This window comes from Hippopotamus amphibius, chromosome 11 (assembly GCF_030028045.1).
Source record: "Hippopotamus amphibius kiboko isolate mHipAmp2 chromosome 11, mHipAmp2.hap2, whole genome shotgun sequence".
NCBI lineage: Eukaryota > Metazoa > Chordata > Mammalia > Artiodactyla > Hippopotamidae > Hippopotamus > Hippopotamus amphibius.
This window is the reverse complement of record NC_080196.1, coordinates 26314980-26449729: the sequence shown is the minus strand read 5'-3', so window position 1 is coordinate 26449729 and position 134750 is coordinate 26314980. Positions and strand designations below refer to the sequence as shown.

General features: G+C 44.5%; 1 protein-coding gene, 1 non-coding gene and 1 pseudogene across 5 annotated transcripts; 1 reads left to right on the top strand and 2 right to left on the bottom strand.

Moving 5' to 3' along the window:
- Nucleotides 1-34948: 34948 nt before the first annotated feature.
- Nucleotides 34949-35021, bottom strand: TRNAA-UGC (transfer RNA alanine (anticodon UGC)). Its single transcript has one exon. It is a non-coding gene; the product is annotated as a tRNA-Ala (tRNA).
- A 23582-nt stretch (nt 35022-58603) lies between these two features.
- On the top strand, nt 58604-59606 carry LOC130831816 (protein N-terminal glutamine amidohydrolase-like; annotated as a pseudogene).
- Nucleotides 59607-62489: 2883 nt separating this feature from the next.
- On the bottom strand, nt 62490-129285 carry ELOVL5 (ELOVL fatty acid elongase 5). Of its 4 annotated transcripts, XM_057699504.1 has the most exons (10): nt 129114-129285; nt 127136-127188; nt 119284-119346; nt 87084-87149; nt 83969-84156; nt 70575-70652; nt 69618-69789; nt 67820-67944; nt 65578-65712; nt 62490-64358 (listed from the first exon to the last, which is right to left on the bottom strand). In XM_057699504.1, the coding sequence occupies exons 4-10, from the start codon at nt 87139-87141 to the stop codon at nt 64215-64217; spliced, it is 900 nt and encodes a 299-aa protein (XP_057555487.1). In that variant the 5' UTR covers nt 87142-87149; nt 119284-119346; nt 127136-127188; nt 129114-129285; the 3' UTR covers nt 62490-64214. The 4 variants fall into 4 exon arrangements, with proteins under 4 accessions (XP_057555487.1, XP_057555486.1, XP_057555489.1 ...); XM_057699503.1 differs by lacking the exon at nt 127136-127188; XM_057699506.1 differs by lacking the exons at nt 127136-127188; nt 129114-129285 and adding an exon at nt 123235-123285.
- Between the last annotated feature and the right edge of the window lie 5465 nt (nt 129286-134750).

Sequence of the window (134750 nt, the reverse complement as noted above, 5' to 3'; positions counted from 1 at the left end):
CCTTTTCCCCACCCTGCCCTCAGAAGACCAGCGACGAGGCCTATGCTTGGACCCCACTCTAGCTGTAAGAAATGACCCTTTTTTTCTGTAGAAACTGAACAGCTGAGAAAAAAGAAGTGCAAATAGTTTAGGGTTCCATAATAAAAATGACCAGTTCCCTAAAAGAGAAGCCACCAGTCAAGTTTAACTTACATGTGCAGGGCATCAAATCAACTTTTAAAAAAGTGATCTCACTCTTAAATATGACAGTCAAGGATGACTACACATTTGGCAAAAGCCCCCTACATGAAAGAGAGAAATTTCAAACCAAACAACCAATGCATTAGCCAAGCCTTGGAGGAAGGAGAGGGCAGGAAGATGGGGCAACTATGCCATTAAAGTCCCTGAGAACGGAACAACCAAAATGCTATAGAAAAAATAAAATATCAAAAAGCAAGAAAGGGCTCTGAGGGACTTCCCTGGTGGTCCAGCAGTTAAGACTCCATGCTACCAGTGCAGGGGGCCCGGGTTCAATCCCTGGTCAGGGAACTATATCCTGCATGCCGCAACTAAGAGCCTGCATGCTGCAGCTAAAAGATCCCTCATGCCACAACAAAGATTCCATGTACCGAAACTAAGACCCAGCACAGCCAAAATAAATAGATAAATATTTTAAAAAAAGAAAGGATTCTGAGAAATTGTAACTATAACAGTGAAATGAAAAATTCATCACAAGTAGGAAAGTGAAATCAGCAAAACCTACCAACCAGAGGGTGAAACCAAAAGTCAAAGAGAACAAAAATAGCAATATACCATCTCCATGGTAGTAGGTGTGGGAGTGGCCACAATGCAGACTTTTGCATCTAAAATATTTCTTGCATTGATTTTCCACCGATGCTTGAAATTCAATGACGGTTTCATTTCCTTGGTTCTTGAGGGCTTTTGGATATTTAAAGTTGTCTGCTAAGATGGAAACCTTCCCAGGAAAGGAGTATCCTTTAGTAGGAATTACATTGCTCCATACTGAGAATTAGAATGGAAGATGGAGGGGTGGGGAAAAGCAGAGCTCCTGGCTGCCCAGGTCGAGCCTTTGGTCGTCATTGTTTTCACGGTTCAACAGCCCAGGGCCGTGAGGAGCTAGTTGTAGATGTGGTCCTGGCATATTTGCAGCAGCAGAAACTGGCCAGGAGACAGCAGCCCCATCCCATCTGGTGCCTCAGCAGCCGCAGTTCCTGCCAGGGCCACGGCGGGTGGGGAGGGGCTGTGCAAGCGCACGCAGCGTCACCTGAGAGGAGGTTGAGCTGGCAACTCTGAGCAGATGCAAAAGCAGTTTTATTACGTGACTGCTGTGATTACAGTGGCCATTCAACAAATACTTGTTTGAACGAGTCAAGTCTACGGTCAGTCATTAAGATCTCTCCCTTGAAGACACCCTCACACCTTGGCGTGTGCCACACACCCTGGGTTTACTCTACTCCTGGCCCTTTGCTGTGAAAAGTGGCTAGAGAAAACACACCACCATGTTGGCTGCTCTCACTTTAAACCCACGTCCGTAAGTACCACGGGGAGGGGCCCTTAATGAGCCTGTATTTCCCTAGTGCATTCTCCCACTCTCTCTCCTGGATGCCTATTTTACACTTTGAACTCACTCTGCAAGACCTCCAATGCCTCCCCCGGCTGATGGTTTGCATCCCACTTCACTGAGCAAATGAAACAGCTGGAAGAGATCCTCCACGGTGTCCCCACCAGCATCCACACCCTTACAAGTTGGCTTTCCTGCTTGTTAGTGAAGAGAAACTGCCCTGGTTCCTGTGGGCAAGCTTGCCTGTACCCTGCATGGATTCCCCTCTCATCTCCATGGGAACCTGACTCCAGCAATGGTCCACCTTTACCCCACATCATCAGTTTTCCTCTCTCTATTGTGTTATTCTCACAATAACCTGCTGTTATCTACCCTATCATTATTTAGAATCCCTCTCTGGCCCCAAGTACCTATCAGTTATGACCTCATTTCTCTCCTCCCTTTTCCAGTAAAATTCTTGGAGTTTTCCATGCTCACTGTCTCCAAAGTCTTTCCTGCCATTCTTGGGCAAACCCACTGCTATCAGGCATGACTATTGCTCAGACTATTCCAGAAAAACTCTTGACCTCCACATCATCTAAACCCAATGGTCAACTCTCCATCCTCATCTTAACTCTGTCTGTAGAAGCACTGGACATGTTGACTTCCTGCTTCTCCTGGAAACACATTCTTCCTTGGCTCCAGGTCACCACCACCTGCCTCCTCCTTTCTTTCTTTTTTTTTTTTTTTTTTTTTGGCACAGGGGCTTAGTTGCTCCACGGCATGTGGGATCTTCCTGGAGCTGGGATCGAACTCATGACCTCTGCATTGGCAGGCGGATTCTTAACCACTGCGCCACCTAGGAATCCCTGCCTCCTCCCTTCTTAGTCCTTTATGATTCCACCTTTTCTCCCCAACCTCTTATTCTTAAACTCAGTCCTTAACCTTCTTTTCTTAGCATTTCCGCACTCCCGTGGTGAGCTCCTCCAGTCTACTCACTTTAAAGACCACTCAGATATTACAATTCCCAAATTTCTCCCCTGGGCACTGTCCTCTAACACCCAGCTGTTGACTCAGCATCTCCACTTGACCTGCAATTAACACCTAAAGAGACCTCTTCCTGTTCTGCTGCTCTGCCCACAGGTCCTCCTCCCTCAGGCAATGGCGGTCCCATCATTCCAGCTCCTCAGGCCAAAATCATTGCAGGCACCTTTGGTTCCTTCCATTCTCTCACATCTCATGCCTAATCCTGCAGGAAATCCTGTAGACGCTACCTTCAAAACACATCCAATCCCACAACTACTGAGCCTGCGTGCTGCAACTACTGAAGCCCATGGACCTAGAGTCCATGCTTCGCAGCAAGAGAAGCCACCACAGTGAGAAGCCTGTACACCACAACGAAGGGTGGCCCCCACTTGCCACAACTAGAGAAAGCCATGTGCAGCAACGAAGACCCAACACAGCCAATAAATAAACAAATTTTGAAAAAAATACATCCAATACCAATACATCTCACCACCTCCACTGCCACCCCCTGGGCTAAGCCACCATCATCTCCCCTGCATCACTGCCATGGCCTCCTGATGAGGCTCCCTCTTCCACGAGTGACATCCTGCAATTTAATCTCAATACAGCAGCCTAAGTGACCCTTTGGTAAAAAGCCCGATCATGTCACTCCTCTGCTCTAAGCTCTCCAAGGGATCCCCATTTCAATTGGAATAAAAGCCAAAGTCCCTAGAAGGGTGTGCAAGACCCTAGACCAATATCATCCTAATAGAAATAGAATAGGAGCCACATTTGGTGTTTTAAATTTCCTGGTAACCATAATAAAAAAGTAAAAAGAAAGAAGTGACAGGGTTTTAATAGCATATTTTATTTAACACAGTATCTCTAAAATATTACCATTTCAACATGGAATCTGTGTAAAAAGTGAGAAATTTCTCATTCTTGTTTTCATTCAAAGTCTTTGAAATGTAGGGCATCATTCCCACATTTCAAGAGCTTGGTAGCCCCGCGTGGCTGGAGGCTCCTGCTGGGGACAGTGCAGCCTGAGACCAGCCTGCATCTTCCTGACAGCATCTCTGTGATGCGCTCCCTGCTCGGCTCCCCACCCCCTCCCCACCCCCAGCCACTCTGCTCCCGCCATGCAGGCTGGCACTTCAGAACTCTACCCAGCCTGTTCCCCTGCCCCTTCCCCCCCCCACCTCCCCGACCTCATGGATACCATTTCATCACCTCCTCTTCTTGGCTAATGTGGCCATCCCTTTTACATTGAAACCACCACTGACACTCTCAATTCCTCTTACCTGCTTCCATTTTTTTCCCCTAGCACTTATCGCTTTCTAGAAGATCTTATAGTCATTGTGCATTCCCTACTTTCTCACACAGAAGATACAACAGTATGATGCCTATTTTGTTAAGTGATAGATACCCAGCACTTACAAGAGTTCCTGGTACCTCGTAGGCACTCAATAAATGCTTCTTTTTCTTTCTTTCTTTTTTCTTCAGATCTTTATTGGAGTATAATTGCTTTACAATGTTGTGCCAGTGTCCGCTGTACAACAAAGTGAATCAGCTGTATTTACACATATATCCCCATACCCCCTCCTTCTTGAGCCTCCCTCCCACCCTCCCTATCCCACCCCTCTAGGTCATCACCAAGCATTGAGTTAATCCCTTGTGCTATGCAGCATCTTCCCACTAGCCTTCTAGTTTACATTTGGTAGTGTATATATGTCAATGCTAATCTCTCACTTCGTCCCAGCTTTCCCTCCCCAACCCCCGTGTCCTCAAGTCCATTCTCTACATCTGCGTCTTTATTCTTCCCCTGCCACTGAGTTCATCAGTACCATTTTTTTCGATTCCATATATATGTATTAGCATACAGTATTTGTTTTTCTTGCTGACTTACTTCACTCTGTATGACAGATGCTAGGTCCATCCACCTCACTACAAATAACTGAATTTCATTTCTTTAATAAATGCTTCTTGACTGACTGAGTTAATGAGAACATAAACTTATCTTCCTAGAGGGTTTTCAGGTCAAGGCTTGGAGCCAGCGTCTCAGAGGGCAGCAGCAGCACTGATCTCAGAGTGATGGGGACTGGGGCTATTGCGTCTGTTAGCCGTCATTGTGAGAAAATGCAAGGCCAGGTTCGATGCAGCAAGCATTTCCGGAGTGTCCTCTGTGTGCACGGCTGTGGGAAGCAGCAACAATGGTCAGAAGGACATGATCCTCTGTCCTCTGGCTGGCCTGGATTTCCTCCGGGTGGCTCCAGAGGTCAGAGCCGGTGCCAAAGCGGGGAAATTGCTAGAGACTAACTTTAATTTTTTGGAAGGAAAAACCTTTAACTAATTTAAAATGAATTAGACTGTCTTAAGAGGTCTAACTCTGGTTCCAAATCCAGATTTCACTATTGCTGAGAAGACTTGGCCTCTGCATGGGAGATGGGACTAACCCTCTAAAGTTGGCTTCAACATTCCAAGATACCTAAGCCTGAATTTTGGTTTGAAATCTATTTTCCTGTTTACATGCTGCTATTTAGCCACTTACATTCTTGTTATGTTTTTCCCAGGATGTTGCCTATCCCCAAGAATTTTCTACAGATAATGTACGTAACTGTCTTCCATATGAGTTGACATATTATAGAAAGTAAATAATTGTTTAACTTTACTTGGAAATTTTTCTTCTAAGTTCTAGGATTTCCCCAAATTTTAAAGCACAGCCCTTTTCAAAAATTTTCAACCTGTTTCTAAAAATCTGCTGCCGCTGTGCAAAGACTACGCCTCATCTCTTTTCCTATCAGTAACCACAACAGTCACTACTCCTCAAAGTTAAGTGTGTCTCATTTCTGCTTTGCAAAAGGTGTGGAGGAGCAGGAAACAGAGGCTCAGAGACGCAAATTAACTCGCCCAAGGCCCCACATCTGGTTAAGTGGCCAAAGGTAGCCAAGGAGATTCCACAGGTTTTCTTTCACTGTTCCTACTCATTTATTCACTTGACAAGTATTTATTCATCTCCTCTCTGTCAGGAGCTGCTTTAGGAATTGAGGACACCGCTGTGCACACACCCCCTTCTCTGTTCCCTGGGAACTTAAGTCTCCAGAGGTAGATTAGAGGGTTTTTAACCATCACCTAGTCCCTCTCCGGTACCGCTCTGCCATTCCCTCCAGTGCCCAGTGAGGATCTCTGTTGATGCTGCAGGTTTGCTGCTTCTCTACTGAGTCTGTATTTTCTTCCTGAGCTTATTCTATCATGATCATGATAACTGAATCATTTTTAATTTCTGATTGGATAACAAGAGCTCATTTCTTCTGAGGAGGTGGCCACACATCTTAACCAACATCTTGCTGAGTAGACTGTGCTTTGAAAACTCTAAAGCCCCTCTGTGTCTCCTTAAGCCCACCTTGCAGCGCCAACCACAAGCATCCAATGCATAGTTTCTAAGCGTTCAACATTCCTCTTTTTATTCAGTCTAATTTTACTCATTCATTCTGGGCAAATTAAAAAAAAAAATGTCCTTCAAGTATTTTCTAAATTACTTTCATTTAAAAGTAATCAGGGGACTTCTGTGGTGATACAGTGGTTAAGAATCTGCCTGCCAATGCAGGAGACATGGGTTCGACCCAGAAAGATCCCACATGCCACAGAGCAACTAAGCCCGTGCACCACAACTACTGAGCCTGCGCTCTACATCCCATGAGCTGCAGCTACCGAAGCCCACATGCCTAGAGCCCGTGCTCCACAGCAAGAGAAGCCACTGCAATGAGAAGCCCACACACCAACAGAGTAGCCCCTGCTCACCACAACTAGAGAAAGCCCACGTGCAGCAGCAAAGACCCAATGCAGCCAAAAATAAATAAATAAATAAATAAATAAATAAATAAATAAGTAATCAGAAGATTGTGAAAGCTTAAAAAAAAAACTAACTGCAGCTAACCCAACTCCTATATATATAGCATAGCATAATATGTTGCAAATATTTTAAACACTTTCATATTCAGGTGTGTCAAATCCGGTGAGGTGTACTGATTTCATTGATTTGCTACTTTTCTTCACACGGGAGGGGAGGGATGTTACACTAGTGGTCCTAAGTTCTTAACATCACTTCCAAGGGCCCCTGATCTAGCTCTAGATGACCTTCTTAGATCACACTAGCCTGGAACCCTGAATAACCTTTTATTCCATGTACCCACATAGTGCTGGACACACGGTGAGCGTGAATTGTCATCCATGGCGTTATCAATATGCTATCAATGTATACGATGCCCCTGAACAGTTAGTTCTTTGAATTCCATACAGCGCCCCCCTGAACAGATCTGACTTCAGATTGAAGACCACAAACCTCAAAAGGGACCTCATTGCTGCAAGGAGAATCATTCTACTTAAATGTTCCTGGTCAATCCATTTCCTTCTCTCCTCAAATCTTCTATACTTTCTCACTCATCCTGACCCCCAGGGTCCTACTTCACCGAGAAAATGGAAGCCCTCCGGACAACTGGGATTCCCCTCACCACTTATATGCAATGTCTTTGTATCTGTCTGGGTTACTCTTGTCAGCTACATAGACTGAGGGGTTGACCAACTCTGGCCCGTGGGCCAAACCCAGCTCATTGCTCCTTTCTGTACAGCCTGTCGTTGACTTCTGAAATGGTCAGAGGAGGGGGAATCCAAAGAGGAATATATTTTGTGATGTGAAAATTATATGAAATTCGGACTTCCTAGGTGGCACAGTGGTTAAGAATCTGCCTGCCGATGCAGGGAACACGGGTTCGATCCCTGCTCCAGGAAGATTCCACATGTGATGGAGCAACTAAACCCTTGCTCCCCAACTACTCAGCCTGCGTTCTAGAGCCTGCAAGCTGCAACTGCTGAGCTCGTGTGCCGCAACTACTGAAGCCCGTGAGCCTAGAGCCCATGCTCCACAACAAGAGAAGCCACCGCAATGAGAAGCTTGCCCATTGCAATGAAGAGTAGCCCTCGCTCGCCACAACTAGAGAAAGCCCAAGCACAGCAACAAAGACCCAATGCAGCCAATAAATAAATAAATAAATAAATTTATTCAAAAAGAAATTATATGAAATTCAAATTTCAATGAACTGAAATGAAGTTTTATAGGAACATGGCTATGCCCGTTCATTTAGGTATTGTCCACAGTTAGAGCCACAGCGGAACAGTTGCGACAAAAACCATGAGATCCACAAATACTGAAATATTTGCTATCTGGTACTTTTTAGAAAGCGTTTGCTGACCCCTCACCTTCTGTGCTCCAATCCAAAGCCACTTAATTCCATCCTTTCTCCTGTACTCAAGATGCTTGCCCAACTAATTCTACCCAGTTCTGCATCATCAGTTTTTCTCTGTCTACTAAATCACTCCTATTTGCACACCAAAAAGCTGTAATTTTTCCAATCTTAAAAAAATAAAAAGAAAGAAACCTCTTCCTTGCCTTCCCTCTGCTCCCACCAGTGACTGCTCTCATCCGCAGACAAAATCCCCAAAGAATTATCCGCACTTTAGGGCCACAATTCTTCCCCAAATCTCTTAAACCAGCCCCATCACTCCACCAAAACTGTTCACGTCAGTCACCAATGGCTCCTGCGAAGCTAAACCCAGCGGCCAGTTCCTGGCTTATCTTACCTGGTCGCTGCGCAGCCTGTGACACCGGGGTCGCTCTCGGCCTGAAAGCTCTCCTTTCACTTGGCTTCCAAGACACCACACCCTCTGGATTTTTCTCCTGCCTCCTGGATGCTTCCTCATAGCCTCCTCCCCTGGTTCCTCTTTTCCCCTCTTATCGCTGGGGCCCTAGAACGTCCTCGCTCTGTTCCTGCCCTTTCCATCCTAGGCTGCTCCCGTCTCAGAACTTTAAAGCCCATTTTTCAGGCTCTGACTCCCTGCCCAGGCCTCCCCACTGCGGGCTGAGCTTCGTCACCCACTGCCGGCCTGGTGTCACCACGGGAGCATCTAAGACACATCACAGAGTCAACATCCCAGCGCAAGCATCAGTCCAGAGTGGAATTCAGGTCCCTCACCATCCCCAGCATCCTGACCCTCCCTCAATTATTGGCACCCCATCCTTCCTTTCAGGCCCAAATCCCTGCCATCCTTTGGATCACCCTCTTTCTCTCCACCTAGAATCGGCTGGGAGATTCTGTGGGCTCCCCATTTACGATTTACCAGCATCTCTGACCATTTCTCATGGATCTCACCACCTCATCATCTCGCCTAGATTACAGCAATACCCTCCTAACCGTTCTCTCTGCTTCCACACTTGTTGGATATTCTCTCCACCCTGCCGCCAGAAAAATCCTGTTAAATGGAAGTCACATCAAACCCCCTGCACTGGCTCCTTATTTACTCAGAGCAAAAGCCAGAGATTTTATAATAACTATCAATGGAGTATAACCTTCAAAATTGTGAATCACCAAATTGTACACCTGTAACATATAGTATTATACATCAAATATACTTCAGAAAGAGAGAAAGGCAGAAAGGAAGGAAGGAAGGAAGGAAGGAAGGAAGGAAGGGTGGAGCCCTATACCAAAGTCACAAGACAAGATTCCAGAGTTAACCCAACCCTCATAGCAACCAAATTCCCTAGTTATCTCGACCCCCATAGCAATCTTTGACTCATGACTTGGGCCAGCCAACCCCATATTAGGGAAGGCATTCACCATATAGGACCCTAGCCTATCACCTAATGATACCTGTCGCCTTTGGTGCACTGACCAATCGATTAGCGCCATTTTCTTAGCAGGGATTTTCCTTGTTTTGGGGTTATAAAAGTTGGCTGCGAGCCCACCAGAGACTCGGCTCTCCCTGGTCTGCCAGGAAGTCAGCCAGCTGCTATCCCAGTGCCCTTCTCTCCATCTCTGTTCTCTGTTCTCAAAAACGTGCTCTTTCCTACACTGCTTTGTGCCTGGAAATTCTTTTCCAGCATGGTCCGTGCCTGGACCATAACAGAAAGAAAGAAAGAAAGAAAAGAAAGAAGGAAAGAAAGAAGGAAAGAGAAAGCCAAGCCAGAGTCCCTGAATGGCCTACAAAACTCTGCTTGACCTTGCCTCCCCACCCTCACCTCTCTGACCCCATCTCCGGTCATCTCCTGCTAACCCGCTCTGCACAATACATGGCCTGCTTGCTGCTTCTGGAACAAGACAGGGCTGCCCCCACTTGGGGCATTTGCACTGCCCGTTCCCTGTACCTCCAATGCTTTTCCTTAGACAGCAGCAGGGGGAAACTCTGTCACCTTCAAATCTGCTTGAATGTCACCTTTGCTGTGTGACCTACCTGGCCTCCTGATCCCTCAGCCCTGCTCTCCTGTATGACTTTGCCCTGTAACTTCTAACATATTGTACTATGTACTTATTATGCAGTTTACTACAGTGTTAATTCCACAGGGCGATATATTTTTATCTGTTTTGTTCAATTATTTAGTTCCAAGTACTTGACACTAAAATCCTCTCAATGAATATTTGTCGAATGAATGAATCAAATGTCTACATGCTAGATGATTTTCCCTTTGTTTTGTACTTAATTTTCCAACAACATTGAGAGTTATGTGCTGTCTCCATTTTACCCAATAAATTCACTAAATAAGGAGGCCACTGGAGTGAAGTGGCCCGAATGCTTTGGCCGCTATATAAGCAAACTGAAACCTAAGCCTGAAATGCCTAAGTAGAAAAATCAAAACCTAAAGACAGCCCATCACAAACAACCAATGAGGTGTTAAGCTACAGCCCACAATTTCCCTTCTCTACTTCACACCTTCTCTGTATGTCTTTTCCCTATTCCTGTCAGCAGAGCTCTTCTAACCACATGCAGTTTAGCGCCGCCTGATTTGAATCAGTTTTTGCTCAAATAAACTCTTCAAATTTTTTAATGCCTCAGTTTCTATTTTAATAACCTATAAGGATACCAATGTTTAAAAGGTGTAAGTAACTTGCACAAAACACAAGTTATCAGCTTGAAAAGTGGAATTGAGGACCTCGATCTTTTTTCACCCCACGAGTAGTGTTGTTTCCAGCTTTCTAAAGGCTGCTTCCCATGTTCCCGTCGTGAAGATCCAAGGCACGAAAGGGTACCCACACCACGTATGCAGTCTTGGAGACCACGAGGAAAGCAAATTTCTGTAAATCAAAGCAGAACTTCCCAAAAGAACAGCAGAGAAAAAGTTAGGCATGGACACTTGCTCATAATTATGATTCCATTTGTTCCTGAAATAATTCACATATTCAAATAACATAAACTTACAATTATTTAAATAGGTAGGAATCTTTTAAAAATACATGAAGAAGTAAACATATAACAGAGCACTTACTTTTATCAGATTTAAAGGTTTCCTTGATGAAGCTGTAGTTGAAGAGAATCAAGATGAACTTGACGCTTGCCTGGAGGTTTTGGGCAAAAGGAAGTGATGGAAAATAAAGAGAGTGAATGAAGACAGAAAAAATAGGGGGAAAAAGTTACCTAAATATTTTGGACAGATGACATTTCCTAGATCATTAGAGGATAAGGATCTCAGAGAACTTGTCTTTGTTTTAAAAAATCTAAACACTATTTAGCACACGCTGTCTTTTGTCTTCAGGAGAGCCAACTGCTATTTTCCAGATCAAGATTATTTTACTTAGAAGAGAAAATCAAGACAAAACCACTAGAAAAGCTACTACCTCTCATCTCCAGAGCTTTCAACCCCAAAGTCAAGCTCCTCCCACTTCCGCCCTGGGAAGCCCTCAGATTTGCATCAAAAGCTTTGGAGGAGGAGGCTGGGAAACCTGGGAAACTGGCAACCAGCTGTGCCTAAGGATACACTCATCCCTCCAATGTGTGGATGAGGCTGGAACTGGCCGTAAGATTTGTAGAGAGTCGGGAGGGAGACAGTTTTCTATGTTACCATAAATTCTCACTTAAATATTAAAACTGCAGAATCTCTACCAGTTAATAATTTAATGCAAAAAAGCATCCATGTAGCCATATTATTATTATTCATTTAAAAAAATCTTATGCTGCCCATAATTAAGTAAGCTTTGTCATTGCATTAATAATGCAATGTAAAAAGAATAGATAAGACCCGTTAGTGAGCCTGGGGAGCCCTAGCCATCTTTCTTCCTCATTCTCATTCCTCCCAAGCTTACTTGTCTTAGACAGAAAAAAATAGGCAGCCGGCCACAAAACTGAATGGAGTCGGAGGGCATGGGGTCAAGGCAATTTAGCCTAAACTACCCCTCCTGCCCAAAAGGACTGAACTTTGAGGGCTCCAGATTTTGAAAAAGAAGTTAACTGATTTCCAGCGTGGGTCCCAGGTTGGCTTTCCAGGTGCCCTTATCCAAGGGAATGAGCCTGGAACAACTCCTGACAATACCCAGCTCAAAACTAGTCCCCGGGGAGGAAGGGGATATATGTATAAACACAGCTGATTCACTTTGGTGTACCTCAAAAAAAACCACAAAAACTAGTCCCCGCTCAGGAATCAGTTGTGGAGGAGATGCCTGTGCAACTCCTTCGACCGAGGTGAGGGCCCACCAAAGCACCAAGAGCTGGGGTCTTGGTCTGTCTCATCTGTTTTTTTTTGTTGGTATTTTTTAATGTTTATTTATTTATTTATTTATTTATTTGGCTTGGCAAGCTGACAGTTGCGGGATGCAGGATCTTCGTTGCAATGTGTGGGATCTAGTTCACTGACCAGGGATCAAACCTGGGCCCCCTGCATTGGGAGCACAGAGTCTTAACCACTGGACCACCAGGGAAGTTGCTGATCTTTTTTTTTTTTTAATACAATTCTCCAGATGCTAGAGCCTCATCCCCTATGGCTCCACCTAGTAAACACAGTTAAGTAAAACATTCAAAGATGTAATTAAGCATTCACTTAGTAAAATGAGTGGGTGTTAATCTGAGAACTAGGTTTTAGCCCACCGTGTACCTACTGTGGAAGAAATCGAGTGAGATCCTTTGCAAATGTCTGTTTATTGACCGACAGTGGACGAATAGGATATTTTTGCTCCAACCTGTTTAAAGTTGCCAACTTAATCCAAGTTACGTAGATAGTTAGATCTAAAATATAACTTCCCTGAGGGTCATGGTTATATTTAATAAGTTAAGTCATTACCCCTGGAAAGCTTGGCTTTAGTTTTAAGCAATTAATTTAAAAGATTATGGCATGGAGCTTGCAGGGTGGATTGAGCTCTATTGAGCTCTACAGCTAAATGAAATAGTTGCTTGGCTGCCTTTATGCTAGGCATCAAATCAGGCAACTGGAACTCAAGTTCTGGCTACTTCACCTCATTTACTCCTCACAGACTTTGGGCAAGTCATTTAACCTCTTGATATTTCATCTGTAAAGTGAAAGTGATAATACGCCCTTGCCTCACTGGTGAGATGAATGTGTGTGCAATAATTATTGAGTGACTCTGTGACCTGAGAACTCTGTACAAATGTTCATTATTTTTAGTATCAGCTACTATGATTGCTAAAATGGCTAACATTGCCCAAAAGCCATGTACAGTTCTCTCTAATCCCTCCATGCGATTTTTTGATCACATTCTGTATTATTGTGTTTTATATATTCCCAGTATATGAACAATAAGAAAAATTTACTAATGTCTTGTAACTTCCACTGATGGCCCCCCAAATAAAACAGTTTGTGTAAAGTTGTTTCTGTTTTTTGTTTTTAAATTTTATTTATTTATTTATTTGTTTATTTATTGGCTGCATTGGGTCTTTATTGCTGCATTTAGGTTAAAAAAAGGTGTTGGGGGGAGGGGTACAAACTGCTTCTAAAATTTATATGGAAATGCAAAGGACCAAGGCAGTCCTGAAGTAGAACAAAGCTGAAGGAGTTACACTACCAAATATTGACTTATTATAGAAAAAAAGAAGTCAAATTTATTAAAGAGTAGAGAAGTGGTTGCCAGGGGCTGGAAAGTGGAGAAAAGAAGGAGAGTTTGGTAAAAGCTACCAACTTTCAGTTATAGGGTGAGGATTTAATGTATGACATTGTGACTCTAGTTGATCCACTATACTATAATGAAATTTACTAAGAGAATAGAACTTGATGTTCTCATTAAAAAAATAAGGTAAATATGAGAAGGGATGACTACCATGAGCAACTGTATGCCAATAAAATGGACAAGATAGAAGAAACGAACAAATTCTTAGAAAGGTACAATCTCCTAAGACTGAACCAGGAAGAGACAGAAAATGTGAACAGACCAATTACCAGTCATAAAATTGAATCCATAATTTTAAAACTCCCAACAAACAAAAGTCTAGGACCAGATGGCTTCATGGGTGAAGTCTACCAAACATTTAGAGAAGTTAATACCTATCTTTCTAAAACTATTCCAAAATCTTGCAGAGGAAGGGGCACTTCTGAACTCATGCTATGAGGCCAGCATCACCCTGATACCAAAACCAAAGATATCACACAAAAAATGAAAATTACAGGCCAATGTGACTGATGAACATAGATGCAAAAATTCTCAACAAAATATCAGTGCTAGCCAAATGAATGCAATAGTACATTAAAAGGATTTTACACCATGATGAAGTGAGATTTATCCCAGGAATACAAGGATTTTTCAATATCCACAAATCTATCAGTGTAATACATGACATTAACAAATTGAAGAATAAAACCATATGATCATCTCAATAGATGCAGAAAAAGCTTTTGATAAAATTCAACATTGACTCATGATAAAAACTGTCCATAGACCTCCCTGGCAGTCCTGTGGTTAAGACTCCTTGCTTTCAATGCAGGGAGTGCAGTTTTGACCCCTGGTCAAGGAACTAAGATCCCATATGCTGCATGGTGTGGCAAACAAAACAAAACCAAAAAACCAAAACAAAAAACAACTCTCCAGGAAGTGGGCATAGAGGGAACATACCTCAACATAATAAAGGCCATCTATGACAAACCCACAGCTAACTTCATACTCAATGGTGAAAAGCTGAAAGTATTTCCTTTAAGATCAGGAACAAGACAAGGATGCCCGCTTTCACCACTTTTATTCAACACATATTTCGAAGTCTTAGCCACAGCAATTAGAAAATAAAAGAGATAAAAAGAATCCACATTGGAAAGGAAGAAGTAAAACTGTTACTGTTTGCAGATGACATGATACTATACATAGAAAATCCTAAAGATGCCAGCAGAAAACTACTAGAGCTCATCAATGAATTTGGTAAACTTAAAGGATACAAAATTAATATTCAGAAATCTGTTGCATTTCTATACACTAACAATGAACTATCAGAATGAGAAATGAAGGAAATAATACCATTTACGATCACATTGAAAAGAATAAAATAACTAAGAATAAAGAAGGAAAAAGACCTGTACTCTGAAAAACTATAAGACACTGATGAAAGAAATTGAAGATGACACAAACAGATGGAAAGATATATTGTGCTCATGGATTAGAATTAATTTTGTTTAAATGACCATACTACTCAAGGCAATCTACAGATTCATTGCAATCCCTATCAAAATACCAATTGCATTTTTCACAGAAGTAGAACAAATAATTTTAAATTTTATATAGAAACAAAAAGTCCCCAAAAGCCAAAACAATCTTGAGAAAGAAGAACAGAGCTGGAAAAATCACACTCCCTGATTTTAAACTATACTACAAAGCTACAGTAATCAAAACAGTATGGTACTGGCACAAAAACAGAACGATAGATCAGTGGAGCAGGATAGAAAGCCCAGAAATAAACCCACATACCTATGGTTAATTAGTTTATGACAAAGGAGGCAAGAATATACAGTGGACTAAAGACAGTCTCATCAATAAGTGGTGCTTGGAAAACTGGACAGCTACATGTAAAAGAATGAAATTAGAACATTCTCTAACATCCTATACAAACGTAAACTCAAAATAGATTAAAGACCTAAATGTAAGACTGAATGCTATAAAATTCCTAGAGGAAATCATAGGCAAAACACTCTTTGACATAAATCACAGCAATATTTTCTTGGATCTGTTTCCTAAAGTAAAGGAATAAAAGCAAAAATAAACAAATGAGACCTAATTAAACTTAAATCTTTTGCCCAGCAAAGGAAACCATTCACAAAATGAAAAGACAACCTAATAAATGGGAGAAAATATTTGCAAATGATATGAACAATAAGGGATTAATAGCCAACGTATATCCAACATATATACAGCTCATACAACTCAACATCTAAAAAACAAACAACTCAATTAAAAAATGAATGGAAGAACTGAATAGATATTTTTCCAAAGAGGAAATGCAGATGGTTAACAGGCACATGAAAAGATGCTCAACATCGATAATCATCAGGGAATGCAAATCAAAATCACAGTGAAATATCACCTCACACCTGTCAGAATGGCTGTCATAAAAAAGAACAAATATAACAAATGTTGGCAAGGATATGGAGAAAGGGAACACTTGTGCACTGTTGGTGGGAATGTAAATTGGTGCAGGCACTATGGAAAACAGTATGGAGGCTCTCAAACAACTAAAAACAGAACTACCATATGACCCAGCAATTCCACTCCTGGGTATATATCCAAGAAAAACAAAAACATTAATTCAAAAAGATACACGCACCCCAATGTTTATAGCAGCATTATTTACAATAGCTGAGATATGGAAGCAATCTAAGTGTCCAACAACAGGTGAATAGATAAAGAAGATATGGTGTATATATACACAGTGGAATATGACTCAGCCATAAATATGAACAAAAATTTGTTATCTGCAGCAACTTGGATGAATTTGGAGGGTATTATGCTAAGTGAAATAAGTCAGACAGAGAAGGACAAATGCTTATATGTGGAATAAGTGGATCTCACTTATATTTGGAATCTAAAAAATACAACAAACTAAAGAATATAACATAAAAGAAGAGGACTCACAGTTATAGGGAACAAACCGGTGGTTACCTGTGGGGAGGGGAGTAGGGGCAATAGAGAGGTGGGGAGTGGGAGGTACAAACTATTGGGTGTAACATAGGCTCAAGAATGTATTGTACAACATGGGGAGTATAACCAACATTTTGTAATAACTGTAAAAGGAAAGGAACCTTTAAAATTTGTATAAAATTTTTTTTAAACTTTTCAAAAAAGGAAAGAAAAAAATTTAGGACCCAGCATAAAGAGTATAATAGTAAAAATAAACAAACAAACAAATATATGAGAAGTGATGGATGTGCTAATTAACCTGATGGGGGAATCCATTCACAATAGCCTTCAAATCATCGCTTTGTACACTTGAAATATCTTACCATTTTATTTGCCAATTATACCTCAATAAATCTGGGGTGGAAAAGAACTTATGAAGCTCTAGTAATTAAATCAGTGTGGTATTGGTGCAACGAAAGGCAAATAGACCAATAAAACAGAAATAGAGCCCAGAAGCAAACATACGTGAAAGGCTAATTTATAATGAAGGCATTACTGTGTATAGGAGATAAAATACAGTTCTTTCAAAAAATGGTGCTAAGTTAACTGGATATTCAAATGGAAAGAAAAATGAATCTGGACCCCTAGCTTACAACATACACAAAGATCGATTCAGATGGATTGGAGATCTGAAAACATAGGACAATTGAGCTAATAGAGGAAACGTAGATAAATATCTTCACGAGCTTAGGGAAGGCAAAGATTTATTAAACAGGAAGCAAAAAGGGGTATCCACAAAATAATGAAATGTAGGGAATTCCCTGGTGGTCCAGTGGTTGGGACTCTGTGCTTCACTGCAGGGCACCTGTGTTGGATCTCTGGTTGGGAACTAAGATCCCACAGGTTGCTTGGCTTGGCCGGAAAAGAAAAAAAAATTACAAATTGGAGTACATTAAAGCTAAAGACCTCTGTCCATCCAAAGACACCATTAAAAGAGTCAAAAGGAGGCCACAGAGAGGAAAGGTTATCTGCAATACACCTAATAAACAAAGGAGTTGTAGCCAGAGATGTAAAGAACCACTAATGAATAAAAAAATAAATGACCTGTTTTTTTAAAATGAGCAAAAGACCTGAATACCTTTTTACTAAGAGGATCATGGTGAGAGCCTCATGGCCCACGAGAGTCAGAAAAGTTTTCTTTCTTGGTCTAGGAGGACATTAGCACATTTGCTTTGAGGCAAAATACTGAGTTGATCACTTACAATTTTTGTACCTTTTCCTCCAGACATACATACTTTAATAGAAGGTTTAGATTTTGAAAGTGAAGTAAATGTTCACATTCGTACGTATTAAAATCCCTAGAAGAATGCAAAAGAAACTTTTTTAGGGAGGGGGGTACTGGGCAAATGGGGACCATTGTGGGAAGGAAATTTTCCACTTTAATTTTTCTGTACTTTTTCAACCATTGGAATGGATTACCTATTCTAACATTTAAAGAATAAACTTTAAAATAAAAATAAACTTTTAGTGAAAATAACACTTTCGAAAATTCAAATAGTTTGATTTCTTTATGGTCACCAAAATTCTTGTCACAAGAGACAATACTTCATCAACAAATGATAAGACAGTTTATTATTTTGCTAATCAATCAAATTTCAGTCTTTCACAAACGTACTTTTTTCCAGTGGTAGAATTTATTTTTTATTATTTTTTCTTGAGGTATAGTTAATTTATAATATTATATAAGTTTCAGGTGTACAGTATAGTGATTTATAATTTTTAAAGGTGATACTCCCCTGGTGGTGCAGTGGTTAGGGCTCCACGCTCTCAAGAACCCGGGTCAGGGAACTAAGATTCCACAACCCTGGTGGTGTGGGGCTAAAAAAAAAAAAAAAAAAGTTATACTCCACTTATAGTTACTATAAAATGTGGGCTATGTTCCCTATGCTGTACAATATGTCCCTGTAGCTTACTTATTTTCTACATAGTAGTTTGTACCTTTTAAAACAAATGTACTTTGATCTCATGAAATGGCAGCTCGGCAAAGGGGCTCAGATCTGTAAAATTTAGGGTGAAATAAACAGGTTGTGATTGGGCAACTCTCCTCGTCGAAGAGGCATCCTGAGGAGGCTCAGGAGCTCCAGCCTAGGGAGATATCAGACACATTTTCCAAAAATGGAAACCTGAAACGAATTCTCCACCCGCTGAAAAGGATGCTGGCAAAGGAACACCATTGTTTTCTGTTTAACTCTTTCTGAATGTTTTCCCATCAGTTCTTAGCCAGACAGCTGGCAGTAAAAATACTTACCTATTCTCTCACTTACTTGGATCAATACAGTCGGATTCTTTAACAAAAACCTCTGGGTCACTGCTTGTTCCATCCCTGGAACAGGCTGTTCTAGTTAAATCAAGGTGAGATCAAATGTTTCACCCCAGCTTTCATCAACCAGCACTGAGTCCACGCGGAGACTGTCTTAATAAGAGAGTACGAATAAGGCGAGGAGGAGGGGCCACAGCAGAGGAAAAGAATCAAGCAGAACAAACATGAAGGGAAAAGAGAAGCAGAATTTATGTTTTTGTTTTTCTCCCTGAGGCTGTGGAAACAGTCGCACGGAGGCAGCGGTTCTCAAGATGACCCTGACCTTGCGCTGGTCAGTGTTGGCAAGGAGTTTTGCTCCAAGCCTGCTCTGCAGAGGATCACCCCCTCCTCTGTTTCCCCCCGCCGTCCTCCCTCCCTTTCCTCCTTAGCTCTTGGTTTCTGTGTTTGTTTGTTTTTAAGGTCAGGTTAATTAAAGCATAATTTACTTAGAGTAAAATTCACCTTTTTCTGGTGCACAGTTCTATGAATTTTGACAAATGTATACAGTTACATAACCACCAAGTTATAGACCATTTCCACCAGGATATGAAACATTCCCATCCCCCCACCCCACAATTCCTCTTGCTTCTTTGTAGCCAATCCCATCCTCCTACCCTAGGCTCTGTCAACCATTAGTCAATTTTTTGTCCCTTTAGTCTTTTTCAGAATGTCACGTAACTGGAATCATAGAGGGATACATCCTTTTGAATCTGGCTTCTCCCACTTAGAGCGATGCTTTTGTGATTCATCCATGTTGTTGTGTGTATCAACCGTCTATTCCTTTTCATTGCTGAGTAGTATTCCATTGTGTGGCTGTTAGTTTTCCCATTTACCTGTTGATAGACATTTGGTTTGTTTCCAGTTTGGGGCCATTATGAATAAGGCCGTTATAAACACTTGCAAACAGGTTTCTGTGTACTCCTTAGTTTGTTACGAATATTCAAACATATATAAAATTGAAGAGAGACCAATTGAGTGTCCCCACTGACCCCATAAGTGAAATTCAGTAGTATCAGAATTGTGCCGTGTCTTCTATATCTATCCCTTTTTTTCTCGCTTGCTAAAATATTTTAAAGAAGATGCTGGAAATCGTACCAAATCCCTAAAAGCATGACAGATCTATAAAGCATAATGTTTTCTTACACAATGCCACATTCACTCCTAACTAAATGACGTTTTCTTGGGATTATCTACTAAATCGCTATATCACCCATGATCAGACTCTCTTGATTATCTGCAAAATGTCTTTTTACAGTTGGTTTTTTGGAGTTAGGGTCCATATTACACGAGGCTGTTATCACTCTTTAGAGTCTTCACCCAGACTATTCCCCTCACCTTTGACTCCCCCCACATGTCATTGACTTATAGAAAACAGGTTTGTTTTTCTACAGAATGTTTCCATATTCTGGATTTCTCACCTTGCTTCCTTGCGGCATCATTTAACTTTCTCCTCTATTTCCTCCATTTCATGTAAGTTAGGACATCATTAGATTGTTGGGCATGTTAAAAGATAAACTGAAGCATATTAAAAATTTTGAGAGTTTATCTGAGCAGAAATTGATTCCACATCGGGCAGTGTCAAACCAGGGCTGGTTAGGAGTCTTCCACCGAAAGGAGTTGGGAGAGACTTTTAGAGAGAAAAGGCAGAAACAGAGCATGGAAATTATAGATTGACTGCAGCTTAAAGCCTAGTTGGCTGTTTGTGATTGATTGTCCATAGGTTTCAATTTCGTAACCTTGGGGCATTTACAGACTTAGATTTTGCTTTGCTTATGAAGGTCACCACGGCATTACAGCCACCTCGGGTCTATGGCCTCCTTGTTTAATTGATTTAACAGGAGCAAGGCTCCTGTCTCAGAGGGGCAGTGGGCTTCATGTCCATCCCATCGGGGGCCTCTTGTCTGCTGTCCCTATTAGTGATGCTGAGTTTGGTCAATGTCAGAACACAGGTGGCAGACCAGGCGTGAAAGGGACCATCAAGCCATCTCCGGAAGCTGTGCTGCTCTATTTGCGTGACCCTCTCTGTTCCCTCCCAGGAAGTCACTATACAGATGTGGAAGCCTGTACATGGAAGCCTCCTCACTCTCGCCCACACACCCCATCCAGAAGGAACCCTTTCTCCTAACAGCTCCATTTGCCTCTGACTGCATTCTACCTGGTTTAATGCTTGCATTTGTGCCCGCCCCCTTTAGGGTGCAAGGCTTTGAGGGCAAGGCTGTGGTCTGTATACAATCTTCTTCCTCCTATTTCCCTAAGCAGTGTGATGGTAGCTCTAAGAGCACAGCTCCTGAGGGAGACCACCTCTGTCTGAAAGCATCGCTCCTGCGTGTTGATCATGTGCTGTGGACAAATGACTTGGACTCTCTGTACTTTGGTTTCTACACCTTTAAAATGGAGATAGTAATAGAAACTAATTCATGGGGCTGTCGTGAGGACTCAATAAAAATCACGTATCTTCATCATCCTTATTGTGCATAGTTGGCTATCTACACATAACTGTCTTTGTTGGCTGCTCAGACACTGGTGTATCTCGTATTTGCTTCATGCTTAAGAATTAGGCACATACTGGGCACGTACTCAGAGAACACCATCATTCAAAAAGACACATGCACCCCAGTGTTCATCGTAGCACTGTTTACAGTAGCCAGCACATGGAAGCAACCTAAATGTTCATCAACAGATGAATGGATAAAGAAGATGTGGTACATATATACAACGGAATATTACTCAGCCGTAGAAAGGAATGAAATTGGGACATTTGTAGAGACATGGATGGACCTAGAGACTGTCATACAGAGTGAAGTGAGTCACCAAGAGAAAAACAAATATCACATATTAACACATATATGTGGAATATAGAAAAATGGTACAAATAAACCAGTTTGCAAGGCTGAAATAGAGACCCAGATGTAGAGAACAAACATATGGATACCAAGTGGGGAAAGCAGGGGGTGTTGGGGTGGGATGAATTGGGAGATTGGGATTGCCATACATACATTACTAATAAGAAAAAAAAATATCAAATTGTACTCTTTAAATATATGCAGTTTATTGTTTGTTAACTGTATCTCAATAAAAGTTCTTTAAAAAAAAAAAGAATTAAGCACAGGTGTACATTTGATTTTCTCGAATTCCTAGGATTCTATGACCCCTGAAATGGTGGGTGCAAGAGATTATCTGGTCCTGTCCCTGGCCTCCCATGTGGGGATAGGATGTTGTTCTCATCTTACAGAGGTGCTGGTTGGATCCCTCAGATCCTAATTCATTCTAATAAGGAGAAGGGAACTGAAGATTTAATGGCAGATGAGACCTGATAAGCAATGGGATAGATAAGTGGGTCTTGGTGCTCATACAGCGAAGAAGTGCTGAAAGAGGATTGGACTTCAGGTTTCCTACATCCAGCTCTAGAGCTGTTTCTACTACAGGCTAATATTCATAGATTTGTCTAGTGTTTGGGTCTTCACTTGTACTTAGTGACTTGACAATAATGGTAGCGAAGAGCAAAGACTAAACTGAAGTGGGAAAAAGCTGCAAAGACAATTTTGCAAGAAGTCTATTTCTGTAGCGCATTGCTCTCAGTTTTGCTGCTTTTTTTTGCTTTTGCCTGTCTGTGGTTAATGCTCCCAGTAGAAAAAAAGAGAAAATCATGCTTTCACCTGCTTCAATATCTGTATGAGTACAGGAGCTGTGGTCAGGCCCTGGTAGATGACTTTCACCTACGTACCTTAATCCCTGCTTATGGGGCCTGGGTGCAGGCCAGACAATTTAGTGCACCCCAGGGGGTATCACCTTCAGAACAAGGCCACCTAACCCTCAAGGGGTGCATGCATTCCTCTCCCACCCCTACCAGCCCCTACATCTGAAATACAACTTTGAGAAAGTCTTTCCCTCCAGCCAAGGTGTAGTCTCCAAGATTACTTCATTAAAGTGCAAATGAACCCTAAAGAGATATGAGGTCTATTGTACTAATTAACAATGACTCAGTGCTCCTCCAATCAGTCTGATTACGCCCAGGAGAAGATTCCTAACACTTGCTAATCACCCTTTTAACAAAGGATCCCAGCTTCCAGCAGGCAATGGTTTAAAGTAGATTTGAGAATACTGTTTTATTTGTCATAGTTATTTTTACGATTAATTTATATTTGTGCCAAATATGTTTTCCATTTTAGGATGTCACATAAAATTATCTTTTAAGATATATTTCTTCAACTTTCTAAAAAACTGAATAAGTTTAATAAAAGTTATTAGGCAAATAACTATGGAGGTTCCTTAAAAAACTATAAACATAGAGTTGCCATGTGATCCAGCAATCCCACTCCTGGGCAGATATCTGGAGAAAACTCTAATTCGAAAAGATACATGTACCCCAATGTTCATAGCAGCGCTATTTACAATAGCTAAGACATGAAACCTAAACGTCCATCAACAGATGAATGGATAAAGACATGTGGTATAAATATACAATAGAATATCCCTCAGCCATAAAAAAGAATGAAATAATGCCATTTACAGCAACATGGGTGGACCTAGTGATTATCATACTAAATGAAGTAAGTCACACAGAGAAACAAAAATACCATATGATATCACTTATTTGTGGAATCTAAAATATGACACAAATGAACTCATTTACAAAACAGAAACAGATTCACAGACATAGAAAATAAACTTATGGTTACCAAAGGGGATAGGGTGTGGGGGAGGGATAAACTAGGAGTTGGGATTAGCACATATACACTTCCCGGGTAGTCCAGTGGTTAAGACTCTGAACTCCCAATGCAGGGGGCCCGGGTTCCATCCCTGGCCAGGGAACTAGATCCCCCATGCCACAACTAAGACCTGGCATAGCCAAGTAAATATTTTTTTAAAATAACTAAAATAAACAACAAGGTCCTAATGTATAGCACGGGGAACTATATTCAATATGTTGTAATAATCTATAATGGAAAAGAATCTGGAAAAGAACATATATAATATATATATAAAACTGAATCACTTCACTGTACACCAGAAATTAACAGAACGTTGTAAATCAACTATACTTCAGTAAAAAATAGAAAAAATTGTTTTAAAGTTATTAGGCAAATAATAAAGCAGATGGTGCTCAATAATAGCAAAAGTCAGGAAGGCTACGTATAAAAGAATGAGAGTAGAAATATGCCACCCTGACCTGGTAAAAACTTGGCTTAACTTTTTAAAATTAATTTTAAATTATAAAATGACGTAATCAATTCAGAGAAAGCTTGAGAAATAGAGAAAGATGAGGGGGAAAACAGCTATAAACCTTCCCCCTCAAAAATATCATCTGCAATCCTATTCACACTTGGGTATTACTGGGAAGGGTCCCTGGGTGACATAGGAGAGAGACATGGCAGGTGAGTCTGACAGGGTGAGAAGGGGGTTACTAAAATCCAAGGTGACCTATTCTAGGACAGAGACCGCTGAAACAGGGCAGTATTAAAAGATGGGAGGAGGAGAAGGGCATGGTGTAGGGAGGTTGTAACAAGAGGAAAAGAGAGATTGAAAAGGCAGACGGCAGGATGTCAGGGGCACCATTCCCTGGGTGTGGGTCAGCACAGCTTTATCTGGGTGAGTGAGTAGGAATTACTTGAAGGAAAACCTATCACCTAATTGCCTAACGGCCAGATGTGACCGTCCATTTTCAAGGACCAGCGACACCTTCCGGAGCAGATGAAGGATAACTAAAATGCATATTCAATGCATTTTCAATGAACTATATGGTTCAATGCATTGAACTATATTCAATATCTTGTAATAACATATAATGGAAAAGAATCTGAAAAAGAATACATATATGTAACTGGATCACTTTGCTGTACACCAGAAACTAACACAATATTGTAAACCAACAATACTTCAATGAAAAAAAAGAAAAAAGAAAAAAAAAAAGGCTACCTAGTGTGGATGGGTAGATGAGTTTAGTGTTTCGAGGCATTGCTGTTCCCTTACACCTTCTTAGAATAGATACCATTGATTTCACAATTAAAAGAAAGAAACTGGTTTAAAAATATAGATGATTCTTAAAAAAGGAAATTCTAACACATGCTAAAAAATGGATGAAACTTGAGGACATTTTACTCAGTGAAATAAGCCAGATACAAAAAGACAAATTCTGTATGAGTTCACTTACATGAACCATCTATAGAGTAGAGATATAGAGACAGAAAATAAAATGGGGTCTGGGGAGATGGGGAGATGGGGAAATGGGGAGTTGTTTAATGGGTGTAGTTTCAGTTTTGCAAGATGAAAAGCATTCTGGAGATGGATGGTGGTAATGGTTACACAGCAATGTGAATGTCCTTAACACTACTGAACTATACACTTAGAAATGGTTAAGATGGTAAATTTTCTGTTTGTGTAATTTTCCACAATTAAAAAAATTTTTTAAAATATATAGATACTCCATGGGCTTCCCAGGTGGCGCAGTGGTTAAGAATCCGCCTGCCAGTGCAGAGGTCATGGGTTTGATCCAGCTCCAGGAGGATCCCACATGCCGCGGATCAACTAAGCCCATGTGCCAAAAAATAAATAAATAAATAAATAAATAAATATATAGATACTCCAGAAAATTCACATACAGATGTACTTAGATGGAACATATCAGATTTTTTCCTCCATAGTGGAAGAGATAGGAAGTGTGAGATTTCTAGGTAGTTAATGAGAAATTTGGTACCCAAAAAGATGGGTTTCAAAAACTCGGAGCACTGTTTTATCTCTTTTCCTCCAGGAGAACCATATCACATGAACTACATTATGTTGTTCTGACTTTCCGTAAGTGTGTTTTTCTATTTTCCTGATAATAGTTTATCCTATTCTCTAAACAAACGTTTTCTAAGAGCCTCGAATGCATCAGCACTGCCCCAGGCAGTGGGAATGTGGTGGTGAGTCTAACAGAGTCAACTCGTTCCCTGCTTTCATTGGCCATAAGGTTCCTGATGAGGGAGACAGCTCATCACATAGCTAACTTATGATAAATGTCGTGAAACAGAAATTCAAGAGCCAAGAAGAGACCATAACAGAGTCTGAGGCTTCAACTGGAGTTCTGGCAAGGCCGCCCTCACTGTGGTAGATTAAAGATGGATGCAAAAAAAAAAAAATAAAAAATAAAAAAAAAAAAAGAGAAAAAAAAAAAAGATGGCTGCAAACTCTTTGCCCTTCCCCCATAGACAGGCAGGGTTACCAACCCTCCCTCTGAATCTAGGCTGGTCTTGTGACTAATTTTGACCAATGGAGTGCAGCAGACGTGAGCCTGAGTAACTTCTGAGCCTGGACGCTGAGCGATCTGCAGTTCCTGCCTTTGTTGCTTGGCAATGGTTTCCCCTGGAAGCCAGCCATCATGGGCTTAGGACTGATTACCCTAAGACCACCATGTTGTGAGGAAGCTCAAGTGAGGCATGTGGATAGAGAGAGGCCACTTGGAGGAGTACCTAGGCACCAGCCATGAGAGTGGAGCCTTCTTGGACCTTCCAGCTCAGGCCAGCCAGCCCAGCCCAGCCACCCGATGACTCCAGCTGACCCCACCCACATAGAGCAGAAGCATCCGGCTGAGCTGTCCTGAATTCCTGCCTGAGAATCACGCACATTGACATTGCTAATAAGTGACAGTGCTGGGAGCAGAAAAAAAATCCATGTTGTTTTGAACCACTGTGTTTTGGGTAGTTTGTTACACAGCTATAAGCTAACCAAAACATCGAGGAGGTGATCTTTGAAACAGAAGTGATGCTTGAGATTTAGCACATGAACAAGTTTCCCAATAATGCGCTGCGGCAGTGGTTTCCTAATTTTGCTTTATATTTTTATTTATTTATTTATTTATTTTTATTTTTTTGGGGGGTGCTTTATAGAACCATTTCCGGACCTGTAAGGAAGAGTGGGGAAAGGGGTAGGGGACTGACAGGTCACAGAAGGGTAGGGTTGAAAACCCATAAGTGAAGTAGTAGTTCCTCAAGCAGTGGAGACTTGCTTTCTCTGAGACTCACAGGTCCAATGTTGGTGGGATGAATTTGTAACATCTGAAATAAGAAAGATTTGAGAGTTGTTCATAAGGGACTAAATAAAGGTCCCTAATGCTTTCTCTGATTTTGTGTCACCCGGCTATCTGTAAACTTGTAAGTTTCTCATCCCTTCTGGTACCTCTCCTGGACTCTGGCATCCATCCCTGCAACTTGCATTTCCTGATGCTGCTCTATGCCCACCCTCTAAAAGCACAGCTGCATTAGGACACTCTGCTGTATACAAGGGGAAGAATTTCCTGGAAGGCCTGATGTCTTCTTCTACTGTGCCACCAGCCACAACACCTGCAAGGCCCTGGCCCTTCCAGAAGGCAACTCTGGCTTGCCAGGCCTTGCCTCTCCGTCTGCCTCAGGAGCTCATGAGTGACAGTGCTGGGAGTGGTCCCAGGACGGGGGAAGGTCCCTCCCCCATGTGCGGCAAACCTTTCTGTAAGAGAGGCCTGCATCCTTCAGGCAGCCTCTCTAGCTGTGGGCTAACATACTCTTTCAGATAAGGTCTTCCTTTAGTGAATGGGAGGAAAATAAGGTAGTACTTGAAATGCTGCTATCTGGGCACCAATGGCCTTTTCTGAAATGATAAATCTATTTGTTAATGGAACTCATCCCTGTATAAATAGCATGTTCTATACGTGGCGTTGAGCACGGAGGTCTCGTTATGAGTCAGAAGACGTAAGTTCTACTTTCCATATGAGCTGGAACTCTGTGACACGCTGCTTTATTAGTCAGAGTTTTCAGACCTCAGTTTCTGTCCCCTTCACTGGACTGAGAAGGATTTGAGGGCAGGGAATGTTCTCGTCTTCCTTGTATCTCTAGGATAATGTACAGGGCCAAAATTGTTTGAGGGCAGGAAGACATAGGAAGGAGAAGAAAGAAGGAAGCGATTCACCACGTAGCACCAGTCACACAGTCGGCCATAGGGAGTAAAACAGCTCACAAAGGCAAGGGGTGGATCTGGGTGGCAAGCTTCTTAGGAGGAAGTGGGGCTGTAGCAGGGCCTCTTTTGCATAAAGGGCACAGGAAATGGAATGGACGCAGACATACAATTGAATGCCTTGGCAACCCTCCCTTTGTCCTCCCGAAGCAGCTGATACTGCGGGATGACAGAGCAGAGGCCCATGAGGATGGCAGCTCCGTCAATGGCAGCTCTGTCCGGCTGCCTCCTGCTCAGTTACCTCTGTGGAGGGCAACGAGGATGGGGGAGGTCGGAGGAGCCCCTGACACAAATGTGGAATTGCTGCGACTCAGTTTTTCATGCCACCAAACTCACCTGCTGTCTGGTCTTCAGTGTCCTCAATTCTTCTGACCTTTGCAGAGTGGACTCTCATTTTACCAAGCACCAGGATTTCAACTGGGAGCATCAGCTACAGAGGGCAAAGGAGTCAAGCTAATAAGCTCTCCCATTCTGCTTCCTGCAGACGGCTTCAGTTTTGAAAGAGAGGCGTTATTTTTAGAATTCCTTCTTGCTTTCTTCTGTACCCTGAATGATTAACTCCTAGTGTCTCCCTAACATTAACCCACATTTCCTCTCCAATTGTTCCTGGGGAGGCAAGAAGCAAGTGCACTTTCAACCCAGACAGAGACCAGATGTCTTTTTTTTTTCTTTATCCTTTTCAATCTGCCTCCTGCCCCCAACCCCAGCTCTCCATCTTCTGCCCCCACATCCACCCCTCCTATTAAAATCCTCTCCATTAGGTCTCCAGAACAGTGGCTTGTTTGCGAGAACCTTGTGAGATAAACCTGTAATAATGTGTTTTTTTTTTTTATAAATTTATTTTATTTATTGGCTGAGTTGCGTCTTCGTTGCTGCACACGGGCTTTCTCTAGTTGCTGCGAGCAGGGGCTACTCTTCATTGTGGTGCGCAGGCTCCTCGTTGTAGTGGCTTCTCTTGTTGTGGAGCACAGGCCCTAGGCACGTGGGCTTCAATAGTTGTGGCACATGGGCTCAGTAGTTGTGGCTCACTGGCTCTAGAGCACAGGATCAAGAGTTGTGGTGCACGGGCTTAGTTGCTCTGTGGCATGTGGAATCTTCCCAGGGCAGGGCTCGAACCCTTGTCCCCTGCATTGGCAGGTGGATTCTTTACCACTGCGCCACCTAGGAAGTCCTGTAATAATGTTTTAAAGTCCAGTCTAACTCTTCTGTTGTTTAGAAAAAGTGACTTCATTGGATCTTCAAACAGATGATAGCGTTACTTGACTTATGTCATTAAAATGCAGAGGCTGGGGTAAAGGGATAAAGAGACACACAGCTCAGCATTGGGGGGTTTATTTAAAACTTCCACGGTCAGTCTTTCATAGAGTAGGCAGGTGAAGTCACTGGTTACTTACAGATCTACAAAAAACTTTAACTATCTAACTTCATTCTGTGATTTGTTTTTGCTAAATCATTCTTTACTGATCTTAAAAAAAATCACAGAGAGAAAATTAGAATTTTCTTTCATGGAGTTCAAAATCTATGATTATCTTTCAGATGAATTTTCTTAAGAGAAAACTACACACAGGTAGCTACATTTGGGGAATATTTGTGCCTACAACATAAAAACATGCTCTATGTGAGTAGTGAATAGTCCCTAATACTGATGTATCTGATTAAAAGCATTGTTCCTTTTTTTTTTTTTTTTAAAGATGTGATTGTGGTGACCAGTAAGAAAGCCAAAAATGATGTCTGAGATTAAGTGTAAAATCTAAAAGATGTTTGAGATTAAATGCAATGAAAAATGGATGTATTTGGTGATCCTGCCAAAATCAGCTGATGTGTTTTAAAGTTGTACTGAGTCTGGTTATGGTGGCTCTTGACATGTGATGATTAAGTTTTAAATAAACAGAATTTGTCCTTTAATGCACCAAAACAGGATTTAAATAAAGCCTGAATCTGACATTCATTCTTTACAAAGTTCCAATGAGTCAAGTCAAAAAAGGGATTTCCCAGTTTCTTTGGTATGGCTCCTGCAAAAGAAAATTGGTACCTCGGATCTAAAGAACCCAGTGTTAAGCTCTGAAATACAAATGCCTTTAGGCAGAAGCACAGATGGGTGGGGAGTAGGGAGACAAAGAGAGAGATTTTTTTCCCATGAACATATTGTCCCCAAAAGTTGCCTTGTGTACAGTGTTTAAGGTCACTTTGATATGATGATTGTTAAGACTTTGATTAAAAAAAAAAAAAAAGCCTGAGGAAGCCAGTGTGAAATACTGGGATGAAACATTGGTGGTGAAACCGCATTTGAAACAAATAAACTTCATTGAACGGAGAAAGATAAATACTGTATGATTTCAATTATATGTGGCATCTAAAAAACAAAACAAAAGGACAAATACAACAAAACAGAAACAGACTCAGATACAGAGAACAAACCAGGGGCTGCCAGAGGGCAGATGGGTGGGGGGAGGAGCAAACTAGGATGGAGAGGTACAAACTTCCATTTGTAAAATAAGTAAACAAGCGGTGGGGATGTAATGTACAGCATGGGGGGCATAAACATTGCAGTAACTTTGTATGGTGACAGATGGTTACGAAACTAACCCTGACCCTAACCCATATAGATGTCAAATCACTAGGTTGTGCGCCTGAAACTAATATAGGATTGTATGCTGACTGTACTTCAATTAAAAAATAAAAAAGCAAAATTTGAAAACCTCAAAAAGTAAAATGAAATGTAAAAAAAAGAAGGTCGTTGAAGCTTGGCATCGCTTTTATTTTCTCTCTCTCCCACCAAACAATGACTCTGCTCACATGGTAAAGAAGAAGGAAATATTTGGTGAGGATGCATTCACCCTCATGTGCTATGTGAATGAAGAGAATGGTGCGACAGCGTATGACACAGCTTGTTGGTGCTGTCCATCTTAAGTACCTTGCATTGTATTTGTATTTATTGAGCTTAAAAAGATTGTGCAACGTTCACCTCACACACACACACAAACATCAATCTCCCCACTCTGCCAGTAAGCCCAAAATAAATCTTATCTGCGTGAAGTGATTTCTCCAACATCTCCCACTTCTGTTGGGATTTAGCCTGGTCTGGAGAGGCAGGTGCAGCCCTGCAGGAGCCGCACCTGGACTCCTGCATCCATCCATCCCCTCCCTCCCTCCTGATGCCTCCGCAGAGTTGACTCTGAGATCCTGGAACCTGCTCCGCTCCCGATCGCACCTCCAAGCCTTTGTTTCTCCTGCTCGCTTCACCTTCATGTCTGCCTAACCCTGACCCAGCCCTCCACATTTAGCTTAATGTCACCTCCTCCTGAGAACGTTCCTGGACTATCTCCTTGCTCAAATCAGGATTGATACCTCACCGGTGTGTTCCCATGCACGCTCTACTACAGTGTGACACTGAATCAAGACCCTGCCTTTTCCTGTTTGCAGTTTTTAAAAAAAATTTTATTTATTTACTTATTTATTTTTAGCTGTGTTGGGTCTTCCTTGCTGTGCACAGGCTTTCTCTAGTTGCAGGGGGTCGGGGCTACTCTTCGTTGTGGTGTGCAGGCTTCTCACTGCAGTGGCTTCTCTTGCTGTGGAGCACAGGTTCTAGGCTCGTGGGCTTCAGCAGTTGTGGTGCATGGGCTTAGTTGCTCCGCAGCACGTGGGATCTTCCCGGACCAGGGCTCGAACCCGTGTCCCCTGCATTGGCAGGTGGATTCTTAACCACTGTGCCACCAGGGAAGTCCCTACAGTTTCTTTTATAGTAGCACAAATTCCCGTCCCATAGCAAGTGTCCGCTGTGCATTTAATGAATGAACTGTTTAATCAGAGTTTGTTGCTCATCTTGTTTCTAGTCTGCCTTAGCTTACGTACTTGTGTGCCTAAGTGGGTGAGGACAAGTAAATCTTAAATAGTTTGCTTGACTAAAAAAATTATATATATACATATGTTTTTGGCTGCACTGCGCGGCACGCGGGATCATAGTTCCCCAACCATGGATTGAACCCGTGCCCCCTGCAGTGGAAGTGCAGAGTGTTAACCACTGGACTGCCAGGGACGTTCCTAAAGATATCTTCCTGATAGTCATTTGGCAACCTGAAAATTAGTGGGGGAAGTAATGACAGTTACCGAACAGACTGCCTTTGTTTGTCTTCTGTGGATCATTTATTTAACCTGTGAATTGAATGCTTTAAATTATTTTTCTTGGGATAATAGAAACTAAAAATAACGAAGACCACATTTAACATGGGTATATGCTAAACATCCTTTTTTGTTCCACGGGCTACAATTGCAACTCCAAAATTTATCTTCTTCCCCCACCCCACCCACCCCCAACACACACCACACACACACACACACATTGCCCTAGAGCCACCTTACCAGATTTTGTCTTTATTAGAGTCCCTTAAGACAGATGCTACCACATTTCCAAAGTCGTAATGAATCTTGTAAAGGAAAGCTATAGAAAATGATGATAAAGAGACCCATTCAGTTGGCATATGAGTCTCCCCTTTGACCTCTTCAAACAAACCAAGAAACCAAGGGTGAAAAATGCTCTAAGAAGGCAAAACTTGGATTATTCTCTCAACACCAGTAAGTCCATCACACCCAGTCATGTGGATCTGAGTACAAAGTCTGTTCTGCAAGTCAGCTGTTAGAGAAGAGTTATTTTAGAAAGATCATCCCAGGAAGCTTATTTATACTCTCTTTGAAGTAATGAGTCCATTGAACTCTTGAACTGGAGACTTGAAGTCCCTAATTTTTTCTGTCACTTGGAAAAGAATTGCTGTCAATAATTTTCTGTGTAATTTATTGGAGAGCAACAAAAGTGGCTGACAATATTATTAGCTGGACTTTTGGCCTGTTTTGGTAAACACCAGATAAAATGTTTTAAGGATGGAGCTTGAAAATGCAATTAGACGACATTAAAAGTAAATGTCTCGGGGAGAGTGGGGGGGACTCGAGGGTGGGGGAGTCAAGGAAGGGAGGGAATACGGGGATGTGTGTATAAAAACAGATGATTGAACTTGGTGTACCCCCCAAAAATAAAAAATAAAAACAAAAACAAAAACAAACAAAAAAAACAACAAAAAAAGTAAATGTCTCAATATCAAGTATGTTTCATATTTCCAAACGGACACGAAGGACTGTTAGAACGTTTTAGCCAACAATTCTGTGTTTCAGAAAATGAGGTTACAGATATGGCGTAGAATTTGGCATGGAAATTTCTCCACAAGCTGTTAAACCAAGAGCATTAAACCAAGAGACTTAAGACTCAGTTTTAGTTTTAGTTTTGCCTCTGTGACCCTGGCCAACTCACTTCAGCGTGAACTTGGATTTCCACAGCTAGCAAATAAAGGAGTTGGGCTTTTATTTTTTATTTTTTTATTAATTTATTTATTTTATTTTTGGCTGTGTTGGGCCTTCTTGTGATGAGCGGGCTTCTCACTGCTGTGGCTTCTCTTGTGGAGCGTGGGCTCTAGGCACGTGGGCTCCAGTAGTTGTGGCTCTCAGGCTCTAGAGCACGGGCTCAGTAGTCATGGTGCACAGGCCTAGTTGCTTCATGGCATATGGAATCTTCCAGGACCAGGGCTCAAACCCACGTCCACTGCATTGGCAGGCGGATTCTTAACCACTGCACCACCAGGGGAAGTCCAGGAGTTGGGCTGTTAGTCTCCTTACGTCTCTGATGCTCTGTGTTGGATATTCCATATCCAGATGAAGGAGGCCAAATGTTGTTTGTCATACCGACTACCATTTAAACAAATGACCCTCTTTCATCTTAATGGAGGAGGAGGTTATGCATGTGCCCTGCTGCCTTCCAGCCTGGGGGATGCAGAGGAATCCCAGTTAGCAGCCACCAGCTGACCGATGGACACAGCCTGTTCTGGGTCCAGGCTGGAAGGCTTTTGGAGACAGTTGGGTCTTGCACCCTGAGCCAAACTGGCGAAGTGGGAGAGCAGTCAGGTAACCCATCCTCAGGGACAATGGGGTGAGTGCACATGGTTCTGGGGCAAACTCCATTCAGGTTGTCTGTTCTGTGTGTTGAGCCCAGGGCCCTTCAACTGGCCTCGACCCACACCCACTGCCTCTTCCCTCTGCTTCCCTACATCTTCTTAGGGTCCTTATTTCCCTTCTCTCTGTGCAGCTGGCTCCTTGTTGGCTTGTTATAGAAGATAAGGTACCCGAGTCATTCACCACCACCCCAACCTTTCTGCAGTGTCTTCCTTATTGCCAGATTTTGTTTAAGGGTGGCCTTGGCCCCAGTGGCTAAGTGGAGGCCTCCAAAGCCTCAGACCCAAGGGGAAATTCTGACTGGTGACAGTCAATCACTGCTCCCATCTCCTACCCTCCTCACTGATGATTGGTTCAGGTGCAGGCAGGTACAGCAGCGCTGACCAATGGGAGTGGGCTGCCGAGAGACTTCCGGAAGAGCACATGTTGTCATGTCTGCATGCAATGCCCCGGATGCTGTGGCATCTTTTTTATTTGCTGTTGTTTTTGTTTTGTTTTTTGGCTGTGCCACGTGGCATGCAAGATCTTGGTTTCCCAACCAGCGATTGAACCTGTGCCCCCTGCACTGGAAGCAAGCAGTCTCAACGGCTGGACCGCCAAGGAATTCCCACTGTGGCATGTTTTGAAGATGAGAAAGATAAACTGATGGATGGAGAGAATCACCTGGGTCCCTGGTGAAATATTATTAGCTGGGTTGTTTAATCGACCTCGGAACCCCTCTACCTCTTGAATTCTTGCTATGTGCGGTAGCAAATATTTCCTTATGGTTTGAATCAGAAACCAAAAGCATCTCACTATAGCTCATGCTGGGCCACTGGAGCGGCAAGGAGGAAAGCCTGGGCTTTAGAGTCACATGGACTTGATTTCCAGTCTCACTTCCTCCATCTATAAATTGTTGCTGAGGGGCAGATTACCTCAAAACTTAGCGACTTAAAAACACCAAGCATGGATTATCTCTCAGTTTCTGTGCGTGGCAAATTTGCGAGTGGCTTGGATGGCCAGCTCTGGCATAGATTCCCTCCTCTCATTAGATTGCAAACAGGTGTTGACTGCGGCTGCTGGCATTTGAAGGCTTACCTGCGGCTGGAGGGACACCTCAGTACCTCTCACCTGGGGTACTCCTCAGGGCTGAGTGAGTGGCCTCGGTTGTGTGTGTGTGTGTGTGTGTGTGTGTGTGTGTGTGCGCGCGCGCGTATGCACACCACACTTTGTGGCAGGTGGAACTCCCCTGACCAGGGATTGAACCTACACCCCCTGCAGTGCAAGTGCAGAGTCTTAACCACTGGACCATCAGGGAATTCTGAGCAGCCTTGGTGTCGTTTTTAAAAATATTTATTTATTTATTTGTTTGGTTGTATTGGGTCTTAGTTGTGGCCGGCTGGCTCCTTAATTGTGGCATGTGGACTCCTTAGTTGTGGCATATGAACTCTTTAGTTGCGGCATGCCTGTGGGATCTAGTTTCCTGACCAGGAATCGAACCTGGGCCCCCTGCACTGGGAGCATGGAGTTTTAACCACTGTGCCACCAGGGAAGTCCCGCTTAGGTTGTAAATAAAGATTTTACTATTACTTAGGTACAGCAAGGCCAACAGATCAGGAGATGACTGCCAGTGAAAAAATAGCTTGTTATACTTACAGATCCCGGGAGGGGCACTTCTACCGCACGGGAAAGCACTGGGTCAGTCAGGAGGCAGAGGATGTAAGGGAAAAGAGTCTTTATTGTGGTTCCCACAGGAAGAAACAAGCAGGCAGGGTAAGCAGGCTTACCTGTGTCGTACTCTACATACCAGCCCTGATTCAGTGTGGAAGGACACTGCACAAGGGTGTGAACACCCAAGAGGTGAGGATCATAGGGGACCATCTTGGAGGCTGGTCACCACATGTTTCAGAAGTTACTTAACCCCCAGGTCTTGGTTTCTTCATCTGAAAATTATGGTAATAATGTTGTGTTAGTCACACTTCTTGGTTATAAGCAATAGAAAATGACTCTGGCAAAAGGAGAACTTACTGGATGAATTTGGGGCAACTCACATAATAGAAAGGAGGGCCACATACTGAGGCTTGTAAGATGCTCAGAAATCAAGGCAGGAGGCCTGGGAACAAGAAAGGTCATGCAAAGCCTCAGGATGGGTTTGGCTGGGAAACTGGTATTGACATCACCTCCACTGGACACTGGGCATTGTTGCCAGAGCTCAATTCTCAGCACCACTGCTGCGCTCTGAGTAACTCTCAACTGCTCTGTGCCCTGAAGGTTCCACAGCACAGGGACCCCCTGTCCGCTCTGCTTCTAAGAATTCAACAGATGTCCATGACAAAGACCAGCGTCCTGGGACTCTCATTAAACAAGAGTATAAGTCTTTGGAAAATTGAGAATGATCAGTATTGTTGGTTGTTTAACTGAAGGAGGAAAGTGGGCACCTTGGGGTGTCACAGAGCGGGTTTAGAGATCTCAAGTTGAGAGTGATCTCATCTTAGACCCTGAAGCATCCTCATAATATTTCCAGACACACCGATCATTTCTAATCACACCCACATCCCACTCTTGCTCTTAAATGCATATATACATTTTAGGGAATTCCCTGATGGTCCAGTGGTTAAACATGCATCCATTGCAAGGTTTCCATCCTTGGTCGGGGAACTGGGATCCTGCATGCAGTGCGGCATGGCCAAAAAAAAATTTTTTTTTAAATTGCCGAGCTTTATGTAAATCCTATCTCCACTTTGACCAGGTTGCAATCAGAGTTGGAGGCAAGAGAATGATCTGTAACTAATTAAGAAGAGTAAAGCAGGGCTTCCTAGGTGGCGCAGTGGTTAAGAATCCGCCTACCAATGCAGAGGTCACGGGTTCGATCCCAGCTCCGGGAAGATCCCACATGCCGCGGAGCAACTAAGACCGTGTGCCAAAAAAATAAATAAATAAAAAAAAAAAAAGAAGAGTAAAGTGAAGCGGGGAGGGATAGATTGGGAGATTGGGACTGACATATAACACTACCATATATAAAATAGATAATTAATAGGAACCTGCTGTACAGCACAGGGAACTATACTTGATACTCTATAGTGGCCTGTGTGGGAAAGGAATCTAAAAAAGAGCGGATATACGTATATGTATAATTGATTCACTTTGCTTTACATCTGAAACTAACACAACGTTGTAAATCAACTATACATCGATAAAAATTAAAAAAGAAAGAAAGAAAAGAAAAGTGAAGTTTTCCTGTCAAAATAGCAACTGTGGCCCCTTGGTACCCTGACATGAACCACGATTAACCTGGCTGTCAAGTGGTGGTGCTTCCTCTTTGTGTCTTTATTACCTTTACTTCTATCTCAGTTTGAGTTGTCAGGGCACGGCAGGGCACCTCTTCCCAGAGAGCCTGTGCTTGTTAGCTGTTGGCATGGGTCTTACTGTTCACACTCAATTATTTTGTTCAAAGTGTTTCCCTGCCTTGGGTTTGAACGCACTGAAGTTAACAGTATTTAACTTGTCGGTGACTCTCAAACTTCAGCGTACCTGAGAATCACCAACAGGGCTTGCTAAAACACAGATTGCTGGGCCCCACTCCCAGAGTCTCAGATTCAGTAGGTCTGGGGTGGGGCCTGAGAATGTGCATTTCTTATTTATTTATTTGGTTGTGCCAGGTCTTAGTTGTGGCATGTGGAATCTTCGTTGCTGTGTGTGGGCTCTTGGTTGTGGTGTGTGGGATCTAGTTCCCTGACCAGGGATGGAACCCGGGCCCCCTGCATTAGGAGCATGGAGTCTTAACCACTCGACCACCAGGGAAGTCCTGAGAATGTGCATTTCTAGTAAGATGCCAAGTGGGGCTGATGCTGTTGGTCTGGGACCACACTTTGAGAACCACTGGCTTGGGTGACTTAATGCTGGTGCTGGACTACTTTGTAAACTTCTTATACTCTCGCCAGTAATTGCCTTTCATAAAGAAAACCATGTCAACACTCGCAGAGCAAAATTCTGTGAGACTCAGAAGTAAATATTGAAACATGATTTCAGTTAGAAAGATGTTTGACTGCATGGAACAGAAACTTGACAACAGAAGCTTAACTCGATAGCAGTTTATTATTTTCTCACATTCTCCAGTAGACCAGAAGCTGTTCAAAGCTGGTGAGATGATTCCACACGACCAGGGGCTCAGGCTTTTGCTAACTTTCTTCTTTGCCATCCTTGGTAAATTGCTATTGACCACATGGTCACAAGATGGCTGCTGTACCTCCAAGTATTGCCTCTGTATTCTAGGCAGGAAGAAGATGAAAGATGAAGAGAACATGCACGTGGGAGCTTTTCTGGCAGTCCCCCTATAGACTTCTGTTCCCATCTCTTTGGCCTGAACTATATCTACGGCCACACTTAACTTCGAAGGAGTTTGAGAAATCAAATAGTTTTTAATTCAACACTTGTTGACCCAAATAAAAATGGAGTTCAGTTAATGAGGAAAAAAGGAAGAAAGGGTGGTAACTAGCAGTCTGTCTCAGCCTTCACCTGCTCACCTCCCAAAGGATCCCACACTGTGTCCTCAGGCCAAGTCCACGTCCTGAACTAAACCAACTACACAATAGCTGAAGGGCCAAAGGAAGCACATGGGGAGACTTTCCACACTAACATTTCTTGTTGCAGGCAAATGGATGTGATACGAAAAGGGTAAACTCTGGGTTAGAACGTGTTTCTTTTTATGGGACTTTGGTGACGTTTTATTTTGCTTACGTCTGTAACGATTTCCTAAGACAAGGCTAAACATGCTGTGTTTCCCAAGCTATTTGACAGCAGAAGCCTTAAAACAATTTTCCTGGAGGATCTCCCTGACCTAAGTTCCTGGGGAACTTTTGCCAGGAAACCCTGATCCATGCACCAGCAATTAGGAGTATATTTTCAGAGCCCCCATATGTAGAAAAAGTAAGTATGCTCTTCTCAAATCAATGGCATAGTTCAATTTTTTTTCTAAGGGGAAGGAAATGAAAATAGGAGCAGTTGGTGAGTCAGGACATGGGGTGTGGTGCTGGCCTGCTGTCTGGTAATCACGTGAACTTGACAAGGGCTTGCCGTCTCTGAAGTTCCCGCTCTTATTTGCAAAACAAGATCTGTAAGCCATCACCAGGCTGCATCCCAACAAACTAAAAATCTGCAACTTCACAGCCCTTAGAAACATCAGGAAGGGATGTCTGGGTAACTCTTTGCTGATGGGAGACAGAGGAAACACAGAAAATGGCTTAAGATGGAAAAGTCTTTTGGAAGGCAAGAATAGCTTTAAGAGGAAAAAATGAATATGAAGGAGGAAAAGGAATGAATGAAAATTCATCCTTAATGAAAATGAAGGAGGGAAATTGTGGGGTTCCTTTAGTTTCCTATGGCTGCCTGACAATGCCACACATTTGGTGGCTTAAAACAACAACTTGATTGTAACTTGTCTTACAGTCCTGGAGGTCAGGGCTTCCTAGGTGGCGCAGTGGTTAAGAATCCGCCTGCCAATGCAGAGGTCACGGGTTCGATCCCAGCTCCAGGAAGATCCCACATGCCGCGGCGCAACGAAGCCCGTGTGCCACACACACACAAAAAAAGATTAAATTCCACCAATGCAGTCCTGGAGGTCAGAGCTCCGACTTGGGTCTTACTGGGCTCAACCAAGGTGTCAGCAAGGCCACATTCCTTTCTGGAGGCCGTGGGAGAGAATCCACTTCCCTGCATTTTCCAGTTTCTAAAGGCTGCCCACATTCCTTGGCTCTTGGCCCCCTTCCTCCATCTTCAAAACCAGCAACACTGCATCTCAGTGACCACCCTCCCCTGTCACATCTGCCTCTCTGACCACAACTGGGAAAGAGTCTCCCCTTTTAAGGAGCCATGTGATTGGATTGGGCCCACCCAGATAACCCAGGATTACTGCCTCCCCTCCTCACCTCCCCCCCCCCCCCCCCCGCCACCTGCCCCAAGGTCCTTAACTTAACCACATATGCTGGGTCCCCTTTGCCACATAAGAAGCATTTACAAGTTCTGGGGATTGGGGTGTGGACATCTTTGGGAGTGGAGGGGGGCATTATTCTGCCTACCACATGGATGAAATCTATTGTTTAAAGAAGTGTAGGGGTTGAGAAACTAAAGGATGTTACAAAAAGTTGAAATTAGGCTTAATATTTTGTGGGATACAAAGAGGTAGGGAGAGTTGATATAAAAAAAAACCCAAGAAAGGAGATAATTACAACATGAACAAAAACAGAACAACACTTGTTAACTGTGTTAGATGCACTGAGCAGAGTGGAGGCTTAGCGTGGCCTTGCTTTTTTCTCTGTTATGTATTACCCTTTCTCAGAACAGAACTAAAGGGACTTCCCTGGTGGCGCAGTGGTTAAGAATCCGCAGCGAATGCAGGGGACATGGGTTCGATCCCTGGTCCTGGAAAATCCCAAGTGCTGCGGAGCAACTAAGCCTGTATGCCACAACTACTGAGCCTGCATTCTAGAGCCTGCGAGCCACAGCTGCTGAACTCATGTGCTGCAACTACTGAAGCCCATGAGCCTAGAGCCCATGCTCCACAACAAGAGAAGCCACCACAATGAGAAGCCAGTGCACCTCAATGAAGAGTAGCCCCCACTCGCCACAACTAGAGAAAAGCCCACTCACAGCAACGAAGACCCAACACAGCCAAACAACAACAACAAAAAAAGAATTAAACATCTAAAGCTCACACCATTTAAAAAGCAAGACTGTATTAGCATTAACTAAGTCCTTCAGGGCCTTGCTTGGCTTTCAGGGGTGGAAGGTGGTGGTGGGAGCCCCAAGGATGACTTAAAATCATCACAGAGCCTCAGACAGCATTTGGAAGAATTTACAGGAACTCGGTGATGTGACAGCAGCCTTGCCTTTGTTTAGTGGCTTTGGGCTGTGGAATGGAAAGTTACATGGTGTTTACATCCAAGGTGAGAGTGGGCTTGGGACCAAGGAAGACCGGCGTTATCAGTCCAAGGGTCAATAATGATGCTGAAAACTTGGCCTCTGGACACTGGTGCCAAATCAAATCTCGGAGGCTGTTTTGGGTGAAGGAGAAAAGAATAGGTTTTTGCTTTGCCAGGCAATGGAGGACACAGTGGGCTCCTGTGGGAGGATTTGATGAGTTTTATAGCAATCGTTCAAGGGTGAGGTTGCTGACAAGATTAGGGTGTGTGCAGGGCCTGTCTTGTTCCTCTAATCTGGTCGCAGGTAATCTTCTTGATGAGCTTCTCTGGTTTCTGGCTTCAGGTGGTTTCTTGACTTCTCCTCCTTTGATTTTGTTTGAATCTGCTCTTTGGAACTTGAGGAAGGCCATGGAGGCTGGATTCTGTTCCCTACAAACAAGCAAACAGGTAACAGAAAGGCTTCCATGCCCACGAGCCCCACAGGGTCCTGCTTGGTATCAATAAAGATGGGAAGAACCAAATTCCAGTAAACAGATCCAAATACATGTGTACACAGGGTCTTGCTGAGCCTTGGCACTGTTGGCATTTGGGACCAGATAAGTCTTTGTTGTTGGGGGGCTGTCCTGTGTGATGTAGGAAGATTAGCCATCTCTGCCTTCTACCCACCTGATTCTGGGAGCATCCTTCCTCAGGTTGTCAGAACCAAAAATGTCCCCAGGCATTGCCAAATGTCCCTTGGGGTGCAACATTGCCCTAGTTAAGAACCACAGGCATAGACGAGAAACAGGTGAGGAGAAGCGGTGAGCCAGTAGGTGAAACCCAAGAGCTTGCAGAGATTCTCAGGCTGCCAGGACCCTCAGCAAGGGAGTTTATCCTGGGACCTTTGGCTGGAGCTCATGGGCTGGCAAGGAGCCACCAGGAGCGTGGTTTGCATATTGGTCTCTAACTTGGCCTCCAGGTCAGGATTGCTCAGGATCATTTGTTCAGGGGTTGCACTCTGGCTATTGTCCATTTGTTTGGCAAGCACAGGCTTCAAAAGGCAATTCACCTGGGCAGGTGACAGGCTTGATTGCAGTAAAAGCAGCTTGGGATCTGTTATCTTATTTCACTTCATCTAGGTTAACTGCCAGCCCTTCTGGCCCCTGGTTTGTAGAGGAGGGAGAAAGGGAGAACCGTGGAGATTTAGGACACAAGCAGGGCCACCTCAAGCTGACACAGATGAGCATGTGAAGCCTGAAAGAGTACATCCTTGGTGGGTGAATTAGAAAAGTGTGTCCCTCTGGGCGGGTCAGGAGCAGGGCTGGGAGAGCAGATGGCATGTGATCTGTAGCGCCAGCCCCACTCAGCACTGGTGCCTGCACAGCAAGCAGCTGCCCAGCCCGGGGAGGCCAAGATCCGCCTCCCACTCTGCATCCCACATATCCCAGGAGATGTACGTTCACATGGGAAAACTTGGGACTCAGCTGTGACACTGGGGAGCCCCTAACTATGAGAGATCCTAAACTTTATACCAGCAGAATTAGAACTTCATACAACACATGGTTGGAAATAAAGGCAATGATTCTGTAGGAATCAGTGAAAAGTAATTTAGAAATATTGTATGGGGGGAAGGAGCAAGATGTGCAGCTAGAAGCGGCTGTACCTAGTTGCCTCTATGCATCTGGCTGGATGATCCTGTTCATTTACAACTTTAGGACCTAGGTGATGAGGGGGCTGCAGAGATGAACAAAAGAGGTATGCTTTTACGAGTGAGGGCAGACCTCTGAGGGTTCTCCTGAATTTCAAGCACCGATGGCCGAGGCTGCTAGTTTGGTAGATGCCATTCCCCAAAGGTATCCATGGGGATACCATGTGTGCATTTCTGTGAACTTCTTTTGATGACCCTGGAAGACCAGCAGTGCTAATCCTCTTCCAGGATGGGTGAGGTGTCATCCTGCCAAAGGGACAGAGAATACATTGGTTTTTTGTTTGTTTGTTTTTGGCTGTGTTGGGTCTTCATTGCTGCACGCAGTCTTTCTCTAGTTGCGGCAAGTGGGGGCTACTCTTCTTTGCGGTGCTCAGGCTTCTCCGTGTGGTGGCTTCTCTTGTTGTGGAGCACAGGTTCTAGGTGAATAGGCTTCAGTAGTTGTGGCACGTGGGTTCAGTAGTTGTAGCTTGTGGGCTCTAGACTGCAGGCTCAGTAGTTATGGCGCATGGGCTTAGTTGCTCTGCGGCATGTGGGATCTTCCTGGACCAGGGATTGAACCTGTGTCCCCTGCATTGGCAGGTGGATTCTTAACCACTGTGCCACCAGGGATGCTCCAGAGAAGACATTCTAAATCAAAAAAACTCTCAATAAGTGCAGAAGTTTCCCTGTGTTATAGTTGGAGACTCAGAAGCACAGTCAGGCAGCTACTGACATTTGCAAAGCCTAGGGTGAGAGAGGTTAAGTGTCCTTATAAGAAAAGCAGAGGAGAGACAGAGGGAGGAGAGTGGGAGGCCATGTGACCAGGGAGGCAGAAGTTGGAGTGATGCGGCCCCAAGCCAAGGAATGCTGGCAGCCAAGGGCGCTGGAGGAGCAAGAAAGGATTCTCTCCTGGAGCCTTTGGAGGCAGCACCGCTGTGCCAACACCTGAGTTCAGACTTCTGGCCCCCAGAACTGTGAGGGAATAATTTCTGTTGTTTTAAGTCACCACATTTGGGACTTCCCTGGTGGTGCAGTGGTTGGGAATCTGCCTGCCAATGCAGGGGACACAGGTTTGAGCCCTGGGAAGATCCCACATGACTCAGAGCAACTAATCCTGTGCACCACAACTACTAGCCCACGAGCCACAACTAATGAGCCTATGCACAACAACTACTGAAGCCCATGCTCCTAGAGCCCGTGCTCTACAATGAAGAGTAGCCCCCGCTCACTGCAACTAGAGAAAACCTGCACGCAGCCACGAACACCCAACACAGCCAATAAATAAAAACAAATACATAAATAAATTTATTTAAAAAAAAAAAAGTCACCACATGTGCAATAATTTGTTATGGCATCTCTAGGAAATTAGGGCCCCTTACAACAATTCCTAATAGTGTTGAGCATTTCCTAGGCCTGATGATGTGCCAGGCACTCTGTTAAGCCCACCCCTCCTCCTTTTTTTCTTTACCAGCATTATCTCAGTTAAGCCTCACCACAGCCTCGTAAGATACATGATTTTATTATCCCCATTTTACAGATGAGCAAAGTGAGGTTCAAACAGGCAAAGTAGCTTGCCCAAGGCTGCATGGCTTGTAAACTGGGATTGGACCCAGGTCTGTCTGACTACGAAGACCTCCTTTAAGCACTCACGGAGGCCTCCCTGCCTGGTTCATCCAACTGTCCTGGGGACAATCTCCCTGTTGGGTGGCTTCTGGATAAGTGTCACGAGTTTTTTGCCCCGTGCTTAAAAAAGAAAAAGGCCCAATTCTTTTAGTGTCCGCTCCCCCAACCCTCAGCTCTTTATCAGCACCTCACAGCTGACTATTCTTCTAACTCAGTGGATCATGGGAACACCATTTCCTGTTATAAAGAAACATTTTCAGCACACAAAATCACACATAGTTCTTTGTACCTCTTTAGCCTTTAGGTCATGGGGGTTTATTTGCAGATATTGCCAAGATGAATCAGAGATCTGGGGAAACTATCTGTCCTTGGAGGACAGCGGTCAGGATGGTTTTTTGTTAGTGTCCTTTTGCTGATTTTGAATTTGTGTAAAGACTATCTCCCTGTCCCAGGAGAAATAGTTAGAAAAGTTTATTTTCTTAAGGCTTAAAATATATTCTCTGAGCCTACTAAGCTATCAGCACTGGACTGTGCTGATGGCATGATTTAGGAAGTAAGCATTTCTTTCCTTCTCTGCTTTTGTTCTGTCTTTTGGGGACTTGATGGGATTTTTTTCTCTATCTGTTGATGACCCTAATAACCGTGTGGGGCGGTGGGAGTGGGGGTGGGTGGGTGTGCATGATTGTGTATGTGTGTGTGTATGAGTGTGAGTTTGTGTGTGTGTATATATGTGTATGTGTTTATCAGTATGTGTGTGTGTGTATAGATGTGTGTGTGTGTGTGTGTGTGTGTGTATGGTTGGGGGAGGGGGTCTGGATGAAGTGGTTACTTTGATTTTTGTTACCCTTTATTTCTTTTCTTTCACACAAAAGCTACCCCATTTTACAGGTGGAAATATTGAGTCCTGGCGAACTGAAAGGGTTTTCTCCAAGATAACTCCACCAGACAGACTTAATTACAAATGCTGCGCTTATCCTCCCAGGAAGACTTCCGTTTAGTGATAATGAGAGCTGTTATACAATGAATTTTGAGGCTAATTTTAAAGCAAGTCATGTGTCCCTCCCATTGCTCTGACCCAAATATGAAGCAGGGATTCTAAGTTGCGCACAAAGGAAACTACAGTCAGTCAGGAGGCCCCACAGGAGCAGTTTGGTTGATTACAGGAAAGCAAGCCTTGTGTCTCAGCCCCTGCAAGGCTCCATCCCTTGGGATTCGTGTGGTGTCCAGCTAGGGCCCTGCCCGTGGGACAGTGCAGAGGGGACCCCAGTCCAGAGCCAGGCCCCAGGGCTAAGCCTGGGTCATTCTCTCTGTACCCAGATACCCAGAGCCGTAGAGATGCTTATCTACCCTCTCGCGTGCTCACCAACATAGCTGATAGAGGTTTGAAACCAGGACCAAATTGTCCTCTTGACCACTTTGAGGGGCTGATGGTGAAAAGGAAGGACAAAGCCCAGGCTGCCCACAATCTTTAAGGCGGCCGGGAGCTGAGAAGCGTTAGTACAGACATGGGGGTCTGGTTTAACAAAATGAAAACTTACTCCTGATTTCACTTTTCTGAACCTCTTTCTTTCTTTCTTTCTTTCTTTCTTTCTTTCTTTCTTTCTTTCTTTCTTTCTTTCTCTCTCTCTCTCTCTCTCTCTCTCTCTCTCTCTCTCTTTCTTTCTCTCTCTCTCTCTCTCTCTCTCTCTTTCTTTCTTTCTTTCTTTCTTTCTTTCTTTCCTGTTTGAGGCTCCTGTACACAATCACTGGCCCGGGAGCTTCCTTTCTCTTTCATTTCTCTAAACCAAAACCTGCTTCCAGGAAAGCATCTGATAAATTCATTGATATCAAGGAGAATGGACAAATGTCTTCCGGGGAGCATTTGCATTGTGAAGACTTAAAGCAGAAGTGATGGGTCTCTGTGCAATGTCAGAATCAGAGCAGTTAGGTAAGAGGGGAGGGACCTGCTCAGGGGCAGGCAGTGCTGGGGAAATGCGGGCAGGAAAATGAGCGGGAAAACAGGATGGCATTTTCAGAAAGGAAGGCGAACTCATTAGAAGGGGTCCAGGAGCAGATAAAGGAGGCGATGGAAGCTGAGATGCGAGCATCAAAAACCTTGAACTGAAAACTCAGGTTGGAAGTTACCTGCTTTTCCCTTCCGGTAAAACATTCAAGGAAAGCAAGTGTGTATGTAAAACTCAACTCACTTATTCTCTCATCCATTCATTCGTGGAAATGAAATTGTATTTACGATGCTCCAGGCATCAGAGGCAGCCAGGAACAAGACACGCCAGGTCTCTCCACATGTGGACCCACGGGACATTCTCTCTGGCTAGTGGGAGAGCGCACAGCATACATAATTGCATGTGCTTGGGAGTGCTTTGAGAAAACGTAACAGGTAAGAAGACACAAGGCTGTTGGAGCTGAAGGGCAGTTGCCAGAGGGAGGGGTGTCCAGATGAAGGGCACGGAGAGATTTCTATTTAGGGTGGCTAGATTTCGCACATGCAAATACAAGACCGTTAAGCTTGAGTTTCAGATAGACGGTGAAAACTTTGCCAGCATACGAATGTCCCATGCAATATTTGGGGGCATACGTGTACTACAGAAGTATTCGCCGTTATTCTGAAATTCACGTGTCACTGAGTATCCTGAATTTTATCCTGTAATACCTCTCCTCCTCTCGGACCCCCCGTGAAGGAGGGTTCCAGGATAGAAAAGAGGGAGCTCAAAGATTCCCAGGAGGGAAGGAGCTTGGCTTGCTCAGGAAGCCCCCTGTGGTCAGAGTAGAGGGAGCGGGGGCGTGGGGGGCGGGGCAGTGGTAGAGATGACCCCACAGAGGTGAGCAGGGGCCAGATCACGTGGGCCCCAGGCCAGTGTGAAAAGTTTGCACTTTATTCTTTTTTAATTTATAGGTTTTTTTTTTAATTTAATTTTTTGCTTTTTTGTCTGTGCTGAGTCTTCCTTGCTACATATGGGCTTTCTCTAGTTGTGGCCAGCAGGGGCTACTCTTCGTTGTGGTACAGGGGCTTCTCAGTGTGGTGGCTTCTCTTGTTGCAGACCATGGGCTTTAGGCGCTCAGGCTTCAGTAGTTGCAGCACACGGGCTCAGTAGTTGTGGCTCTCAGGCTTAGTTGCTCCGTAGCATTTGGGATCTTCCCAGACTAGGGATCGAACCTGTGTTCCCTGCATTGGCAGGTGGATTCTTAACCACTGTGCCACCAAGGCAGTCCCTGCATTTTATTCTGATCTGTGGAACTTTGAGGAAAGCCCTCAGCATGCAAGTATGCATTTCCACGAATACGCCAATTTAGTATTGTCTTTCCCAAAACAGGTGCCACTGACGTTGCTCTGAGATCAGATTTTAGGACTGGAGAGTAGGTGAAACTGAGCAGGACTCTGCAGGGCCTTCCTGGGGACAGAACACCATGTCCCCTGCATCTTTTTTTTTTTTTTTCTTCCCACTTAATGTAACTTTATTTATTTATTTATTTTTTGTGGCACATGGGCTTAGTTGCTCCACGGCATGTGGGATCTTCCTGGAGCAGGGATTGAACCCGTGTCCCCTGCATTGGTAGGCGGATTCTCAACCACTGCGCCACCTAGGAAGCCAACCCTTGCATCTTGTTTGTAGAAAAGCTTTAGCCTCCTAGTCCTTCTCTGAGTTCCAAAGAGGAAATTTAATCAGAGAAATGAGAAAACAAAAGAACACAGTGAAGTAAGATAAAAGCAGTTGAGCCATGAAACAAAGTCAGGGGCCTTTAGTTCCTCCTCAAGGGCTCAGATAATATCCTGAGCCATATCCTTGAGCTGTTTTATAGATACTAAAACACTCACCGAGTGAAAGAAATTAATTGCTGGCCATCAGCACCTAGACCCCAGACCAGCTGGAACCAGAGGTTGGTTATGTTAACTCCAGAAAGACCACCGTATTACCTCACCTCCAACTAGTCAGAAGGACGTCCACAAGCTGATCAGGGATCTGGCAACCCTCGCCCCTAACGTTACCTTTAAAAACCCTTCTCCAGGGGATTCCCTGGCAGTGCAGTGGTTAGAACTCCCAGCTTCTACTGCAGGCAGCAAGGGCTTGATCCTTGGTCAGGGAGCTAAGATCCCACATGCCACATGGCATGGCCAAAAATAAATTTTAAAAAATCCCAACAAAACAACACAAAACAAAACAAAAAAACCCTTCCCCCAAAGTCATGTGGGTGTTCAGGTCTTTTGAGTATAAGCTGCCTGTTCTCCTTGCTTGGCCCCACTTTGGGTGCCTTGCAATAAATGCTTCATCATAACCGGGTATCAGTAGGTTGGCTTTACTCACGTCAGGCAAGTGAACTTAAGTTTAAGTAACATAGGTGACCCGGGCCTGAGGGAAAGTGAGCAATATCTCCCCTAAATTCACTTGACCTCGCTCATCTCCTTCCACCCCATTCACTGCTGTCTTCAGTTTTCCTAGCACTGGATAGTCTTTTATTATACCATAAGAAATGAGCTTAAAATGCTATTTGGAGAAGAGATCTGGGGACTCAAATTCTTACTAGTGTGTACATGACTACTAGAAAGTGTTTCTAAAGTGAAGATGGAGAGAGCATGTAGATCAAGGGAAGATGGGGAAAGAATAAAGAAGGGAAATTTGAGGCTGCTGATGTCAAGCGCTGGTGGCTTGACCAGTTTGCCTAGCTGTGACCCTGAAGCCCAGTGTTGGCTGAGTAGAACTACAAAGCAATTCGCCCCCCATCTCTGTCGAGATGGCCAAGCATCTCTTGGAAGAGGTATTCAGAACCAGTCTGGCTGCAAACTGTTACTGCCAGATGGCAGAGCAGTCAAAATATTTACTGTGAAGCTCACACTGTTTGGGAAAAGGCTGAACTTGCATTCCTGCCGCAGACCTTGATGGGCTCCTTCCTCCTCTGCCATCGGCCTCCGTGAGGCACCGAGTAACTCATGGCTCATCTCTGCAGGCATTTATCTACCTGCATCAGCCTCCGCTCTGGCCTTCCAGTAAAAGATGCCTTAAATCGAAAGGAGTCCTGACTGCATTTCTGTGAGACTGGCCCTGCATTACTTTCCATGTAACGTAGGTGTTTGGGACTCAAAAACAATCTTGTGAGGTGAACAGAAAAGCAGGCATGCTCTCTGTTTATACATGAGGAAACTGACTACAAATGGACCGTCTTGCCCCAGGTTTCAAGGGGTCGAGCAGGAATCTGAACCTTGGACTTGGGTCTTTTCTAACACAGTATGGGCTGTCACTTCACCCTGAAATTATCTAATGACTCACTCAAGATTGCATAGCTTCTTGCTGCCTCTAAAATCAAAACGTTGTTATTCTATTAAACCACGGTTTAGACATCAAGAGCAGTATCCTCAAGGGGAAAGATGGTGTCTCCCATTTTTTGCAAAGCACTCATTTCAGATAGGTTGACTCTCTGGGTGATGGACTGACTAATTCTGTCAGAAAAATTTAATGACTGTCCCATTATACAAATAATAAGTGTTTATTGCAGAAACTTTGGAAATTTTAGAAAAACACAAAAGGGAAAATAAAAATCACCTGTAATCTTCCCACTCAGATTTAATTGCTGTTGACATTTTGATATGTATCCTTCCTGTCTTTTTTCATACACATAGAACCATATTTTAACAAACCGAAGGAAAATGTGGTATAAACTGATTAATAACTCACTTTTTCATTTAATATTTCCATGACCATTTTTCTCACATGATTCAATTTTTTTCAAAGCGTTTGATCTATTGCATACTATCCTGTGAATGATGTACCTAATTTATTTAACCCATGGGGACTTTTATGTTGTTACCAATGTTTTTTTTGGCCGCACTGCCATGTGGGATCTTAGTTCCCAGACCAGGGATTGAACTCTTGCCCCCTGCATTGAAGTGCAGAGTCTTAACCACTGTACCTCCAGAGAAGTCCCACAATTTATTTATTTTTTTGAACTGTAAACACCACCACAATGGGCATCCTTGGTCTCATAAAAATTTAGTAATATTTTCACCCAGTGATTTTGTCTGGGTGTTGGTTTGCAAAAAATTTAAAAGGAGGGCAGAAATTGAGACAGTTAATAGGGATTAGTTTGATTTTTGTTGGTTGGAGAAAGGAGAGTGAGGCCACTGGTTTCAGGTGTCTCCTCTATAAAGGTCCCCTCCTTCCCCTGTGCTCTCAGTTCGGCTCCTGTGACGTGGCTTTCACACTGTTTATCGTCTCAGCCTCCTCTATTGCTGCCGCTGCTTTCAGCTGTTATCCTCTGCTCCCCTCCTGTCCTCGCCTTGTGGGGGTGGCTCTCATCTCCCTGGTGTTGCCGGCTGTTGATGAATGTTTTCTGTGTCTCGATTCAGTGCTTGAAAAGTTATTTCTAAGGGCAGCACGTCCTTGAGGGAGTCTTGTCACAGTATCTGAAGTCATACTCACAAAGGTCTGTGGCAAATCACTGCACGATTTTCCTGCGGGTGCAGCCCCCGGCCCCTGGCAAGTGGTGGGAAGCTCAGGAGTAATTAACACCTGGGCAACCTCTGGGCTTCTCTCATTCCCTGGCTGGACCCAGCTAACATCCCTCCCGTTCCTTCTCATCAGGCACCATCAGTTTGTTAGTTCTAATAACAAGTAGAACAATTGGGATGATCATTCTTTTCAAGCTGTAATTCAAGAACCAGATGAAGAGAGGTCATAAAGTCAAATAAGGCCCAACTGAGGTGCCTTTAAAAAAAAATCTCATTGGTCGCAGGCTTCTAAAAATAGTTCTCAGCGCCGTCCTTCACCTTCACAATTATTTTCGTCTTCACTTCTAAATCCAGAAGGCACCGAACAGCAGAATTTACACATTAAGTTCATAAGAGAACAGACAGCTCATTAATTCTCAACATTGGTGGGGTTTGACTGTTCATCATCACATGCTTGATTTCAAAATATATCTGGGCCCGTGTTGCTGAGATGACTAAGATATCTTATTGATAACCATGGTACCCTTCTTCTTCTTTTTTAAATTTTTATTGAATACAGTTGATTTAAAATGTGTTACTCTCAGGTGTAAAGTGACTCAGTTATATGTGTCTATATTGTATATACATACACCTCTTTTTTTTACATTCTCTTCCACCGCGGTTCCCTTCTCCTGAGAGACAAGGTTACAAGGGTCCCTTCCCCTCCCCCCACCAGGGGGTGTGAGCAACCTCCACACTAATCATCTCCTGTCCATTCATTCACGAATTCATTTTTTTCCCCAAACATTTGAGACGCTCCTCTGTGCCAGGCAAGAGAAAAAGCCCTTGTCTTCTAGGGGGGAGACAAGCAAATGCATAACAGAATGAAACTCTTACACAGGAAAATGAAGCCAAGTAAGAGAAAGGATTGTGTGAGGAGGGTTTAGGAGAGGTATTTTAGATCTGCTACTTAGGGAAGACCTCTAAATTTAGGGAGATGGCATTTAAGTGCAGGATCAAGGCACAGAAATAACTTATCTGGGGAGAACAAGGCCTCAAGATGCAAAGGGCTCCTCCAGGGAACCAGCGAAGAGGACTGTGGCTGAAGCGAGGGGTGGATGGGGGAGGTGTGAGGGGGCCGGGCAGCTTGGGAAGAGCCTGCAAGCCATGGAAAGATCTAGGATTTTACTTGCTGCTGAGCAATTGTCTGGAGGTGGCCCTGAGGCAGGGGGAAGCTGGTGACGCTGAGGCGACCTTGGTCAGCTCTTACCATGCTCTATTCCAAATGCCAGTTCGCTGCAGACTCTCAAGTCCCTGAACCCAGGGGTGACCACATTGGGTCCCAGCAAGTTGGGAGCATTTAGGAATTTTTTTTTCCTTTCAATTTTTGTATAGTTGATTTAAAATATTGTGTTAGTTTCTGGTGTACAGCTAAGTGATCCAGGCATGCATATACATATCTATTCTTTTTCAAATTCTTTTCCATTATAGATTATTGCAGGGTATCGAATATAGTTCCCTCTGCTATACAGTAGGTCCTTGCTGGTTTTCTGTTTTACACACACACACACACACACACACACACACACACACACACACAGACGAGGGTGAGTCAGAAATTATCTACACTCCAGCTATATTAAATCTTCTAAGATAATTTTTGACTCACCCTCATAGTAGTGTGTATCTGCTAATCCCAAACTCCTAATTTATCTTTCCCCTACCCCCTTTCCCCCGCCGGGTCACCGTAAGTTTGTTTTCTACCTCTATGAGTCTGTTTCTGTTTTGTAAAGAAGTTCATTCATATCAGAGACCTGTAGACCCTGTGATCTATGTGTGTATCTCCAATCCTGGCGAGCCATGCTGTTATAGGAGGTTAGATAATTTGACAAGGTCACGTTGTGTCTTAGGTCAGGCTGCTATAACAGCACCATAGACTAGGTGGCTTATAGACAAATGTATTTCTCACAGTTCTGGAAGCTGGATGTCTGAGACCCAGTGCCAGCACGGTCAGGTTCTGGTGGGGCCCTCTTTCAGGCCGCAGACTGCCAACTTTCCTTGCAGCCTCACATGATGGAAAAAGAGGAGCAAGCTCTCCTACAACTCTTAGAAGGGCACTAATCCCATTCACAAGGACTCCACCCTCATGATCTCATCTAATCCTAATCATTTCTCAAAGCCCATCTCCTAACACCATCACACTGAGGGGGAGCGTTTCAACATATGAATTTTGGGGGCACACAAACATTCAGTCCATGACACATGGTGAGATTCAAACTTGGATCTAATTGGCTAGAAAGCCTATCTTCTTCATGCTGTTTAGTCCTTCCTGATTACTCCACTCATTCATCAAAACATTTATTGAACATCTGATGAGTGTCTGGTGCTGGGGGCACATACTAGGGATTAGACACAAATAAGAGATAGTTCCTGCCCTCAAGTGTCTTAGAATCAAATGGGCTCTTTGGAATCTATACTGCATCTTCCAGAATGGAGTGAGATTATAACACACAGTCTCTACCATCCACCCACCCATACACCATTTTAGTCTTTCTGAAATGGAGATTTGTCTTATTCTTCTCATTAAAGGACCTTGACAGCTGTCAGGCAGGATGTACCACTGCCAGGCAGGAAAAGCACCCGTCCTCAGATGACACTGATGCTACCGTTCACAGTTGGATTTCGCTTAAATTTGAATCCTTAATCGTCCCTTAAAATTTTTTTCAAAGAGATCACCTTATGGTGCAGGGCTGAAATGACAAGATATCAATGCAGAAGCCTGCCCGTCACGTGGAGAGCAGCAGAAATCCTGGGTGCTCACAGAACTTTCAGAGCCCAGCGTGGGGCTCACTCACACTTGGTGAAGGGCCACCATTCAGGTGGAGAACTGAGAGCTCCATCAAGACCTTTCAGATGGCTTCCTAGAGAAGGTGGGAAACTTCCAGTGATATCTTATTCAGCTCAAAAAAATAAGAAGTACCAATTTAAACACATACACAGACACTCCAATATCCTTCCACATGCCCCCAAACCATCTCAAGTATAACAGTGCCTGAGATTATTCTCAATGTCAGTACCCTGCTTATGTCCTTCAGAATAGTTACCATAATTTGTAATTATTTGGTTTGCTTGTTTTTGTCTTTCTTCAAGAACGAGGTGATCTTTTCATTGCTGTGTCCCCAGCAACTGGCAAAATGCCCAGAGCAGAGCAGGCTCATCAGCAGGGATTGGGGGAAACAGCAAGTTCCTGAGATGCCCTATACTTACCAGTGACCAAAGCAATTTGGAATTGTCTTCGGTGTCTGAGAGAAACTGACTCAGAAGTTTTATTGTAATGCTCATGCAATAAGTACTATTTTGATATCTAAGTAAATATATGCTACTGTCACTTCTTTAAAAATTGAATAGTGAATGCAAAATGTGATTTTCTTTCTGACTTTTTTTTTTTTCTCTGCACCATGTGGCATGTGGGATCTTAGTTCCCTGACCAGGGATCAAACCCGCACCCCCTGCATTGGAGTCTTAACCATGGGACTGCCAGGGAAGTCCCCTGACAAAAATTTTTATTAAATTTACAGATATGATCGGATGTTACCTTTTATGACTTGGAAGTTTCTTTTACTCAATGGCATCACAGAAGGAAGAAATAGTACATAAGTGTAAAAATATTAAATAAATATTTTTAATATTTGAAATTAAATATTTCAAAGCTTTAAATCAGATAGTGTCATATTTGGGGATCTCTGTACAGTCCTCCCAGCATCTCTAATCCATTAACTGAAACCTCTCACTAAATAATGTGTATTTTTGAAATAATTTAAAATCACACTGATGTAGCGTGGAGGTAAATTTTCACCCTGGTTGGAAAGGAAGTAGCCAGCATGGGAATAATGGAGCTGTAATCCTGTGCTTTAGGAGCTGGTCAGAGGGACTGCCTTTTGGGCGGCTCCCTGCAGGGTGAATTCACCAGCTTGGAACAGGCGGGGCCATTTGAACTCTGGTGTCACACTTACCTGGGCAGGTCATAGGTGTTCTGGGTCTCAGCTTCCTCATCTGTAACATGGAGATGACAGAAACCAACACCTAACACAGGAAGGAAAGCACCTGTGTCTCATGCGCGGTGGGCGCTCGGTACGAGGCATGCATCTCAGGTGGCTGGGGTACTGTGACAGACCACCACAGATAGGGAGGCTTATCAACAACGAACATTTATTGCTCACAGTTCTGGAGGCTGGCAAGTCCAAGATCAAGGTTCAGATTCGGTGACTGGTGCGGCCCGGCTTCCTCACAGACTGTCATCTTCTCCCTAAAACCTCACCTGGCAGAAGGGACAGGCCAGCTCTCTGGGCCCTCTTTCCTTTATTAAAGGCGCTAATCTCCATCACAAGGGCTCCACCCTCATGACCTCATCACCTCCCAAAGGCTCCACCTCCAAATCCCATCACCTTGGGCATTACCTTTCAACAGAAGAACTTAATAGAGACACAAACATGCAGACCACGGGCGGCAGTGCTGCTCCCCACCTGACCCCCTTCTAGAACATCTGAATCAAGCTGAGTCCCTTCAGCGGTCTGTAAGGCTGGTGAGAGCACCAGGGCTGTTCAGCTCGGATCATAAGAGAAGCTGTTGCCAGATGTAAGCTATTATGTATACAATGGATAAACAATATCTTACTGTATAGCACAGAGAACTATATTCAATATCATATTATAAACCATTATGGAAAAGCATATTTAAAAAATGTATGTATGTATATAAATGAACCACTTTGCTGTACAGCAGAAATTAATACAACATTGTAAGTCAACTGTACTTCAATTAAAAAAAAAAAAGAAAGAAAAGCTGCTGTCTGTAGAAGAATGCGCCTTCTCTGGGGCTTTTATTCTATCAGTGTTCCTGACTTCTTCCTTTAATCTGAACGTGGTACTGTCCTTTTTTCCTGCCTCTGCTTCTTCAGAAACTTCATCACAAATCCCACCATAGGGTCCTGGGGCACAGGCCATGTGCACTTGGATCTTGGGCCAGTGTGGACAGTTGAGAGGTTCTTGAATCTCTTTACTGCCTTTCATAAAGGGCCACATTGCAGTCACCTCTCATCCATTCTTTTCTGTATTGAGATACATTTGAAATAGACTGTGAAAAAACGTAAAGTTCTTTCTCAAATATATTCTCCAAACACTAGGGATGAATCTAAAACAGGCCAAATAAAATTAAGCTATGTTAAATCCAGACAAGAAGGTCTCACTGAATTTCACACCGAATATTCCTCTTCAGGGCTGCACTTTCCAGGCAGCCCAGGGTCCCCCAGAGCCGGAGTCTCTGCGTCATACTGTGCGTTCAGAGTCTCACCTTAGAGATGCACAGGAAGCATGTTGTGCCTTAAGTCAATGTCCTGGAGAGGCAAGGGGCTCTGAGTCCTGCTTTCGAATCAAAGGATGTAGTTCCATGGAAGCGGCTAGAACACTCTTACACACTCTCTCATTTATAGATGGGACCCAGAGACCTATGATATGTCCTACCAGAATAACATGCAGTTGGTGCTGTTAAGGATATTTTTTATATTTGAGTGACCACTTATGAGTAGGCAATTCTCCTACTTAAAACCATTTGGTGAGGACTAAATTTAAGACATCCAATTTAATTTTTTTGAAATTTAATTAAAAATACAGTAAGTCAACTATACTTCAATTTAAAAAAGTGGGAAAAATATAACAAACTAGTGAATACAACAAATAAGCGGACTCACAGATGTAGAGAACAAAGTAGTGTTTCTCACTGTTGGGGGGAGCAATATTGGAGGAGTAGGAGGACTAAGTGGTACAAACTATTGGGTATAAAATAAGCTACAAGGGTATATTGTACAACACGGGGAATATAGCCAATGTTTTGTAATAACTGTAAATGGAAAGTTACCTTTAACACTATATAAAAATGCAAAAAAAAAAAAATTGAGTTCCCTTACCAAAAGCTAGTATTAACTGAGCCTCAACCAAGGATGAGCTAGTGGAAATAATTAGTGTTAAGCAACAGAATTTAAAATGTGATGCATAATTGATGAATGTGCAACTTTGCCTCGTTTCCTTACTTATTTGGTCTTTCATCCTTGATGATAGGTGGCTTTTACTGTAAAGCCCTGTGCCAAACGCTCCGTATCGCATCTCGGCCTTTAACCTCAGCCATCTGAGCTACACACCCACAGCGCTCTTCACAGTTGAGGAAACTGAGGTTCAGGAAAGTGAGGTGTCTTGCTTGGGGTCCCACAGTCAATAGCAAAGCCTTTATTCTACCATGTACTTGGTACTGGACCCCTTCCAGCAGACAGGAGCTGTCTGTGGCCTAAGACACTGTGCCTGTATCCTATCACAGCCAGTTCTAAAATAAGGGTGGAATTTAGGACCTAGCTTGGGGCCATCACTTCCTGCTTCCGGAGCCCTTAGAAAAGCTTAGGGCTTGGATCCTGAATGCTCCCTTGTGAGGGCATGACGTGACTTTTGGCCTTGGTCTTAAAATATGTTTTACCAGGGGGCTGGGCTCTGCATGAGTGGCACTGAACCAGGAGCAGGCAGGCGGGGCTTGGTCACCCCGGGTCATGTGGCCTTACAAAGGACAGACAGTCCCGGCACTTCTCATGGGACAGGAGCCATGCGGTTGCTGGAGCACCTCTTTCATTGGGAAGATTGTCAAGGGGGAGGTATACAGCTTGCTAAAAAGTGCTAGCTTGGCTAAAAAGTGCTAGCGTGGTTAAAATCTTGTGAAATTCATTCATCAAGGGAAATCCACATCTATACTCATTATTTGAATAAAGAATGCTAGTAGTAGTAATACGTACTGATACAATCACTTAAGAATTTTTTTTTTTTTTTACACGCCAACATGGACTCCTACCCACCATCCATACCCTCGGGTGCCCCAAGTTTCCACACCTCCAAGGCCACGTCTTTGGTTGGGAGGAATTTTCAGAAGGGCTGAGGCCCCTTTAAGTCTGCCCCATCTGATAAGTGACTCCCACCAGTTTATAGCTAAGACACCAGTGCCAAATCTTGTTGCAATCACCCTCGGGTTCCTCCTTGGCTCTGCCGGGAAGGGAGGAGAGGGGGAGGGCATCTGGGCAGGAGGTGTAGCTGCGGGAGATTCTTTTAAGGCTAATTACTAGGAAGGAAGGAAGGCAGGCTGTAATTCCAGAGAAAGAGCTATGGGAACTCTGAGCAACATTGTACACACTTGATCAATGGGAACACCCAAATTACACCCTCCTCCCACTTTACCTCTTATTTTAAAAATAAGCAGTTTCTCCCACACGTCCACTGCTTCGGTGAATTGCGTTGTGTCTCACTGTCCCAGCCTTCTACTCATTTGCTGTACTTGTTTCCTGAACTTGGAATACTGTCTCCCCAGCGACCTTCAGCCGCCACCTACTGAAATCCAGGTCATCTTTGAAGGTTCAAACTGAAGCTCTTCTTAATCACCCCGCTAGAAGAATTCTCTTTCCTGGACTCTTAGGGTTTATGTCAATCTCATGCTCTCGCCACAAACCATCCCACGCGGGAGTCATCCGTGTGTTACGTTTGGTCCCAATCTAGAAAAGACTCCTTTGGGGACTGGAAGTCTTTTCTCATAGATCCGTGTCTGCCCAATACACCTCACTCAGTCCTCTGCACCAGGCATTCTCCCAGAGAACCAGGTGGTCAACACAAAAAAACACACACAGGCAATAGAGGGTACCGTTCAGGAGAGTCTGGATGATCTGAGAAAGGGGACACCCACCGACCACCAAGACTGGCTCTCTGCCACCACTACATCACCGGTCACTGGTCCCAACTCTGCCTATTCCTACAACTCCCACCCCAGAGCCCAAGTCCTCTTCCATAAGCCAGGTGCAACATCCTACACAAACCATGGCAAAAGTCAGCCTGGGAACCTTCTCGCTTTGGGTGAGTGCCACAAATATGTTGGAAAAGAAAGAAAATGAAGGGCATAAAAATGTCAAGGGACGTCCGCCCCCACTGACCCCTCCACGCCCTCGCCGCGGCTCCACCCTCCAGGAATCCACAACGCGCGTCTCAAGCTCCTTGCGCGGGGATTCTGCGCGTTCGCTCGCCCAGGCCCCGCCTACCCTGCCCCAGGCCCCACCACTCGGGGGCACCACCAGCGGCCTCGAGCTCCGCCCACTCTGCCCTGCGAAGCGACGGTGCGAGTTGTGCGTCGGCTCCTCCCGCCTAAGCACGCCCTCGGGGCTGGTCCAGTCGGTCCGCCTCAGGCTGGTGCCCAGGCCCGCCATGGAAGGGGACGTCCCCGCCGCCGCCGCCGCCCACTACCAGCCGGCCAGCCCCCCGCGGGACGCCTGCGTCTACAACAGCTGCTACTGTGAAGAAAATATTTGGAAGCTCTGTGAATACATCAAAAACCACGACCAGTATCCTTTAGAAGAGTGTTATGCTGTCTTCATATCTAATGAGAGGAAGATGATACCTATCTGGAAGCAACAGGCAAGACCTGGAGATGGACCTGTAATCTGGGGTTACCATGTTGTCTTGCTTCATGTTTCAAGTGGAGGACAGAGCTTCATTTATGATCTTGACACTGTCCTGCCATTTCCCTGCCCCTTTTTGATACTTACGTGGAAGATGCCTTTAAGTCTGACGAGGACATCCATCCACAGTTCAGAAGGAAATTTAGAGTGATCCGCGCAGATTCATATTTGAAGAACTTTGCGTCTGACCAATCTCACATGAAAGACTCCAGTGGGAACTGGAGAGAACCTCCTCCGTCATATCCCTGCATTGAGACTGGAGATTCCAAAATGAACCTGAATGATTTTATCAGCATGGATCCTGAGGTAGGATGGGGAGCCGCCTACTCGCTGTCTGAATTTGTACATCGGTTTGGCAGTCAGAACTACTGAACTTGACCTCTGGATGTAGCGCTGTGGAGAAATTCTAGGACGTGAACAATCCACCCCTTCATCTGGGACAGCAAACATTATGGTACATTTGGCTTGGAATTACACTTTCCTCTTTTAATTCAATTGAGTTGAAACGTAAGTGAACAAAAGAATAAATAGAAACAATTTTTTTTTGATATATCAGGTTGAAACTTGATGTAGTGTATATTTGTTCATATCCCTCATTTGTTAAAACATGTGAAGACTTAGGCCAGTAATTGCTTTTGTTGTGACAGATGTGTGGACTCTGTGTCTGTTTTGGATGTTTCATGTCTCACCAGCTACACTGTAAGCTCCTTGAGGGCAGGGCTGTGACCCGTTCCTCTGTGAATCTCTAATGCCCATAAAAGGTGCCCATAAAATGTTTGCTAGTGATTGTGTTGCTGCTTGTAGAGGGCCGACATTCTGAGCTTCATCAGCAATAAGTATTAGTCTTTTTGGACCACTGTGTTCTTAGAAAAGATTGCAGCCCTCTCAGGCTTAAGTGTTATTTGGCCTATTTATATATGTTTTTAAATAAAACTGACCTAAAATAAAAAAAAAAAATGTCAAGGACGACAAAGATGTTTTAAATCTATATCTGGAATGAGAATTAGTGGCTGGTGATACGACGCTATGAGAGCAGAAAGCAAATGAAAGCAACCACTATTTTGCTGCCCTCTTCTGCATCAAGGACAATATCCTCCAAATTAATATCGACTGGGAATATACCCAGAGAAAACCATAACTCAGACACATGCACCCCAATGTTCACTGCAGCACTATTTACAACAGCCTGGTCATGGAAGCAACCTAAATGTCAATTGAAGAAGATAAAGAAGATGTGATACATATATACAATGGAATATTACTCAGCCATAAAAAGGAACAAAACTTGGACATTTGTAAAGACATGGATGGACCTAGAGACTGTCATATAGAGTGAAGTGAGTCAGAAAGAGAAAAACAAATATTGTATATTAACACATATATGTGGAACCTAGAAAAATGGTATAAATCATCCAGTTTGCAAGGCAGAAATAGAGACACAGATGTAAACAAACATATGGAGACCAAGCGGGGAAAGTGGCGGGGGGGGGGGGGGGGGGAGTTGGGGTGGGATGAACTGGGAAACTGGGATTGCCATATATACATTACTAATAAGAAAAATAAATCAAATTGTACACTTTAAATATATGCAGTTTATTGTATGTCAATTATATCTCAATAAAAGTTCTTAAAAAAAAAGGAAATCTAAAAAAAAAATTAATACTGAAGAGGAGAAGTTGCTTAGTATTTGAAGTCTCAGACTGACGTGGGGACGGTGGGAGGTACCTGTTTAAAATCAGTTCACATGAAATACACCCATGTCTGCGGATGGGATCGCAGAACTGCTGTCAGGGATCTGGAGGGATAATGCAACAGACCAGAGATCGATGAACCTGCCCTGTTTTCCCACAAGGAAGTAAAGCCGACTCCAGAAATTCCAAAATAGTGAGTTTAATGTAAAACTCTGACAAAATCTGGAATAATATAGTCATACATGTTTTGACTTCCAAAGTTGCTGGTTTCTTTTCAACTCTTGATTCAACAACGTATCCTACCCAAGTAACTTCCTCTCCTTTTTGATAGGATTGTTAGAGCAACTAACAAGGAAGTAACAGTAAAACAACAGCTGATCCTTTAAGGAACCAAGTGGGGTGGACAGAGTTCACGCTGTGCTGGATGTGGTGCCAAGAGCTTTGTATATTAATCTATTTAATCCTCATAATGACCCTGTAACGTAGGTACATTATTCCAATTTGGCAGATGGAACACTGAGGCCAAGTTAAAGCAATTTGCCTACAGGTCATACAGATAGGATTCCAACCAGGCAATGTGGTCCCCAAGCGGTGCTTCCCACATTAGGCTACACTGCCCTTCCTATAAATGGCAAGGCTGCTCAAGAGGGAATCCTCCCTTTTCCATATGGGTGCGTGAACTTGCCCTTCTCCTTCTGTACAGGCGAGAGAAAAGGGTGGGAACACATCTGGCCTTGCTCAGCCCTCTTACCCACTCACTTCTCAGAGGGGAGGAGGGCATCTTTCTCGTTGCTAGGACTGGGAGATACTACTGAGCACAGTAACGTCATCAGGGCACCTGACACTGCAACAGAGCTTGTAGCTGAAGGTGGGTAAATTTCAGGGCCGATATTCAAAATATTTTAATAATCAGTTCATCACCAGACCGACAGCCTGGGAGCAGCCACAACCATCGGTGTGCTGGTGCTGACCGTGGCACGTCTACAGGGTCATCAGCCAGGGTATTCAGAGAGCCCTACTGTGGTCTTCGTGTCACCAACTTAATCTTCTCAGTGACAGATGAGCTATTCTGATTTCCACCAGTCTGGCTTCGATGCCTTTTCAATTTGTTCTGGACTCAGAGAGGAAGGACAAGGACATAAGCAATCTTCATCACCAAACCCTAACAGTCCTCTGCACTTCTCAGATATCCCCAATACTAAATTCAGCTTCGGATGACATTTTTAAGGTGATATCGACAAAGGAGAACACACTCAAAGCCAGGGTCCTGCCTGCCTTGGTGACCATGTGGTATGAAGTGGAGGAAAGGAAGAGGGGCTGTGTCCTCACTTCTATCATGGATGTGGACAGACCTGGTAAGTCAGAATGGGGAGGCTGGAGCGGGCCGGGCAGGATCTGGGATGTGAAACGGTCTTTGTTAAAGAAAATGACATAGGGAACTATCGCCACAGGCCTGTTTAGCAAGTAAAGTTCTACTGGAACACAGCCATGTCCACCCACTTATATATTATCTGTGGTTGCTTTGGAGCTCTACCAAAGGCAGTTGAACAGTGTGGACAGAGACTGTGGACTGCAAAGCCTAAAACATGTACTATCTGGCTCTTTACAGAAAAAAATGTGCAGACCTCTGGTCTAGATCTAGGAAAGTAACTCTAACAGCCTGGGGGAGGGGAGGGAGGAAGGAAGGGAGGGAGGAAAAAGAAGAGGGCTTAGAGCTGGGGCCTTTAGTGGGGAAACTGGGAAAGACCAGAGGAAGGAATTGGGGTGCAGCCACCACCGTGCCTTACAATGTGGGGATCCCTCCTCATGTGAGCTTAGCCACAATATAACCTTCCAAACTGAATTATTTACATCTATTTAGATGAGTTCCTGGATGGTGAAGAAAGCAGATTTTTCTCCAGTCTTTCAGAATTAGCAGCATATGAACAATGTAAAACCAAGCACAGGTAATCAAAAACATTTTAATGATTAATGTTTAGACATTATTTAACATTGTGGGTATATCCAGATGAGCTAAAGCACACTTTGACAGCACACTATTGAACGTTATAGTTTCTGTATTGAAATATGTAAAGACATTCGCAAACTAGTACCTAGGAAGACATACATTTACAAATATACACATTCTAGATTTGATAAGGTAAATGTAAACAGATGCTGTGACTCCTTCCAAACAGAAAACCCACAAGACTAAGAGAACCAACTGGCTCCCTGTAATATGAATGTGCAAAATTAAAGCATGATAAACTGATATTTACATAAATATCAAACCGACAATTCATTTATACATTGTCAATGACCTTCTCAGATGTGTCATGAGTGGTTCAATGAATGTTTTTTTCCTCTAATGGAGAAGGTATTCAGAGGCTAAATTCCAACACTTTAAAATGACACACGCAACAGTCCTTATCTGTTTGACCACTGCCTCTAAGGTGTGAGACATGATTTTATGATAAGCAGTCATAGTTTTAAACAAGTATTTCTAAACAAATCTTTAGATTTGAAGCTGGGAAAAAAAAAAAACACAGGTGCTATTAGATTTACATTAAACAAACCATCTTTATCCAGTTCCCTAGTTCTCTCACGCTGCAGCTATCTGTTTAATTTTACCTTAAATTTTTCTACGGTCCTCCCCCCACCCCCACCTTATTCATTTTGGTATGCTAGGCACATTTTCAAAGGAAGTTTGTGTCAAAACAGATAGCAGTACAGAAATCAGTCCAAATTTGGACCCTGGCAACCCGTTCCCCACTGCTCATCTATGGGACTCTGTCAAATGGTAAGTATTCAGTCATCTCTCTTGAAAAGTATGTATCTTCCCCCATAAGTGGAAAGCAAAATGGGCTTTGTTTCCTGTATAAAAACACTCAGCACTTCTGAAATTTAAAACAGCCTACTCATCCTATACACTTCCTAAAATCTTGAAGACAAAGAACATATATTTGTTTCACCAAGACTGCTTTAGAACCCCCTCCCTTTTTACATTATTAATAGTGGCACTCAAAATAAAAAAATAAGATCTGTTAAAAAGTTAAACTGACTGTTTCACTAGATTTGAACCTGCCTGATTTAAAGCCAATATTACAAAACTGAAGGTGCCGATTTCACACGTACAAGTCACTTGAAATTACGTGTCACACAATAGTTTCATAAATCACGGTCTTTGATTTTTCTGAATGGAGCTGTTAGAAATGAATAAAAACTTGAAACATACCCTAATTTAAACTAATAAGCTTTGGGCCCTGCTTTTTAAATTTTAAGGCATGTGTGTTTCTCTACTGTAACAACATTATACAAATTTACAATCACATGCATGATCTACAGTAAAAAAAAAAAAATTTGGATTACAGTGTTATAAACTGTGAATCACAATTCAGCACCTATCATGTTATAACTAATAAGGCAACAGCAGTGTCGTGTACTACAATAACACGCCCTCCACAGTCTAGCGCAGGGGTCGGTGAGAGCCCAGAAATGTTAAAAATCTCATGCCTACTTGGATAATCTGTCTACATTTTCTAAGGGTTTGGAACTGATGGAAGAGGTCCTACGTGAGTCACACTACTGTAGGCCGACTAGTTACAGCAGCTGTTAACCAGCGTTGGGCACAATTCCTATGTGCTTACAATCAGATGACGCGGCGCAGGGGCTGTCCACCCTCGGGCCTCAGTCCTTCCGCGGCTTCCTCAGCTTCACATTGCTTTCCAGGGAAGAAAAGCTGCTGGTGTGGCCGTTCACGGCGGCCACGGAGCCGTTCCGGTGGTCCTTCCGGTGCTCTCTCCTCCGGGAGGCCCCCTTCTTGTTGTAGGTCTGCAACACACAAGGGCAGATGGGAGCCTTTAGGGACCAGTGCTATCGTATCAAGAAACAACATCTTCAGTCAAGTGACCAGGAAAACTTTTTTTTTTTTTTTTTTTTGCCACTGGTTTCAATCACTGTTCCATTTCTTGAGGCTCAGCCTGGGTAAGTTCAGTGAGACACAGACTCACTGTATGACTCTTATTTGCGAGTTAGAGAGAAAATACAATTTACACTTCACTCAGCCCTGTCCTTCCATGCTCCTGCTGTGGTACCTTCTGTCACTCACATCCTCTGCCTTCAAAACTGCCTCATGACTTTAGCATCTATTTTGGCCCTTTATATACAAAGTGCTCTGCCATGAAGGGCGGTCAAAATAGGTGTGACTTCAGCTTTGCAAGGACTGATTCTTTAACTTCCCTTGGACCTGGTGATTGCCCCAAAGTGCAGCATCAACCACCAGTACAGCAGGATGTGAACGCAACTCAACACCGCCAGCCTGGGTGTGTCTGGGGAAAAGAGTCTGTCTGCAGGGGGTGCGGGGAGAGGCAAACACGGTCACGTGCTCCATGTGACCTGGCTTTACTGCCTCTGCATCATGGCCTCTGTCCTTGCTCCTGACCACCCCCTATGCCTGCCCAGAACCAGGCCCTGCTCACGGAGCACGAACACACGAGACCCAGCGATGACGGGAGGCCGGGGAGTCGACAGTGGCCACGGGAGGTCAGGCGGGGGTAATGTGCCCTATATAGACCCTTCCGTGAGCAAAAACCTATATCACAGCATGCACTTGGGAACGACAAGCACCCCCTAACCTGAGCATCGGGGAGAGAAAGTGTAAGAAAACCGGGACAAAAGGTGGGGATTTCTATTTGTAGCTAGAGTTGGTGATGGAAATTTCTTCAGATTTTTAATGTAGCTCCGAAGCTGAGGGCAGTGGGGTCGAGAGACCTGGGGTTGAGACTCATCTATGCTGTGTCTGCAGTGGCCACGAGGGGAGCGGTAAGGGGCCTGCTGGACAGCTCTGCTTTTCCGCAGGGACCCCGAGCCTTCCTCGCCAAAGACCCAGAACTCCGGAGGCCTCCACAGACTCCAGCACCTCCTACACTGGCAGTGACCACCCCTCCCCCACCCCAACCCGCCAAGGCAGGGGCTCCCCATGAAAGGAACGGATGAGGGTGCTGGCTGCAAGGACCCCAAATCCCAACCACCAGAGAAGAGTGAGATTTACCTGAATATAGAAGTTGGTGAAGAGGACGATCAGAGAAATCATGTATCCGATCTGGAAATACAACCAACCGAGAGGGAAGGCGCACGGCCAGATGACCCCGCAGCTGGTCTGGATGATGGTCAGCACAAACTGCAGCTGCCGGGAGGAGACACAGCTGAGCCAGGGCCGCGGCCCGCGGTCAAGGCGAATGCCCGGCGTGCGTTCTACCTCGCACCACGCCCCCACCGGCCCCCGAGTTTGGGAATGGACACTTACTAACCTTTCTGTAGGTACAGAGATCATTTCAGAAACACAGTGCATATACTCACCATATCCCAAACTAGTCATACATATGCCTTAGGTACACACTCCTCCCCTTCCAACTACCAAAACCACCTGCTCTAAAGCTTGGGGAAGAGCCAGCAACACTGTGCTGTCTGTTTAGAAGCTGCTGAGAGTAGACGTCACAACATACACATAAATCAAATCATCACGTTACACACCTTAAACTTATAAAATATTATATGTGAATTATATCTCAATAAGGCTGGAGGCAAAAAAGGAAAACGTGTTTAAAAACCTCCCTTTACACACACTCTCTTCAGGAATACAGTATAGGAGATACAACATTTTTTGTTTTTTGTTTTCTTTGTAAAGGAAGGATGGGTGTGGGGTGTATGTTTAGAGGGACCAGGGACCTCACTGCAGGAGGTGCAATCCCACGGGACACTTTCCCCATCCTTGTCTGTGGACCTTCTGGTTTAGTGAAGGCTGAGACTAGTAGACTCACGCTCTTATAGGGATACAATGCTAACTGCATGGCTTAATTCTGATAAGTAAACCTTGAGAAGCAGGGGAACAGCCTGGGAAAACAGGGAGAAGGGGTTAAGATAGGTGTGGATGCTGAAGGGGCGTCTTTAAGGAGTAACAGTGCAGGACGGGGCTCTGCCCACCGGATCTCGGGCCCACCTTTCAGGGTTTCTACGTAGGGAACTTTTTCATTTTTGTCTGTTTCCTTTTTTAAGGTTAAGTATTCTAGTCTGAGAAGTAACTAGACGTGGCGCATAGAATAAATCTAGGCAAACTGGGTGCAATCTTCCACCTCGAAAGGCAGAGCCCAGTGGGAGACTGACTCTCCAGGCTGTTCTAAATCCTGCATCTGCAGAGCCGCGCTGCGCGGAGCAAAGCGACCTGTGCGTCACTTCTCCTCAAGTGTAACAAGGAGGGTGAAGAACAATCATCCTTCCTCACAGGTGGGTGAGGAGAAAATGAACAAGGACTGTCCAGCAGCCGGCAAAGAGGTGTTTTTTCCCCAGAAGGTTATTTTTCAATATTGAAAAATCACAACTGACTCAGAGGGATCTGAATCAGTTTGGTTTCCTCAGAAATAAACGTGTTAATAAGGCAAGGCCAGGGCTAAGAATTCAATATCTAACATCAACAGGCCAGCTAGCTCTGGCCTACTGCCTCCGTGCCCTCATCTAATACAACAGGGATATTACATGAATCAGGCTACTGGAATAATCCACGTAAAACTGCTCACTTGACGTGAGTGCCCGGGACGTAGTAAACTCAACAAATGCCAGCATTTTAACACGTGTAGTGACAGTGTTAATAATTTGTTTATGAAAGAAATCAGGAGGGGAGAGGAACAGGGTGTATAATATACCGACGACGGAGGAAAAGCTTTATAAAGGACTGTGGGAAATAACCACCAAGGGCAGACAGCTGCCGGGTGGCCCTGGCACAGGGGCCCAGGAAGGGGGCCGTCAGCCGTGGCGCAGCAGTACCGTCCTCGCCACCACATGGGCTGAGAGGTGGCCTGGCACCTGCATCCTTGCTGCCTAATAAGCGACTAGCACCCTAGGCTCGTGTCCTCCCGGCAAATCCCGACACTTCCGGATACACAGATCTCACCCTGGATTCAGATTATTATTAGAGAACATGTACACGCACACAGCCTTTGTGCACACACTAAGAACAAAGGGCTGAACTTGAAGTCAGAGAATTAGATCCCGTCCTTGTTCCATACTTCAACTAGCTGCACGCCCACGGACACTGTCTCTCCATCGATTGAAATGAACAGAATTCCCTGCTCTGCCCATTTCAAGAAGTTTAACTGGATTGAGGGAGAGGATGGAAAAGGCACCTCTTAGGTGCTGACAGACAACAGTGACGCCAGGAGGGCAGCAAGAGCACCCCAGGGAGAGCTCAGTGCCCCCCCACGCAGCACGTCCCGGGGGAAAGAGGCCACGTCACTCACCAGCTGCCCCTGCGTGATGTACTTCTTCCACCAGAGGTACGGCCTCATGGAAGGGACGGAAGACAGACCGTAGTACGAGTACATGAGGACATGGATGAAGCTGTTCAGTGTGGCACCAAAATAAGCTGCAGGAACAGAGGGAATTGGGGAGAAGGATGCGTCAATGTTTTACACATAACAGGTAACAAAAAAAATCCAAGATTCCTTTTAAATTCAAAAAAAAAAAAGGGGGTGTTTTTGAACAGGGGCTGGCAGACACCGCAGCAGCAAGCTGGCACTGCACGGGCACGCTATCAGAATCCAACCTCCACCAGGGCAGGCGGTCGTCACGGTGCTTTAAGCCCAGGGTCAGATGCAGGTACCAGATGGGCATCCAACACAGGAGTCAGGAGACCACCTGCCCTGCTCTGGCACCTCAAGGTTTCATGGCCAGGCCCCCATCAACTCCCAGAGGCAGCTGCCCAAGTGCCCCTGATTGCTGCACTGAAGACTTGGGGAAGACAGCTGATGGGCGGGACATTCAAAGCTGGCTGTCTCTACCCACTTGCTGAGGTCTGGACGGGCCTTTGAAGCCACCTCCTAATTATTCCCCAGGACTGCAGTATGGAGGCCGTATATTCTTATCAATAGAGTCCAGAGCCTAGGTCCTTAGCGATGAGAGACCCATTATGTATGCTATGATGTATAATTTCCAGTAAGACCATGAGGTCTGTTTTCAGACTCTCTGTCCTCCACCTCTACAGGAAGCAACTAAGCAAAGCTACCAGCATTCCCCCGTGCAGTCAGACACACCAGGCTGGGTTAGGACAGTAACTGGCCGTGTGACCTTGGACGAGTCACGTCCATTCACTTGTTGTTTCTCATCGGCCAGTTGGGGCTGGTGATGATCTGTCATCCTGCGAGACCTCTGACATTTAAAGTCCTCTTCCACTGTGGGGAGGTGCCGTTTCTATTACAAAGTTAAGTCGGGTGGCCCACAGCCGTGAGGTGCGAGCTCTGTCACCCTTCTGTCATCTCAGGGTTCTCCCAAACCAGAAGGAGCTGCACTTGGAAAGTCCCTTCTGGTTCTAAAGTCCGCTACGTGAGTCCTGGTGGGCCAAGTTAATCAAGGGTGGCGCTATCCTGCAGAAAAACGTAAGTGAATAGACTCGGGGGGTGCTGGTCAAATCTGTCGGTGATGGATGACAGGAATTTTGACTGGGACATGTTAGAACTCCTGGGGCTGAACCTGATCGGGACACCTTAATCTCTGGAAATTAGAGGACACGTCAGACCCAAGCTTTCCACATCCTTCTTAGAGAATTTACTTCAAATGTTGGTGCCTTTCACAGAAGCTGCCCAGCTAAACAACGCTTCAGGAACGTGAGGGTCACCAAATCAGATATGTGCAGATGCCCTGAGGGACCACAGCTAAAGGCTGTTCTCTGGCGCCCAGTCCATGGTGTGATTCCATCTTCCTGGGCTGTCCCTGTCAGTCAAACATCTTCCAAATTATGGGGAAACAGGGATTAGGAACAACCTGGAACAGAGACCTCTGTCCTATTTCTTCATGCGTCCCAGGCTGGGAATCTGGTCTTTCCCTCATCTTTGCCAAATCAGCACAGGACGTGTGCCAAACTAGAAAAAGGTTCTGTCCGCTTGCTGAGTGCACAGGCCATGCAAACTATCACTGAAGGCAACCTGGACACCACGGTCAAGGGCTGGACCTAGAAATCTACGCAAACAGCACCTTTTCTGAAAGCCTCAGTTTCAACCTAGACTCTCCGCTCACACCTGTCCCCAAGGATGCCAGACTCACAATGGCCACAGGGGACCCAGTTCATCACGAACCACCAGATGTTGAGCATGGAGGCGTGGTGGTACACGTGCAGGACCGTGATCTGGTGGTTGTTCTTGCGCAGGATGAAGAAGAAGGTATCCATGAACTCGATGAGCTTGGAGAAGTAGTACCACCAGAGCACGCGGATGATCTAGGAGGAAGGGGCCGTCAGCGTCTTCTGGATTCTGCGCCCACCCTAGGATCCCACCGCCCCCTGGCCCCACCAACATTAGTCACTGCAGTGCCTTTAACCAGAACACCAGGGGGTGGGGGAGAGTGAAGACAAGGAACGCTCTAAAAGGTCCAAAGACACCCTTCATGACTCTGACAAACCCCTACAGGCTGCCTGTTCCCTCTGGAAGAAGCCTGCAGAGCCATCGGAGGAGGAAAACCACATGAAAGGTGCCTCTGATTTCAGGGGCTGGCGTGGGGCAGGTGACAGGACACGAGGCAGAGGCGGAAAGGAATCAGGGCGTCCAGCACCAGGTCCTGCCCAACTAAATGTGCCACACAGGGGCTCTAAGGAAATGACTGCCACGCTGAAAGTAGACTGCAGCGTTTTGTTAAAAACAAAACCCAAAAGACACTCCAGAGTGGAGACTGGAACCTACAGACCACACTCAGAGACCACTTAGAGGAATGATTCAAGCACTTAAGACATCAACCTTAAGATCCTGTTGATATAAATAGAGCACAAATACTGATAAATGTATGCATGTTTTTTTCCCTGGAAGTTGTTAATAGGACTTACTTTCACAGAGAGGGAGATTTTAGTTTCCATTCTATACTTTTCGTGCTCTTAAGTTTTCATACTACGTACACATACTGCTTTTAAAGTTCTTTCAAAAATGTCCACAGGGATTACCTGAACAGCCACCTTGTCTTTTGAACAATTTATTTGGAAAAAAAGAAAAGAAAACGAGAGAGAGACAATACCTTCATGTCTGCTTCTCCTCCACTGCGTGTGCCCTGACAAAAGAAGTTGTACTGGCCTTCCCATACTCCCGTCACTAACTGGGGGGAAAAAAAAAGAGAAAAAAAGCCAATCACCAACAAAATCGGAACCAGGAAAGCCCTATTCAATTAAACTTCATTCATTTAAGAATCTGCGCAGATGGACCTTGGACTGTACTGAGGCAAGTTTGCTCTGGGGGAAAAAACCATAATGACAGGGGTGTGTGAACCAGGGGGGTGCTTTAAATGACTAGAGACTCAATTTCACAAGGGGCAGGTCCAGAGCCGCTGCAGGCTGCCGCCCCCACAGGCCCTGCTTTGCCAGGCTGCCTCTCTCCAGAACCCTCAACTCTCCCGGGCGTCACAAGCACCTCGACAATTCTGAGGCCAAAGTGATCCAATCCTGGGCTCGCGTCCTGCCACGGCCTTGGGGGAAGCCACAGGCTTTCACAATCAGGCTTCCCTTAAGCCAGGCTTTCTCAAACCTGAGTGTGTAGGACCAAAGTCACCTCAAGGGCACACCGAGAGGCAGATTGCTGGTGGGACGTTTCTGGTCTAGCAGGTCTGGGGTGAGGCCCAAGAATTCCCACTTCTAGCAGGTTCCCAGAAGATCCTAATGCTGGTCTAGAGCCCTCGTGCTGCAGGCCTGGGGCAACTGAGTCCAACCTCAGCCTCTTCACTATTTCCTGTTGCTGTGTCATCTCCGGATCCATGAATCCGAATTCACCTGCAGCAGAGCAGACACTATGGTGCCTCAGCAAGGATCCCGGACGAGGGGCCCAGAGCTGCAGGGTCGCCAGTTCTCCGTGAGGACTTCAGCTGCCTCCCCCACACACGAGGATGACGCCTGGCCGGGGGGGAACCTAAGGACCTGCTCCGATGGTCCAGAGGGAAGATGTGATCTGACCACCCCGTGCATGTCCTTGCCCGTCTGTCCACTATGTTTCAGCCAGAGAGATACCCACGAGATGCGCCTTTCTCCATGTAGACTGCAGCTCACTGCCTCCTCCTGAACCCTTGGCCTCCTCAAGTACTCCTGGTGGCTCTCCCTCTGGTGGTCAAGTGGGGCCATGGGAGGAGAAATCAGAGGTGGTCTGCCTTGTGCTTGAGCTCATCCAGAGATCCAACACAAGGAACCAGCCAGTGGGCCTCCAAGTGTAAGTTCTCAACGTGTTCCCCAGTCCAGCTGTGCCAGCAGCACGTGGGAACTCAAAAGACATGCAAATACCTGAGCTTCGCCCAGACCTTCAGAGTCAAAACCCTAGAGAATCTCATACTGCGGTTTACAAAGCGTGGTCCTGACCCAGCAGCAGCATCACCCAGGAGCACCCAGGAATTTGCTAGAAGTACAAAATCGTAGGCCCAACCCCAGACCTACCGAATCAGAAATTTCTGGGCGTGAAGCTCCGTGGTGTGAGAACAGGTTGTTTCACAGGTGACTTTTGATGCCGCTGATTGAATTGCTGGCTTTAAACTGTGGTTCCCATTCCAGCTGTATGACAGGCTGACCAGGGGAGCTTTTAAAAATGACTAATGCCTGGCCTCCCCCGGACCATTAAACCAGAAGCTCTCAAAGCAATTCCAGTGTGCAACTAGGAGTGGGAACCACTGGTTTCATGCTACCTGATTCATGAAGAAATGGTTTGCCTACCAGTGCCGCAAGAAAGATGTAACTGAGATACGGGACTTTAGAACCCCTCACCGACCACCCCCCCTGCACTGTCCTCCAACAGAATTTGGCTGGGGGTGGGGGGCACACAGATGCCCTTGAGAACATCAAGTGATCACAAGGGTCTGAAGACAAATGGTTAAACGTCCATCCAGTCTGACCTTTGAGATAAAAGCCAGCAGCCAGTGTAGCCACTGTACTCACACTCAACATCCTGCTTCAATCTAGTTTCCCTTCTACTAACTTCTTTACGCGCTAACATGGTTTTCACGGCCATAGACCAGCACATCATTTTATGACAAAAAGAACCCAGGATTAGGAAGAAGTGCCAGGGCTCGTTAGCAACCTGGGGCACACCAGCTAATACCTTTAGGCCTTGGTCTTTTTTAACTGTAGGACGATGAGGCTGGATTAAATTATTTCCAAAGGTTCTGTTTTAATTTTCTACAGTTACTATGTTAAGAATTTTTGAAAACAGACTACATATAAGCTACACTATACTACCTTTGAAAAACCAGGTAATTTATTGGAAGGTATATTATGTTTCTGGTAATTTATTGGAAGGTATATTATGTTTCTGGTCTCCCCCTTTCTAAAGTCACGTCAGTTAAGCACAATGCATGCAGACCTATGAGAAGTCCCAACAATCAAGACACAAAGCCTGAATCTGAAGTGGACTGTGTGTGTGTGCATGCGTGCATGTGCACACATGCCACGGCTGGGGTGGAAGCCTGAGTGGGGAGAGAGGTCATCTTGGCACAATGTTCTTTGCTGCCCTTCCTTCTACCCCATGAGGGAACTCATAAATTATCTTCTGTGGCTGCAGGGTACAGAAAAAGAACTTTTTGAAACTCCACTGGATTAAAGGATGGAGATAAAGAAGCCTAGATCACAGGTGTGATCCTCTTTCAGGTGAGATACCTTCTCCACGTGCAAACTCTGTTTCCCTTCTAGAAACTCCCACTGCTTGAGCCCAGCTGGCTGTTTCATGAATCCATGTTTCTGATCACAGGAGCAACTAGGAGAGACAGTATGGATACTTCAAAGCAAACTCATCACCACTTCTGGGCATCCCCTGTAAGCGCATGCGTTTTGCCCCTTGGCAGTAAGAAGGGGAAAAAAAATTTCAAATACAATGGAAGAGAATATAAAATCTCTGTTCACAGAAGCCTTCCCTTAAAAATAGAAACTTGTAGTTCTTTTATATCACGGGGGCGGGGAGATGGGAGGGGGTACTTAAAAATACTATAAAACAGCAAACCAGTAAAACTGTTTACAGAAACAGATGGCAGGTCTTTAGGCTTCAGTTTCCTCACTCCTCAAACAGGATAAAAAACAATACTCTCGCTTGTTCAGGCCGCCATGAGAAGTTAACGAGATGATGTATGTAAATAATGCTTATCTCACCCAACCAGGTATAGAGGATAAGCACAGGCAACTGTTGGAAACAACCATTACTTTACCCTTTTCAACTGCAATGCTCTCTGTACCCATGCACCCCCATTTCCAGCTCTCAAAATTCTATTCATCTTTCAAAGGTCAGCCAAAATTCTTTTTCATGACTGCTCCTTTGAGCACTCCGGCTGAAGCCCGGTCTCCTGCCTCTGAGCCTAGCCAGCCATGACTTAAATCTGTTTGCTCATACGCTCCTTTAAGACCTTCACTGGCTCTGTCTTAAGCTCCTCTAAGCTCTAGGACCGGGATGGAGAGGGGATGGGGACTCACACACAAGAGATGCTCAACAAATATTTGCTCAACTGACAACAAAGAGTTCAAGGTGCTGCCTCTTGTCCCTTAAATTCAGGCCTAATGTTTTACTTGCAGGGGGGAAAAAAAGGCTTCTGTTTCCAAGATGAAAACCAGTCCTCACCAAATGTCATACTGGTGACATGGAAAGCTTAATTCTTATACATCCTTAGCTTCAAAGGGAATAGGATAATTTAATACATAAGGATCAAGCACTTGAGTTCAAGTTTATTCACCCAAGCCTCTCAGCCACCCTCCCTAAAGTGGCCATTATCAGGGTCCTGCTCTCTCCATTCCCGTCAGAAGGAAATGACATGTCTGAATAACAGACCCTGGAGGCTCTCAGAGCCAAGCCCGGCCTTCCCTCCAGCCCGAGAGGAGGGCCTCAGAGGAGACGGTGCTCCCGCCTGGCCTGGCTTCTTTCCAAGAGCTGCTCTGGGCTGACCCTGGAAATTCATCACACTGCAGCCAGCGTGAGGGCCCAGGAGGAGGGCCAAAGGTGAGGCACTGGAAGTGAGGGCAGGGCTCTACTTTGACTTCTGGGAATCACCTCGAGAGGGCAGGGCTGTGCTCCAACAGAAAAGCAGGCCAAAGCCAGCAACTGGCCACCACCTCCCCTGCTCCTGATTCCATCGGCTACTCCCAAGAGCAACCAAGGGAGCACTAGGTACCTTACACCTCGCTTTTCCCAGGTAATCAACACATACACAGCACTGCTACAAACCACCGCTTCTTTGGAGTAAAACAAACTTGAGTTAAGCCAGAGGCATGTGCAGAGCTACAATTAAAGCCCAGCTAGAAGCTTTCTTCTCTCCTCATGAGACAAACTCAATAACCGAAGGTGGTTTCATGCCTCTTCTCATTTAAAGAAGAACACTGAGGTGAATATCACAGCTGGGTCTGGATGATGTAGTTCACGCAGTGAATCATCTCTAGTTGACTTTCTAGGTGAGAGCTGACTTTTCTCATCTAAATACCACAATTTAACCACAGATGAGGTATACCCTGTGGCATGATAACCACTTTCACGGCACTTTCTGGAACACTACCAAAGCATTTCAAGAAACAAGGTCATTTGAAACACTTTCAGCAGAAAAATGGCATCTTGTGTGGCCCTTATCATTCATTCACCCCCCAACAACCTAAGATGTCAGAGTAAGATGATGACCCCTTTCCAAAAGGGGTAACGGATTCAGTGATGAGGGTTTGATGAGCTGTGTGGTTATTTCCCTCTAAACAGAAGTGGAATGAAAGCTAACAACAGCAGATACTGTCTATGCTGAAATTCAACCATCCCAGGACCTGAGGGACTTTGCTAATAAGCAACATCACTGAAAGTGTATGAGGTTGACATCTTCGCAGATTTGACTGTTCCTGTGTGATTTCCCAGGTGCGTACTTTTTAGACCTGGTGCAAGTTCATGTTTTTATTAAGGAAACAGAGATGAGTAGTGATGCGGTGGTCCAAAGTCACAGCTTCTCGGTGGCACTGCTGGGACCAGCACCCAAGAATCCTGACCCTCGGTCCAAATGCAATCTCTAACAGCACTTCCAAGCTCCTCTGACCTTCTTTTGTCTATTTTTGAGTCTTTAGTAAGAACACAATGGAGATACTCTACCCATGAAGAATTCTATGGAAAAGCAGACCTTTCGCTGTATCTTTATCTTCAGCAGATGTTTGGTTTCAAATGAACCATCAGCTACTCCCAAATTAAAAGTACCTCTTCCTCCAGGGTTTAGCTGGCCAATCTTGACAGTGTCCACTATGGAACAGGGTCAAGTCAAAGCACGTGATTTGGAATTTTAAATCTTTCCTGTCCAGCGCTGAAGGATGCCCATTAAGATAATTTCATATCCGTGACCTCCGAAAGTGTTTTTTTCCACTTAGGACCAGGAACACCCTTGGGTTACAGCTGACTGCAGTACTCTTGGTTCCGTCATAAGGACGGGCTCTGTACACTAGAGAAGGCTTCAGAACAAAGCACAAAGAAACAGCTTGTCCTCAGCCCAGCCTGACACAGGTATGTCTGGCATTCTTCCTTCAACCCTGGGCCTGTCCTCTTATGCTGGCAGTCCTTTTCTCTCACGGTTCAGCCTCCTGAGAGGTGGTTTCTGGTAGGCTGCTTCCACACACCCCACAAGGAACACTCATTTTATATTTTATGGGGCTGCTGGTGGCTGGGAGAGAAAACCCAAGCTGAGAGTGTGTTGTGAGGCAGTGATGCACAATGACCTGAAGCACAGACATGAATCCCAGGTCCACCTGGGGCTCTGCCTCTGCAGAAAGGGGACAGTGACAGCGTGATGAACACTGAGTGAGTGAACCGAGTACCTGGCATAAGGCAGGCACTGTGTAAGTCGTGGCTATGATTCCAGGCAAATGTCTGCTCTTTCTGCCCTCGCACCTGAAGGTTCATGACTAGGTCTGCACTGGTGTTGCTCCTACTGTATACAGAAGCCCCACTGGAGTGTGCTCTGCATAATTTAAAGAGAGTTTCTCTACTGACTCCTGCTTTCCAAACTAAGGCTGCTTTAGTTAAGGGTTTTTAGACTGGTTCCTTGTTACACCAGCTGCAAGGCTGTTACCAAGGTCTGCAGGGTCAGTTTAGAGGATTCAGGCCTGGCTCCGGACCAACACCAAAGCGTCCTCTCTACTGGAAGGCATTCCTTCCCCATCCCCTGGGTGTGTGGCTGAGAGGAAGGCTGTCTGGGCTGAACCCTTCTCTCCATCTGCCCACCAAAGGCGTTCTCTCAGGGCAGTGCCAGGTAAATGGACGGGCAAGTAACTGAGGTGCTGCTTCTGTTCCCTGAGAGAAGTTTCTTTCTGAGCAAGGAATTTCAGTGCTAAGTGGACTGTGAGTGAGAAGTGTTTCAGGCAACAGTCAGGCCTTTCCTGCAAGTATTAATCTCACCAGAGTTTCAACTTCTCTACACCTCTGTTCAATGGGGAAAAGCAGAACAGTACTAAATGTCTTTTTCAAAGTATTTGGGTAAACAAAATCATCTTTAAGTAAAACTCAATAATTACTTGCCAGGCCTTTTAAGTGTTTTTCCAAATCCTATTTTTCCCCACAATAACATATCTATTTTAAGAAAGCCTGAAGGGAAAGAAAAACAAGATTGTTTAGAATATAATGTTTCCAGAGCAACTGCTCTGTGGCTCTATCGAGGACCTTCAAAGCCAGAGCTCGGAGGCAGTGCTGTCAGGTGCCTGGGGAGACGTCTCCACAATTACAGAGAGGGTGGAAAGCACAAGCAAAACACCCTTCCCATCAAATGCTCTATTTCTTTCATCTTCCTTATAAAGCAGCATTAGAAATCTTCAAGAGAAGATTCAAAGAAAAAAACGACTGATTTTTGATTCTGGCAATGCAGCAAATCGAACAAATGCAGAACCACTGCCCTCACGGTTAACACAATGCAGAAATGCTACATGAAACACCAAAGAAACTCCAACACCACAGATGCCTAACTTTAAGGTGAGGCTTCCTCTAAAAAAATAATTCAGAAAAGAGGAAGTGAGTTTACATTCAAGTCCTTTGAAAAATCTCTTTTATTTGGGGCAGACACCTGAGACGACCCCAGCAGTACTAGCTTGGGATGCTTACACAGGACACCCAATGAACTGTCCTGTTTTTGTTTTTAAAGCGGTAAAGAAATTTAACATAGGCACTTCCCTAGCGGTCCATGTTAAGATGCCGTGCTTCCAATGCAGGGGGCGCGGGTTCGATCCCTGGTTAGGGAACTAAGATCCCACATGCTGCAGGGTACAGCCAAAAAAGAAATAAATAACATAGATATAATAATTATTCCCAGTGGCATGACCTCACAGATATAGCTGAAAGAAAACCTTGTAAAGAATATTTTTAAATAGCAATACAGCAAATAGTTAAGTTTGAGAGCACAGTTATATCTAACTATGGAGGGAAAGAAAACAATGTTTCCATGTTATGAAGTGAAAAAACACAACAAGCAGTGAATTTTTAGAAATAAAAGATGTATAGTAACTGAAACTAAAAATGGCTGAAATGGCAGATTAGACATAATTGAAAATACGAGTGAGTTAGAGGAATGCAGGAGAGAAGATGCAAAAAACACGAGAGAGAATACGTAGGGGTGAGAACGTCCAACACATGTCTAATAGGAGCTCCAGACAGAGCAGATGGAGGAGGAGGGAGCGTTGAGGAGATGATGCCTGAGGACTTTTCTGAATTAAGAAACATGTAAATTCTCAGCTTGGATGCACACAATCCTAAGATAAATAACAGTGGGTTACTATCTAGGCACACTCTGTTTTATTCTTAGACAATTTTAGAATTATCTGGAAAGAAAAAGATTACCTACAAAATGAACAAAAAAGTGACTGTGGCAGACTTCTCTGAAATAAATCTGCAAAGTGCTGGGGGGAAAATGACTGCTAATTGAGAATTCTACACCCTGCTAAAATACTATTCAAGCATAAAGACAAATAAATGATGCTCAAACAGAGACTAAGAGTTTACAGAAAAGGAATTACTTCAGAAGAAAACTGAACCTCAAAGGAATGAATGGATTTCACAGATGCACAGTGTGCAAAGAAAATCAGTAAGCACAGACTGTGATGATGACGGTTTAGGACCTCAGAAAGAGGTGGAATGAAACACTTGCCAACAGTAACATGGAAGATGGGGCATCAGGGCCCAGATCTTCTATGGTCCTTGTATTGTTCAGGAGTAGAAATATTAATTCACTTTAGACTTTATTAAGTCAAGGGTGCATGTTAAAAACTTATAGGTAATTAGTAAATAAGAGAACTAACTTTTAAATCAGTAAAATGAAAAAAAAATTCAACAGAAAGAAGGAAAGGAAGAAAAAAAGAGCAAAGAGAAAACACACACACACACACACACTAGAAATTATTCCAAAATAACAATTACACTAAATGAAAATGGATTAGAATTTCCCCACTAAAAGACAAGAGTGTCAAGATTCAGTCATTAACTCCTAAGTGTACACCTGGCCTAAATAAATAAATAAATCACATTTGCACAAGAGGACATGTCCAAGAACATTCAATGCAATGCTGTTTTTGGGCAGGGGAGGTTTTTGATCAAGAAAAAAACATGAGCACAGGGAGACCAGCTTGATACTTTGTGAAGTCTTAAAGGGGTGGGATAGGGAGGTTGGGAGGGAGGCTCAAGAGGGAGGGGATATGGGGATATATGTATACATGTGGCTCTTTCACTTTGTTGTACAGCAGAAACTGACACAATACTGTAAAGCAATTATACTCCAATAAAGATTAAAAAAAAGAAAAAGAAAAAAACATATTTTTAATTCCTTCTTAACTGCAAAAGCTTTTACCTCTCATGTGCTAGTAGAGCACATGAGAATTGCTGCCTTGGAGAATAATTAGGAAAATAACAAAATTTTGTTTCTGTAATACATGAAAAAAATGCAAAATGCAAAATAAGAGTGAAGTTTCTGCAAAGGAGAAAGACAGTGTTGGGAGATAATTCTCCAAGGATCTCAATGCAACATTGTTAAATTGGAAACAATGTGCATGTCCACCCAAAGAAATACGGATAAAATAGCATAATAAATTCTAACACTGAAATACTACTGAGAAGTTAAAACTAATGTATGAAATCTGTAAGACTCAACATATATTCTCAAAATATAATGCTGACTAAAAAAAGCTATTTGAAAGAGTATAAACCATATACCACTTACGTAAGTTTAAAGAATTGTCTCAGAATATCTTGTAAGTTGTCACATATACATACATACTTAGCAGAAGTATAAAAACATATCCAGAAAAGAAACATGAACTTCAGAAGAAAGTTCTGAGAAGGGGCTGTACTTTAGGTGCATTTTTGTCATGTTTTCCTTTTTAAACAAAAAATTTAAAGCAGTAATGTCAATATATGTCAGGTACATATATAAAGATAATATTTCTATGATTTTATTTTCCATATTCTGAAGTAGTTTCAGACTTACAATTTTAAGTAAAAACTGCAAAGGGAAAGGAAAAATAAGTTTTGAATCTATGCCAATTCAGATCACCTATCCAGTTAGCTACCAATCATTCTCTAAAATTACATTTTAAATGTTCAGAATGTTTGATTCATTTCACTGAATTTTCTCACACCACTTTACAACACACAGTTGTAACTGCAAGGGAATAAACAAACACTCAAAAAAATAATCTTGTTTGTAATCTGTGATTTATCTTTGTTTAAATAAAGTAAAACGTGGTTCTGGCATTTGCTTTTTTCTGTCTTAACGCTGGAGCCACGTTTTTTCTGTCTTCATGCTGGAGCCACGTTAACAACGAGATGGAAAAGATGTGGAAGGAACATTGTAACCACAGCCAGTGAGGTGCACGTGAGGGACCCAAGGCTGGAGGGCTCATCCCTGGGGGCACTGTGATGAGAGAGAAGGCATCAGGCTCCATGGGGCCACGGGGAGGCAGGAGAGGCTGGGATCACTGCTCTAGAGCCAAGCCCCCTCAAGACGTCACAGAGGAACGGATCTTGAGACGGGCTCTCAGAAAGAAGACAGGGACTGTCAAACTCAGTGTCACAGTTTTAAGACAGGCTTAGGTCTGAAGGAAGTGGAGTTTCTAGCGGACAGAGACCCAAAGAAAGGAAGAACCTGGTTTTGGGGGTTTGCGTGGATGGGGCACTGAGGCAGGCTGCTATGGAGGGCAGCCAGCAGTTCTCTCCATTCAAGTTCAAGGTCTGCGTGCCGTGTGTGCTAATCCTGCTTCCCACTGCTACTGCTGAGCCCCGCGATCCCTGCACGGGGACGCTCCCCTCCAGACTGTGAGAAACCAAGCCATTAGATTTTCCCTGCTTTGGTGACGAGAGGCCAGAGGCCAGGAGCAGGGCAGACACACCAAAAAAAGTTCCAGGTCAGGACAGAGCAGCCACCTGAGTATCTGACATGTTAACTAAGGAGTTATCCTACTGGGTGAGCCAGGGGAAACCTGAGTCCAGCCTGGGCACACCCTGCAGGATGAGGCAAAAGCCACAATCTGGCATCAGGTGGGCGGGGATTCTGAAGCCTGGGGACACGTGGATCGTCTGAAAACACAGTGGGGCTTCCATTCAGATGAAAGGTGCCCTGGATCTGGGGGAGGGTGGGGGGTGGGTGGGTAGAAAGGCAAGAAAGATTTTTATGTTTGCTATGAGGACACAGTTTTACAAAGCTGAGTAACTAACGCAAACTAAGTTGTTTCTCTTTTACAACTTGACGTGTTATTTCTGAGCCTTTACCACTGACTGTGATCTTAGACAACACCTAATTTAATAAATGAAAAAAGGCTTGCCATGAAGTATTCTCCTCCTAATCTAAAACATACCCCCGCTCACACATCCTTCTCTTCAGGGATCTATGACCTCTTTTCCAGAAATAAAGACCAAGTTCATGAGATAATAAAGCCACGTCTCTCTTTTTAACTTTCTTTCTACCAAATGCATAAGCTATGACCAAGTTCCTTCTATACCTTAAACTCAGTGTCACAGTTTTCAGGCAGTCATTGAGTTATTTTCCTTCTTCTAGTCGTTGTAAAGCTTCAGTGACTCCTCTCTCATTTCCTTTTTTATCTCCCACTTTCCAGATATCTCTTGTCTCCTTGCAAGAGTCAATTTTATTTATATTAACCTAGAATTCTGCCAAGGCAGCTGCGAACTCATACCACAGGATTAAACAAACAAAAATGTCAATGGCTACGTATTATTTTTAAGATTCTTTACAGACCCAAATACGTAGATAAGGAGGAGGGTAAATAAGGGCTAATCACTGTGACCATGCCAATCGTGTGACCACACGGCTCCAACTCTTGGGACGTCTCCCTGAAATGAGGGGCCTAGCTGGCCTCACGATCCCCTCAGTTTGTTCTGTTGTAAAACCCCATGACTGCCCTGTTTCAATATTCACTGGACCATAAATACTAAGCTAAAAAAGAGAAAAACTGGTACCTGAAATTAAATTTAAACCTTGACAAAGGATATGTTAGAAGGGTATTCCTGATGGGTTTATGTAAGTACAGGGAAAAAAAAAAAGACAAAATCAAAAATAAATATCTTCTAATGTGGATACTAGGGCTTGTTCTCAACTCGGGAATATCTGATATGGGTCTATTTTTAAAAACGTGATTTAAGTTAAGGATTATTGCCCCCTTATCCATTGCTTCTCTATGTACTCAACTGTGGTTTAAACATGTTAGTTTCCTCCTCTGTATATTTCCTAAATCTCTCTATTCAGGGCTTAGACACTCCTCAGTGTCTTCACCAAGCTGTCTTGGAGGAAAATACGTACTTCCTATTACAATGCTTTTAGAACCCCCCAAATCCAGCCACATGCACTTGGCGGCAATTTACCCAGCACTTTTCTTCCCCTTTTTTACCACGGAATTACCTGTTGGAGAGGCACAATTATGAAGCTGTAATTATATCTCTAGGGCTTGAGAAACATATAAGGCTGATACTAAAGTTCTATAAGATTTAATAGTCTTAAATATTTTCTCTCTAGAATATTGCTACATGTAATAATAAACTCTGCAAAAGCCTTAAGGAAATGGCTCTAACATCTACCAAGTAGGGGAAGGTAAGCGGTTCGCTCTGAGACACCTGACAGCTTGCTGCGGCTTTGTCCCTGGAACACAGAGCTGAGCAGGGTGCGGGGCCCTCTCCTGTGACTGCCCCTGCCTCCAGGCCCGCAATCTCCATCTCGGAGGCTAATTAAACTGCCTTCGCTCTAGAACAGGACAGAAAAGAAGCAAAAAAGGAGTTGTAAGCATTTCACAGGCTGTCAGGCGTAAAAGCAATGATAGTACCATCTACCATCCTAGTTATAAAACCTTTGCCTTGGCTTATGAAACACATGTGGGGGAACCAGACCCAGACCTCCCCCAGCGGCAGTGCCTCTGACGATCAGACACATGCTTCCCACTGGCTCCTGCATCACACACCCCTGCACACACCCACACGCACACAGGGAGACACCCCCCACCCCAGTCACAGCCCGAGACTGCTGGGGAATTCATTGTAAGATTCGTATTCACTTCTCCCCTTTTCTCCTTTCTACTCTCCTTGGAGAACTGTAGCCACAGTGAAAGGTTAAAAACCCAAACAGGAGTACTTGAAAGTGTTTGTTTTATGTATGGCTTAATTCTCCGCCCCAGATGTTTAGCAGTAGTTTTGTATTGTAAACCGGAACAGTGTAGTTCTGCCCCTAAAATACGTACAAATCATACTTATCCTGGAGGCAGCTTTCCTTCCCTTCTAGCTTTAAAGGCTGAGTGACTATACTGTCAAAATAGGAGGCTTAAGTAAGTGTTGATTCTGATGTGTCTTTCACTCTTACTTAAGCCGCTGAGATCCCCAAATTTGGTTTTCAAGATCCTTGTTATATAGAAAAAATAATCAGGCCTGAACTTACACAGAGCATTCAAACCCTAAATGCAGACCTCACTATCTACTCTTCTTGGCTTTTAAAAAAATAACCTGTCAAACCTCCAAGCTGTTTACAGTGATCAGATCAGGATGGAGAGGCTGACTGAATACAAACATACTGAACGCAGACTCTGCCCATTTCCTTCCCCCACCGCCTCCAAACAAGAAGCAGGCATTTATTAAATGCTTCATAATAAAACACGCACAGATTTTTTTTTTTGCCTTTTGTTCATTTTCTACTCTGTATTTTGCTTGCAAAAGAGTATTTCTGAAAATATTTATTTTCATTCCGAGTATAATACAGAACATAAATAACAAAAGAATCAATAGCAAAGGCACACTTGTACAAATAACTGCAGCGTTTTGAAAAGTCGATTTTACAACATCCTTGAAACGCATTACTGTACCTGCCCTCCCGGTTCTCTCCCCCACGCAGCTGCTTTTCTCCACTTAGGAGCACAATTCAGGACAGTGACACGAGTCCATTTAAGTGAGAGGAAGCCATGTGAACCTCTGACCTACCTCACAGAACATATAGAGAGACAGCAGCGTGAGTCCAAGGTTATACACCACTAAAATCCCCTGGCAAGAGAACGGCTGCCTCTTCTTCATATATTTTGGTCCCAGCCACACAATTAGCAAGTACAGGATGGAGCAGAGCAAAGTAGGGATATAATTGTCCAGAAGAAACCATCCTTTCACTCTGAGATCTGGAAAACAATAAAAGAAAAAAAAATTTAGTGATTAACAAAGTAGCTACAAAAATAATAACAATGTTTTTCAAACGTTAAAAATTTCTCTAACCACAGTGTTCCCAAGTCAACAAAGCAACTGGAAGGGGAACTGTGAGTCTTCAATACACAGCCTCAAGGTGAGGCCCTCTGTCATGTTCTGAATAATGACATGCATATTACTCACAGGTTTTGCTAAGTAATTTTTAAAAAAGTCCTTTCCAAAGAATCTGAAAGAAAACAAGGAGAAAAAGCTCAAACTTCCATTAACTGGACTGATTAACCAGGCTTGCTGAATTACGCATGGGACAAGGAAACCCTAGAAATGGCAGTCTTTGAGCTCCAAAGCCCTCCATCTCAGCCCAGGGTCAGCCTGCCTGCCCAGCATGTGGCAGACTCTGAAAACATGCCACTCAGCCAGCTCAGTGATTGTCTCTGATTCAACAGACAGCGTCAGCCAGGAGTGCCACGGTCAACAGCAGTGGGATGATGATTTTTTAAAAACTGAGGGTGAAGCAACAATGACAAGATAAGTGAAGAGAAGCCTGAGAGAAGAGCTACACTGATTCAAGGAAGTTACTGCTCCTCTCCCCTCTCCTAGGCAGGAAGGAGGAGGAAAAGGGAAATTTACTCCTGGTAGCTGTCGGCGGCAACCTGACAGCCCTCCCTTGGCTGGGGGCAAACTCCCTGGCAGCCAAGATCCCCTGCGTGTTATCTGTCCCCTGCAAGACTCAGCTCCACCCTCTGGCTGACTCCCAGGAATCCACTTCTGCAGCACACCCCACTCTGCCTCCTGCTACAGTGGGCCCCCCAACCTGCAGCCCTTCAATCTACATACCCTCCAAGGCCTCCCACTGCAGTGCTCAGAGGCACATGCCTGTTTCACCACCTTATCTGCCTCAGCAGCTAAGTGGGGATAGTGTTTCAGCCCCTTCCTTGACCTCCTGGCTGGACTATCTTGCTACTCTCTCCAATGCTCTCTCCCTTGATCTTGTAGGAGAAGCACAGATTAAGTGGAGCATACATCCACTTGGGGAACCACTGTCAGTCTCCTTCTTGCAGACACCCTAAATCCTCCCTCCCCCCCCCCCCCCCCCCCGCAGTGTTTATTCTCTTGGCTTCAGAGGGAGATGCCCTCCACCCTCTCCCCACTAGCGATGCTAGGGTGATGGTGGTGGTTACTGTCAGTTCTGCTGAACCATGCTTCTCAGAAGCCCTTCAGGGAAGCGGCTGCCCCAATGAACTCAAACAAGAGGATTCTTACCCCTTTTTTTCTCAGCTCTGGGCCTTAAGCTGTCAGTTCTGAGAAAACAAGTTCCTACTTGGCAACTAACATCAGACTTATGTATGTTTATGTGGACATACGCAACACAGCGCAATAAATGCACCCATGAAAACTTCCCATTTTCTTTTACTTCAAGCTGTTTTGCACCATGCTTTTTAAATAACAGATCTTCATTTTTCTATTATCACCAAGTATCCAAGTACTTCCTGGGTGGCTGGCCCCAACCCCAGGCGGTAAATCCTTAGGAATCTAGCCAATCGTGGAGACGTAACCTACTCCCTGGGGACTGGTTCAGACACAAGCATGTGGAGTGGCTGTGGCCACTGAGCTTTGAGGAGATGACAGTTTGTGATGGGCTCTGGGCAAGAGTTTACTTGTTCTTAAAACCATGCAAATGATCAGATTTCCTCCTCCTCCTCTGGAGGTGCAGCCTGGAGCTGCAGCAGCCACCCTGCAACCACGAAAGGTGGGGGAACCTAGCCCGGAGGACAGAGTTGCTGACACTGAGGATGCAAGGCAGGAAATGACAAGAACAGGGGTTCTTGGGTAACATCATAGAGCCCTTGAAATAACTCAGATCTCGTCATGTAAGCTAGTGACTTTTACTATGTTTTCAGCCATTTAAAATTGGATTTTTGATCCAGCAACACTGAAAGACGGCATCATCCCAACACCAGCACAGACAGATGGATCTGACTTCTTCCTTGCCAAGGGCTGCACACTAATTTAACTTGTCCCCTATGGATGGGCTTCTAGATTATTTCCAGTTTTGACAAGCAATGCTGTTAAGGAGCTTCCTTATACATATCTTTGCTGAGTCAAAGGACACGGGCATTTTAATTTCGACAGAAAACACAACTGCCCTCCAAAGAGGTTACCCCAAGTTAGACTCTTTCTCCACATCCTCACTGTTCTCACAGATGGTGTCAGCCAAATACTAACAGATGAAGTTCCTTTTATTGTTTTCTTTTGTATTTTAAAAACCACAAGTGAAACTGAGAATCTTTTCATCTGTTTAAAAGTCTCTTGTAGTTTTCTTATGAATCTGTGAAACCCCAAAGTTCCTTCTTGACAGCTAAGACATTATAGATGGCATTAGAAGAAGGTATAACATGGAACTGACTTACTTTCTCAAACGTAATGAAAGATACAGAGGATAAGAAGTGAGCTCAGGTGTATATATCTAGCCACTGACATGACACAACACAAAAGGACATTAAAAAGCCCTCAGAACTGTAAAAGGGGAAGAGTTTTAAGTTCTTATTGCGGCAGTGCATTTTGGAAATCAGTTTCAGCAGGAGACTCACAAGAACTGAGGAAATCGTGCCACTAACAGTGGTGAAATCTGCGGCATTCTCAGGCTGCAAGCTTGACAGCAAACCTGATCTCCAGCTAAAGTCAGCAGAGGGTCACAGCACCTGTGTCTCTGCCCCAGCAGCAGGGGACCCTGTACTAGTACACAACCTCGCAGGACTCCAAGCCCCTGGTATCCAGGACAAAGTGTTCGTCTAATCATTGGAAAATGCTCATGTTTTCTAGAATGTCTTCATGCAATGTTTACAAGTGCCTGTTACAAGGAGTAGGGGGAAGAAGGGGGGAGGAAACCCCCAAACCACCTTACCTCGGGGGCCGAGCAATGCCCGGAAATAGGTACTAAGTGACGCATCGAAGTGTTCCATTTTAAAACCTATTAAGAAAAAGAGACACTGATTAATCTCTACTTAAACACTTCTTGTATTTTTTCATAGAACAACAAGAACAAATTCTTTTCAGAGAATACGCTCTGGACAAGGTTAAGTTCCTCATGTTCAAACAATTTCTTTTTAAACTCACAAAAGTAATTTATGGGCAAAGTTCTAATTTGAAAATCAAAAGGAAAGACACAATCCTGTGGATTCACTTTATAAATGAAACGCCAGTTTTCTGTGCTTCTTTGCTCAGCTCCATAAAAACTCTCTCTGTGAAGCTGAAATCTCAGTGGGGAGAAGGATGGAACTGGACAGAAAGGGGGCAGATGGGGAAGAGGCAAACAGGACCACCACAGGGAGAAGATGGTTACTCTGCTGTGTACTTTTATTAGTTACTGTCTTAACGTACTTCACGTCCACAGTAAAGAATTCAAACATTTAAAATGAAAAGAGGCGGTAAGAAAAATCTCATCAGTTTGCTCCAACACCATCCCTCAAGGCCCATTGTTAACAAGGAGCCTACTGGTACCATTTCTTGGGTATACATCCAGAGATTTCTCTCTTTTGAGCACAAAAGAAGTCATGCCAAGATGGGAGTTTTTACAACTATCGGTCGCAACCCGTTAACAGATGATCAAGTCAACTTTACATTAAAAATACCAAACTAGGGACTTCCCTGGTGGCACAGTGGTTCAGAATCCACCTGTCAATGCAGGGGACATGGGTTCGAGCCCTGGGCCGGGAAGATCTCACTTGTCGAGGAGCAACTAAGCCCACAAGCCACAACTACTGAGCCCATGAGCTGCAACTACTGAAGCTCATGTGCCTAGAGCCTGTGCTCCACAACAAGAGAAGCCACCGCAATGAGAAGCCCGTGCACCGCAACTAAGAGTAGCCCCTGCTTGCCACATCTAGAATAAAGCCCATGCGTAGCAATGAAGACCCAACACAGCCAATAAATAAATAAATTTATAAAAAAAATAAATAGGGCTTCCTGGGTGGTGCAGTGGTTAGGAGTCTGCCTGCCAATGCAGGGGACACAGGTTTGATCCCTGCTCCAGGAAGATCCCACATGCCACGGAGCAACTAAGCCCGTACACCACAACGACTGAGCCCATGTGCTGCAACTACTGAAGCCCATGCGCCTAGAGCCCAAGCTCTGCAACAAGAGAAGCCACAGCAATGAGGAGCCTGCGCACCACAATGAAGAGTAGCCCCCACTCACCGCAACTAAAAGAAAGCCCGCGCGCAGCAAAAAAGACCCAACACAGCCAATAAAATAAATAAATTTATAATAAATAAATAAATAAACAAACATGCAGTCTTTGAAAAGAAAAGAGGGGGAACATCAACAGGGGCTCCTAACCAGCAGAGTCCTGGCTGGGGAATCGCAGGGCTGGTTCTGGGCTGGACGCGGCCATGTTCATTGCTTTCTCCAAGCTCTCCCCTGGTCACGCCCAAGACTGGGCACATCGTGTCACCTTCTCAGAAGGGGCTGCCTGTTCTTATACTGGTTATCAGGAGGCTTCTCCAGCAAAGGTTTGCTTTCATCATCTCAGCACAGTGCCGTGTTTCTGTCCAGCCGGCCACACGCCCAGATCCCTCGATACCGTGGACTCATTTCTCACTCACACCACATGCTTAGCACGCGCACGCCCCATGCCAGATGCAGAGGCAGGACGGCCCTGACAGATGCAGCAGGGAACAAAATTCCAGGCTGGGGCAGGAACACACACGTGTAAAATATGTTATGTAAAGTAACTGTTAGCAAGAAAAAATAAAGCAAGGTAAAGGGGATGGGATCACAGAGCAAAAATTTACTTTGGAACATGCAGCTGCCACTCGAAGAAGGTGACCACAGAGCAGAGAGCACTCCAGTCTGAGGGCTGGCTGGGGGCAGTGGCCTGGGGCCATCACCCACTGGTCCTCCCCTCCTGCCCACCAGGGTTCACAGACATCAACCCCACGGCGCCAGGAGCTCGTGGCCACAGGCTGGCAGGGGAGACGGCACCTTAGCCGCACTCACTGCCCGCCCCCACGTGCCCTTCGCAGCCCCCAGGCTGCCTGGCTGCTGCGCAGGAACAGGACAAAAGGTCCCAGCAAGGGAACTCCTCCCGCAGGGCCCGCCCGCCCCGCTGGGTGAACTGGGCACTTGCTGAGCAGCCTGTGGGCTGAGCTGCACTCTTTTGTACTTTACTAAAGGAACAGGAGAGGCACGGGGCCCTGCAAAGCCCTTGACACTCCGCCTGGTGCTCTGGGATCACGGTAATGGCATAACCCCCTTTGCACAAGGCGTCCGAGTGCACGCCCACGTCTTCCGCCCACCTGACCAAGGCAAATCCCCACCTTCCAAGCTGCACGTGGGCCGGGAACGTCACTTCTTAACAACCAGTCGCCCTACTGGCGGCTTGGGCGTGCTGGGCCTCTCGGGCACACCGCTGCTCTGGACAACTGTACTGGCAGGGACCAAGCCCTTGCGCTGCGCCCATGCAAGAGGAGCTCTGGTCCTGTGTGCAGCAAAATAAGAAGCCATTCTTTGATGTGACTGGTTCTTCACATTCAGGCAAAGGGGCCTCCCAGGGGCCAGGTCACACTGACACCAAGCCCAGCACGGCCTCCCCACCCTCTTTAACCAGCAGTCTCTGGCACCCTCTCAACCTACGGGGCTTCCCAGCATTACAGGTCACGACGGGGGGTAATCAGATCCATTAAAGAAAACTCCAACCACAAGAGCATCCAAACGCTCTTCACTAGTTCAAGGGCCACACACAGTAAGGACAATGAAAAGAGGGTAAGGGTAGGAAACAGAGGCAGGTAAATTAGAACAGCCTTTAAAGAGCTCCCCTTTTAAGCACATCTCCCTGAAGACACTCTTAGCTGAAAGCCGCTCCCTACTATCAAATCCTGGAGTGCTTCAGTAACCATGTAGCTGTATTACAATTATGCCTCATGGTAAGTATCTCACTAAGAAAAGAAATGACTAACTGGGGCTAGTAATTACCCTATATTTAAAGAGGATGTTTGAGAGAGTTCAGTACACCTTCACCTAAAACAAGGATTAGTTCTGTGACCCAGGGCAAGTTCCTGGCACACGTACTAAGTATTTTAGGATCGAGGTGAGCCTCAGGCCTAACTTCAAGAGAAGCGCCCACAATTCCGCAGCTCAGAATACACAAACCTGGAAATACTGACCGACGCAGGGCCCAAAAGGGCAGAACCTGACTCCCGCAAAGAGAGCCGGGCTCCTGTGGAAGACCCATTGCCCCTGAGGTAGCTCTCCCCGGGAGCAGTGGCCAGGTGAGTCACCTCGTGAGGGTGAATAAGCAGTCATTTTCACTGTGACCTAGTATCACACAGAATTTGCTGGAGGCTTGAAACAAGACACGACAACAAGCTTCACAGCGAAACAGCCCCCCTCCTCCCTTTCCACTTGGCCAAGAGGGACAACAAACTGTGAGCAGATGGGGTGGTGGCGGTGGCCACAAAGGAAGGCTGCTGGGGTTAAGGAGGGCTGCCCCCACCACAGTGCTCAAATGAGGTTAAAGAATGCAAATGCAAATCATCTTGGCCATTTATATCTGGAGCAGGAGAAAATGGGAAAGCTGCTTAGCACATGAAAAGTACTGAGATCTTCAGGCAAATCTGTTTCCAAAGATACCAAGACTTTAAAAAATGACCAGGGTGCGTCAAAAAATTATCCGCCCTCTGGCTGTAGGATTTCTGACTGACCCTCGTATTATAGTATAGGAAGTTAGTTACCTAAACCTACAACCAGGCTGTTTGCTGACTCTACAGCTTAGCAGCGAAGATTTCTTTAGATTTCTTTTTAGGGTCAAGCCTTGGTTTTCCTTACTGCCAAGGCAATGGCAGCAGGGAGTGGTCAGCTTGCTTTGAAAGCCCCCTTTCCTGTGAAATCAGCCACGTCACACTGCTTCTGGTTTAAAAATGTGTTTACTGCAGACATTTAACTACTGTTAACTTCCTCATCATGTCCTGTTTTATTTATTTATTCATTTAGAATTGTCGCAGTTCATCTAAAAATGAGTCAGCTAAGCTGAGCTTCCAGCTCCCAGGGGTCAAGAGGAAATCTCCCTCCACTTTCTATTCTCTGACCCATTCATCCCCTTAACAGTCAACTCCTGTTAAGCAGGCATGGGAACATTCTTCAGGTCGCTGCCAAGAACACAAAACATTAAATGGTGCTTTAATTTCGTAGTCACAACACTGCTTCCTGAATTTAAAAAGGTTTTTCTCAGTTGGAGAAAATCAGCTCAGGAACGAGAGGTGGAAAATACACCACACCTGCTCAGAAATGTTAAAATATAAAACTGTTGTAAAGACCCTAAGGGGAAAAACACCTACGTACTAACAAGCTTCCAGATATGAATGCAAGTTAACAAGAGAATCCCTTTAGAATGCTGGTGCCTGAGTAGAAAATAACTTGGGGTTAAATCTTGGCTGGGGAGAAATTACCTGCCACAGCAACAGTGGTTCCCTCATTCTGACAACCCAGGAAATCTATGCTTACTCTCAGTCCCCCATAGGCTTCTCATATTTTCTGACCCTCATTCTAAGGGCACAGCCAACTCTCGTTAATACTCTGACGGGGTCATTTTCTCCTACCATACAGCAAACACGTGAGAAAGGACACTCTGTCTGGGCTTCAGACCAGTCACTGCAAAGATGGGGTACCATCAGGCACCACCAAGTCCTGCCACAGGTCAGCGTCATGGCTAAAGGCTGAGCCCCTCGTTCTGGTGTAATGGACAACTGGCGGGAAACTGCAGATGCTGCCAGCCTCAAATTTTCCCTTATACAAACATAAGATGAGACAGGTTAAAAGGGAAGCCCCCATCACCTCCAGCTCCTTGGCTGCCGCAAGCTAAATGAAAAGCACTATTCTAACCATTGCCAGAGAAGGACATTCTGTTCTTCTAAAGTGGTGGAGGGTCACCCAGTGGCTCTGTTCTTAAGAGAATCATCTGTGGTCCTTCCTCCCCGTTCGTTCTATCTTCACCCTTTCTCCAAGGCCCAGGTTAGGTGTCAAATGACTCCCCCTTGGCCTCTCGTACCTTCTGGGGGAATTATTATTCACGGCTAAAGAACAGAACGCATCATCAAAGTTCTTCCCCTACTAAGGACCCCACATACCAACCCACATACCCGCAAGCATTTGGAGAGGAGTTCACTGTGGAAAATTACTGCTAGATAACTTAATTTGAAATCAGAAGAATAAGACCGGTGACATCTGGTTTGGGTTGAAGCACACTGTCATTTGGAAGAAGACGAAATGAATCTAGACACAGAAAGCCCCTTGCCGATGGATAAAGGCCAGACTGCCGTGGATGGAAGGAGAGCTTGGCTCCCACAGAGCTTTGCTCACAGTAACTCATCAATACGCACTAGGCAGCGGTGAGACAAGGTAAAAGATCCGAGTGCCGGGATCAGCTCATCCCATGACTGGTTTTATTTCTGTGCTCCTGGTGATGCCGAGAACAACTGCCCTTCATACTACCAGTCACCGGAAAGGCAGCTGAATATTTAATAAGCGCCTTCTACGTGCTAAGCGGTATACAGTATTGCTCGTTAGGAAAACGACAGTGACAGACAGACATCATTCTGCCCTCCTGAAACAAAATGGTTAGCAGTGTGCAAAGACCCTGTGGCTCAGTCTCCTCTGGGGAGCAGTGGTCAGGAGCCCAACAGCTGGAGGTCCAGTCCCTGCTGCACCACTTACTAGCTGTGTGACCCTGAGCCAGGCACTTAATCTCCTCACCTGAAAAGGGTCATGGTAGTGCCTTCCCCATGGGATTAAATGAGTTAATAATATATGTAAAATACTTAGAATCATGCATGCACACAATAGATGCAAATATATATGTATTATTATCATCATTACAAAGACCTTTGGCACTGACCAATTTCACATTCAATGTTCATCAGTTTTTGCTAAGCCATAGACTGGCACTCCCCTCAAAGTCCATGGGCAATGAAACTTGTCCACATCCATACCTCACAGATCTGGCATTCTCTACTTGGGATGGGATGATGTAATATCTGTGAATCCAGGAGATTTTTAAGAGTCTCTAGATAAATTCTCTGGAATGTTAAGGGGATGCTGGCCATTGACTTCTGAGTGGAAGAGAAGATCAGTGTTCATGCTATCAGCACAGAGCAGAAGTCAGTCTGTATCTGACATGCTTTTTGTACTCCTAGCAGCTAGCACATGATAGATGTCCAATGAGTTCATTCATTTACTACAACTGCAGAGGTGGCTGAGATGCCAAAGGTCACAGACTTTGGATAGAGTCAAAGTTTGAAGCCAGGTCTCCCACCCGACAACCTACCGCTCTTAAAATACCCCACATGGCCTTTAAGGAGCATCTTCACAAGACTATTCACTGTAAAGAGGATGGTGACAATATGTATTAGTGCATCGAGTTCACGCAGCTTTATCCATGAGAATAAACACAGAATTAATTTTAAATAACACGATCAAGTTCAAAAATGAAACCAAAACCAGCTGTATTCACAATGGAATATTATTCAGCCATAAGAAGGAATGAAATATTGCCATTTGTAGTGACATGGATGGATCCAGAGATTATCACGCTAAGTGAAATAAGACAAAGACAAATACCAAATGATACCACTTATATGTGGAATCTAAAAAAATAACACAAATGAATTTATATACAAAACAGAAGCAGACTCACATAAGAAAACAAACTTACAGTTACCGAAAGGGAAAGGGGGTGGGGGAGGGATAAATTAGGAGTATGGAGTTAACAGATATAAACATAAAATAGATAAGCAACAAGGATTTACAATATAGCACAGGAAACAATATTCAATATCTTATAATAACCTATAATGGCAAATAACCTGAAAATATATAACTGAATCACTTTGCTGAACACCTGAAACTAAAACAATATTGTATGTCAACTATACTTCAATTGAAATCGAAAAAAACCCCCCAAAAACAGTTGTTATTCATTCATGATGCTTGGTAAGAGAGCCCTTAGAAATCTCCATATTAAGACCTATTTGGGAAGTGGGTGGAAAAAGGGTGGCAATCCTCCTTGGCCTCATTTTCATATGCCCATCAAGACTTCCACTATCTCAATCACTGATAAAATTACAGGCTTATGTTTAAAGTGTTGTGATTGTCAGTTATACTGTAATTATCTGCTCATTTGTTCACAATCCCCATTAAGCTCCAAGCTCTTCAAGGGCAGAACCTCTGATGTTCTTGTTTATATCTTCAGAGCCTGGATCTGTGCCTGACAGACTGCTGATTACTGGCTGAAAGCATGAATGAATAAATGAAGCCTTCACGCCTTTCAGTTTCACATCAATGGGTTTTCCAATCTGTCCACATCTCAGAATCACCCAGAAGCTTTAAAAAAGATTTCTGGAACCCCACTCCCCAGACATCAATTCAGTAGTCAAGAGGCTGAGAAATTTGGGGTTTTTTGGAAAAGTTCCTTAGGTAATTTTGATGAGCAGCCTTTTATGGGAACTGCTGCTGTGTGTATCAACTGGGCTTTGGGAGGCTAATGAAATCTGCTGCAGAAGGTATCCATATATTGTATTACAAGGACAGAGTCTAGACTAGGACAGTGGTCAAGGACAAAATGTTTTTCATTCCTACAAATTAGGTTACAATTCCCTGTTTGCTCTAACTCCACTGGCCGGGGCGGGAGAGTGGGGGTCATCTCTTAAGCTGAAATAAACCCCTTTACGTTAGAGATCAGTTCTCCTATCTTTTAAACACAGTTACATAGTACACATAACATATCTTGCATTAAGTAGTGTAAGCCCTTCGTCCACTCTGGAATGTTGTTATAAAGACTACGAGAAGGGGAAAGATGAAGAGGATGAAGACGAAGAAGACCAGGATGAATAAGCTGGTTCTAGAGCAGTTTTTTTTTCTTGTCTATAAAGCATTTAATCCCCCTGTACACAATTCACTCCTTTTAGAGAAAAAAAATTGAAATGTAAGGCTGTGTAAGATTTGTTTTTAAACTGTACAGTGTCTTTTTTTGTACAGTTAACACATTACCAAATGTGTCTTTAGATAGCCCTGTCCTGGTGGTATTTTCCTTTTTTTTTTCCCTTTTTTTTCTCTCCAGAACTTTTATTGAGATACAGTTAACATACAATAAACTGCATATATTTAGAGTGTACAATTTGGTATTTTTTTTCTTATTAGTAATGTATATATGGCAATCCCAATCTCCCAATTCATTCCCCCTCAACCCTCCCCACTTTCCCCACTTGGTGTCCATATGTTTGTTCTCTACATCTGTGTCTCTATTTCTGCCTTGCAAACCAGTTAATTTGCACCATTTTTCTATAGTCCGCATATATGTGTTAATATATGATGTTTGTTTTTCTTTCTGACTCACTTCACTCTGTATGACAGTCTCTAGGTCCATCCATGTCTTTACAAATGTCCCAGTTTCATTGCTTTTTTTTCTTTTTCTATTTTAACTTTTTATTTTATTTTTTACAATAAACTGCATATATTTAGAGTATACAATTTGGTATCCCAATCTCCCAGTTTATCCCCCCCCCAACCCTCCCCGCTTTCCCCTCTTGGTGTCCATATGTTTGTTCTCTACATCTGGGTCTCTATTTCTGCCTTGCAAACCAGTTGATTTGTACCATTTTTCTGTAGTCCACATATATGTGTTAATATACAATATTTGTTTTTCTCTTTCTGACTCACTTCACTGTGTATGACAGTCTCTAGGTCCATCCATGTCTCTACAAATGTCCCAGTTTCATTGTTTTTTACAGCTGAGTAATATTCCATTGTATGTATGTACCACATCTTTTTTATCCATTCATCTGTTGATGGACATTTAGGTTGCTTCCATGTCCTGGCTATTGTAAATAGTGCTGTGATGAACACTGGATTGCATGTGTCTTTTTGAATTACGGTGTTGAATTATGGTGTTCTCTGGGTATATGCCCAGTACTGGTGGTATTTTCAATAGCCACTAACCTTGCCTAGTACAGTATGGGGGTTGTAAACTGGCATGGAAATTTAAAGCAGGTTCTTGTTGGTGCACAGCACAAATTAGCTACATATGGGGATGGTAGTTTTTTCATCTTCAGTTGTCTCTGATGCAGCTTATACGAAATAATTGTTGTTCTGTTAACTGAATACCACTCTGTAATTGCAAAAAAAAAAAAAAAAAAAAAAAAGAAAAGAAAAAGAAAAAAGGTACCAAAAAAAAAAAAAATACTCCTGGCAGCAGGAGGGACTTCTGACCCTCTGTCAGCACTTCCCAGGCTGAGAGGTGTCAGTGGAGGTCAGGTCAGTAAAGCTCAGCAAGGGCAGGTCTATCCTGCTGCTCCCTGTCACCCCCAGCAGCTGTTCTTGGGACACAGGAGGGATCTAGTAACCACGTGCCTGGTCACACCAAGCTGGGGAGGTGTGAGGTGCCACCAAGCGGCTGCCAATGCCAGAACTCACGGCAAACACCTGCCCACAGCCAACTGGATGCACAGCTGGGGAGCAGGCAAGGTGGGCAACAGGAAGAATGCAGACACTGGTCGAGAGGTGGGCTCTGGCTCAGGCCCCGATACTCTCAGTCCTACACTGAGCCAATTCCTATCGGCTTCATTCCCTGGATTAGAGGATCGAGGTGTCTTCACGTGAACCTGGCATCTGTGGAAGGCAGCCCCTAAAATGGTCCCCAGGGATCCTCTCCTGCATTGGACCTGGGCTGTGTGAACACAGCAAAAGGGATGGTGTGTCACTTCTGAGATGAGGTTATAAAAGACACTACGACTTGCATCGTGGTCCGTGTGCCTCTCAGATGACTAGCTCTGGGGGACACCAGCTGCCCTGTTGTGAGCCATCCCGTGGCGGGGAGGCCAAGGCAGAGAGAAACCGAGGCCTCTGCCAATGACCACCTGAGTGTGTGAGGAAGCGGACCTTCTGGCCCAGGCCTGCCGGTGACAGCAGCCCCACCACCACCTCATCGACGCTGAGCCAGAACCACCCAGACAATAAGCCTCTCTGGGCCTCCTGACCCTCGGAGACTGTGTGGGATAGTAAGCGTTAGCTGTTTTAATCTGCTGAATTTTGCAGTAATCTGTTACTTAGCAATAGACTAAATTAGCAGGTTGGGGGTGGGGCAGGTTAGAGGGGGTTCTTCAAAGCCAACTTCCCTTTCCCTTGCTGGCTTTCTTTCTGGTTACTACACTCAACCAAGGCACCAATTAGAAGCATGGCCCTAAAAATAAACACACACGCACCTCCTGATTTAATTGGAGCTGAGGAGGAAATGAAAAGGTTTGTGATCTCAAGTACAGAACTTGGTTATAAAAAGAACATAACTTTCATTGCTAGCCTGAAGCTTAACAAAGGGATCTAACATTTATTGAGTATCTATTACATACCCAGGTTTTCAAAGACTCAGCAAGGAATTATCCCCATTTCCTAGATGAGGAAACTAAAGTTCAGAGACTTGAAGTGACCTGGCCAAATAACAAACAGATCCATCTGGTTACCTGCAGGTTAACATGATTTAGCGTGGCCAAGTGTCCTGGTTTACTGGAACTTGGTTTCCTGGGATTCAATATCAGGGAAAAAAAAAAAGGTCAGCAAAGCCCCAGGCACACTGGGAAGAGTTAGTTATCCTACTATGTACAAATCCTGTGCTCTTTTGCAAACCACCACACAGTTGATTTTTTTTTTAAGTACATTTTAAAGCTATCGTTTTGGCAACTTGTGATCGGCAACGACTTCTGAAATGTCACCCATGAAAATGAAAACCACAAGCCTTTCTAGCCTTTATGTCACATTATCAACGACTGTTTTTTGGTTCTTTTTTTCCCCTGTGAATGAGTAAAACAATTGCTGTTATGATAAAAGCTAGCGAGGGAATTTTTCAGCCTGAGAATTTCTGCAATCGGGTCCACAAAGGATGAGCAGGCACCCCCCAGCCTCCTGGGCCCCCACAGAACTGCACCCAAGTCAGGGGCTCCGGCACGAGGCGCAGGCAGGGCCACAACCTCCTCTTCCTCTACAGAAGCCCAGAGACAGCCCACTGACGCCACTGGGAACCTCCATATTAGCGGTGCCTGGGGGCTTTCCGGATCTGGTAGGTCAGGTGGCCACCTATCCGCAAGGGACTGTTGCCCCAACAGCTCTGGTCCTTTCTCTCCTAAAAAGATCCATGTAGCACCCACTAGGAATGCTGTAATCATAAAGACAGACACAACTGTTGGTGAGGAGATGGAGAAACTGGAACACTCATACAGCATTTGGGCTTGGCAAATGGTACCTCTGCTGTGGAAAATAGTTTGGTAGGTCCTAAAAAAGTGAAATGCTGAGCTACCATATGATATGACCCAGCAGTTTTATTCCTAGGTATATGCCCAGAAGAAATAAAGACAGATGTGCACATAAAAACCTGCACACAGATAAATATTCACAGCAGCATTATTTACATTAGCCCACCCCCCCAAAAAAAACAAAAAACAAAAAAACCCAAAACAAAACAAAAACAAACAAAAAACCTATCAATCCAAATGTCCACTGACTGATGAACAAATAAAAGGTTGTATATCCACACAATGGAATGTTTTTCACTCATAAAAAAAGGAATGAAATACTGATACACACTACAACACAGATGAACCTTGAAAACATTACAGTAAATTAAAGAAGTCAGACACAAAAGGTCACATATTATATGATTCCATTTTACAGGAAATGTCTGGAATAGGCAAATCCATACAGACACAAAGTACATTAGTGGTTGCCAGGGGCTGGGGGAGGGGAGGATGGGAAATAATTGCTGACGTGTATGGGGTTTTTGAGGTAATGAAAATGCACTGGAATCAGATGCACTTAAATTAAAAATAAACATTAAAAAGAGATACTTTTTTTTAAAAAAAGCTTTAAAATTCTGCATACTCAAGCTCACTTGTAGAAATCTTTATACTAAGGAAATAAAAGCAGATGCACATTAAGATTTAATTGTAAGATTGTCAGTGATATTGGCAGCAGAGAAATGGGGGGGGGGTACCTTTAGATACCCATCTAAAAGTAACTTGCTAAATAAATTATGGCTCAGGCATACAATTAAACCGTAAGCCATCATTAAAATAAAGTTATTGGGCATTCATTCCAGAGAAAAGATTGACATTCACACAAAAACCTGTACATGAATGTACAGCAGCTTTATCTATAGCAGCCCCAAACTGGAAACAACCAAGATGCCCTTCAACAGGTGAATTATTAAACAAACAACGGTACATCCACACCATGGAATACTTCTCAGCAACAAAAAGATCACACTTCTGATACTCGTAACCCTGGATGAATCTCTAGAGACTTAATACTGAGTGGAAAAAAGCCAATCCCTTTATATAACACTCTTGAAATGACAAAACTATAGAGATGGAGAAGGGATGAGTGATTGCCAGGGGTTAGAGATGGAGTGGAGGCAGACAGGGCTATAAAAGGGCAACATGCGCTGATGGAAACATTTTGTATCTTTTCTGTAACAATGTCAGCAACCTGGTTGTGGTACCAAACTACAGTTCTGCACCATATTACCAGGGAAAGGGTATCTGGGATCTCTGCTATTTCTTACACCTGCTTATGAACCTGAAATTACCTCAAAATAACAAGTTACATTAAAAAAAAAAAGATCCATAAAAGTGAGGAAAACAAACCAATAAACAAGACTAAGCAACTGACTTTTTAAAAAATTTGAACACCCCTCTCATACCTCCCACTGACACACAGTTGTGACTCTCTGGCATCTGTAAAAGAGTTTCTGCTGGAAAGGAATAGTGTGAACTATGACCTCATTCATGAAAGCTTAACCATTCACCTAAATGCTCAAGTTTTCACTGTTTCAATTTTTAGAGCTGTCTAATTTAGCTTCCCAGTAAATGCTTATTTACCCAGACTACTCAGGTGACGGGAATACTATTTGACCAGCCTAATCTAATGTTCTTTCTCTCTCTCTCTCTCTCTCTCTTTCTCTCTCTCTCTCTCTCTCTTTTTTTTGGTCGTGCCATGCCGCATGTGGGATCTTAGTTTCCTGACCAGGGATCGAACCTGTGCCCCTGTGTCCCCTGCCGTGGAAGCCTGGAGTCTTATTAACCACTGTGCAGCCAGGGAAGCCTCCAGCCTAAAGTTCTGACTGACTTCAAGGGACCATACCTCTCACACAGGCCAGTTTTCAGAGAGTAAGAAAATCATTCAACATATCAAATAAAATCTTCCCAAATAAAATCAAAGCTTCAATGATTCAGGGGCATTCTGCCATCCTGAAGTGTTCCAGAGTCAGAATTATGAACCCCCAACCCCACTGTACAGAGCCATGGAGGAGCAGGCACAGATAACTGGGATACATCTGTAAATCTATCACGCCTCTCTGGTCTAAATAAGAAGTTCCTGCCATCCGTTATTTCCGTGCCACTTTCTATTCACATACACGGAACACAGAAAACTTTAGGTATCCATAGTTTGGAGCTGTCAGATTCTAGATGTTTTTTGATAAATGAAAAATATCAAGAAAAGCTTATTTCATTATGAAAAATAAAAACGGCTTTCTTCTATCTTTTGGGCCATTTTCTTGTCAATCCAATGAAAAACACAAAGCGGTGAAGAAACACTTTTATAAAGCAGGAGTCCCACTACTCCGTGATTCCAGCTTCCTGGGTGTGTGCAGCGTGGGTGGCAAGTTGCGCCCCAAAGGGGGCCTTGCTGCCTTTGGACGGGAAGGAGCCTTTGCTGCCCACAGCTGCCCAGACCATGGCACTGTCCAGCAAGGGCTGTGGGGACTTCTGTCAACCTCTCTTGAAATTCTCCAGAAAGATTAGATCTCTTCCTAGCAAAGCTTTTCTCCTTTTCGCCAAGTGCTACTTTCAACAACTGTGCCACTGTGTTTAAACCCCCCTCGACAATCATTAAAGGTGAAATAACTGAGAATTAGGCTCTAAGGTGATTACATTTTAGTGGAACTCCAAGTATTTTAGCAAGTCACATTAATGTAACTGAATATTCTGACTGGCTAACAACAAGATTTTCCCTTCATTTCAATTCTCCCCAAGTACCAATATTCAACTCCATGCTATCACAAAAGCCATTTTACTATATAACAAAATGAAGAAAGGGAAGCCAGTGACCCAGTTAGCATGAAGTCAATTAGGTGCCCACCTACAGCCGAACACTGAGGGAGAGACATGAAACAGATCTGAAAATGAAAATTAAGGACACAGTTAAGGAGGGGGGAAAATATTTACATACAGAACTTGTAAAATATCTTTCCTGGAGAAGCCAATCAGGTGAAAATTTTAGGAAAAGAATTCAGGCTGTAAAATGGCACATATTACTGTTTAACAACAGGACTTCTGGAGGCATCAAATGTGTTTAAGGCATCATGGTAAGTGGTAGAGACAGGAACATGCTCCTTCCTCTTAAGCTCGTAAATTCAGCTTTCCTCCAGCAGGACCCACACTCTTAGCTCATTTGAAAACACAAATGTTCCAAGACAAGAACATTTAATTGGGGGAAGGACAGATATAAAAAGATACATAATATCCTACTTTGATTTGGAAAAGCTATCACATATTCCTAGGCTAAACCAAATAAACACACTTACTTGAAGAAAATTAATGCGACTACAGAAGCAGCGACATGTTTAAAATGCATTATGGTTTTCTCCAATGATTTTCTTCACATACATGAACAATGTAACATGTGCCCTCGGGCTGGAGAAGGGAAGGGAGAGTGTCTTGGTCAGCTCTGGCTGCTGTAACAAAATACTACAGATAAGGTGGTTTAAACAACAGACAGTTGTTTATTTCTCACAGTTCTGGGGGCTAGCAAGACCAAGGTCAAGGTTCATCTAAACCCTCCCAAAGGCCTCACCTCCAAATATCATCACACAGAGAGTTAAGGCTTCAACATATGACATGGGGGACGGCGGGTGGACACACACACACACACACACACACACACACACACACACACACATTCAGTCTATAACTGAGAGGTGGTTTTAAGAGGTAAAGGGAATGACTGATTACAGAGTCTAAAGAAAATTGCTACTTTTAAAAAACCTAGTCTCCAAGGTGAATCATTTTCATTCAATCCCTCCCTCAAGTTATCAAAACATATCATCTCTATTTTACAAACGGGTTGTGTTCCAGATGTTAATCTGTAAACTAGTCATCTGGCCTTCGGAAAATTCTATTTTCTGTATTCTATTTTCCATAAGAATAACGTGAAATTAGTAGTTCTGGACTTTTTGGGGATCCCACCCCAATTGTAAAAATATGATAAAAGCAAACGTTTAAAAAAAAAAAAAGGCAAAGCAAAGGTGACCTTCTTTCTATCCCCAGATGACAGAGAATTTGGATCAAGTTGACAGAGTCCCCAAAATCCTAGGGACTCTCAGTCCCCAAATTGAGAACCCGAGCTGTAAGTGGTCAATAGATCTCCAGATGGGCCCTAAACTACTTAACTCGTAATGAAATGGTGCCTGTGACTGTAGATTCTCACTATTTCTACAAGAAAACAATTTCGTGTAATATGTATAATGTGAGTTACTGCCCTCTGGGCTCTGACACAACATTGTAATATGATCTTTGGTAAGCTGTAGACCTGACATATAAACACATGTGTAACGATGCCTACACCCCATGTGGTTGTTGTGAGAATATATGAAACGCCTGGGGCAATGCATGGGCACCCCAATTCATGGCAGCTGTTTTTATGATCAACAAACATACCTTCACTGCACTGTGGGGGCACTAGGACACAGACTCACAGGACACACATCTGCCTCCAGAGAAGTCAGAGTCTCACCAGGGAGAGAGAAGTGGTAACTAACAAGGTGAGAGACAGGTGCCTGGACAAAGGATGTGCGGATTCTACATAGGGACCAGCGGGTCACAGTCATGTGTAAGGCTTGCCAGTGGGGGACGGGATAGAGGAGAGGGGAGAGACAAGCGAAAATCCTTGTTGGAGAAGCAGGTAAGGGCTCTACTGTTTGATTTTAAACTGGGGGCAGGGAATAAAAGTGAGTGGGCGGGGGGCTGGAAAGAGGGTGATGTCAAGGTCAAGTCAGAAGACTGCCACAACAGTCCACACAGGAGATGGAGGACACCGTGAAGCCACAGCAGGGGAGGGTACCAGGGGCCACAGGAGGGATGGCGGGAAGGCAAGGTGAGGGAGAGGAGGAAGTCCAAATTCTGGTTCTGACTGCACCCTGGATGCGGGGCAATTCAATGCGTCAGGGAGCACAGGGACACGTAGGAGGGAAGAAGGAAGTAGGGAAAGTTCTGACCATCTATAAACGTATCGCCGGCTACTATACATCACAGGCCCATCGTGCCTGCTGAGTCAGGAGGCAGGCCATGCACTGTGAATTACTGGAGTGCAAATTAGTGAACATTCACTGTAATGACATGTTCTCTTATAGGGAAAAATCTGCAAGATGAACTGTGCACCGAGTTTGTAATGCTAAGTATAAGAAGTTCAAGCTTGAGCTAGAACCTAAGCCACACATTTGTTTGGGGATTTATGCCCTTGTTGTCCTAAGAAAACACTAAGCCAGCTATGCTCTAACATGAATTACACACTTCAGGGAGGTTGAATTATTTAGCAAACTGCTATTTCCCTTCACTATATGGTCTGCTAATGACTGCCACAAAAAAGCTTTCCAAAGTCGGTCTCCCATCATACCATCTCTCCAAGAGAATCTGAAAACCACTTAGGACAGCCCAGCCCAATATTCCAAATGATTTTTCTTATTTTCAAGTCCTTTTCTTGAAGAGCATCATGATGATATCAACAGCAACTAACACTCTGTCCTCACTACGTGTCAGTGTTTCTGCTCTAAATTTACAAGAATGAACTCATGGGACCCTCACACCAGCCCTTTCACACATCCCCTTTTCACAGGTGAGTACACTGAGGCAGAGGGCAGTTAAGTGCTTTAACCAAGGTCATGCCAACAGCAGAGTGACGTCAGAGCCTGCTCTTTTAACCACTGCACTCTAGTTCCTCCCTACATTACAGTAAGAATAAAAAAGGGATCTTTATTGCAGAAAATTGAAAAAATAGAAGAGGTTTTTTTGTTTGTTTTTGTTTTGTTTCACTTTACGTAAAAACAAAAAGCCTCAGAGTGTGGCAGGATCCATGTCCTTCCTGTCATTTACAAGCAGAGTGATCTCGGGCCAGTTAACCTCTGAAGGCCTCAGTTGCCTCACCCGAAATATTCCCTTCAAATGGGAGTAAAAATAATACTCACCGACTGAGATGAAATCATTTGTGTACAGCATTTAGCACAGAGCTATGCTAATATTATATAATATATAAATAAAATATAAATATAGTCCACTTTTTTCTACACTTCATAAAAAAGCACATACTTGTATAATCTTGCATTTCAACACTGCAGCAGTTACTTTCTTCATGAACCTAATCTGAGTTTTGCTGCAGTATTTACATAAATGCTTTAATTATTCCCCCATTATTAGTCAGTTTCCAAGTTTTTACTATCCTTAAATAATATTGTGATGAACATCTCTGCACGTAAAACTTTAGCTGTATATTAAATTATTTCCTTGAATGAGATTTCCAGAAATTGGCCATTAGGTTGAAGGGTCTTCATATAATATAATTTGCACAATTTCTTCCCAAAATACTTTCACCTACTAACATTCCCACCAGCAGGGACCACGTGAGCAGCCTACGTAACTGCACCCTGGCCAGGGCTGGGTAATGTCATGAAGGAAAAAGAGATTTTTTTTTTAATCTAATACAAAATGCTCTATGTGTATATTAAAAATATAAATCATACAGAAAGCCCAATAGCTAAATAAACACTGAATACAGGTACAGTGCATTTCTGGCTAATGGTCATAAAATAAAAATGAAATAAATTCTGTGTATCCTATACTTTCAAAAGGATTGACTTATGAATATAAGCTGGTATTTAATTGATCACTTATGTTAAGAGTTTTTCTTTCTTAACAATTCCATAAAGATCCCCCCTCAAACCCAGGAACTCAGTCTAGTTACCAATTTTTAAACCTCTATGAGAAGCATTCGTCTTGCATACACAACAGTGACCCTTGAGGACAGCATGCATTTAAAAAGCACAGTCCAAGCATTTGTTAAGTATCTATTTTGTCTAAGGGCATGGACTGTTTTTGTTTTGTTTTTAATTTTTTTATTTAATTTTATTTATTGGCTGCGTTGGGTCTTCACTGCTGTGCACACGGGCTTTTTCTAGTTGTGGTGAGTGGGGGCTACTCTCTGTTGCGGTGTGCGAGCTTCTCATTGTGGTGGCTTCTCTTGTTGTGGAGCACGGGCTCTAGGCACGTGGGCTTTAGTAATTGTGATGCAGCTCAGGAGTTGTGGCTCGCAGGCTTTAGAGCACAGGTTCAGTAGTTGTGGGGCACGGGCTGACTTGCTCTGTTGCATGTGGGATCTTCCCAGACCAGAGCTCGAACGTGTGTCCCCTGCATTAGCAGGAGGATTCTTAACCATTGCGCCACCAGGGAAGCCCTGGACTGCTTTTTGAAAGGCGGAATCTACAAACCCAACCACAAAGGAGCCCCGCAAAACAACAGTAAATCCAGTTCTAGTAAGAGAGGCTTGTAAAACTTGCTTTTAAAAAGCCAAATGTTTTCTGTATTTAAGAACTTGAAGTAAGATGATGCTTCCAGGTGGTTTTTAACTGTGTACGTTAACATTCTGCGGAAGACAGGCCATTGTCTGCTCATCAGCAGCTGAGCCAGCCAAGTTCAGTTTATGTCATCAGTATCACTGTCAATAAAACATCATAAAACAGCTTGATTTTTCTAATTCCATGTGGAGGCCCTGAGTGAGCAGTTAGAAAAGTATTTTGACTTGTTCACAGAGAAAGTTCCTATGCATTTCACAGGATACAAATGAGAAACCCCAAGGAGTCCTCTCGCCTGCACTTTCCAGCTCAGTTACCCACATCTCGAACAAAAAAGTTGAAGCCAAAGCTTCAATTTAGAATCAACCAACTGCTACTTGGATCGTAAAAAATCCTCATGATGGACAAGCGGTCCACTATCAGGGGAAACAAAGTCACAGGGAAAGGAAACCTCGATCAGCAAATGTCAGGCAGGCACTGAGATAAGTTATCCAAGGTCTAATAGGATGAAACGGCATTAACTCTGGCCTAGTTTGTCCCAGCATCAAACAAATCTCAGATCATTACAGACTGTAACGCCTCACTAATAAATTAAGAGGATTTTGTTATGAAATCATAATATTCTTCCTTTAGAGAATCCCTGGCTTCAGGGTGGTAAGATCATTAAAAATAGAAAACACAGTGATCATCAGAGTAGTAACTAACGCTGAATACTCAGTGTGTGCTAAGCGTCACTCCAGGCACCCTCGTGTGCACCACTTAATTCAGTCTCCTCAGGAACCTGGTAAAGGGTCTTTCCCCCACTTTACAGAGGAGGAAACGGAGGCTCACATACTAGAAGGTACTGCACAGGATGACAGAGCCTGTACTTGGTTCAGGGGATTCAAACAAACTAAGCTCTTAACTGCCTTTCATCCTAAAATCAGACGAAGTTTAACTTTGCTAAGAAGATGTGAAAAGGCATCCAGCTGGCCACCTATAAATACCTATAACACACTCCTGGGTTCTAAGCAACAATCTAAGGTTTTGTAACGAATGATTTATGCCCAAGCCATCCTAACACCAAGACAATGGTGTACAAAACAGAATGTCACTGGATCCATGGTTACTACTGGTTACAATGTTTATGGGACACACACATGATTTGTTTTTCCTTCCCCATTCAAATGAATCAGAAAGCAGTTTGGTGTCCTGCTCATAGCATCAATGAGGTCATATTAAATCTCAGGTAGCAAGCCTGATTAGAAAGAGAAGCAAATAATGGTGATAATGTAATTTCAGTGAGGCTATGGCTGAAAAAAATCTAAAGTGGAAACTTCTGGTTTAAGTGACCTGGAGGATAACATGATATGGAACGAGAAATGTGTCCACCACGTGCAGCACTGGTCAGTTTCTAGAGCCAGGATGAGTAACAAGTTCCCAAAGCCTTTAGAATATGGATGTGCAGCATATAATAAATCAGTTATGGATCTATCTCTATCTCTAGATAAATTTTTTAGAACATGGGTAGTTACAAGATTTTAAAAATAAAGAGACCTATGGCAATGAGTTTGGGATAATGATTTAATCTTAGACCAAGACAGAAAGCTGAGGAATGAGCTATCATAAAATCAGAATGTCTCCACCTCCAAAGAGGATGAAGAAGCAGAAGCATTAGCTTGAGGTTTGACATAGAAGAACCTTCAGAGACTGCAGACACCAGAGAGGGCCCATGGGGATACTGCATAAATAAGCACCTCCCCCCTCCCAATGGCTGGGAGTACAGATTAACCTGAGGCCAAGGACTTTTTTTGGACGCTCATAACCCCATTCCCACACAGACTGAAAAAAGGTAGAAAGACACTGTGCTAAAGGTCGTTGGGTCTCCTAACTCTGCTCCGCCCCCAGGCCCAGTTTCCAAGGTGAGAGTCCCATCCTGGGGTTAAGTTCCATCAGGAAGGTCAGTGCTCAGCTCATTCTCCAAAATGCCATTTGCTTCACACTCCATTCACCCCTGACCAACCTGGAAGGGGTTTAGATGTCCTGTCCAAGAACAAAACAATGTATGCAAAGCTACAGCAGAGGAAGAATCATTTGAGTATTACTCTTCCGTCCAAAACAAATTCTAGATTAAGATACGCATTACTGTGTCATAAACCAAGCCTGTGATACTTACATCCAAGTGTCGCATCTTATCTACTTCAGTGCCCATATCTTATCACTTAAGGGAATTGGTGGTGATTATGAGCCTGCTGTGGATACGTGTGCCAACTGTGTAAAAACACTCTTCTTGATGGAGCAGATGGGAAAGAGTCTACAACTGCCCAACCTATCTGGAATCATATATACACAGAAAGTTATACCACGAGAGCACCCAGTAAAAGAGGAGCGCCAAAGGGGTGAGCACTGTGGGGAGCGAGCGCTCTGGGGCTGAGACACCCAGAGACCACCCCAGAGGAGTGGGGCTTAAAGGAGCAGCAGGTGTGGGCAGGCCGAGGGGTCTGGGAAGGGTGTTCCAAATGGGGCACATCATCCAAGGAGCAGAGGGGGAAGGGGGCTGCCTCACTCCGGGAGGCATGAAGCAGTCACATGATTGGCACGTGATATGATGCTGCCTTCACCAGAAAAATGTCAGCAATGATTTAAAACACATTAAAACATGTGACCACTCCATGAACATGAAATGAATCGACTCCAAGCAGTGGATTAGGGCAGACTTCACACAGTGGCACGGGGCCAGGTTGTTAAGGGTTTTACAAGGCGGAAGGCCTAGGAGGCAGAATGCGGATGGGTGTTTCAAGCTGAAGCACAGCATGAAAGGAGGCGTGGAGGCGTGGAAGGATACAGCAGGTAAGGGGCAGCGCACCTGGGCAACGACATCATCTCTAAGCGTGCTGATGCTCTCCCCCCAGCACCTTACACACATCCACCTCTCCCACATGCATCAGCATCCCAGACTGTGTTCTTCCATGTGGACTCCCAGCCAGTGAGTCCCAGGCATCCTCCCCTGTCCCCTCCTAACCATCTCCACACTGCACCAGGGCCACCAAAATGGACAGGTCCACTCTTGCTTGAAGCCTTTCAACAATGGTGTCCCTTGTTCTTTGGATACAACCCACAATCCCTCCTTTGCTTTGGGCCCCTCCATCACTGGCTCACACCTGCTTCCAGCCCAAGGCTGCCCTCCCCTCGTGCGCACTGCCCCGCCCACCCCCACCCCCCTCCACCTTCTCCTTTCTGCAGGCAGGTCCTGTGCAGGGAAAGCTCCCTCAGTCTCTTGCCCCTCTTCCCCCTGACCTCACCTCTGCATAAAGATCCTTCACTCACCCCTGACTCCTCTTACCCAAAGCCCCACGTTTGGTGACGTCCCTCTGTCTACACTCTAATCACACCCCAGTTACGCACACTTGGTCAGGACCTAAGTCCTCAAGGGCAAGGGCTGTGCATGTCTGGTCCACAGGGACCATCAGCTCAGTGCTGGGCACACAGGGGTGCCCACGGCGTATCTGTGGCATGAGTGGTGCAGGGTAAAGAGACTGGAGAGCCGACTGGGGACAAGACAGGGGAGATCTAGAAAATCCTCTGGCCTTTACTCCACAGGCAGTCTGGTGAAGACAGCAGGGCCCCAGGCGGCCTCACCAGCAACACCACTGCCTCCATCACTGCTCCCAGCACCAACCAGAGTGGTGGGCTTCCTTTATGACCTTCATCAAAAGGAAGCAGCGAGAGAGGCTGGGTCTGCTTTCCACCCCCCACCTCCCGGCAACATGAGTAGACCCCAGAGCAGGGCTGCCTCGCCACTCAGCGGAGCAGGACCACACGGCTTCCACCTCACCTGCCTCGGCTGTGCGGTGTCTACCTGTTCACGCAGCAGGGGGCACGGTGCCCCTGATCTGCGCACAGAAGAGCACCCTCCCCAACCCCGGCTGCAGATGAGCTCTAACTCGGAGCCCCAAAGTTACCCCACTCGGAAATAGGACATTCCTCCCCCTCTTAAAGGAGGTTCCTCCCCACCCACTCCTCCCTCCTCGCCCCTACTGGCAGCCAATTCACTGTGGTGACGACCACCACCAGATCTAGAACTTCTATGCCCGCCCCCACCCGACTCGCCACCGGCTCCTGGAGTGCATTTCCCCTCAGCCTGGACCGCAGTCGTCCATCCCACAATTACTTTGGATGCCACATTCACCCCTGTGGAGGCTTAATCCTCGATACATCCAACTGGCTGAACTGACTTGTTTTGCTGAGATGTAGGCGGTCAACATGAATTCCCTGAAAGTCCCTCACCTTCAAATGTCAAGGCACTTGTTACATGTTACAAGTGGATGAAACTCCAAATATTATGCCAAGTAAAGAAGCCAGGCACAAAAAGCTACATATGGTATGATTCTGTTGATATGAAATATGCAGAATAAGCAAATCCATGGATAGAAAGATTAGTGTTGCCCAGAGGCTACAGGGGAAGGGCGGGCAGAGAATGGCGATGGGCACAGGGTCTCCTATGGGGGATGAAAATGCTTTGAGATTAGAAAGAGGTGGCTGGAGGACCACACTGTGGGTGAACTACATGCCACTGAATTGTCTACTTTAAAATGGTTAATTTCAGCGACTTCCTTGGGAGTCCAGTGGTTAGGATTCTGCACTTCAAATGCAGGGGGCACGGGTTCGATCCCCGGTCAGGGAACTAAGATATTGCATGCCATGCTGAGCGGCCAAAAAAAAAAAAAAAAAATTTTTTTTCAAATACTTAGGGGAAAAAAAAAAGAAAACACTACTCTTTCCTTCCCAATTCATAAAGGGAGGCTAGCATCTCCTACTTCCCTGCCCCCTCCAAGAATCGACTATTCAACTCCACTTCCACCTTTATCTCTGCAGGATCCTTTTATCAACTGACAAATCTGTTCAAGTCTCCTGAACCTAAAATCCTTCACCTTAACCCACATTTTACCCTTGAATCTCACCTAAAACCATTTCAAGATCTCATAAAAAGCAGCCAACATCAAACAACCTTCACTTTTTTAGTTCCAATATTCCCTCTAGTTCTGTTTCTGGCAGTAAGGCAGTTTACAGATGCTGAAACCTACGTGCTACAACACTTGCCAATGCAGGGGACACAGGTTCCACCCCTGCTCAGGAAGATCCCACATGCCTCAGAACAACTAAGCCGGTGTGGCAGAACTACTGAGCCTGCGCTCTAGAGCCCATGAGCCACAACTACTGTGCCCGTGTGCCACAACTACTGAAGCCCGAGTGCCTAGAGCCTGTGCTCAGCAACAAGAGAAGCCAACTAAAAAGCCCGAGCACCGTAACAGAGTAGCCCCTGCTCGCCGCAACTAGAGAAAGCCCAAGCACAGCAACAAAGACCTAACGCAGCCAATAAATTAAACATTTTAAAAAATGTAAATTTATTCAAAGTAAATGAAAATCTCAGTTCCTCATTTGCATTAGCCACATTCCAAGTGCCCTATAACTACTTGTGACTGGTGACTACTATACTGGACAGTGCAAAATATATCCCTTAGGAACACCTCAGCATCTGGAAGTGAGCAGTTCAATGTGCACTGGCACCTGATTCAGACATCACAGAACCTGAGGTTATAAACATCCTGAAAGAAGTCCCTAGAGTAAAGGAAAGGGGAGGCAGATGCTGTGTTGACGAGTTCCCAAAGCAGAACTCTACATGATCAGACATACAAAAAACAACCTGAACAACCTTTCTGTATCATAAGAAACTATAAAGGTTAAACAGAACAAGGTGGAGATGTGGGGACGTGATGCAGCAAATTTTTATTAACGCAAAAGCACGGTCCAAAATCAGCAGTAATTAAAAAAAAAAAAAGTTAAGTAGTATCTATCAAACAAGCGTGAACACAAAAGAAATCAGCTATTTTTAAAACTATTCCAAAAGGTAGCCAATCTGAAAGCCCAAATACGATCAGGTATAGATGGCAAACAGAATGGGGGAAAAAACCCTAAAAACAAACACAAACACATTTTGAACATCTAAAAAGGTATTTACAGGACTTTGCTGGCAGTCCAGTGGTTAAGACTCTAGGCTTCCACTGCAGGGGGCATGGGTTCGATCCCTGGTCAGGGAGCTAAGATCCCCACATGCCACACTGAGTGGCCTAATATAATAAATTTAAAAAAATAAAAAGGTATTTACGCTACACTGAGATCTTACTCTTAATTTACTCCTTTCTGCTCTGGATTTTTATCTTAAAAACTCACCACTATAGTCCTCCAACAGAGCATCTATGCAAGCAACCAGCGTTGTCCGAGGACATAAATTTACTTTTAAATATTATCCTACCTAAGTATGGTACCTACAGACCTACAGATACATTTATTTGATAAAATGACCAAAACCAGTCCACCTGATGAAGTTCATGTATGAAAGTGACATTCAGAGATCCTCCTGTGTCATACACCAAGAAATCTACTCAGGCAGAAGGACTCAGGAGGCAATAGTTGATGAAATAAGACACCCCCCACCCCCAGGATGTTTTCATAGCCAAGCAGAAGGTTGGTCCTTATTTAAAAATACAATAAATAGGCTCTAGCTAGAACAGGGGTTCTCAAAGTGTAGGCCAGACACCTGAGGGTCCTTGGGTCCTTTTTCAGGGATTCTGTAAGATCAAAACTATTTTGTAATATTACCAAGAGATTACTTTTTCAGTCTCATCTGTCTCATCTCTGTTAAGTGACCCAGAGGCTATATGATGTGTGAGATCTCAAAAGACTGAATGCAGAAGCAGCTTCTTTCATTAAGCCAGATACCAAAGTGATGGGCAAAAAGTCAAACGTTGTCTGTTTTCACTAATTTCTTTTTGTTTTGGAAAAAAATATTTTTCATAAAAATATAGATGTTACCATGTAATGGGCTAATGATTGTTTTTAGATGGTATAATTATTTAAAATTATTTAAAAATAATTTAAAATCAATTTCTAATAGAATAAATGCCAATAGGTATAACCCATGTAAACAAAAGCTCTCTGAGGTTCTCAATACTTTTTTAAAGTGCAGGTCCTAAGACCAAAAAGTCTGAGAGCTGCTGTATTAAAAACTGCATACAGCGGCTTCCCTGGTGGCACAGCGATTAAGAATCCGCTTACCAATGCAGGGGACACGGGTTCAATCCCTGGTCCAGGAAGATCCCACATGCCGCGGAGCAGCTAAGCCCGTACGCCACAACTACTGAGCTTGTGCTCTAAAGCCTGCGTGCTACAACTATAGAACCCATGTGCCACAACTACTGGAGCCTGTGTGCCTAGAGCCCGTGCTCCCCAACAAGAGAAGCCACTGCACTGAGAAGCCTGCATACTGCAACAAAGAGTAGTCCCTGCTTGCCGCAACTAGAGAAAGCCCTGGCAGCAGCAACGAAGACCCACCACAGCCAACAAATAAATTTATTAAAAAAAAAAAAAAACAAACTGCATACAGAATTTTTTCCCCTCTCTAAGGTTTCATCTCTAAAAAGGCATAAATTTAGCTTCTCAACTTAAAGGCAAAATTCCCAAATATACCTCAGAAAGAGCCAGCTAGCAATAATGAATACAGTGTACAGTAAACATATTTTAATTTAAAGCACTCCATATTCAGATAAGTTCTTGGTGGTTTCCCAGTAACTCAAATTACATGTAGCAGAATCAGCTGATTTCACATTAGTATGTGAGCTAAAAACTGTGAACGTTTCTTTAGCATGATACTAACTTCCCTTTCAGATGAAGTTACTCCTCACGGAAACTCTTATTTACCAAAACCTAAAATTTTAAGTAATACTAAGACCTGAGTATCCTGTGGCTCGGTCATATCAGGTACTACTGCAAATAGAATGTATTAACTCCTCAGCCAGTATACAGATGCTGAAGTGTTTACAGACATATATATGTAAATACACACACACACACACACACACACACACACACACACACACACACACACGAGAGCAAGCGAGCTCAGAATCGGTCAAAAAATCACTTTCCTGCCACAACAAAACACCTTTTAGAAAACCACACTTTCCAATTGCCTATCGCCTCAGATGTCCAAATGTCACTGGGTCCTTGGTTCTCTGACTTATGTTACTAATGAGTCCAAGGGAGTGTCAGGTAGGAAGCTTCCCAAAACTTGGAAAGTGCAGCCTGCTCAGGGGAGCAAATCTTCCCAGTTCAGGGCTCACCTCCTCCCTCTAAATGGGCCATCAGTGGCAGGTATGTCCCTGATGTCGCACAGGAATATAATTACCAACAGGAAAGCAGAGTCCCCTCTGGAAGAAGAAAAGCAGGTCAGCAGAGACATAGAGCATGAATACGAATAAAAGGGAGACAGATACAGGACACTCCCTTCTCCTCCAAAATAAGAATCTGAGAGTGACATCTCAGAGCTCGGAGTATGACTCCCGTAATTTATTCCTTAGACAGACAGCAGTGTCAACGGGAGAACAAAAACTGTGTGAAGCATAACACTCACTTGCTATAGAGGTGCATTACATCCTCCCAGCTGTTGTGAAGAAACCCAGTGCTTTCAAACAAGAGCTCAGGCCATTCACCTTAGCCATGGTCACGGAGCAGCTATTTGCAGGTTTCTCTATATAAAACGTTTCCTCTATTTGCCTACTTAGTTTGGAAAACATTACAGAGAAATGCCTGTATGCCAAGCAGACTGTCTCATTAGGGGAAACAACCTGATTTCAAGAAAGAAAAAAATCATGACTGTTTCCAGGGGACAGTACAGTTGAAAGGTCAATAACGGGCACCTCCTCCCCCACCTCCTGCTCAACACGGCTTAACCTGCTGCACTTGCTTCCCGGATATTGTGGGGGCTTCGTCTTACAAGGATACCAACTGATGTGAAAGACAACTCACAAGGTAGCACCCACAAATCTCATTAAATCAAGTCAGAGGGCAAACGGAAGGGAGAACAGAAAGTTTAGTTGGTTAATTTAGAATGAATGAGATCTCATGTTAAGCTTATTTTATTTTCTGGAGAATGAAATGTAAGTAATTCATTGAAATTAAATGGATTTTCAGGTGTGGTTTATGGACATCATTATGAGTATTAACATCTTTATAGGCTTTAAAAATTTTTTTTAACTTATATTCAGTACAATCTTCACTGAAAACCTGTAAACTCAGGGACTTCCCTGGTGGCCCAGTGGTTAAGAATCCACCTGCCAATGCAGGGGACATGGGTTCAATCCCTGGTCTGGGAAGATCCCACATGCCACGGGGCAACTAAGCCTGTGCGCCACAATTACTAAACCTACACTCTAGAGCCTGCGAGCCGCAACTACTGAGCCCACATGCCACAACTACTGAAGCCTGCGAGCCTAGAGGCCGTGCTCCGCAACAAGAGAAGTCACCGCAATAAGAAGCCCACACACCACAATGAAAAGTAGCCCCTGCTCACCACAACTAGAGAAAACCCGCACGCAGCAATGAAGACCCAACAGTCAATAAAAATAATAAATAAATTTATAAAAACAAAAACAAAAAACCTGTAAACTCAAATGACACGGTACACTGTCACTAAGTAGGACAGTGATCAGAGTACTAAGACGGCAGCAATAGACAGAGGAAGGCAATGTGGTGCCACAGGAAAACACCTCTAATGTCAATACACTCTACACAGCTCCTCTGAAATGGTCTCCCATTTCTCAGGAAACAGCTTGTAACTTTAATCATTACAACGAAACTCATTATGAATAACAAAGGAATTCAGAAACCAAGAACTTTCAGGCTAAGTCTAAAATAAGTGTATATATAGTTCAGTGGCAAATTTTGATATTTTTAAAAAACAGATGTGGAAACGGCAAGTACCATCCATTTCCCTTTTTCCAACACAGGCCAAGTTTTGTTTAGGGCTCTATCCTCCCCAGCTCAGTGGGTGAGATCTGACAGGGTCAGGACCTGGGGGCGCAGGTTGGGGAGTGGGGTGGGGGTGGGAAACATGTGACCCTGAGTGACCAGGTGGGTGACAGACCAACCAGAACCAGAGAGGCTTCTGGGAAGACGACCTGCAGCACAGGATGAAATATGCAAGGAAGGGTCATGGATTGTGTCATTTTTAGTTTTTTTTTAAAAACAATTTTTTAGTATTAACTTATTTTTTTTACTAAAAAAATTTTTAAAGATTCCCAGGATTCAAATGGCAGCAAAAAAAAAATTTAGACAAAAAAATACTAGGAAAAACTTCTTAATTTTAAGGAATGTGACGTATTGGATTCTTCAAAAGGGCTGTTAAGTCTCTTCACTAGAAAAATTTAAAGAAAGGGTACAGATAAATCATGACCAATGACACCCAATCCTGTATCCCCAACTCCACACTCAAGGGCCGGTTTCCATCTGCTCTCTCCACCTACATACATGTGGTGCTTCTGAACCTCAAACCCAACAGGCCAAGCCTCCCTTCCTCCTGAATCCCTCCTGGGTGATTCTGTTCCTGCCCAATCACCTTCCCAGGAACCCAGCCCTGAAAGCGCACTCTCCCCGCCCCCCCCCCCCCCCCCCCATGGATCCCCAGCCAGCCAGGGCTTTAGATCCTGTTGACAGGCCCTGGGATTCCAGCCACCCCCCACGCTGACCCCATCCTGTCTCATCCTCATCATCTCTTTGCCAGAAGCATCTTCTACATACTCCTTGACCTCCAGAACCTTCCCCTTTCCAGTCCATCTAAGACATGAATCTGTCACATGGATCTCTTAAAGCACAACTCATTCACTCAGCAAACAAGCACTGACCACTGTATCAGATAACCAAGGACCACAAACTTAGTGACTCGAAACAACACAAATTATCTTAGAGGTCAGAAGTCTAAAACGGGTCTCACTGGACTAAAATCAAGGTGTGGGCAGGGCTGTGTTCCTTCCTGGAGGCTCTATGGGAGAATCCTTTTCCTTGCCTTTTCCAGCTTCTAGGGGCTGCCTGTATCACTTCGGTTCATAGTCCCCTCCTCCATCTTCAAGGCCAGCAACACTGGGCCAACTCTTCTGACACCCCACCCTTCTAGTTCTCTCCCACCTACCTCTTCCACATTTAAAGATCCTTGGGGTTACAATGAGCTCACCTGGATAACCTAGGACACTCCCTACTTCAGTCAGCTGATCAGCAACCTTAATTCCATCTGCAACCTTAAATCTCCTTTGCCTGTAACTGCACATATTCACAGGTGCTGGGGAGTAGGATACAGTCATCTTTGGGGGCCCTTATTCTGCTGACCATAAGCACTGGATACATGGCACTGGGAGGGGCCAACATTAAATGCAGACTTTGCTGTCAAGCTCATGTTAGTCCTTTGATACCAAATGTTAAATGGCTCCCACTGCTTAAAGAATTGAGGCTAAACCACTTAATCTTCTAGAAAAGCCTTCCATGATTTCAAAACCCTCCTGCAGGATTATCTTACATGACTTTCCTGAAGTACCCCTGCACTGTACTCAACCTGCAGAACCGGAAGCACCCAACACACCAGCTTCTGCTCCACACCCACACCCGGCACCTGCCCGCCCTGTGCTCGCCCCAGCAGGCCCTCTCCACGCCCCAGCCCTCTCTGCCTTCTTCAAATGCCCACAAAGCCCTGTTGTACCAGCTGGCCATTCAGCAGTGATACGAAGGGTTCAGGCAGAGGGATGACCCGGTGCTACTCCGAGCTGGCTGTGTGGCCCGAGAACGCCATCTGACCTCTCAGCCTTGCTTTCATCATCTGCCAAGTGAAAAGCAGCCCAAACTATGTCTAAATCCACTCCCATTTCTACGAAATTGGTGGTGGCAGAGGCGGGGGGGAATCCATTTCTCTTGATCCCCAAGCCACTGTCCAATCAAGGTCACCATCACGTCAACTGGATTAGTGCACTCCCTCCTAATGGAGGGTCCATGCCTCCAGTCTTGCTTTGCTCCCCACCCCCGAAAAAGCATCTTTCTAGGTTACTCACCTCAAAACCAGTTAAAGGCTCTCAGGAGAATATGCAAACCCCTCAGGGCAGCCCCAGGTCCCTGCTTCCTCCTGTGATTTCCCTCACTATCAGTTCCTCACACGCTACCTGCTTCCTCCCCTCAGAGCCTCTGCCTGAATGCCCACGTCCTCTTTCCACCAGGCAGATGTCTGCTTGTTCTCCAGGCACCCTTCTCTGGCCCTCCCAGTCTGATTTACAGGTCCTTCCTGTCTGCGCCCACAGCACCCCACACTACGCTCTCAGTTCTCATCACTGTGGTACTAGTATCTGTTCCTTGTCAGTATCCTCTAGGCTCCAACTTCCATGTGGGCAGCACCGTCAATCTCATCTATCACCCTAGGTACAGACTGGGGGTGGTCACCCAAATTCTGGATGGAGCAGTAGGTCTTTTAGCTGCTCACAGCCACCCAAGATCAAGATGAGATTTCCCGGTCTGTCTTGCAGCGTCACGTAGCTGCATGTTTAAAGTTCTTGCCAAGGACACATAATCAAGAAAGCACGAATGAATCCTCTGCCCTTTCTACCTGTCTCTTTCTCCATCCTGCTGCCTCTAAGCCTTACACACAGTGAGCTAGGAGCCTACAGCTGGTCATATCTGTACCCCTTCTCCAGCTCTTTATAGGAAATACAATACCTTGTTTTGAGATGCCATTATTGGAGCCATTATTCTGGAATCTCTGTCACTTGCACCCAAACTTAATTGCAACACACACAGCCATATCCACAGCACCAGTAATTATCTGCTGTCTCAAGCACACACCTCACCTCTTCGGGATTATAATCTACAACCCACATCCGACAAGCAGGTGTACTGTCATGTGTCTCTGCAAGATCCAGGCACCTGAGCAGAGGGCAGCACACAGAACTCCTCGATGGTGAGTCAGTGTGGACGCTCAATGAATTAGTGACCACATGGCTCCTGATGCAGACAGGCTTGGTCCAAACTACACAAGCTGCCTTAACCTTGGCTCAATGTTGCAGCCAACCAAAATTACGTTGAAGACTGTCTATGCTACTAGGTATGAAACAAGTAACTAATGAGAACCTACTGTATAAGCACAGGGAACTCTACTCAGTGCTCTATGGTGACCTAAATGGGAAGGAAATCCAAAGAAGAGTAGATATATGTATACATATGGCTGATTTACTTTGCTGGACAACAGAAACTGACACAGCAGTGTAAAGCAACTATACTCCAAAAAAAAAAAAAATTGTGTCAGTTTCTACCTTTATTTAATCAGGGAATAGTTGGGTGCCTAGACATCAGAGTTCATCCTCTTCCTTCCTTGGGCACAGCGCCACCAGTGTGGTCTATCACTGGCTTATTCCACTGAAAGTGCTACAGTCATATGCAAATAAGCAAAGCCCTTTAACACAGCACATTAAAATAGCATCCTCTGCTCCTAGGCAGGTGGGATGTCTAGCAATTTGCTCTACTCCCTCAGCCTGGCTGGGGGAACAGCAGCCGTAAGCAGGGAAACCGGCCCCCTGGAGCCCACACAGGGAAGGGGGCTCCTCACCTGTGCAGTGTGACGAAGTTTCAGGGTCCTCAGGCTATCGAGGCATACCCACCTTCACACAGCCTGTAAACACAGATTACAGAACTGATTATACGTGAAAGGTACATATTTAGAGATATTCATGCAAGTATTTGCCAGATACCTACTACATGCCAGACCGTACACAGCTACCAAGAACACACAGGGAGCATGCTGGACACCGAGCAGAGAGAGAAGGAAAGCACTAGACAGCCTCACGTGACGAACGCGGAGGCTGAGGCACACAGAGGTTAGTTAGGAATAACCAAGGTCACACAAGCCAGAAGGGGTGGGAACATCTAACTGAGTCAAAAGCCTCAAAAGTTCTAGGCTGAGTCTGACGTACAAAGGACAGAGCTTTTTCTGCTATTTAGTTTGCTTTGTTTTGCTGTTGTGTTTTTGTCAGTGGCGAGCAACTGAGGAAGCATCCAAATACAGCCCGTGCACAGCAGAGATGGGCGCAGACAAAGCTCACCTAGGGAGATGTGCGTCTGTGGTGTGTTCAGAGTGAAAAGTGCAGGCAGGAAATGAAGCTGGACCTAGGATGGTCCTAAGAGGGAGTAAATGAAGCTTTTAGGGTGAAGTGCGTGGATCCCATTGGCATGTCAGAAGACCTCTGTGACAGTGCAGTCGGGACCAGAACACAGGGAAAGAGCAGGAGGAATCCAGGCACTGAAGAAGGACTGGCGTGCTGCAAACGCAAGGGGGCAGTGGACAGAGCAGAGCCCGAATGGACAACACCTGGCGACTGATGGCTGGAGGGAGTGGGGAAAGGACACGGCTGACAGGAGAAGAACTCAAGCACTGCCGCCAGCCTGACGGCCTGAGCAAACTGGTGATGGTGGTGTGCTCCTGGCCATGCCTGCCAACAGGAGACAGGCCTGGGGGGCAACTAGGTGAAGCAGCTGATGAGAAGTTCTGAAACCAGAGCGCAGAAGAAAGAAGTAGAGCTCAGAAGAAAGAAGTGGATTAGAGATAAATGTCTGAGCTGGACAAGGGGTGGGTAGGTGGATACTTGAATCCACTTGAATCTGGGCAAGAAAATCACCCACTGAGATTGGTTTTCCAATAGTACTTTGCAACAACCCACTTACATCTTGAATTTTGGGAAGCTCTTTAAAATATGCCAGTCCCGTTTCCAAAAAGATGATAAGCTCAAGCATGGAGTTCTGTACCAGGGCTCAGTGTAGGGCACCCACTTCACTCTGAACTCACAGCCACCTTCCTCTGGGGTCCCTGAGCCTCTTCCAAACCTACCACTCTTTGCAAAGAAAACAAAAAGGAGCTGCCATAACAAGCACAGTACATACAGCATTCTCCTGGGGACACCAAGTCCTGAAACACTGTCTTTAAGGTGGCATTTAAAGAAGCTCCGGCCTGTCTCACAGGGCAACCACCTTCGTGGCTAAAGCAGACTCACGGACCATCAACAACGGCACAGATCAGGACATGAGATCCTCTGCAAGCCTCTAACTGTTCCCTTGAAGACCCGGCTTAAAGATGCCAAGCTCTACTTCAACCCCATTTCTAACATACAAATCAGACTGCAGTTGCAAATAGCTAGGAGACATTTGAGGCTTTTAAGCAACATTTTCTGCTAGGCGCAGCTACTTATTATTCCAAATCTGACTGCAGCCTCTTAAATGATGTGATTACTTGAATATTCAAAATAAATCATCATGTTCTCCAAGCTAATTCATACAAAATATACACAGGCAGCATTACAGCCTCAGCTGAAATTAAAAGAGGGTGGAGAAACATAATTAACAAAGTGATGGCACCCCCTCGAGAGAAAATGTCTTAGATTTTAATTCAAATTTGTGTAACATAGATAAGGATGTGACACAAAACACTTTTTAAAAACTCAATCTAAACCCCCACATTTCTTAACTGTTGTTTGGGTGTGGGGGAAAATGAGAGTAACAGGCAGAATTAAAATGTATCTAAAAAAGAAAAAAGCCTGCTACGATGTGTCATTTTTAAAAGCAAACACAACCCAGTTATCAATCTATCATCTCCTCTATAGAGTGTCTAAAGCCAACAGTTATTTTATCACCTGGTTACATTCCACATTAATATATAAACCATTCTGTGAATTTTGTGATCCTCATATTTTAAGAATTATGGTACTTAGAGTCGTCATAATGCTGTCAAACCTAGTAACCCACACCCGGAAAGAAAACCAAGAAGTCCTCAAAGAGTAAGAATCCCAAGAGAACTGAAGGGGTGGGGAAGGTGTTATTCTGAACAGCCCGAAAAAGCGGACTTTAAGCGGGCCTGTGTCAGAATGACCTAGATGTTCTCAAAACACACATGATGTACATCTCTACTCAAGGGAAACCAGACAATCTGTAGATGGAGGTTCCCTAGAGGACGTGAGTGCCCTTCTCTCCCAGCCCACACCCCTCAGGTCTTATATACCTTGCAGATCAAACCCAGGTGGAGCTGGGGCCAGACAAGGAAACTGAGTCTGGATGCCTTCAACCAGTCTGGGTCTGAACACTGACTCTGCCACCTGCTAGCTGGGGAGCCTTGAACAAGTCACTTAACCTTTCTGTACCTTAGAATCCTCACCTGTAAAACTGAGGTACCTACCTCATGGGGGGGGGGGGGGCCGGGTTGGTGAGGCCAAAATGAATTAATAGATGTAGAGCACCTTACAAGTATATTTAGCAGCCACAGAACAGCCTCATTCTCAAGTTGCAAAGTACTACATTGCCCAACTGCAGTGTAACTTATTCTTCTGAAAAACATTACTCAGCGGACTCAATCTTCTTTTGTTATAAACAACGCTTCAGTGAACATCCTATCCAATAGAGGGATTTTTTTTTTTTAATGATGCTCATCAAACTAAGTCAGTCCCCTACTTAACTTTTAGGTATAATACTGATAGTCTGCACACCCTCCAAAGTAGGCACAGGTACACCTGCAAGCTCTACACAGAAGTCTCAAAGAAGTAGAGTGACTGGCCCGCCAGAGCCTGTCCAGCCTTGTGGGGCAGAGCTGGACCCCTATGCTGTGCAGCTGCTAATCTGAAAGGCCTCTTCTCCAATCCTATCCTCCAAAGCTATCCTATAGCTTTGCTAACTTAAAAAAAAAAAAAAAAAAGCAGAGTAGATGCTCTTAATAAATGCATCTCAGATCCACAGCAGACTTAAATAGTTGGAAGTTTTGTAAGAAGTAAACTCAGACTTTCAGAGGTACATATCAGCTCACAAACAGGGCAGATACAGGTGTCAACAACTCCTGTAAATATTAAGGTAATGTATTTCTTCTTAAGCCTGAAGCTGAGGTACCCTGAACGTTACCCCCAAGGGACATACAGCGCATGGCCAAACTTCCCAGGGAAGCAAATAAATAATTATTGAATTTGGTGTCATGAGAACTATTCTTTGGGGAAGGAGAAATTCACAATTACTTTGTAGGAGCATGTGCTGTGCCAAGACAGAAGGAACAGGTACTCTGGAGTTCAGGATAACGCAGATAAAATAAGGATCACAGTGGCCAATTCTCCAGTGTGGCTCTAATCAGGTCTGTTTAGTATGCACTCATCAGAGATTAGCTCTGACAGAGTGAAACTGTTGACAGTGGGGAAAGAAAAGGGCGGAGGCAGAACTTTAATAGAGAAGGAACCTGTTACCAGCATATGCTAGCAGGAGGGTGTGAACCCAGTGTCAGGACTGTCATTTGAAACCACAGGTGTTTCAAGAAAACAATTATTCTAACCAGAGAAAACAGGAGAGTCCCAGCACTAAAAATCTTAAGTGAAAAACTATTTCCTAAATCCCTGTTAGCAAGAAGACATCAAACAAAAGATACCAAAGTCTAACTTTAGATACAAGGAATGATGAAACATCACATACCACTGTGCTTAAACAGGACTGGCAGGGAGGGGGCAGGAAGGATAGGGAGTCAGTCTTCCTAAAAACTCACCAAGTATGAACATTCTCAATCCAGGGGCCACAGAATTCCAAAAGCAAATGCATTCAAGTCAAATAGAAGTGTCCCCACGGGGGAAACCTGCCGGGGCGACCAAACAGCTTTGTAACGTTAACATTTACGGGTTGGAATCGGGATGGGGTGGGAGGAGGGATTCTATGACAGAAACGCAAAATGAGGTCAGTCTACCTTCCTAAACAACTCACTCTGCTGGGCCTGAACACCTCCAGCAGTCACGTTTAACCTCTTAAAGAGAAAACCGTAATTTCCATCAGTGACTCGGACACATCTACCTTTCTAAGATCTAAATGATTTCAGCTTTCATTCTCTATCCCTGGTCAAACAGAAACAAAGGATTTGTTCTTAGTAAAAGTGAAAATAAAAAATTTTCATTCTGGATTGCCATATATACATTACTACTAAGAAAAAATATCAAACTGTACACTTTAAATACATGCATTTTATTGTATGTCAATTATATCTCAATAAAAGTTCTAAAAAAATTTTTTTTCACTCTGAAATGGACTTGAAAATAGACTTGAAAATCACCTTGGTGTAACTGTTTATTTTTAAAGACAGGGACCGGGACTTCTCTGGTGGCTCAGTGGTTAAGAACCCACCTGCCAATGCAGGGGACATGGGTTCGAGCCCTGGGCCGGGAAGATCCCACGTGCCTAGGAGCAAATAAGTCGGAGTAACTAAGTCTGTGCACCACAGCTACTGAGCCTGCGCTCCAGAGCCACAACTACTGAAGCCTAGAGCCCACTGAAGCCACAACTACTGAAGCCTAGAGCCCACGCTCCCCAACAAGAGAAATCACCGCAATGAGAAGGCTGCGCTCTGCAAGGAAGAGGAGCCCCGAATCGTTGCAACTAGAGAAAGCCCGCATGCACCAACAAAGACCCAATGCAGCCAATAAAAAATTTAAATAAATAAATAAATGAAAATAAAGACAGGGACCAATGCCCAGAGTTGATTTTCTTAAGGTTGATGGCAAGTTTAGGATAAGGAACCAGGGCAGCCAGGTTCTATACAAGCAAAAGGCACCCTACCTAAAGCACTGTGCCTTCCATACCTCTCAGATTTCTTCCATTTTAATAAAGGAATATGCATGTGCTTTACCATAATCCTGTATTATGAGGCATGTTTATTTTAATATCTCTTACGTGAGCTGAAGTAACTCGGTGGAAGAGAGGAGCCCAGAGACCCTAGTTCTTAATCCCGGCTCTGCCAGCAACTGGCTCCATGAAGCTTCAGCAATACTAAGACTTCTCCTTTTCTCACCAACAATACTTCATTAAAAGGTGAGAAACATCCTGATTTCAGTAATATTAAAATGGGTAAGACGGCTTGTGTGATTTTACCATGCCACTGAGTAAAAGCTGTATCTCTACCCAGATATGTTAAAATGTGAAAAACTGCCGGAAAATGGATGAAATGTGGTGGAAACACATACTTGTGAAGTGGCGGACAAACACGGGCTGCAAAGAGGAACAGGGACCGGAGAAGGAGAAAGGAAGGGCCTGTTTGGATGGAGAACGTGGACCCTTAAGATGTGTCCACCTGAGGACAAAGCCTCCTCTCTCTCCCTCCATGACACCACATTTCTTCTAACTTCCAGGCCTGAGAGCGCCCTTCCTCTTGCTGGCCCTCAATCCAGCTGGTCTCCAAGTTGTGTAGATCTTATTCTAGAAAACATTCTTATATGATGAGCTCGCTCCAGTCTGTGCTGGTGGCTGTGGCTCCAGGTGAGGCCTCACCACTGCCCTGGCCTCCTCCAACAGCCTCTCAGTCCACCCCCACACATCCCTGGTGTCCATCCTCGCCAATCCACGCCACACACTCTGCCAACACTCATTCTTGGAACACAGCACTCACGATGCACTCCTTCTAGTTCAAAAGCTTCAGTGGTCCTGTTACCCAACATCTCAGGAAAGACAGCAGGCTAGGGGGTCAAGACCACACAGGCTGGAATGCTTTATGACCTTGGGTGAGTCTAAACTCCTGAGTCTCCATCTTCTCATCTGTAAAGTGGGAATGCTCATAGTACTAATTAGAAGTACTTGAGATAAATCCATGTAAAAGGGCTCAATGCAGAGTTTGATACATAGTAACAGTTTAATAGAAGTTAGCCCTTATTATTACCAACAGGTTGCCTTTCTAACCTTTCTTTCCACACTGACCTATCAGCTTCAGGCAACTGGGCTACCTGCTTTAAGGCCCAATGATTCACTTGTTTGCTCTCCAAACTCCCTCTCCTAGAATGCCTGTCCTCTGACCTGTGTCGGTAAGATTCCTCTACAGTAAGGTGAAATTCAAATATTGATTCAGTTCTGTTTCATTAAATCCAATCATCTTCTTGATGGGGCCTGACATCCTTGGAGGCCCTCATAGCCGACACTGGCAGACACCCCCATGTCCACAGAGGCCCTCCTTGAAGGTGTAGTTAGCAGTCAAGTAGGTGAGATGAGATTTAAATCTACTTCCTCAGTTTGGGATGGGCCCCAGGTTATCAGATTTCATTATTCTAGTTATTACTTCAAGTAACCAAGGCCTAAATCGATCATTTCAAGGCCAAGGACCCCCTTTAGAAGGTGGTGGGAAGGGAAGTTCCCACATGAGAATGTGGTAACAGGGGGTCTAGACTGTAGCTGGCAGTCATCTTGCAAAATCAGCCTATGGACGTCACCAACATCTGAGAAGACTGAAGAGAAAGAGAGCAAAAGTTCTGTCTATGGAACTTTTCAGGTCAGGGGGTCATTTAAGCCTATCTGCATTGGGTTTTCTGTCTTGCATGAAAAGCATCCTGATTTGGCAGCGCTAGGCCCTGATATGTCTCACATGGCGAGCTCTGCCATAAAGCTTTCCTAGTTACAGTGAGACAAGCCCCCTGGAAACCTGCTTCTGATCCCCTTCTAGTCCAAGGTGCAGATTAAGTATGGGTGTAAAAGGATTAAAGTATAAGCTCATTCAGGAAGCCCTCTGGAGTCAGGAACTATGTCATTCAACTTTGTATACAACCTCTCTCCAAGACACACACACAGTACACATTCAGTAACTGACTAGTCAATAAATTAATAAAGAGTGAATCAAATATGAGCTAAAAGGAAGGAACAGACTTTACACTGATTTTAAAGATGGCAAATTGTTCACTGTGGATGGCTTGAAGATGGACCTTTAATCATGATGTTATATTGTTAAGTTACAGAGTAACAGTTACATAAAGGGCAGAGCCTCCTGAACAAACCCTAGCAGGAAAAGGACAGAGAAAGGAGCAGGTATGTTGCAGGAGACAGAGCCACGTGACTTGGACAAGTCACTTGGCATCTCTAGGCCTTAGTTCTCAATTCTTTATAAAAGAGGTAGGGGATGACACTTCTCACAGGGAGGCTATAAGAATTATGTATGGAAAGCAACTATTAATAGGAAGGTGCTCACATCAGCAATGCCTGAAACTGAATGCATGCAAAGACAGACCTATTTCGGGTAACTAATAGAAAGATTATCCCATCAGTAACAGAAGAGTTGGTGGGCACAAAGGAGGAATTAAACATAACTACAAACATTCTTAGGGGAGAGGAAGGATGTGGCCCAGTAAGAAAGAAGTAAAAAACCATCACTCACACTCTCTACTATCTACTTAGGCATCAAAGTCACACTAAAGGAAGGTAAACAGTTTTGCCTTGATTTGTATAATTCAAGTTGGAAATAAGACACCCAAGCACTGATACTCACCTCTACAAACAGGAGGACAATCAACAGTTGTGCTGAGAGGAAAACAGGAGGCAGTGGAAAAAAGATCCTTGCAAACATCCAAAATTAAGAATTCTGACACCCCTCTCCCCCACAACAGAAAAGGGAAGCTCAGTTGATCCCAGGGAAGGAGATAACTCACCTCATTTTCAGAAGTGGCTTTGCAGGAATACTGGAATTATCCTCTGTGAAAACCTAGTTTTGAGCATTTTCCCAGTTACTTGAGAGTCTCCAGCTTTACCCTTGGCCACATCCCCTAACCCTCACTTCCCCTTCCCCAAAAAGGAAAATAAGTGAAGAAGAAACATCATCAAACCACTATTCGAAAAGCCCCATGCTGGGCACTTTCAATCCTATCATCTCTGGGAATCCCTAACAATTCTGCAACATGAAACCTGTGGGCAGATGAGGAAACTGAGTCAAGAGGGTGAGGACAAGTGTCAGAAGTTATGAGGTACTTTTTTGGAAAAATCTGACCGTCAAATCTTAATACTTTCACTTTTCAGCCAAGTTCTGTTCTATATTCTGTAAAATTAGCCATCTGTAACCATCAATAACATTCTCCCTTTTGTCTTCAGTTAGAAAAGAAATGCAAAAAAGAGAAACGGTACAGAAAACGTTCCTGGCAATGAGAAGTTATAATCTGGGGGTAAGAACCTAAAAGGGACAAGAGTGACATGTCTCTTTCAAGCACGGAGCATTCCCTGGAGAATCCCAGGCAGCGTCCCAGCGGACTAAAAAAAGTGATCCTCCTGTCCCCTAACCGCAGATGGAAAGTTAAAGTGTTCGTCCACAGCCATCGAATGCCAAACCGGCTGTGTCCGTATCTGTAGATTCTGCACCAAATACTGTTAGCTGAGAGATACAAGCAAAACAAGTGCAAACCAACAGGTTATCTACCGAGTGGTTAGGGGAACAAGTTACAAAACCTAACAAGCAACATTAGCTCTTCCGTAGTACCCTATAAAGAAAGCACTTCCTGCCACGGGTGCCGCTCAGGAAAGAATTAAGGCTGCTCGCTCCCCACCATTCTCCTGCCGCATCCCTAGGTTCCGCAGCTCAGCTCATAAGTCGTGCACTGGATTCTTCCATTAGGGTCTCCCCACCCCCACTCCAAAGTGGGCCAAATGCATTATCCAAATTTGCAATCAAGAAGCCAGGAGTTGTGCTGAACTACAATTGTGAGCAGGGGAAACCATCACCCTAAAAGTGCAACGGCACGGAACGGAACGGTTGCAAGACACAGCTTTGAAAGAACAAGTCTTGCTCCAGGCAAGAGTCTCTCCACCCCGAGGCGGGCGTGCGGACGCGGGGGTGGGGTGGGGGACGAGTCTTATCCGCGCGTAAACTGTAAGAGCACTTTTCCTCGCTACTCGCAGCAGACGCAACCCCACGGCTTCCCCGGCCGCCCCCGCGCTCGGACTCCCGCGAGGGTCGCCCAGGTGGCTCTCGAGTCCCCGCCCCCGCGTCTCCCCACCGGCCTCATCCTCCCCGAGGACCGCAGGCTACAGTTGTCTGGTTTTAATAAAAACCGAAGCGTCCCCGGGCTGGCGGGCTCCCCTCCGGAGGGGGGGAGGGGGCGGGCAGAGGCGGGAGGGTGAAAGAGAAAAGGAGAGGCCGGAGGGGGCCGCGCACCAACCCGCGCCGCGACCCCGCGGCGGCTCTCCCCGCTCACGCGGGTTTTGTTCTCCCCCGAGGAAGCACGATCGCTGATCGCTCTCGGGGCTCTTCCCCGGACCTGCGGCCTCGCGTTCTTCCCGCCCGGGTGGGCAGATGCCAGCGCTCGAGCCCACCCACCCTTGCCTCCCGTCGGCGCGCACCCTACCCGCGGGCGGCAGCTTCCACCACCGCACAGGTGAGACGGCAGCGCGCGGAACTCCCGCGGCGCCAGCACCGCTCTCGCCGCGCCCGCCGACGCGCCCGGGACCGGGCCGGCCGCCCCGGAGCTGCCGGGCTCCCCCGCCACGCGGGCGCAGCGCGCGGGCCGCGCCGGCAGCCGCTCGTGCGCACCGGGCTCGGGACCCAACGGCGGGTGGCAGCCCTCGGTCCCGGGCGCGCGACGACGCGGGTGTCATGGCCGAGCGGCGGCCGGGCGGAGTTCCCCCTAGCCGCCCGCTTACCTCTTAGGCCGAGGGCGGCGGCGGCTCCGAGAAGCGGCGAGGCGGCGGCGGCGGCGGCAGCGCCCGGGGCCAGCCGAGCCGGGAGGAGGTGCGAGCGAGATACCCGCCGACAGGAGCCGCCGCGATGGGAAGAGGAAGGCGCCGGGTACCTACAATCAGAACGTGGGCTGACGGTGACGTCACAATGGCGCGGCCAGCCAATCGCCGCCCGGGGGCCGAATCAAGCGCTATGATGTCATGCGGCCCCAGAGCCAATCGAGAGACAATAGAACTTTCGTGATTGTAAATTCCAGAATTCGGTGCAGTGGGGGACCGTGGTCGGGGTTGGTCCCCTCCGGTTCACGTGTCTCTGGGCGATTTTATCCCTTTTCTTCCTAATAAGCCTGCGTGGAACGCAGAGCCTGCGCAATAGCACCAGTGAAGTTCCTGATGCCCTGAACTCTGATTCTCTCAGTGCCAGGCGTGGCGAGGTTGTGTGGCCGCGTTTGGACAGCAGGAGCCCACTCAGGTGCAGTCTCCTCGCGGGTTCTGAAAGGGAGCCAGTTCTCCTTGGTTTTAGATGAAAGGGTTAAATGCCTACGGAGACCACCGGAGCATGCAAGATAAGGCAACAACAAAACAGCGCTCCAAACTGATGCTATAGCCTAACTCCCGGTTGGTACATTTACCGTGATTTTTCTTAGGGATTCAGATTTTCCCTTAGTGATTACTACCAACTCCATTTCTCCTCAAGACTTTTTGTAGAAGGTGAAAAGGTGGTGGAATAAGTGATGTCTTTTCAGCTAGACAATTTTAAGCACATAAGACAGTGTTTTGTGCTCAGGGCACAAGTGGAAGATTCTTGGTGTTTTTCATTGATACATTTGTATAATTTAAGGCCTTCATCATCCTAGTATCCTGTGCTTTCCTTATATCAAGCCTCATACATTAAGCCTTTCTCCCACTGCCATCTGCCTGTATTTCTATTACCCCATGCCCATGGACCCAACATAGTCAACTGTTTAATGTAGGCAAATTTATTATTTTACATATTTACAGTGTAATGTTTATCATGTGCCAGCTGTGTTCCAGGCACTGGGCCATTGCCCTTTGCCTTAAGAATACAGGTGTACAAACTATATACAAATTAGATAATGTAAACATACATAAAATTTTTAACAGTCAATTGCCATTCAACTCCACAAACACTGACTGACTTCAGTTTGACAGATATTATGCTAGGTGTTAGAAATAAAAACTGCAAGGATCCCCTCCTCCTTGAAATGATACAGTCAGGAAACAACTACCATGCAGAGTGGTAAATGCTACAGTGGGAATCAAGATAGCAGATTAATGAAGAACTTGCTGTCAAGGGGCAGGTGAAAAGCGGCATTGAAGAGTGGGCAAATGTATCTCCTTTATCCTTTGCTCTTCTGCCGGAAGTTCAAGGCCAGAGCTGGTTCAGCTCTTTGTCACCCTATCGAAGTTATAACTTTCCAGGTTTTAAAAGTTTCAAATTTAACTTGATATTTAAAAAATCTCCAGTTTCACACCACACACAATTGTTTTTTATTGTGTTCACCTATCAATAAAATGTTTCCAGCCCATACTACCAAAAATCTGTATTTTTAATTATGGACTTACAGAACTATCATACATTAAATATTAAATTTTTTATTTTAAGATAAAAATAAATATAAATTGCTAGGGACTTCCTAGGTGGCGAAGTGGTTAAGAATCTGCCTGCCAATGCAGGGGACACAGGTTCCATCCCTGCTCCAGGAAGATCCCATATGCTGTGGAGCAACTAAGCCCATGAGTCACAACTCTTGAGCCTACCTGCCGCAACTATTGAAGCCCACGCATCTAGAGCCTGTGCTCCGCAACAAGAGAAGCCACCACAATGAGGAGCACGTGCACCACAATGAAGAGTAGTCCCCACCCGCCACAACTAGAGAAAGCCCGTGTGCAGCAACAAAGACCTAATGCAGCCAATAAATAAATTTATTTTTAAAAATATATATATAAATTTCTGTTATTTTATTTCTATCCCCCAAAGGATTCCTTTTCATATGCCCTTGAAAGATAAGCCTTAGTTATTGTCTGTGTATCTTGGTTTCCATGAGAGCTTTTTTCACTCTGCATTGTAGTTTCCTGACTGATCCATCTTGTTCAGTCCGTGGAGTTCTTGTACATCCACTTTAAAGACCCCTGCTTTAGACTGTAAACGCCATTGGAAGGGCAACCATGTTGAATTTTGCTCATTAGTTATCCGCAAATCTTACTACAGTCCCTGGTATATAATAAGAGCTTAGTAAATATGCTTTGAATGAGTGTGTGAGCTCTTACTCCCCCTCAGCATCATCACACTGGTGCTTCCATTTTCCGTTCCACAACCCCAACCCTCTGTCAGTTGTTTCCCAGGACTATTGGCTCCTCTCAAACCTAAGCCAGTAAGGTCATGTTCTCATTCTTTCCCCATCCAGAGACTTAGGGTTCCCAATACATATATGATTTATGGAGGAATTTCTGCCCCCACACAACCCATCTTACACCTGCAGTGTAAACTGACTAACATGACCCCAGTATGAGTTACTCTGTGTGGCAGCACCATCACATTCGTGGATAAAGTTGCAGGAAATGACTCTCCAGCTTACTTGTGGGTATTTTTTTCAAAATAAATCAAAAGAATGCCTAGGACCCCATGCTAGGGTCCAAGGAAAGTGTGTTAGGGACTGTCAGAATCAAATTCCTGGTCAGTTTGGTTCTAGACCCTGTGCTGGAACCATCCCAAACTTTCTTTTTTCTTTTCTAATTTGTGTTCTCTGTTATCTTTTTTTAATATATACATTTATTTATTTATTTATTGGCTGTGTTGGGTCTTCATTGCTGCATACAGGCCTTCTCTAGCTGCGGAGAGCGGGGGCTACTCTTCATTGTGGTGTGCAGGCTCCTCATTGCCATGGCTTCTCTTGTTGCAGAGCATGGGCTCTAGGTGCGTGGGCTTCAGTAGTTGTGGCACATGGGCTCAACAGTTGTGGCTCACAGGCTCTAAAGCGCAGGCTCAATAGTTGTGGCGCACCAGCTTAGTTGCTCCACGGCATGTGGGATCTTACTGGAGCAGGAGCTCGAACCCGTGTCCCCTGCATTGGCAGGTGGACTCTTAACCACTGCGCCACCTAGGAAGCCCTGTTTTCTGTTATCTTGATGCCAGGGGCTCCCATTGGCCTGGCTTCCCTTGGCTGGAGAGAGATAGAGATTTAAAGGCAGTTTCCTTTCCTCCTCAGACCTTGGGGTTAGTACCATGCTTCCATTGTTACTTTGCTGCTACTCCTCCTTGTTGCTGGTCAGCATGTACCCAGGTTTATCTCTATTCCTGTCCTTGAATGTTCATCCTGATAGATGTGAGCTACTGGAAGGCACTACGCATGCGTGTCTACCATGTTGCTTTCCCAACGCCTAGCAGAACCTCTGGCAAATAGCAGATGCTCATAAATATCTGCCCAATGACTGAATAATCTGAACTATTTCTGGACTCCCTGGTCTTTTCTTCTCCACTTCTTTTTATAGCCTTTAGTACTCTACCCGGGAGCCACTGAGTAACGAAAGGGGTCTGTGTCCTCACGTCTCTCTATCTATATTTACTTCCTAGGTGATATTATCACCCCCCCCCCCTTTTATGGCTTTAGATTCCATCTATAATCTGCTGACTCCCAAATGTATTTCTAAAGCCCAGACCTTTCCCCTGAATTCCAGACTTATATACCTAACTGCCTATTAATGACTCCTCCTCTTGGATGTCTGTCTAAAAGGCATCTCAAACTGAGAATAATAATAAACAAACTCTTGATTTTTCTCCAGACCTGCTCCTCCTGTGGTGTTTTCAAGACAAACACCTTAGAGTTGTTTAGCTCCTCTCTTTCACATCCTATCTCCATGCAGCAGCAAAATCCTGCCTAGTGCATCTTCAAAACATATCCAGAATCTGTTTACTTTTCACCATCTTTACAACAGCCACCGGTTTCAGTCACTATCAGCTGTTGCCCAGAATTTTGCAATAGTCTCCAACTTGACCTCTACTTCTGAGTTTTCCTCCTACGGTCTATTCCCAAACTAGCAGCCTGAGCAATTGTCTTAAAACCAATGCCAGATTAAGTCACTTAAAACAATCTGTCAAACTCTCATCTCAGTAGAAGTCAAAACCCTTAAAATGTCATATAAGATCTTTGTCATTTCTTGGACCGTCTAAAGCTACTCAATCTTCCACCCTTGATGGCTTCCTTATTCCTTGAGCACACTAAGCACTAGAATTGCCTCAGGGCCTTGCACTTACTCCCTACACACCCCCCCCATCCCCACCCCATGCCTAGAAAATCTAACCCAGAAATCTCCAAGGCTTATACCCTTGTTTCACTCTGATCTCTATAAATGTCGTCTTTTTAGAGAGTTCTACTTGATCACTCTCTAGATTTGTAGTATCTTCCTCCTTGCCTCACTTTTACTCTGGAACACTTTTACTCTGCTTTATTTTTCTCCTTAACACTTATCACTGTCAGACATACTACAGGTTCACTTTTTTTTTTTTTTAATATTTATTTATTTGGCTGCAGCATGCAGGATCTTTAGTTGCTGCATGCGGGATCTAGTTTCCCAATCAGGGATTGAACCCAGGCCCCTTGCATTGGGAGCGTGAGTCTTAACCATTGGACCACCAGGGAAGTTCCTATATGTTCACTTTTAATTAACTCACTGAAGGCACAGTCTGTTCTGTTCACTACTACTTGAAACCCCAGCACCTGAACACTGCCTGACACCTGGTAGGAGCTCAGTCAATACTTATTCAATGGATAATTAATGAACAAATAAATGGAAAATTGAAATGCAGATCAGTAAGATATGCTTTTACTAGTTACCACTTAGTCAAAAATTAAGTCTAAGAGAAAGAAAATACTAAGTATAATAATTTAAAAAATCATGATGGATGGGTATTACTTTTCTTTTTCCCATTAATGATAGTAAGTCTTTCCTGCCACCTTTCTGAAATGTTAAAATCTGAAAAGTTAACACATTCCAAGAGAATACTTAACCTTTTCAAAGTGCTATAAAAGAAGAAAGACTATAACTATGCTTACAATGAAAAAGACATACCATTGTCTTAAATTGGTATGGATTTGGGATGTCTTACTCTTCTATAAATGCATCAGTTATCTTGACTATCAAGCACTTTCTGTTGAAATAGAGACTGTTATGATATTTACTTAGATGTTGAGTCAAATTTGGCATCAATTCTTTTTCTTTTTACTACTTATACATTTCTAAAGCCTTTCCCAAGATACTCTCCTTTTATCCTTTTGTCACCATAATGAAATGAGAAAATTGAGCCACAGAAGAGTTAAGTGACATAACCAAGGCTGCAAAGCAAGCTAGTGCAGAATTAAGATTGAATTCAGGGACTTCCTAGGTGGCGCAGTGGTAAAGAATCCGCCAATGCAGGGGACATGGGTTCGAGCCCTGCCCTGGGAAGATTCCACATGCCACGGAACAACTAAGCCCGTGCGCCACAACTATTGAGCTTGTGCTCTAGAGCCCGTGAACCACAACTACTGAGCTCATGTGCTGCAACTATTGAAGCCCACACACCTAGGGCCTGTGCTCCAC

What these genes read in the sequence shown, in the direction of transcription:
- ELOVL5 (XM_057699504.1), bottom strand. Translation starts at nt 87,141, where the DNA reads ATGGAACACTTCGATGCGTCACTTAGTACCTATTTCCGGGCATTGCTC. An exon ending in GGCATTGCTCGGCCCCCGAG is followed by an intron (nt 84,157 to 87,083) that starts GTAAGGTGGTTT and finishes ATTGTTTTCCAG; the next exon opens with ATCTCAGAGTGAAAGGATGG. An exon ending in ACATCACGCAGGGGCAGCTG is followed by an intron (nt 65,713 to 67,819) that starts GTGAGTGACGTG and finishes TCCTCCCGGCAG; the next exon opens with CTGCAGTTTGTGCTGACCAT.